This window comes from Ambystoma mexicanum, chromosome 10 (genome assembly GCF_040938575.1).
Source record: "Ambystoma mexicanum isolate Mex_15411 chromosome 10, UKY_AmexF1_1, whole genome shotgun sequence".
NCBI lineage: Eukaryota > Metazoa > Chordata > Amphibia > Caudata > Ambystomatidae > Ambystoma > Ambystoma mexicanum.
Window position 1 is genome coordinate 106,840,727 of NC_090932.1, and position 144,179 is coordinate 106,984,905.

Sequence of the window (144,179 nt, forward strand, 5' to 3'; positions counted from 1 at the left end):
GCAAGTGGCCAAAAACGTGCGAATCGCAGTGGAATAGCGAAAATCGCAGTGGAATAGCGAAAATCGCACGAAAAGCAGCGCACATCGATTCATGGAAGGGCGTGCGCGAGAAAACCATCGGACGTGCGATAAGAAAGTGCGCGGCGCACGTTGGCGCACAGGCCATCTAACGGCGTGCGCCAGGCCAGAGCGAAAATCGCACAGTCCACAGCGGAAATCGCACATAGCGCGGCGCACGCAACAAAAGTAGGCGGAACACGGGGCGTAACACTCGGAATGGGGAACAACTTGCCAAAATGTGGGCGTCACGGGGGAAGTACAGGGCACAAGTGCGCGGAACGCCCACACGCTCGCCTACAACATGTATTCATGGAATAGAATAGGGCAAAAAAGCGCACACTCAAACCAGCGCACAGGCACAAACACGACCGCCACAAGAAAGCAGGCGGTAGCGTCTCTGCAGCTGTAAGAAATGTGCGCCAAAAGGTGCGCCAACAAATAGCACCTATATACTGCCATGATGAATGTCCCATACTGTGGAAAAATGACGTGCAAAGGGGTACCCACAAACACGGACACCCGCTGACAAAAAATACGTGTGCGTGTATACCGGGGTGCGCGGGAAGTCTAACACGCGATTTCAGCAGGGTACGTGCATCACAGGGGTTCGCGTGAAGTTATTCACGCGATCGGGCCTGGGGGAGCGGGCTACGTGTATTTCAGGGGTTCGCGTGAAGTTTCACACGCGATCGGGTCTGGTGGAGCGGGCTACGTGTATTACAGGGGTTCGCGTGAAGTTCCTCACGCGATCGGGCCTGGGGGAGCGTGCTACGTGTATATCAGGGGTTCGCGTGAAGTTTCACACGCGATCGGGCCTGGGGGAGCGGGCTACGTGTATTACAGGGGTTCGCGTGAAGTTCCTCACGCGATCGGCCCTGGGGTAGCGGGCTACGTGTATATCAGGGGTTCGCGTGAAGTCCCTCACGCGATCGGGCCTGGGTGAGCGTGCTACGTGTATATCAGGGGTTCATGTGAAGTTTCACACGCGATCGGGCCTGGGGGAGCGGGCTACGTGTATTTCAGGGGTTCGCGTGAAGTTTCACACGCAATCTGGTCTGGTGGAGCGGGCTACGTGTATTACAGGGGTTCGCGTGAAGTTCCTCACGCGATCGGGCCTGGGGGAGCGTGCTACGTGTATATCAGGGGTTCGCGTGAAGTTTCACACGCGATCGGGCCTGGGGGAGCGGGCTACGTGTATTACAGGGGTTCGCGTGAAGTTCCTCACGCGATCGGCCCTGGGGTAGCGGGCTACGTGTATATCAGGGGTTCGCGTGAAGTTTCACACGCGATCGGGTCTGGTGGAGCGGGCTATGTGTATTACAGGGGTTCGCGTGAAGTTCCTCACGCGATCGGGCCTGGGGGAGCGGGCTACGTGTATTACAGGGGTTCGCGTGAAGTTCCTCACGCGATCGGGCCTGGGGTAGCGGGTTACGTGTATTACAGGGGTTCGCGTGAAGTTCCTCACGCGATCGGGCCTGGGGGAGCGGGCTATGTGTATTCCAGGGGTGCGCGGGAAGTTCCACACGCGAATAGCCTGGGGGCGCGTGTATTCCAGGGGTGCGCGGGAAGTTCCACACGCGAATAGCCTGGGCACGTGTATTTCAGGGGTGCGCGGGAAGTTCCACACGCGAATAGGCTGGGCGCGTGTATTTCAGGGGTGCGCGGGAAGTTCCACACGCGAATAGCCTGGGTGCGCGTGTATTCCAGGGGTGCGCGGGAAGTTCCAGACGCGAATAGCCTGGGCGCGTGTATTTCAGGGGTGCGCGGGAAGTTCCACACGCGAACAGCCTGGGCGCGTGTATTTCAGGGGTGCGCGGGAAGTTCCACACGCGAATAGGCTGGGCGCGTGTATTTCAGGGTGCGCGGGAAGTTCCACACGCGAATAGCCTGGGCGCGTGTATTTCAGGGGTGCGCGGGAAGTTCCACACGCGAATAGCCTGGGCGCGTGTATATCAGGGGTGCGCGGGAAGTTCCACAAGTGATTTGACAGTGTGGGTCCTCCCAGGTGTACCCTGTACACCCTCCACGGCCCCTGCAGGCAGCCCACACCACAGGGGACTACCCTGCATCCCTGGTCATGTCCCGCAGGCAGCCCACCCACCATGGGCATGCCCCCCAGCAAAGGCACATGTCTCCTTGAACTAATGACCACCAACTCATGTCCCCTTGCACCCCCACCCCCCAGCACTGTGGGGCACCTGCCAGCAGGCCCCCGCCCATGTCCAACTCATGTCCCCCACCACCCCCACCCCCCAGCACTGTGGGGCACCTGCCAGCAGGCCCCCACCCATGTCCAACTCATGTCTCCCACCACCCCCACCCCCCAGCCACCAGGGTCACCCTCCACCAGGCCCCCACTCATGTCTCCCACCACCCCCACCCCCCAGCCACCAGGGGCACCCTCCACCAGGCCCCCACTCATGTCTCCCATCACCCCACACCCCAGCAGTGCAGGGGCACCCTCCACCAGGCCCCCACTCATGTCTCCCACCACCACCACCCCCCAGCCACCAGGGGCACCCTCCACCAGGCCCCCACTCATGTCTCCCATCACCCCCACACCCCAGCAGTGCAGGGTCACCCTCCACCAGGCCCCCACTCATGTCTCCCACCACCCCCACCCCCGAGCCACCAGCCACCAGGGGCACCCTCCACCAGGCCCCCACTCATGTCACCCACCACCCCCACACCCCAGCAGTGCAGGGGCACCCTCCACCAGGCCCCGACTCATGTCTCCCACCACCCCCACACCCCAGCAGTGCAGGGTCACCCTCCACCAGGCCCCCACTCATGTCTCCCACCACCCCCACACCCCAGCAGTGCAGGGTCACCCTCCACCAGGCCCCCACTCATGTCTCCCACCACCCCCACACCCCAGCAGTGCAGGGGCAGCCTCCACCAGGCCCCCACTCATGTCACCCATCACCCCCACACCCCAGCCACCAGGGTCACCCTCCACCAGGCCCCCACCCATGTCACCCACCACCCCCACACCCCAGCAGTGCAGGGTCACCCTCCACCAGGCCCCCACTCATGTCTCCCACCACCCCCACACCCCAGCAGTGCAGGGTCACCCTCCACCAGGCCCCCACTCATGTCTCCCACCACCCCCACACCCCAGCAGTGCAGGGTCACCCTCCACCAGGCCCCCACTCATGTCACCCACCACCCCCACACCCCAGCAGTGCAGGGGCACCCTCCACCAGGCCCCCACTCATGTCTCCCACCACCCCCTCACCCCAGCCACCAGGGGCACCCTCCACCAGGCCCCCACTCATGTCTCCCACCACCCCCACACCCCAGCAGTGCAGGGTCACCCTCCACCAGGCCCCCACTCATGTCACCCACCACCCCCACCCCCCAGCCACCAGGGGCACCCTCCACCAGGCCCCCACTCATGTCTCCCACCACCCCCACACCCCAGCAGTGCAGGGTCACCCTCCACCAGGCCCCCACTCATGTCACCCACCACCCCCACCCCCCAGCCACCAGGGGCACCCTCCACCAGGCCCCCACTCATGTCACCCACCACCCCCACACCCCAGCAGTGCAGGGTCACCCTCCACCAGGCCCCCACTCATGTCACCCACCACCCCCACACCCCAGCAGTGCAGGGGCACCCTCCACCAGGCCCCCACTCATGTCTCCCACCACACCCTCACCCAAGCTACCAGGGGCACCCTCCACCAGGCCCCCACTCATGTCTCCCACCACCCCCACACCCCAGCAGTGCAGGGTCACCCTCCACCAGGCCCCCACTCATGTCACCCACCACCCCCACCCCCCAGCCACCAGGGGCACCCTCAACCAGGCCCCCACTCATGTCTCCCACCACCCCCACACCCCAGCAGTGCAGGGTCACCCTCCACCAGGCCCCCACTCATGTCTCCCACCACCCCCACCCCCCCAGCACTGTGGGGCACCTGCCAGCAGGCCCCCACCCATGTCCAATCCATGCCCCCCTGCACCTGGGTCCCAACATTCCCCAATCATGTCCGTAATGCCCATCCTCCCCTGCCAAAAGGCCCAACCAACTATCACACCCACCCACATATCAAAGGCAATTACATGTTACAACCCCAATTTAAATAATGCAATTGAACACATGTCTGTCACACACAATGGCTGCAAGTGAATGACAAAACACCCAACATGACATGCCTGAAAGCAATGAGATGATACGACACATTGAAGATTAAAAAAATAATATGTATTGAACAGCAAGTAGAATGGAAATGAAATAAGAAAAAACACAAAGCAAATCAAACAAAACAAGATGAATGTCCAAGAAAATAATCTGAAAAATTAAAATAAGCCAATGAAGAACCATGAAGAAGATCATCCTGGGTCCATGAGTCCAACCAAATTAAACCTAACTATGACTACTAACTAAAAACTGAACTATATACAAAAAAGTGGTGCATTGTCCAATCGCAACCAAAAGAAAAATCAAAAAAACAAAGGAAACCTAACCCTAACTATACAACTATATACAAAGGCAGCGGGCTATTCGGACGGCTCACTGGTTGTTGTCATGGGCCAGGGCATCATCGAACTCCTGGTCAATGGCTTGGAGGCGGGCATGTTCCCTGGCCCCGAGGTCCCGCAGGGATAACGCAGTGTCAAGCTCAAACTCCCTGCGAAGACCCTCGAGGCACTCAGCCCGCCTCAGCGCCCTCCGCATGGAGTCCTCCGCCCTGACCATCGTGAGCCGTTCCTCCTCTGCCCGCTGCCGCTCCGCACCTATCCGCTGGCACAACCGCTCCCACACGGAAGCCACTCCCATTCCAGGGTTCTCCTGCCCTCCGGCCGATGCCTGCACCCCTGATGTTGATGGCCCCGAGCCATGATGCCTCCCACGTTGAGCCTGCTGCTGCCTCCGACGCAACTGCCTGTGCCAGCACGACGGCATCCAGGCTGATGGAAACCACCGACGCCGTCGTGCACGTGCCCTGCCCGATGATGCCGTCACATCCTCCATCTGCTGGGGTCCAGTTGCTCTGGTGTCCCCCCCTGCTGGATCTCTGACTCCCGACTGTGGCAGGGATGGGATCCCCACCGAGCTGGCTGCATTGGTCGGGGCAGGTCCACAGGGGGCCCTGGTGGCATCTGGGCTGGAAGACGGCAAGGAGAACGACTGGTGGATAGCCTGCACAGAGGAGGAGAGGGCCGCCACATTGGCCAACACATGCAGGAAACCCCCGAACATGGCCGATCCCAATTGGGCCACGTCGGCACGGTGCACTTCGTGATGACGTGCGTGCTCCTCCCGGGAAGCACGCACGGCATCACGAATCACAGCCGTGCGCATCGCGACCCCAATCAGGACCTTCTCCGCATGGCCAGGGGTTCCCACGTCCGCAGGTGGAGAGGAGTCAGGTGACATGGACATCCCCTCTACCTGCGGACAAGCCTGGGACGGGGCATCCCTGCTGGTGCATGGTGGTGCACTCACAGGGTCAGGGACAGCGACATGCACAGGCCCCTCCACTGTGACCTGTGCTGCCTCCTGCCCCTGGCCCTGGACTGCACCACTTGCACCAGCAGGGATGCCCCCACCAGGCCCCATGTGTGCCCCAGTGGCGGCCTCCTCCTCCTCTGTGCAAACCACCAACCTGGATGGCTCCTCACCGTCTCCCACCGTAGCAGGCCCCTGTGGGGGCTCACCCACCCCTTCCGCTGCAGCCGTGGGGGCATCTCCGCCGCCTTGCTCCACAGCGCCGTCTCCGCCCTCTTCTTCACTAGCCGCTGCGTAGAGGGAGACAAAGAACACAAGCATCAGAGCACTGTACAATGGTCCCCTAGACAGGAAGCAATAGCAGATGAGCACCACTGTCAAAGTACACTTCCATCATGTCCCTCCACAACACATGGGTCAGTCCAGGCAAAACACACACAGTAACAGGCATGGTGCATGCCATGGACATTTCCATGCATGTCCAATGGACTCTTGAAACATTCAATGATATGTAACTCACATGCATCATGGCTCATGCCCATCACATGCACACACTTCACCTCAGTCACATTCATCTGGCCCCAAACACACCAAACACAGCGGATACAAGGGTAATTTGGCTGCTTTACTGAATCTGTGCATTGTCACACACATGTGTCATGCATCCATGGCATGCACAAGTCACAGACACGCAGGTCAGGCACACAGACATGTCTACCATATATGTACCTGGCATCAGCACCCATCCCTCACCCCCACCCATGTCCAGGTACAGAGACTGGCATGCTCTCATGTTCAAAATCTGCATAGGGCTCCCCATGCGGCATTTCAACACATGCAACAACCATGTGCATCACACATCACTGGTCGCACATGCATTACCATGATGTCCCTGCACACATACATGCATACATGGCCTATGGCACACATACAGGCAAGTATCATAGAACCAGCACACCGCAACATGCCCTGTCTCACACAGTAATGCATGGACACTTACCGCTCAACTCCAGACGGGCCTCCCTCTCAAGGATCTGGGCGTGGAGCGCTGGGCGTACGCGTTCCAGGACCCTCATCTGGATGGAACTCATGCGGCCCCGGCCCCCCTCCACGAGGCGCCGGGCCTTCACAAGGGTCCTGGACCTCAAGTCCTCCCAGCGCTTCTTGATCTTCAGGACGTCGCGGGTTGCCACCCCCTCCGCGTTGATGGCAACCACACAGTCGGCCCAGATCCTCTGCCGTCCTTCCTTGCTGGCGCGGGACGATCCAAAGAGGGCATCATACTGCCCCAGGACATGCTCCACCAGGACACCAACTTCGGTGACAGTGAAGCTGGTGCCCCTCTGCCCCTCTGGCCTGGGGTTGCCACTGGTGCCAGATGTGGAAGTGCCCGACATGGCAACCCCAGAGGCAGGTGTGGGTGGGCAACTGGGTCCTGGGGCTGGGCTGTGGAGCGATGTAATCCCAGTCGGGAGTCTTCAGTTCCAGCAGGGGTGGACACAGCAACTGGACCCCTGCAGATGGCTGATGTGCAGGCACCAAATGGCAGGGCACGGTGGCAGCAGGCAGGCAGGCAAGCAGGCAGCAGCAGATGGCACGTGGGAGGCTGCTCGGGGCACTGGGGGGCAGTAACTCGGCCTTCTGGGCAGGAGCGTGGGCTTCCGTGTGTTTTCGCGTGGCCAGCTTGATACGGAGTGACTTGGCACGTGAAAATCCTGCACGTCAGCGTGAAATCCGAGGAAAGGCCCTTAGCGCGTAAGCGTGTCAGCACGCATACGCGATTCTATTGGACCAGAGTCCCTCAGCACGTAAGCGCGTCTGTGACGTGACCCGCACGGGTGTTCCCCACTCAGCACGTGATGACGGGGCACACGTGGAGATACTGCACGTCAGAGTGTCATCGCGTGTAATTGGACAAAAGTGCGCGTACACGCGATTGGCCTATGTACGTGTATTTAATGGGTGCGCGGGCACTTACACACGCAAGTACGTCAGCGAACCTGTATCCCGTGGTGCGTGTGAATTTCCACACGCTATTGGACTGGGAACTGGATTCCAGGGGTGCGCGGGTCACACGCTCGCCTAGAACACGCGCAAAGCATAAATTTGCGGACTTTAACAATAACAAGCTCAGACGGCAGGATGAACATACCGTTCCTAGCAGCAGTGGCAGTGGGCTACCAAAGGAGGAGGAGGAGGATAGTCAGGGCCAGAATATTCACACCCAGAACCAGCCTTTTCGGGATGCCTGATGACCAGGTGTATGGGAGGTACAGGTTTCCACCACACATCATACTGGACCTGGTGAGTGAGTGGGAGGATGACCTCACATCACCCACCCTGTGCTCCCAAGCACTCAGCCCCCTGGAGAAGGTCCTCAATGTACTGCACTTCTTAGCCACTGGATCATTTCAGCGGACAAGTGCCATAGTGGGTGGGGTGTCACAGGCCACCCAGTCACGCTGCCTACACCAGGTCTTGAACATCATCACTGCACGCCCATCAGTCCGCAGGCACATATACCTGCCCAGAACACCTGCAGAAAGGCATGCTGCCGCCCTGGATTTTTACGCTGTGGCACGATTCCCCAAAGTGCTAGGTGCCATCGACTGCACCCATGTGGCTCTACGTCCCCCCAGGGCATCTGAGCACATCTATAGGAACCGCAAGCACTGGCATTCCATCAACGTGCAGGTAGCATGTAATGCCAAGGGAATCATCACCTCAGTATATGCCAACTATCCCGGCTCCACCCACGACAGCTTCATTTACCGAATGTCCACCCTAAGCCGGGACCTAGAAGCTGGGCGGCATGGCGATACATGGCTGCTTGGTGAGTATGTATGCCACTGCACATGCATGCATGTTGGATACTGAGCAAGGTCACAACCCCACCAATGATACCAATCACCACCTCCACAGGGGACAGTGCCTACCCTCTCAGCCCCCACATGATGACGCCAATTCGGAACCCCACCACGCCACCCCAGGTAAGATATAACACAGCCCACATTACAACCAGGGGCATAGTGGAGCGCACATTCGGAGTGCTAAAGTCACGCTTTCGCTCCCTTGACCGTTCTGGCGGGCAGCTGTTATACGCTCCCCCAGTAGTGTGCAGGATCATAGTGGCAGCATGTGTCCTGCACAACGTTGCAACACGCCGGGGCCTGGCCGTGGACATGGTGGTGGCCCCACATCCCCAACCACATGCACAGTTGCTGCGCATGGGAGGGGAAAGGGCACGGGGGGAGGCAGCCCGTACACAGCTAGTGGCTAATTACTTCACATAGAAATCACACCCCTGTGGAGTGCACACTGCCCTGGCACATTCCATCTGACAATCAATGATGACTCAACCTGACACTGATCCTGAATGTCTGGAGAATGAACCGGGAATACCATGTCAGCCTGAGATTGTTCACCTGGAAGTGTCACAATGTGTGCATCCCTACCCACACAGACACCACCAATGCAGTTTTGTGAAGTTACACATTGAAGCAGCTAAAATGAATACCCACTTGCAAAATGCAACAAGAGGACAGTGCCATGTCAGCCAACCCAACCCCAGCACCGCCACACGACACACCGTGCCATGTCATGCTAATTGCAGGTAAACAAAGTAATCCCCACAACATGACATCAGTCTCACTATGTACAGTGGCACTATTAGAAACCTGCAACACCTGAAATGCTCACAGCAATGCCGGACCAACAACATACTTGAGCACGTAGTACCATTAACATGACATCACAAATGTTACATATTAGTAGTCTCACCACCTGGAAATGCCTGCACTCCCACCACAACCAACTGTGCAGTGTTGTCGCCATGTAGAGTTGTAGGTGCACTGCTGCCAACATGGTCCCCATCTCCAGACTAGAGGTCCTTGTGTGGACATGAGGAAGGGACCTGCAAATTGGGAGGTAGACACAGAAGAAGAGTTACACATCAATGCAACATGCAGTGTACAACACAACAGCAATATGCACTATGAATGTATACACAGTATTGACTACAGACTGGCCACACAGCTCATGGGAGTCCAACGTCACTGTGTAATTCACTGTCACTTGGGCACACCCTTTGCAAGCCCATGGAAACGGGAAGCAGGAGGGGTGTGTGTGACTCAAACCCAAGCATCTGAACCAAATACATTACAAGCCTGCATGTGCCCAGCCACAATGCAGCGTATGCCCACAGGAACCACGGAAGCCAACAGATCGTCCCAAAAAAATTGGGAATAAAAGAAATCAAAATAAAAATAAAAATAAGAAACAATCAAAAATGGCCATTGATGGGCCCGGGGGGGTTGGGGAGGCCACCCAGGAGGTCCGAGGACAGGATGCACACCAGAACCCACCTGCGTGGATCCTGGGAAGATAAAACACCTCCATGGGCTCATGGCCCACACGGCTACCCTATTGTGGGAGTATCACTGCTGTCGCTATTATCACCCTGTGCAGCTGCATCCGGAGGTGGTTGCACTATGGGAGGCAGCCCACGCAAGGCCCTAGTCTGCTCCTCCATGGCTGCAAGCATGCGGGTGTGGTAGGTCTGGTTCTGGAGGATGAGTGTGCGGAGGTCCCCATGCAACAACTCACGGGATGCCCGGACCTCCGCCCTCGTTGCCTGCATCTCAGCTGAGAGCGTACGGGTGAGACGCTCCAGCTGCTGTTCTGTCCTTTGGTGTGTTGAAGCCTCAAGCTCAACAAGAGTCGTCCTGAGGTGAAGGAGCTCCTGCCTCAGGGCTTCCCTGTGGCCCTGGGACTCAATGGAGATGGCCTCCTGCAGAGTCGCCAGTGCCGCCCGCCTGTCCCTGTTGGACCCCAACATGTCCTCCCTGTGTGACTGGCAGATGGAGTCGGTTGCCTGCTCTAGTCGCTCCATCAGCCTTTCTGGGGGGACAATGGAAGTGGCCACCCTATCCATGGCCTGAGCCATCATCTCGGATGATGCAGCCTGTTGGGTTGCCATACCGTAAATGGATTGCTCCCATGCGGTATTGCCGGGTGGCGTACGGCCACCACGTCGGCGGGCACCACACCTGTCTGGGGCAAGGCGAACTGCGCCTTGCTGTGCCGGCACTGCCTGAGGCTGCAGGACTGCATTCCCCCTCTGATCTGCTGGCCCAGGAACAGGATCAGATGTCGCGGAGTGTGACCCTGCATCCGTAACCACCGAAGGCGTAGCTGCCAACACTGACATCCCCATGGAAGGTCCTGACCCTGGTGCAGGTGGGTGAGACAGAACAGAATCCCTCCCTGGAACACTCACCTGCGACGGCACGTAGGTTTCATCCGAATCAACACCTGAGTACAGCTCGGGGGAGGTGCAGCCAGAGACACCCCTTGAGAGCACGACCTGCAGCACTTGTGGGGTCTCCCCCACCACCACACCACGTCCCTCACTGGTGGTTGGTCGGCCCTCGGACCCCTCCTGGGTCTGCACCATCTCCACAACCCCAGCAGTATCAGGTGCGTCTTCCCCTGCAAAGACATGAAAACAAAGAAATGGAAACAGGCATTAGCACCATGGCACACAATGAGGGCTGAGAAGCAAGAGAACCAGTACTTGATTGACACATGTCCCACATGACTAAAACCCTCCCATGCATGCACCCTCACTGCGTATGAAGTGCAGGCAAATGGCACACACTGATGACACCAAGATGGAAGATGAACACATTTTCTGCATGCTGCCTGGCAGTGGCATCACACATTGGCCTGTGATTGCCAGTTGAAACACACATGCCATCACACAGATGGCATGTACCATTGCTATTGAGTGAAGATGGAGAGGAGGGCAGCACCTATTCATTCAGTCCAGTTCCCGCATGTAATTGCTTTTCTAATTCTAACAGGTCAGATTTTTCACCTGGAGCTGCCAGTCTGAAATGGTCCAATTGCACAGGGACATGTGTGTACAAATGATATCTAGGTAACAAAGTCACTCCACTTTACCATACCCATGTCAGACATGTGACTAGTGGACAGCGACATGCCTAGTGAAAGTGGTGGAATGCAAACAAACTGACTGAATGAACAGTGAAAAATAAGCAAATATGTTGTGGCAAGGTGACACTTCAAGGGCAACTGGCGTGCAGTTGGGCTAGATGTCTACTGTTGGCAGAAGGGATACTGCTATGGCCAAATGCAGCTGCGCAGGAAGGATTGCATGAAGCACATGGCTGACCCATACGACTCAGGCGCACACACTCTCACCTGGCACACAAACAGAAGCCCTCACACACACACCATGCACATGGATGACACACACATGCATGTGCACTCACCGGACAATGCCTCGTAATCAGCCAGATCTCCCACGCCTTGGATCTGTTCCTCCGTGACGTAGGTCCCAGCGACTGACTCATGTGGAGTGAGTTCCATGTCTACTACTGGAGACCCACCTCCAGTCACTAGAGTTGCGGCATGACTTGAGGCCAGCTTACTCTTTGCCCTGCGCTTTAGGTCATTCCAGCGCTTATAGCAATCATTGGCTGTGCGCCTCACAATTCCAAGGGCACTTACGATGTCCGCAACGGTCTGCCAGTGTGCCTGGCGTTGTGCAGGTGTGGTCTTGGATCCTGCAACAATGACCATCTCGTTGTCATGTCCGGACACATACTCGACAAGTGCATTCAGTTCGTCATCCGTGAAGCTGGGCTTCCTGGACGGGCCGGACTGTGTAGCCGTGTCTGGGGCATCAGCCTGTGCCGGACGAGCACTCTTCCTCTTCCGCTTGGAAGGTGGTGGTGATCCTGAGTGTCCTGCGCCGCTCTGGACACTAGGGGCAGGAGCCCTGGTGGACTCTGTATCAGGAGTGTGGGATTGCACACTCAGCATGGGAGTTGGTGCAGGCATTGGCTCTAGTGTGATGGTGTCAGGGGGAATGTCAGCAGCATGGACTAGGACCGACACTGTCCTGGCTGGGTGTGTGAGGGCTGGGGTGGATGGAGCCGCAGCTGCCCCTGCAGCCTCTCCGCCCTGCCTCCTTGGTGCAGCAGATGACCTTGCTGCCCCAGATCCACGTGGCATGATGGCATCAACGTGCACCAGCGCACGTGTCGTAGCCCTGCTGACCTGGAAGTCAGCCATGGAGTCAGCCAGGTCTGGTGCCACAATGGGCTGGTCCAACAAGGGCTGAGCATGGATGGTGTCAGCCACATCTGCCTCAATGGGAGGGGGGGGGGGATTATGGGTGCCCGTGACTGGTCCTCCACACATGGGGGGACAGGCTCACCCTGCAAGTTACGACCACGTCCCCTACCGGATCCACCACGGCCACCACTTGTGGCTCTTCCACCTTTGCCACCCTTACGGAATCCTCACCTCCCAGCCATGGCACTGATGTTAATGTGCGTATGGGAGTGGATGTAGACTATTGTCCTGGGCAATTGGGGGTCAAAGGGGTTGGGTACCAGATGGTAATTGTACCCTAGTGCTCTAGCAAGGCTGAATGTAACCCCTGGGGAAAGATGACGGGTCACGCAACGCACAGGAGGCCCAAAAAAGGGAGATGACGTGCACGCAACCCCTCCTAGACCACGTGTGCAGAAAGAAAAACCTGCACTACGCTGTGGCACCCAGAAACACAAGAATGAACGTATGCATGTCACACGCAGCCTAGAATGACCACTGAAGGGGTAGGCTACACACGGGGCAAGCACAGATGTTAGATACGTGCGTGACTCACCGTCTGCCTGGTAAACGAGCGTGTAAAAGGAGCACGTTTGGTTGGCAACACCCCCGCCAAAAGAAGATTTGTACGCTGTCTGAGGAGACAGGACAACAGTAGAAGGGAACACTGTTTGAGGGAACAGGCCCAGGTAAACCAGTAAAAGCGAAAGAAGAGAAAAATCTGTCAGAGGTAACAGGGAATACGAACTTGAAACGCCGTGAAGTAAATCGCGTGTGAAACGACAAGAAGTACAGAATTCACCCACTCGCTCTCCACGAAAAGCACGTACAAGGAAGTGGTGTTCTACGCGTACCTTTTATACAGGCCCACACGTCCAGCGTCACTTACGCAGCATGTACGCGCTAGGGCCATTTCCACCAATTACACGCTTTGTCACTTCTGCGTGTACGGACATTTCCTCCAATTACACGCTTTGTCACTTCTGCGTGTAGGGACATTTCCTCCAATTACACGCTTTGTCACTTCTGCGTGTAGGGACATTTCCTCCTATTACACGCTTTGTCACTTCTGCGTGTAGGGCCATTTCCACCAATCACACGCGATGAGACTCTGACGTGCAGTCTTTCCATGTGTGCTCTGTCATCACGTGCTGTGTGGGAAACACCCGTGCGGGTCACGTCACAGACGCGCTTACGCGCTGAGGGCCTTTGGTCCAATAGAATCGCCTATGCGTGCTGACGCGCTTACGCGCTAAGGGCCTTTCCTCGATTTTCACGCTGACGTGCAGGATTTTCACGTGCAAAATCACTCCGTACCAAGCTGGCCACACGTAAGCACACGGAAGACCACGCTCCTGCCCAGAAGGCCGAACTTCTGCCCCCCAGAGCCCCGAGCACGCTCCCACCTACCATCTGCTGCTGCCTGACTGCCTGCTGCCCACGTGCACTGCCATTTGCTGCCTGCACATCAGCCAGGGGTGCTGTTGCTGTGACCACCCCTGCTGGTACCGAAGACTCCCGACTGGAATTCCATCGCTCCACAGCCCAGCCCCAGGACCCAGTTGCCCACCCACTCCTGCCTCTGGGGTTGTCATGTCGGGGCAAACACCATCTGTGACCACTGACAACCCCCGGCCAGAGAGGCAGAGGGGCACCAGCTTCAGTGCCACCGAAGTTGGTGTCCTGGTGGAGCAAGTCCTGGGGCAGTATGATGCCCTCTTCGGAAGTTCCCGCGCCGACAAGGAAGGACGGACTCGGATCTGGACTGACATCGTGACTGCCATCAACGCGGAGGGGGTGGCAGTCCGGGACTTACAACATGTCAGGAAGCGCTGGGAGGACTTCAGGTCCAGGACCCTGAACAAGGCCCGGCGCCTCTTGAAGGCAGCGGATGCCAAGGGGCGCCGGGGCCACTTGTCGGAAGAACAGATGGGGGTCCTGGAACGCATATCCCCAGCGCTCCACGTCCAGGTCCTGGAGAAGCAGACCCGTCTGGAGTCGAGCGGTGAGTGTACATGCATCCTGATTGTGAGCAGTGCGTGTGGTGATTATTCGGTATTGTGCAGGTTGCACATCTGTTTGTATGGGGTCGAGTATGGGTGGGGGTGTACATGGCCGTGGGGCTGACACATGCGAGGGCTGTAATGTGTGAGACATGGATGGTGCTTGTGTGTGTAGGCTTGCATGGCAAATGCAGTTGTGCGTGCACACATGTTTGTATGTATGTGTATGTAAGTAGACATGTCCGTGATGTCACGCATGTATGTTGTATTGGGCTGCATGTATGAGCACTGTGTACATGTGCATGTGTGTGTATTTGACAAGGGTGCAACAGTGATGCAACATGGATGCATGTGACTGCGGTATGTGTAAGCCTGATTGGCAGATGTGACATGGATGCCCGTCTGAACAGTGCGACACTTGGCCGAGGTGTACACATGCATGCAAGTGTGGTGGTGTGTGTACATGTGTGGTGCACTTCCTGTGTTGCATGTGATGTCTGGGTCACCTTTGGCTGCTCATGCTGTTGTATGTGTATGGATGGTGGTGGCAGTTGCGATATGCCTGTGGTATGGCTCATGTGTGCGAGTTGCAATGACATGTGTGTTGGGGATTGTGATGACATGTCTGAGGTTTGCCAATGCCACTCATGTGCAACTGTCATGTGTGTATGTGTCCATTGTACAGTGCCCTGATGCCTGTGTTTTGTTTCTCCCTGTGTGCAGCGTCAACTGATGAAGAGGGCGGAGAAGGTGCTGTGGAGCACAGCGGCGGGGATCCGACCGCCAGCCGGAGATGCAAGGCCCGGCTCCCCTCCCGTGTTGTCATCTCGTCGGGGAGTGAGGAGTCCGGTGCCGCGTCCCAGGCCGCAGCTGCCGGGGGGAGGTCCAAGAGGCGGAGGTTGGAGTTGGACTCCTCGGCAGCAGAAGGGGCAGCTGGGACCCCACAGGGCCCAACAGGGGAAGATGGCACGGAGTCATCCAGGTTGGTGGGGGGTCTGGTGGAGGAGGAGGCCGTGCAAGCACCAGAGACGGGGTCTGGAGGTGGGGATCCCACTGGTGCTAGTGGTGCAGTCCAGGACCAGGGACAGGAGGCAGCACAGGCCGCCGCGGAGGTGCCTGTGTGCAATCCTGTCCCCGATCCTGTCCCTGCATCATCTTGCACCAGCAGGGATGCCTACGTCCAGACCCGTTTCCAGGCAGGGGATGAGCTGACGTCAACTGGCCTTCCTCTGCCTGCGGACGTGGCTATCCAGGTCCGGGTTGAGCCTGTCCTGGCTGGTGTGGCGTTGCGTCAACGGGCCATGCGAGGTGACCTGCAGTCTTTTCATGGAGAGACTGCACGTCATCTCGAATGGCTCGTTGACCACGTCAGCCTGCTGGGACAGGTCACCCAGGCCGGATTCCTCCGTCTGATGGGGCTTGCTCCGACCCCCTCCTCAACTGGACCCCCTACACGCCAGTCGTCCTCTGTGCCATCTTCCCACCCATCAGTCACCTGGGTGCCCTGTGGAGCTGCCTCTGACGGTGCGGCCAGGCTGGTGGAGGAGGCATCCCTGCCACAGTCGGGAGTCGGTGGTCCAACAGGGGTGGCCACATCAACAAGTGCACCCCAGCCGGCGGAGGATGTGCAGGCAGCAGGAGCCAGTGCACGGGCAGAGGCAGAGCAGCAGCAGCAGCAACATGGTGGGAGCCATGAAGGCTCGGGGCTTTCGACATCGGAGGGGCAGGCATCGGCCGGAGGGCAGGGGGACCCAGGACAGAGAGTGTCTTCCGTGTAGCAGCGGTTGGGCCACGCCATAGGTGCGGAGCGGCGGCGGGCGGAAGAGGCGCGGCTCACAATGGTCAGGGCGCAGAACTCCATGCGGAGGGCCCTGAGGCGGGCCGAGTGCCTCGAGGCAATCCGCAGGGGGTTGGAGGAGGACACAGCGTCGTCCCTGCGGACCCTCGGGGCCATGGAACTGGACCGCCTCCGGGACATCGAACAGGAGTTCGATGATGCCCTGGCCCGGGACACCACAGAGTGAGCCGCTGGACTTGCCCGCCGCCTTTGTATATAGTTCTTTAGTTTTAGGTTTCCTTTCTTTCGTATTATGATTTGGAGTCGACGGACACTGCTCCACTTTTTGTATATAGTTGATTTTTAGGTAGATTTTTTAGTAGGTTTCCTTTGTTCAGTTGGGCTCATGGACCCTTGCTATTTTTGTACATAGTTCTTTATTGCATGGAGATTTTTTTACATTTGACTTTGGACAACATTTTTTTCTATTTGGATTTCAAGTTTCATTTTTTCATACGGACATGCAGCTTACTTTTTTCTCATTCACATTGTAGTTAGTTTTCTTTCTTTAGCAATCTTATTTTTTTTCAATACAATTTTGTTTGCATACTTCACTGTGTGGTATCATCTCATTGGTTTCATGCATGTCATGTTGTGTGTTTTCCCATTCAATTGCAACCATTGTGTGTGACGGACATGGCTTCATTAGCTTCATGAACATTGGGGGTGTAACATGTGATTTCCATTTCCATGTGGGTGAATGGGTTACTTGGTAGGGCTTTTTGGCTGTGGAGGCTGACCATTACGCACATGATTGGGGATTGTGAGGACCTGGTGGGGGCTGCCCATGGTGGCAGGGCGGTGGGGGGTGGTGGGAGACATGATTGGGGGCCTGGTGGAGGATGCCCCTGGTGGCTGGGGGGTGGGGGTGGTGGGAGACATGAGTGGGGGCCTGGTGGAGGGTGCCCCTGCACTGCTGGGGGGTGGGGGTGCAGGGGGACATGGGTGGGGGCCTGGTGGAGGGTGCCCCTGGTGGCTGGGGGGTGGGGGTGGTGGGAGACATGAGTGGGGGCCTGGTGGAGGGTGCCCCTGCACTGCTGGTGGGTGGGGGTGCAGGGGGACATGAGTGGGGGCCTGGTGGAGGGTGACCCTGGATGCTGGGGGGTGGGGGTGGTGGGAGACATGAGTGGGGGCCTGGTGGAGGGTGCCCCTGCACTGCTGGGGGGTGGGGGTGGTGGGAGACATGAGTGGGGGCCTGGTGGAGGGTGCCCCTGGTGGCTGGGGGGTGGGGGTGGTGCGAGACATGAGTGGGGGCCTGGTGGAGGCTGCCCCTGCACTGCTGGGGGGTGGGGGTGGTGGGAGACATGCATTGTTGATCAGTAGTGCAAGGTGACATGTGGGTTGGCTGGGGGGCATGCCCATGGTGGATGGGCTGCCTGCGGGACATGAGCAGGGGTGCAGGGTAGTCCCCCGTGGTGTGGGCTGCCTGCAGGGGCCGTGGAGATTGTGGAGCATACACCTGGGAGGACCCACACGGCCAATTCACGTGTAGTACCCCCCAGAACCCCTGAAATACACATACCCTGCAGAAATCGCGTGTGGAACTTCCCGCGCACCCCAGGAATACACATACCCTGCTGAAATCGCGTGTGGAACTTCCCGCGCACCCCTGGAATACACGTACCCTGCTTGCACGGGGCCAATCGCGTGTGGAACTTCCCGCGCACCCCTGGAATACACGTACCCTGCTTGCACGGGGCCAATCACGTGAGAGACTTCACGCGAACCCCTGAAATACACGTAGCCCGCTCCCCCAGGCCCGATCGCGTGAGAAAGTTCACGCGAACCCCTGTAATACACGTAGCCCGCTCCCCCAGGCCCGATCGCGTGAGAAACTTCACGCAAACCCCTGAAATACATGTAGCCCGCTCCCCCAGGCCCGATCGCGTGAGAAACTTCACGCGAACCCCTGTAATACACGTAGCCCGCTCCCCCAGGCCCGATCGCGTGAGAAACTTCACGCGAACCCCTGAAATACACGTAGCCCGCTCCCCCAGGCCCGATCGCGTGTGAAACTTCCCGCGCACCCCTGAAATACACATACCTTGCTCGCACTGGGCCAATCGCGTGTGGAACTTCCCGCGCACCCCTGAAATACACGTTCCCCGCTTGGCGTTTGCTGTTTTCCAGCCCGGTGAACTGGTCCAGGGTTAGCGCAGCCCTTTGCGATGATTTAGCGATTTTGATGGCTTTTCCTTGCGCGAGGGCGTTCTTGGGGGCGTAACTGGCGCTGCTGCAGGGTCGCTGCGATTCTCTGCGCCACGGCTGGTTTGGGAGCCTAAAATCCATGAATACGCTGTGCGCGGAAATCGGTTTTAGCGCACGTGCCTGGCGCAGTCAATCGCACGCGGACACTCTGCGCCAGCTGCTTGCGACACTTTTCTGCGAAATTCTATGAATTACCCTGATTATCTCTTACATTGTATGGTAGCCAGATTAATTTTAGTGACACTGATTGTGTTCCAGTTAGCCAACTGCCACAATGGTAAAAGTGGGCACAAGGCTGCCCCAGCGTGTGTGTGTTAACCCATGCTCTGCACCGATCACCTATATCTATAAAGTGCATAGTGCATAGTGCATAGAACTAAATACTCCTAATGGAGTAAAATGAACATCATAGATAAAGTGCATGGTGCCTATGACAGTACAAACTAGCATGCTCAAATGACACATGTAATCCAAAGTGCTTGACAGTCTACAGGGTATAACTGTGGTTTCCTTATTGGAATCCAATGCATGACATACATATTGAGGCACATTGCTGTATGTCACTGGTGCCATAATGACCCAACAGACCTTAAAGCTCCACTCCTGCCTTGGCCTTGCAGTCAAATAAGGCAGGTGCCATTAGTAAAGTGCAAAGTGCTTATACTAATTGAAGCCACAGTACAACATGTTCTATATGGTTTTTCAATCCGTTTGCCATCGAAAAATTCATAATATTATCACAAAAATGTATTCAAAACAAACCCTGTACTGTTATTATGATTTACTCAATAATGCAAATCATCATACATAAAGTGCATCATGCCTGTACCACTTTAAATTGATCTAATAGCACATATCCTCTGGGAAACAAAGTGCTTCAAGGCCTCCATGCCAGCACTGCGATATACATATCCGCGCTATGTGTACTCCTCAGCGTTTTGTCACATCACATCATTGGCATTATCATATCCCATCGGCTCTTACCGATGGGATATGATAATATAATATGATATGATATGGTAAGAACCTGCTGCTCCACCATACGCTTCTTAAAAGGAATGGTGCATGTTATAAATGAGGCTCATATTGCCTGATCTAGTGCAGATCAGTGTATTGACTGCTGGTGAATGAATGCACCATGTGCTCTCATTATGATGTTCATGGTAGTGCGCTATTGGTTAGTTAGTGTGTGGCCCACAACAATCAATTATGTCTTATGTGTGTTATTTCTGCCATATAGATCCCAACTTTATCAATTTCACTCAAATTTTGTGTGATTCCCAAGCTGGTGATTGTTGATTGTTTTTACCCTTCTGTTTGCCACAAATACATCTAATAATTGGCAACTAACATGGTATTCTCATAAACACATGTGATTATACCAAAAGCAAAATGTGTTCATTTACATAAAATACTGGGCCTAATTACGAGTTAGGTGGAAAATCAGAGGTAAATCCTCCAAAAAAGAACCCTGAGGAATTACCGTTAGCACCACTTGGTCAGGTGGAATTTCCGCCTGATTACAAGTGATGGTGTCAGTGTAATTCCCCAATTATTTTGTTCCATTGGACCCAATGGGGCTTTTTTTTTTTAGAGAATTACCGCAGTGGAATTACCGCTGCAGTAATTCTACCAATTCTGCCATTTCTTTGCCTTTGAGTGGGAACATTTCCCTTCAGGGTTTTGCTGAAGGTAAATCTTCCACTCAAAACACAAACTCATAATTTGGCGTAGTGGTAAAGTTGGCGGTAACTCAGTTACTGCCAATTTTACCCCTTACTGACTAACTCGTAATGGGGCTCTATAACAGTGAAAAGTGTCTGCATACAACACAGCATTGTCCCAATTGTCATATGTTGTTTGCCACCGGAGTGCTTATTAATCTGAGTTTACTGAGGATGACAGATTGCTCTCCTCTACGACTCAAGGCTCATTTCAATTTTCTACTTATTCTCTTGTGAGGTTTCATTCACCCATGAATATATACATTTCCTTATCCACATTATGTCCTCTTGGAGTTTTTATGTCCATGTCCACAATACAACGGGCTTCTGCCTGGCGCAACATCCTCTCCTTATGTCCTTTTTGCAGATGTTCTTCAATCTTATCAGTCACAAAGCATCAAAAGGAGTTTAAATCTCCTTTATGTAATTTGTGAAAATGTTTTTGCAAGGGGATATGCTGTTTCTTTGTTTCTACTTGTCTGGATGTGCTGTAGAATCTGCCATTAATGTAGTACTGCCAATGTACCATGTTTTTCATCCACAATGAATTACATAAATACCAAATGTGCTTTCACATGTTAAGTGTTTACTAATCGATGCTTCTTGTGTTTTTGGGTGTGTGTATTGTTTGACATTCACCCCATATTGACATGCTTTGCACATTACATTTTTTTAATAGCCAAGTTGGCTGAATTTTGTCGGGTTTCCTTTGAAAGAAAGATGGTACCACTAGTGACCTAATTTACGAAAGGTCATTTGGACTCTCTTTTCCAATAGTGGTCCTATGTATGGATCAGCTTTCAAAATCTTCCAGTGCCAGTCCAGTATTGTCCTTATATCTGAAGATTGCACTATATATGTATTGATGAATCTCCGATGATTCTGTTCTACTTGTATAGATGGTTTTCTTATGAGGAGATCTTCTCTATTTCACATTTGGGCTTTGTAATAGGCCTTCTCTGTGCATTCCTTTGGGTATCCTCACTCCTAAAATCTCCATGCTGTGATGTTGGCATGTTTATTGAACTCATCTTCTGTTGAGCAATTTCTTGGATTTCTTATAATTTCTCCATATGGGATGCTTCAAATAAAAGATTTGGGAAGGCAACTCTTGGCATGAAATAATGTAATGTACTTGTCACCTTTCTGTGTATTGTAGTTTGAAGTTGCTTGTCTCCCACAGACACTTGGACAATCAGATAGACAATTTTATGTTTATCATGGTGTTCTGTAATCTTAAGGTTCTAACTATTTTGGTTAATCAACTGAACAAAATCTATCCATTGCTGTGTAGTTCCACACAATGAGCAGGTTGTCTATGTAGTGGACTACTTTCTGTGTATGTCCTTACAATGTTTCTTCATGTAGCATTTCTTGCTTCCACATTCCCCTCATCAGGGTTGCATTTACTAAGGAATATGTGTTTCCTATTACTGTACCACATGTTTGCAGGAAAAACGTATTGTCAAAGATGAAGGTGTGCTCGAGACAGAAGATCAGCATCCTAATGAGTATTTTAGAGTGTTCTGTATAGCTTGCCGATTTTGTGCTGAAAAATATTCCATAGCTTATATCCCACATTTACTTGTATATAAAGAAAATACAAATGTGTGGTTAATAGATACGTTTCTTCCCAAGGGATTTTTCAGTGCAAATCTGCTGTGTCCTGAATATATGATGGGAGTTCAGAGAAAATTGTATGCAAACCCCCCGCACTCCCCCAGACTAGACATTTTGGGAAAGATCTGTTACAAAATAAAAAAAAGTGATCAAGATAACAAAACAACACACTTTCGGCCTAGTCCCCATTCATTTTCCTATAGACAAAAAGGCCAATTTTTCCCAGACCACACAGCTAAAATCGCTGTACGTCATTGGACCGGGTATGAAACAACTTGGGCACGAAGCGTTGACTCAAGTACCATGGGGGTTTTGGGGTTATTGCATCCAGTACTTTTTAAAATATTTGACGGCGAAGGGGGTGTCCTCTTTTCCCAAGATTATAGAGCTATCTCTGGTGGTGCTTTGCAGCAAACAAGCTTTTCAGAAATGAAAAAGCTGCCATCTTTTTTTCCTGATGTGAGAGATATTTGTGAATATTCGAGGTTTGGAGGAGCAAAATGGATGAAATGGCATCAGGCTAGAGGTGGGGGGGGAGAGGAAACATTGTCAAATTGGGGATTTCCGTGGGGTGGGGCTGGGGACCAAGTTCAGAGCTCAAATGTTTTTGCATATTCGAGGTTATTATTTTCATATTCAAGGTTATTTTTCATATTCAAGGCTATTTTCAAAAGTGCGTACATGTGAAACTGTGCAGATGGGCTTCTAATCACCTTAAACCAAAATAGTTAGACTACTTAAGAAGTGAGTGCATGTTTGTCCATAAAGTAAGTTTATTGTATAATCAGTCAGGAGGAGCTAGATGACGCTGTAGAGTCAAACTAACCTGCGTCTCCCTGAACCGCACAAACATTTCACATTATATATATTTTGCAACAGTTAAAACACTCCCACATATTTTATTACAAACCCTCCCCCACACATGATTGATCAAACCTATACAAAAGAAATCCAATCTTCTCTAATTCCTACATTCTCATTGGTCACATTTATCTAACTACCATCATCAGCTCATATTTACAGCACACCCCTTTCCTGGAGTCTTCCATGGTAGGTCTTGACACCATCACATAGTTACACATTCACATAAAAACATAATTCATCATAAATTCTAGCTTAAAGATGCCAGGTGTGATGTACATGGTTTGCAAGGACACTTTTAAAGTCATGAGGAGGGTAAGTAACAACAAGTTCCCTTTGAACTGGCAATAACTTTCTCAACCGCCCATACTTGCTGGCATCATTGTTTCACTTTAATCTAATCGAATTACCATGACCTCCTGACACAACCTGAGAAAATAATTGAAACCCATAAAGTATTGGTCATCTCTGACCTTCAATGTCATTTTACCCCAGGTTTATTACTCAGTCGTGAGCAGATCGAATGATTGCCCTGGACATTAATAACACACTCATATGCACTTAAAAATGCCCTTAAAAAGCTTGCTTTTGATTTCCACAATAGTGCTAAGCCATGAAAACCCCAGGCCTGCCTATGGCTGACCATCAGATATTGTTGCAGCTGCCCTCCCTCTGCCTTCAATCCTTGCCAAACCAGTTTTCCCAGTCACACAAAGTTCACATCGCAAAACCCTGGCTGCAGGGCCTGGCCAACTATGGCCCCAAATGTGCCAAACGTAAGTTTCTTAAGACCCTCATGTATGTGTGTGTTGGTGCATGCATGTTTAAAACTACCACATCCTTTTTACAGTGGTTTTTTCATTGCAAATCTCCTTCCTCACATACTTATTATGAAGCTCCTCATTGCACAGGTTCTAGACGCTACGTGGCACACCAGACCTCTAATATGTTTATATTTGATCAGCAGGCTTGACATTTATCTTTGCTGCATGTGTGCAAATCTAAATGTATCAACTTAAACACAAAGTAAAACTGAAAGTAACACGTATCCCATTCTCATTAAATATGCTAGATACATGTACACATTTGCAGCTTCCCACAGTCACCAATATGACACACACAACATGAACCCCTCCTTCTGACTGGTGTAGTTACTGGCCCTTACTGACCCCAACAAAATATTCAGCATTATTTGTAGTTAATTTGTGACAATAGCCGCAGTTAAGGCATAAAACTTAACAAAGGAGAGTTAAAAACAGTAGATAATACAAAAAAAGTGGATTTTACTGTGAGTTGTGGGGTAGCCTATTGTGCAACATGTCAAGGGGTGCAATATGGCCCTGGCCATTGAGCATAAAGGCCATGCTCACTGGCCACCTAGTGGGTCCAAAAGAAACATATTGGGGGAACATGTACAGTGGACATGGCCAAAGGACATAGCTAGTGGCTTGGTAGTGTTTTAAAATATACAGAGGGCATGGCTGAAGGCATGCTCAATGGCCAGAGCCAAAGGCCCTAGCTGATGGGCCCAAAATACATGTGTAGTGGCCATGGCTGAAAGCCGTGGCCACCTAGTGGGTCCAGAAGAAACATATTGAAGGAACATGTACAGTGGCCATGTAGTGCTTTAAAATATACAGTGGGCAAGACCAAAGGCTGTGCTCAGTGGCTGTAGCCCCTGGAGAGTGGGCTCAAAAGACATGTGGAGTGGCCATGGCTGAAGGCCATGTCCACCTAGTGGGTCCAAAAGAAGCATATTGGTGGAACATGTACATTAGAAAAAGCCTTTTGGCCGGTATTGTTGTACAATATACAGTGGTCACGGCTGAAGACCATGGCAAGTAGCCCATAAAAAATAAAACAATGGTACATCAAAACCCTTGAAATTCACTGAAAAAACCTTAGTTAAGGTGCAGTTAAGTTGTGCAGATTTAACCCAACAAGATACTTGAAATTCAGCGGGTGTGGGAAGTCATGACCAGCTTAACTCAGTGCATTCCTGTTGCAAAACCCATGAGCACATACATATTATAAGAGAAGGGATTCACAATGACATACAAAATGGCATTATGGGGGACATCAATGGGAGTGTGTCGAGTTAAGCTGGTCATGACTTCCCACATCCACTGAATTTCAAGGGGTTTGTTCTGCTAAATTTGTGCAACTGAACTGCACCTTAACTAAAGGGTTTTCAGTGAATACATATATAGCCGCCCTATAGTTAAGGTGTGCCGGACTCCCATAGGAACCCCTCAAAATTCCAGAAATGGATTTGGTCACAATTTCGATAATTGTTTGACTCGAGGGGCCCCCCAGACCGCAAAGTTTTGTAAAGATCCTTTAAAAAATGAAAAAGGTATTAAGAAGACAAAATAAATTTTTTTGTCAAAGTTGCAGCCTACTTCCCATTTATTTTCACATGGACAAAGAAGGTCAAATTTCTACCAAAACGCACAGCCCAGACCGCTTGATGGATTTGGACCAGGTCCAAAACAAATTGGTCATGAAGAGTTTACTTGCGATCCATGCGTGGTTTGGGGTTATTCCGTGCAGTAGTTATTTAAATATTTGATGGAAAATGGGGTGCCACCTTCCGAAGAATAGATGGCAATATCTCAAGTAAATTACCAAAACCAGGGTTTTTTAGAAATTAAACTACCGCCATCTTGTTTTTCTCTCAATGCGAGAGATAATCACAGTCATAGCCGAGGATAACTGGAAAAGAAAAGTAGTTAAAAATCTGTTTGCAGGTTAAAATAATTCCAAATGACATTAGTCTGGAGGTGGGGAGGTTGCTGGAGGACAGTGACATTTGGAAGTTATAGGAGGTCCAGGGACTGAGCTTGCAACACAAAGCTTTCTGTAGCAAATTGCATCACAGAAACAGCATGTGTTGTGGGGGAAACTGAGATGCCAGGGGAGGTGAAGAGGTCATCTGGGGAGTGGGGGGGGGCTGCCACAGATGAGGGGGCACTTTGTGAGTGCTTGGGAGGGCAGGAAAGCATTTTTTCAGTAGTTTTTCTGATATTTGAGGCTATAAAGGAGTACAGATAGCCATGGGTATCAGTAGTTTCCTGCCCGTGGCTATAGAATTTGGGGTGTTTTATTCTTTTTTAAAAGTAATTTTTACAGGTATAGTGATGTCAGGGGTGAAAAATCACTGTCCATGGCCAACAGTGAAACGGTAGGTATTTGGGAGTCTTATTTATTTTGGCTTTGTGTTTCCAGACTTTCTTACATGTGGGACGGTGCAGAAAAAAGGAAGAAAACTGTGAGAAAAAAAAAGACTCGATACAAAAAGGAGTGTGATTCTTACAATGGAAATTCTTATATAATATATAATATAATGAAGTGTGTGTATTTTCTAACTAATTTTGTTTTGTTTTTATTTTAGCCCAATGGGGTGTTGAATTTTGGAGGCGCGGTTCACCACAGCAACGTCTGGAGGATGTAGCCACGGGTATCATGCTGAAAAGTACACTTTATGTATTCAAAAGTAATACTTTTAAAGAAATACCTATTACATAAATATCTATATATGTATAAAAACCTATGTGACCCCCCTAAGCATTATGTTGTAACCATGACTATAAAAAAGTCAATTAACGCTAGCCGCGGTTATATTGAAAAACGTTTTGGATTTTTTTCATTTTATTTGTGTATTTATATGTGATATGTAGTCCTCGGTACACTGTTTTGGGTTACAGAGTGCAGTATTTTAGCACATTTGGAGTATTGCTTTGATGTCATGAAGAAAATGTGCATTACCTTCATTGATTAGTTGTACTCCGTCATGTGTATAGAAATTGGTTATGTAGACTGTATGTTGTTGTTTGAAGTCCATAATTGGTTTTGGTCTGTCATGAATGCTGAAACTACTTTATTAACATTTGTCTGATAGTTTTCAATGTTCCCATTAAATTTGGTGGCCCATCTCCCTGTATGCCTCTGAGTCAGATTAGAAAAGATAAAGACGATTTGAGAAAAAAGTTCCATTCGTTTTTCCAAGTCTTGTGTCATCATCAAAACAAGGGACACACCTCATACATTACCCAAATCATTGCCTCCACAATGAATTGGTATGATGATTGACTGGCCTGTACTTCTGAAAGTGAACAATTTTGGAAATACTTGGTGCCAACACATTGCCCGCAGTCCAAACCATTTAATTGCAAAATCACTGAAACCTAGGTCCATGTTAATATTTATGGCCTGATTCATGGAATTTTCTGTGCAATAAACAGGGACTTTGCATGCCAAATCATGCACGAAATCCTGTTTGTCGATTCATGAAATTGACGGTGCAGGACTTTTTCGTACTTTGATGGGATTTCGAGGCAGACTCAGCACATCTCTGCGTGCATTTGATCGTACTACGTGAGACACCTCACAGAGCATGGGCGTGGCCTGCACAGAGGCCAGAGTAGGGGCAGACATGCAAAATGGAGAAGAACAAGGGAACATGTGGGCACTACGAGGGATGGCCCGCCAGCAGTCCATTGCACGCTCACAAATGTGCAGAATAAGACGTATTCATGGATCCAACCGTGCAACCTCTTGTCGGGGAAATGGCCACACAAAGCCCTCATTCTATCCGCCACCTAAGGCAGGCGAAGCATTGTTAATGAACTTCTCCTCTTCTTAATTTTCAAGTGGATCCTTTGGGCCATTGTTATCGTAATCCTAATGCATTTCGTGGCGATCTGGCTGAGACCCAGCAAATATTCCTTGTCTTCTAAAAAAGTGCTGGTTCATTCCTTATGGTGAGACCAACAGGGACTAGGTTTGCCTTCCAATATTCTCTTAGGAAATGGCAATGTACCTCTGTTCTGAAGCATTTATTTTTGAGTTTCAGTAGTTCATCGCCTGATGCTGTTGATGTAATGGATTGGTTGATCCCCTGCATGTTGAAAAGAGTGGGGCCTCTTATAATGTCATTAATCTGCTCTTCAGTGGAGCTAAGGGTTTGTTCCATGGTTGGTTGATTAGGAAATATGTAATGTGGGGGTCAAATTGCAGTACCCTATGGTGTGGGTGGTTGAGTGGGGTGGAAATGCTATGTTGACCGAGCCACCCTGGGGAAGAGCTAACAGGGGACAGTGGTGCTAAAGAAAGTATTGTGATTATTTGGACAGTGTTGTGTGCATACAAATTGCTAACTGGTGGGTTTACTAGCCCTATTACAGCAAGCGCTGTATCTAAAGTATAGAGAACTAAAGTGATGCCCCTAAGTGGAAGGACTGAGGTCAAAACAAGGATAAGGAATAGGAGTCCTCCCACATGTCAATTTCACATACTATAAGTCATGTATGGAACAATTCTTTATAAGGGTGGCTGGAATAAGTCATTCCTACAGAACCCTTCAAAAGTGTAGTATTAGGTGGATACTGATTTCCAGGTAGAAATGTACCTTGCACCAAATGTCATGCAAGTAAAACTTCTGAAGTTGGCCAAATCACTTTTATTACTGTTTCCATGTACTAATACATTGGTGGACTGCTTTCTTGCATTAATCCGAGGACGTTTTTTCACTATTATCTTAGCAATTTAAGCAGTTATTTTTCTTTAACATATTTGTGCATTTGAGACAAAACATACAATTGGGATACAATCATGTGTAACATTTGAACCTCACACAAAACTATTTGTGCTTCAGTGCTAGTACAATGTATTTAACTACAAACTAAATATTATGACACATAACTGAGCATATTGAGCATAGTGCAACAATTCAATAACATGAATGGATCTATGTGAGTGTCATTTTTTGTGACCTGACATAGGTCATGCTGCAGACATGAAGTGCCCAATCCTGGGTCTACATTGGGGTATAATTCCTACAATGTTTTATGGACTGTGCAGAAGGTTGTTACTGTGTCCATAGATGTTTCGGCTGCAATTGGCGATGCCTTCTTCTGGGCCTCAGATCGTGTCTCTCTGGGAAAAGAGCACGGAAGTATTCAGTGTGGTAAAAGCTAAAAGTTGAATTTAAGGGGTGAGCTTGTGAAGGTTTAGTGAAGTGAATAAAATCAACTAAAAAGAGAAGGAAAATGTCTTTTCTTGCAGGGGCACCACTGATCCTGTAAGAATGCCCCAGGGTTGGCGGGTTATGGAACCGGTTTGGCTGTATTGGCTGTCAGGTAGCCATTGTTGCTGTGCTGTCCGCCATCATTGCGGGGATGTAGTTGTGGACAAAAAGAAGAGGGCGCGCTTGGTCCTGAAGTATCTCTGTAAGGAGGCAACATAAAATGGAGGGCGCTGTCAATGAAGCTCTGATGCCTAACATTGGTTAAACAACATACTCAAGTGCTAGGGAGTCTCAGTAGTTATGATAGAGTGGGCCTTTGCAAAGAGGACAAGGTATTTTAGAGAAATCGTACCTGTGGCGCAACTGAGGAACCCTGGATCACTGGGTCGCTGGGGCCAGGAGCTGCTGATCAGAACAATTACAAAGTTTTAAAGTTTTAAAAAGGGAGAATTGAGCGCCACATCTGTATGTGCTTTGGAGTAAAATGGCGGGGGTCCTACCTCCTTGGGGGGCTTATGGCAAAAAGCAGCAGCGCGAAGGTCGCAGACTGTGTCCATTCCTGTGGCCATTGCCGAGACAACAGAGGAAGTTTAAGCGCTTATTCCAGCCACCCTTATAAAGAATTTTTCCATACATTACTTACAGTATGTCCAAAGGGCAGAGGGCTGGAGGAGACATACTAAATACATTTGTTTGCAGCAAGCTACTAAGAGCTGGAGAGGCCCTGATTGCATTCACCTGTTCCAAGTTAGTGCAGGGTAGGCTTAACTGAACAAAGCTGCCTGAGACTGCAATCAGATCCAACCTGTTGGCTGGGAGGCCCTTTATAAGCTCATTTTGAACAAAAGCAGTGGTCAGTCAACTGCTTCCACTGGGAGTTTGTGCTTGTGCACCTGTGACCAGTTTTGGAACCTTTCCTCAATATCTTGATTTTGGCTTTTGAATCCTGTTTTCTGTTGCTGCTTTACAGCACCCATTCCAGTCTGCCTGTTATTGAACCTTTCCTTGATTTCCAGCTTTTGACTTTTGAAATCTTGTCCTGTTTTGCTGTTAAAGACATTCAGTTATTTACTGATATCGTTTCTGCCTCTCTGGCTTTCTGTAAACACTCTGTTTTTCTGTAAGCATTTCTGCTTCACAAACTTGTCCTGTTTCTGGCTAGCTTTTCTCTCTGCTATGCCAGCCTTTTGAAGTTTTCCTGTGTGTTCCTTGCATAGTTCTAGTGCCTGTTCTTAAGTAAAGTGAGTTTTCCTGAATCCCTCATATTCACTGGGTTGGCAGCGACCTATCTTGCTTGAGTCCTTTGTCTTGTGTATTCTGTTATTCCAGTCTCTGCTTTGTACTTTGTTTCTCTATCCTTTCCTGTACTTGTTTATTTCTTTCAACGCAGCTTTCTACCTGTATTCCATCTTGGTCCACTGTTGTGCCTCCGCTTTGAATCCGTTTACAGTGTGACCCCTGAGTTGGTCTCCATTCAGATCAGATAAGGGAAAGACTTCTGTCGTCTTCACCTAGTCCATTAAAGTCTTACCTGCCTCGGTATATGGTCTCCAGTTTTAAGGTTGAAGTGTCTGAGAAATTATCCTATGATAGGCGGTGCGCACAAAAACAATTGTAAATCCGATTTCCGTATATATCTAAAAGGTAAGTTTAGCTATTGAGAGGTATGCGTCAGCAGTGAGGACCAGAAGGGTAATTTCTCAAAGACCCCTTCAAACAATATGTAACAAGAGATTTGGAAAACTTCACTGTCTGCGCTGCCAACCTGTGTCAATGTAAGGAAACTGTGACAGAACCTCTAAAAAGTACAGGTTATGTTGTTAGACATACAAGTTATCAACTTTAAGGTTTCAACAGAAATGTTTTTAATGTTCCATAAGCAGAAAACGCCAAATGCCAATACGTGTTTCAACCCTAACCGGGCCGTTTTTAGGGCGTATGAACATATCACTGACAAAGTAATGACCAATAGTACATATTCCATAATTCAAACCACCAACATAGGTATTAGTCAATTAGAAATTCACCAATTTCAATGTAAAAAAAACCTAGAGGCATGAAGAAAAACAGGGATGGGGGGAAAAGAAAACAAAAAGTATAGTGAATGGACAGTACTCAGTATTAAACTGATTCACAATATCATCACAGTTAAGTCAATGGGGCTTGGTGAGCATATTCACATCCCAAAGGATACTGTTATTAAATGAAAAGTACCTGATAAATTGAAAGTGAGGTACGAGCTGTGTACAGAAAGCCGCACAGTGTTTGATTGTTTTTCCATCTAATCTTAAAGGGACGTCCATATGATGTGTTTTATCAGAAAAGCAGACACGACCTGCTACTGAAATAACCAGTCACCAAAAGAGAGGAATCACAGCACATTGCGCATGTTTGAAAGGAAAATGCTCTCAGGCTTACCTGCAATTCTCAATATTTTTAAAAAAATATATATAATGCAAGATGAATTTTCAATGAGGCATAATGTCCTGACTCAAATTTCCAATTTAAAGACTTGTTGTCCGCTTGACATGAAGTGTACTAAAGCTTGAGAAGAAAGAAAGCAAAGGAAAAGTATTTTGTAAATATCAGCCCGAGCCCGTGTAACTTTCACCTAAAGGCAGGAGCCGAAAAGTGAAAGGTGATTTATTAAAGTCGTTCTGGGCTTAAAGAGTCTAGTAACAAAACACAATTTTGGACATTAAAGGCTTACCAAATTTCCGCTTCAATGCGTTCCTGACTAGCGGTTACTGCCGTGTGGCCGGTCGCAGACTTTCTGAATGTGGGTGTTGGCTGTACCGTCCTATAACAGCCCAGAAAGTAAAGTAGACTTTGGTCATGTGACCGCAGTGTTCAGGAGTTGCCTAGCAAAACCGTGCAACTCTGCCACGTAGTGTCCCATGAGAAGCTTTCCCGCAGGTTACTGCAAAGCAGTTTTGGTATTGCAAGTTGGAACAATTGGTTAGTCTGTAAATAAATGTGAATAAACTGAAGTTTTAAAATGGCTACGGGTGTTACTGGTTCCGGCCGTCATTGCCATTGGCCTAGGCTCCAAGTTGGTTCGTTCATCCAGACATGTACTGCAGTGTTTCCTAGTAACAGCAAGCCAGCTGCAGAACAAAGCGTGTCCGTACTTGGGCGTGGGGTTGTGTTAAGTGTAAAGCCCCAGGTGAATAAATAAGTGCCGTAAAACACCAGCGTTTGTTGAACATGGCGGTCAGTATGGAAATACAATTCTGTGCATAGCTGTAGTATATATAACATGAAAAGTTAATGGATGTCCAGATTAAGAGCAAAGATTAAACAAGTACATAATGAGATGTTGGTAGCTAATGTTAGGAATTAAAGGCACCATCGGTAAATAGCACTGAAGCTGGCAGAACACGTACGTTACAGTGCTAATATAGCCCTCCAATGTATCCATCTGGGATGAAATGGGTGTTTCAACAAGAGTTTGTGCTTACGGTAAGTGGTGTGCATAGGTGAGCATGAGCATATGAATAGCCAAGTTAATAATACAAGAATGCAATTCACAAAAAAGGGGGGTATAACCTTTTGTGGGGCACCAGGTAATAAGAGCATACAGTGTTACTGGGCTGATCAATTAAAAGTAGGTATTGTTAGGTCTACATTAGCGAGTGGGATAGGCCCACAGTCAACTTGTTAGTTAAAGTACCTGTTGAGATATGGTAGCGTCACCAAGTCTCATTATTACATAAGCCACTTCCATATATCTTAGATGAATAAATCATAGGAATACATTTAATTCATGTTCTTGATTTAATGCAAGCTGCACACATCGTAATTTGCAAATCATGCGTGCTTCTTCTTGACGTAGTTTCAATTGTCTATCGCCACCTCTTGTATGTGACTTGATGTTTTTTAGACCAATGAATTGAATGTCGCATCAGTGTGCCATTTGATGTTCCATTTGCCAATGCAATGCAAAGGGGAATTTGGCATCTTAACTATTCAGATTGGCAAGATGTTCTCTGATCCTTATTCTCAGCTCCCGGATGGTACTGCCAATATACACTTTCTTGCACACGCAGACAATTCAATAGATGATGTACTTTGAATGGCAATTGGTAAAGTGTGTGATATTAACTTTGAGATCTCCATGACAAGTGAATACTTTGGTAGGTGACAGAGCAAACTGGCAAAAATGACATGTCCCGCACTTATGAAAGCCACTATGTTTGGTATTCTTAGATAGCCAATTTTCCTGTCTATTGGAACCAGATTTCAAAAAGGAGGGACAGAGTAGATTTCTGAGAGTTGGAGCGTTTGAAAATGTAATCATATGTTTCTCAGGAATATAGGATACCAAATCTGGATCTAATAATAGCAGGTTCCAGTGTCTGTTCAAGATATGATAGATACATTTTGAGTCACTGGAAAATTTGGTGATGAAATTCACATATTTTGGAAAAGTAGTGAAGCTTTTGGCTTGTGAACCCGGAGTCTGTGATAAAAGAGAGGATTGTGGAATTGTTTTTTTAAAAATGTTTTATTTTATTTAGTTTTTACAAACTTTATGAAAAATAAAAATAAACTCATCACTTTTCTTCAACATCTGCATACAAGCACTACATTTCCTCAAATTCCATTTTGATTAAATAACTCTTGAGACATCACACCTTTCTGCTCTGTACGATCATGATAGATGTCATGTGTGTCCTTTGTATTATCATCAACTCTCATTTCCAGCTTGCAGAGAGTCCTCACTCTCGGAAATATAATGGTGTCGACTCTAGTCAAATTTGTAATTGTTCCAGGAATCTCATCACTGCAATCATCAGTGTTTTGCTTTCACCCATATAAAGATGCTTCCACCATTCCTCAGAATTATAAGTCTGAAATCGATTCATCTCCTTCCCTAAACATTTTTCTCGTTGATCTTTTAATTCGGCGCAGAACAGGACAAGATGTTTGAAATTTTTTTCTTCTTTTGCACACATCCTACATTTGGAGTTTCCTGTTGAAATCATCCTTCGATGTTTTAAGATTTCTTTTGTTTCATAGATGTTCAGACGAAATTTTAGGTACAATCTTCTTGAACGTTTGCACGGTGATAGGATCAAATAATTCAGGAGCGTGTTGCGTCTTTTGGCTTCTGACGGTGTATTTTGCATGCATTTTTGAGTTGATCTTTTCTCACTAATTTCTATCCAATCCAAGTCTAATAGTTTTCTTTTCACCGACTGTGGGTTGTACCATAAAGTTCGCTCATCTGAACCCAATTGGATTAGGATCTCTTTGGACTGTCGCTTCCAGTCACTTAGCGTTGATTGCCTTTGTAACTTCTTTTCTATCAGAATTTTAAACAGACGGCAAATTTGCTTCTTCATATGTCTTTCTGAACAGTGCTAATTTATTCCAGGTAATTCTTGCCTTGAGTGAGGAGATCCCCACTTCATACAAAACACATGCAGTCGGTGTACTTTGAGGAATCTGTAGAATTCTCTTCCAGAAAAGACCATCACACTGTGCCCATACTTTGTGGTCACACCCAAACATATTCTCTGTGCCATATGTGAGAATCGGAGTGACTTTGCTTTGATAGAATTTTCTTACAGGTTTACAAGAGAATTTCCCCTATTTTTTCTGTATGATGATGCCTGCGAAGTTAGTAGTTTACAGCTATTTAAGAGTTTTTTCGTCATTGGATCGTCATTTATACTGGAGTTAATGATTGTTCCTAAATATCTTCTATGTGGCACCTTGTTTATTTTTGTTGTCTATAGACCAACTTGATCTTAGTTTATTGGACTTCTTTCCTCTTTGATTTTCCAGTACTAGGATTTCCGATTTCGCCACATTGATCTCAAGACCCAGATCTTCAATAAAGGTTCTTAGAGCTGTCAATTTTCTTTGGAGACCGATGGGTGTACGGTCTAAAATTACCATGTCGTCTGCATACAAGATATGGTTTATCTGAACTCCATTTATAAGCGGTGGAAATGACACCACGGACGTCAATGCCGTTCCTACCTCCGATATGTAAAAGTTTAATAGGGTGGCTCCTAATGGGCACCCTTGTTTCACTCCTCTCTCCGTCGGTATGGGATTTGTTAAGTTTCCTTCACAATCCAGCCGTACTTGGATATAGGTATCAGAGTATAGGTCTTTAATAGCTTGGATGAGACTCACGTTACACCCTCTTGCCTTGAGTTTATTCCACAGCGTTTCTCTGTTCACTCCGTCAAAGGTGTTCGCCATATCAATAAATGCCAGGTATATTTTTTGGCCTGATCTAATGGCATCAATTTTTAACAGATTCAGAATGTGCAAATTTACGCTACACCCTACGCCTTTGACGAATCCAGACTGGAGTTCATCATAGATCTCTTGTTGTCGAATCCACGCAGTCAGTTGGGCGAGTAGCTGTGATGCGAACACTTTCCCTACTACATCAAGTAGGGCTATTGGCTAGTAATTTGCAGGGTCAGATCGAATGTCCTTCTTGAAGATTGGTACAATGATCCCAGATTTCCATGTCGCTGGGCTTCGACCTGCTTTTATTATTGAACGGAACAAGGTGTCGCAGAAATCTGACCACTCTTCCAATGTTCTCTTTTAGATCTGCATTTGACAGGCCATCAGGCCCTGCTGCACTGGAGGCATTACTTTTTTGGATGGTTGCTCAAATGTCCTCTCTCTCTATTTCTATTTCCCACGGCTGTCTTAGCCCCACATTTGTTGGACTTGGGGTTTTTCTTTTTTTTAATAGGTTTAAGTAATGACTTTCCCACTCCTTTTCTTGTACCATGTTTGATTGTGACGCCTTTTCAGAGTTCGATGAATCATTTATTATAGCTCAAAATCCTCTAGAGTTCTTTTGATTTAGGGCTTTCAACATTAACTCAGCATCTCTTTGTTCCATCGATGCTCTATGCTGTTTGCACCAGTTATTATATTGATTTTTCACTTTTTTTAGCTGGCTTTTCTCATCTGCCGATTTTAGGGCGAGAATTCTTCTTAAGGACTTCCTTAGCTCTCTCTTTCTTCTTGCCACCTCCGGATCGTATTGATGCTTTTGATACCCAGGTCTGTTCAAAGAGGTCCTCTTTTTCATTTTGTAGATCTCTAGGAACTGCTGATATTCGATTGACTTGGTTGAACTCAGTTCTTGGGTCTGTTGCAGCAGTTCTGTTACTGCCACAATGTCGATCTTTTTCATACGTAATCTGTTCCGGCCCGGAACCACCAAGATTTCTTGTCTCCATTGGCTACTCTTTGCCAATTTGGGCTTGTTCCATTCTGCTGACACAATGTTATGGTCGCTTTGATTAATCTTATTCATTTTAAATGAGTCTATTTCATGCAATAGGCTGTCCGAAACTAAAATGTATTCTAGTATAGATTTTTGACAGCTTCTCTCCCACATTGGTTTCGCTGGTGTGTCACCTCTTGTTGCTCCATTCAGCATCACCAGGTTTCTCAGGGTCATTTCCTCCAACCAACGGTCACATTTTAATCTCTCTTTGTGGTTCACCGAAGCCTTGGTTTGCATGATCTCAATCCGTTTCATATTGAAGTCTCTGCACATTATCAGCAGCGCCTTTGGATCTTCTGATAGTATGTTATCAATTACGTGTAAAAGGTCGTCTTCGAATTTTTGGTGTGTTTTTGGTGTTGTGTTCCAATACACATTTAAGAGATAGATGGTTTGTTTATTCTGCAGTGTTTGGATCACTGGTTCTATACAGATCTTTTGGAGGTAAGGCGATAGATTCAGAGCTGACTTCATTCTCAAACCACATTTTCTTTTAATGAGGGTTAATTGACCCGACATTGGGCGGCCTTTTTTTTTGCTAATAGCTTAATAGCTGGATTAAATACCACTTCAAATCCCTCAACACATGGTATACACGTTAACCACGTTTCTTGCATGCAAATAAGGTCAGCTTTTGCTAAAGATTTGAATGCTGAGTTCAGGAGGTGGGAAAAACCTCTCGTATTCCAGGAGGTTATCACCAGCTTTGATGTTTGATCTTGACGTTAACTCTTCATCGTTCCATTTAGGGACTTTGCTAGCCATCCCCAGTTTTGGCACTCTTCTTCATGGGGCATCGGCTCCTCATTCGTTGATCCCTTTCCCTTTTGATCTCGGGAGTTCTCTACTGTCATTTTGATTTTCTTGTGCCTTATCTCATCATTTAGACATAGTACTCCCACTTCTTCGTCCTCCTGGTATCGTTTGCCACTTTCCCCGGCTTCTTTTTTCATGCTCATTTTTGGAGAGTTAATCAACAGAGGTTCTTTGTCTTTTACAGTTTGGATTTTTTTATCTTTTGAGTTATCACTTTCAGTTCTCACCATTGCATTGTCTACCTCATATACTTGGTAGCCTTCGTCCAACATCTGTCTCTCACACATCATGATCAATTCCACATCCTTATTCTCTATGATGTGTAGCAACACAAATTTCTGCTTTGAGTCTTCTATGATTTCTACACGCTCAATTTGGGAACTCTTTATAGTTCTTAGTACAGGGATTTTTTGAAATAACTGCAGTATGGTGTATCTATTTAGAGGGGCGTCACTTTTCCTGTTTTCGATTTTTTCCACCAGCACCCTGTAGGGTTGTTGTCTAACAACGGTATCAAGGTTGTTATTGGAGAGGATGGACTTCGGTGCATTTTCTGATTTTTTCACGGTGCATGGTTTCTCTTTCTGCATTTTGGTGAATCTTCTCAGAGTTTAATCTGTAATCCAACCGGTCTTAGATCATCATTTTTAGATTTCAGCATACTACTCACACGTTTCTCCTCTAAAGTATAGAAGATTTGTGCTTCTTCATCTTTTGCATGTTTGTTCTTTTTTGGCGATTGGACTTTTGTTGGTGTTTGAGGCCACAAAAAAAAACATTTTCTGGTTGGTTTCACCTCTCTCACTTTCTCAGATTCAAGTGGGGGCTGACGCGGCAGAGTTGAATCTCCTTCCTGCTCGTCTTGTCGACTTTTATCCTCATTTTCTTGGGTGGCCACTAGCACATTTTCATCCTCCTGTTGTTCTTCCGCGGGTGAATTATAGGTTGGCATATTTAATAGTTCATCCTCTCTAACATCATCGTCTTCAATCACCAGTGGAGTACTTTTACTCTTTGACAATTTGCTTGTCTCGGATTGAGGGTCCTTAATCTTAGGTTGTGTTTCCACAATCAACTTTTCTGCCCCCACACTGTATACTCGCTACTTTTTTTGCTTTTTGTTGCCATGTGCTCAGTGTTGTTTACTGTTATGTTCATCGCTTTAATGTTTCGGAAGAAGTTTGCTGCGCTTCGTGGATTTTTGTTCTTTTGGACTTGCTGATTTTTAGATTTTTTTTTGCATTTACTCTGTTTCAAGTCGTCTGTCTTGCCTTGAGTAGCTTTCCCACTACTCCCTTTCGATTTTGGGTTCTCGAATATGTCGAACCACTCCACCTCGTTCTTCTTTGCTTCTGTGGAGATGGATTTGTCTCCCGATGTCATCGGACTGACCACATTGTCTTTCTCTCTAGAAGACGGGTCGATTGGTGGAACCTTCTCACCTCTTCTTCCTCATTTTCTTTTTGGGTGGATTTGAGAGTGTTTAATTTCCTTGCCTTGTCTTTTTCGTTACGCGCTTTGGAGCTATCCTTTTCACTAAGACCTTTCTCTGGACTATCGCTGATCACAGTGGAAATTTCAAGATCTTTTTCCGAGCAGCAATTCTGATTCCTCTTTGTTTTCTGATTCATTGGTATTGTCTTCGGGATTTTATTGTTTCTTATTGGCCCCTCTATGTTTTCAGGTGGACTTCCATCAATCACTGTGTCCGAAAGCGGTTGAGTTTTAGGAGGAGAGCATTTTACTACCAGGTCGGCTCTGCCTTCGCGCTCTTTTTTGTAAAAGCATCAGAGCTTCCCTCGTCACTTCTGCCAGGAGTCTCTTGTCTTCGGCTGTGTTTTTTAACGACTCCCTTAGCGCTATCAAGGAGATGTCATTACCTCTTCTTGTCGTCACAACCTGTGACGTCATTTCAATCAGGTCAAGCTCAAGTTTTACAATTTTCGAATTCAATAGGGCGATCGGAGTGGTTTGGTCACGGTAGCTCTCATTTAAATTCTCATAGAGTTTCATTAGAGGGGCCACCGCTATCATTGTGGCTGACATCAGTATGGGGCTTAGTTTTGAAATTATCGTCTCTAAGAGTGTGGTGAAGTCTTGAGGGTTCCTTGGATCCATCAGATCTGTAGGTTGTACCGACTGCTGCTTCTTTTTTGATGTAGTTATGATCTTTTCTTCGTCATCGGACTCAGATGATACAGGTCCCGCTGAGTGCTCTCTAGATTTCTTAGGTGTAGGAGACTCCACCTGTCTTTTTTTTCCTTTGAATCGTTTATTCGAACCTTCGAATTCTATGTCAGAGCTTATCTTTCTCCTTCTCCTCTTTTGTGAGACCACAATCTCTTAATTTCTTGACTCAAAGGATGGAGTATTCGATTCAAGGCTCATCACTTCTTGAATGCTCCATTCCTTGATCACTTGCAATTCGGCTTGTGGAATTGTTCTTCCACAGGCAATTGTTAGCGAGGTTCTTCGTGGTTGCGATAATTTGGAGTTCATCTCAGCAAGGTCTTTCAGGACTTGGTCGGCAATACCCAAGGAATCTCTTCTGCGTATTGGCTCAAAAGCTCTTTCGGTTGTAATTTTTTCTTTCCACATCTTGGCACGGGTCCAGTCCTCAGTTGGATCTTTTTCTGCATCTTCAGAGCTAACGTTCTCTTTTGTGGTTGAAGGAGAGATACCTGCATCCACTAACCAGTCCGCGTTAGCTGTATGAACATCATCCCTTCCATTTAGAGTCAGTGTTTTCATTATTTTGTGATCTGGCCTATGCATTGCTGCCACTCTTAACCATGCCAGTAGCTTTAAAGAGGAACCAGATTTTGATGATTTCTCTATGTTCACTGCTAACGGAGTGGATGGGGATTCACTTACGCGGCTCCCCCTCCTTGGAATTGCATCCTTCACTATTTGCATCATTCTTGATGGTTCATCCTCTGCTGTAAAATTTTCCCTGCTGTTCTTCCTTTCCAGCTGCTGATTACACCTTGTTGTATATCTTGTTAGATCCACTACATCAGCGAATTGATCCCCTTTACTCATTATGTGCGAACTTTCCGTTTGGATGTCATTAGAATATTTTCTGGGTCCTGTCAGAGCGCAGAGATTGCCAGAATCTGGTTTGTCGCTCTCAGACCCCCTCGCAGAATTCTTGGGGGGTTTCTTCCTATCATCATGCCGTAAGGGTGACTTTACAGCAATGAGTGTGCTCGTTGCTGGGGCGCAGTGTATCATGACAGCGCATACTTTCTTTCCCGACTCACCAGCCACCCCCAAGTTCGTTTTTCAACAACATAGCCTCAGCTTCATTCCCTGGCATGGCTGCGCTTATTTGTGTTTGACTTTGCTTTGTTTCTTTTTGTTCACGAGGGGTCCCCACTTTTTCACCACTCTCCACCTCTTTCTTAACACTCTCAGCCACCCGCTCAGCCAGGTCACCAGCTCCCACTTCCACTGCTTCCTCCTCATCATCATCGTCATCGGGCTCATACTCGCTCTCCCTCTCGCTCGCCCTGTCCTGATCCTCACTTTCAGCACGGCCGTCTTTCGCCCTTAGCCTTGGTTCCACACAATCTTTTCTCGCATTCCGTGTTCCGTAGGAGACTAAGCAGGAGGCTAAGCACACAGGGCGGTGGTGTGGCGAGACGGGAGGCATCGCGCATTGTGGTTCAGTTCTCACTTCCGCATGCAGATCTCTTCCAAGTGCAACGCCCTTGTCGTGCTTCATGGTTGGGGTAATTGAGGTGTTTAAGTGTGCATTACCAAACGTCCTACCTCGCTTCACATGAGCTCGGTATTGGCTGGAGCTGGAGCTCCTGTCCTCATACTCGAGGCTCACACAATGTTCCGTGGGGCGACGGACAGCAGGACTGCAGGACAGCTTATATGCAGCTTATATGCAGCAACTCTTACCAGATCTTTTTTTGCATAGAATGGCTCCCCCTGCAAATGATTCTCTTCCCCTCCATGGACCTCGGACCTCCACAGACCACCAGGGAACACCAGGGAACACAGGAAACACTCGACACACTCCGCTACACTCCGCTACGCTCCGCTCCGCGTAGCAGGGTGTTTTTATGAAGTAGCTCCTCCTCTTCCTCTTCCACAGTGACCAGCAGAGTTCCAAACACAGGAAACACTCGACACACTCTGCTGGAATTGTTTTAACATCTTGTTAAGCTTTATTGATCATTGGAATAGTATAGCCTCTCTCTTTAAATCTGGTTCCTATGGACTTACATTCTATTTCAATTTTCTTTTGCTCACTGCAGTTCCTCCTGGCTCTCAAAAGTTAACCACGGGGTATATTGTTGATAACACTTTTTCTATGACTGCTGCTTGCATGTAAGATATAATTAACAGCAGTTTCTTTGCGAAACGTGCATGTCTGTATGGTGTTGTCAATTATGTAAACTTTAAGGTCTAGAAACATAATTTCTGTTGCATCTATGTGGCCAGTAAACTTAATACCAAACTGGTTCTGATTGAGAAACTGCAGGAATTAATTAAATGGAATGAGTGTGCCTGACCAAATTGCAAAGACATCGTCAATATATCTCCTCCAAATGGGGATATATTGGCTGAAGGGATTGTTGTGAAAAATATGGAGGTCTTCAAAGTACGTTATAAATAAATTGGCTAAGACAGGAGCATACTTAGCGCCCATTACTATTCCCTTGGTTTGGGTATAGTATTTATCATCATATATGAACTGATGTGTTTAAGAGTAGATTCCACAAAACGTTTTAACATTTGACCATGCAAAGCATGGGATGCTGAGTGAGATCTGAATGAGTGATCAATGGTCTTAAGTGCCAGTGTGTGTTCGATAGATGTATACAATGCAGTTACATCTAGGGTAACCAAAAAGTAATGTGATTCCCATGTGATATTGTTAAGAATTTGTAAAGTGTGAGTTGTATCTTTAAGGTACGCCGGTGTTGTGGGTACTAGGTCCTTGATACAGGAGTCAATGTATGTTGCAAGGTTCTCAATGGCCCTTCCTTGGCCGCTCATCATAGGTCTCACAGATGGTAGGATAATAAAAGGTTTATGTACCTTTGGTAACAAATAGAGAGTTGGCATTAAGGGTCTGAGGTTGATCAGAAAGGATTTTTCATCATCAGTCAACAAGCCTGATTGGTACCAATGCTGTATCAATGTCTGAAGTTCTTGAACAGTCTCAACCGTCGGGTTATGAGTAAGTATTTGATAGCAACCCGATGTTGCGAGGTGCTCTTGGGCCATACTGATATAATCCGATTTATTAAGGATAACAATATTGCCTCCTTTATCAGCCTCCTTGATCACCAATGTGTTGCCAGCAGCTAGACCTTTGAGTGCCTGGTGTTCTTTGAATCTCAGATAAGGATTAACTATTTTCACCTGTGAGGTTTGCAAGGTGGTGTATGTTTTCAATTTCTTGAATACTCCTAGTACTGGTCGATGGTAGAGTTGTCTGAGGTTTGTAGAATATAGGCTTATTGTGGAAATGTTTCTTGAGTTTCAGTTTTCTTGTAAATGTATATAGGTCTATTTGTACCTCTATCATATCAGAGGCTACACTGGGCGTGAAGGAGGGGCCATAATTGAGAACAGTGATTTGTTTTTGTGATAGTTGTTTGTCCGAAAGATTTATAACTAAGTTTTGAGAATCAGCTTCGGCTTGGGTTGTTTGAGACTGGATCTCATAAATCTTTTGCTTGTATCTCTGGTTCCCTCTCCTCTTTGCTCCTCTTCCTCTGAGGTTGTGGGAGTTGTTGGAGTATTTTGGCCTAAAGGGAAAGTTTTTTGAAAGCGTACTTGCTTGTAGTTTGGTTTGTAGCTGGGTATGTTGCCCTTTTTGTACCTCTTAATTTCCGCCAGAAACCCTCTTCTTGTGTGTCGTGCATCCTCTGAGATTTGAGCTTGGTCTGGTTCATCTGAGCTAATTGCCCCTGGTTCAGATTCAGAATCCATATCTGATGTAACCAGTCATGTTGTGGGGGTTTTGATTAAAGATTGGTCTCCATCATATTTGGCCTGAAACGTGTACACTCTATCGTTAATGTAATCTTTTTCATCTCTCTAAAACTTCCTGAACTTTTGTAATTTAATATCATCTTGGTGCTCGCCTAGAATAGTATGCATCTTGTCATAATTTTTATCCTTGGTTGTTGTAGGGTTAGGCATTTCTGAAATGTCCTTCTGGATCTGGTCTATTTCTGAAGTGACTCTAGTATGTTGTCGTTCTGCATGTTTCACTAAGAATTTCATCATATTTTCAGAGCGAATGGTCAAGTTAGCTTCCCAATCTGATGCTAGGTCTTGGACATCCTGATGTGTGAGGTCTGGAAAGATTAGTTTCCTGAGACCTCTGGGAATGATATTTTGTTTGAATTAGTTCTTAAGCGAGACTTGTTCCCAGTATTTATTGATTTCCTTTTTACAAAGTCGTTCCAATTTGATGAATTTTCATGCCAATATCTAAGTTTTATGTATTTGGTTTCTAAATGGATTACTATCTGTACCCCGAGGAGCAAAAAGGGCAGTACTGACCTCATCTCTATTCTGCAAGTATTGAGCCGTATTATATTGGCGTTAGAGTGTTAAAGAAATATTGTGCAGCACTCCAAAGGAAAAGAAACTAAGGTTGAAGTGTCTGAGAAATTATCCTATGAAAGGAGGTGCGCACAAAAACAATTGTAAATCCGATTTCTGTATAAATCTAAAAGGTAAGTTTAGCTATTGAGAGGTATGCGTCAGCAGTGTGGACCAGAAGGGTAATTTCTCAAAGACACCTTAAAACAATATCTAACAAGAGATTTGGAAAACGGAACTGTCTGCGCTGCCAACCTGTGTCAATGTAAGGAAACTGTGACAGATCCTCTAAAAATTACAGGTTATGTTGTTAGACATACAAGTTATCACCTTTAAGGTTTCAACAGAAATGTTTTTAATGTTCCATAAGCAGAAAACGCCAAATGCCAACAAGTGTTTCAACCCTAACTGGGCCGTCCTCAGGGCGTATGAATATATCACTGACAAAGTAATGACCAATAGTACATATTCCATAATTCAAACCACCAACATAGACATAGATATTAGTCAATTAGAAATTCACCAATTTCAATGTAAAAAACATAGAGGCATGAAGAAAAACGAATGGGGGAGGGGAAAAGAAAACAAAAAGTATAGTGAATGGACAGTACTCAATATTAAACGGATTCACAATATCATCACAGTTAAGTCAATAGTGCTTGGTGAGCATATTCACATCCCAAAGGATACTGTTATTAACTGAAAAGTACCTGATAAGTTGAAAGCGAGGTTCTAGCTGTGTACAGAAAGCCACACAGTGTTTGGTTGTTTTTCCATCTAATCTTAAAGGGACATCTATATGATGTGTTTTATCAGAAAAGCAGACACGACCTGCTACTGTCATAAGCAGTCACCAAAACAGAGGAATCACAGCACATTGCGCATGTTTGAAAGGAAAATGCTCTCAGGCTTATCTGCGATTCTCAATATTTTTTTTTAAAATATATATAATGCGAGATGAATTTTCAATGAGGCATAATGTCCTGACTTAAATTTCCAATTTAAAGACTTGTTGTCCGCTTGACATGAAGTGTACTAAAGCATGAGAAGAAAGGAAGCAAAGGAAAAGTATTTTGTAAATATCAGCCCGAGCCTGTGTAACTTTCACATAAAGACAGGAGTCGAAATGTGAAAGGTGATTTATTAAAGTTGTTCTGGGCTTAAAGAGCCTAGTAACAAAACACATGTTTGGACATTAAAGGCTTACCAAATTTCCGCTTCAATGCGTTCCTGACTAGCGGTTACTGCCGTGTGGCCGGTCGCAGACTTTCTGAATGTGGGTGTTGCCTGTTCCGGCCTATAACAGCCCAGAAAGTAAAGGAGACTTTGGTCATGTGACCGCAGTGTTCAGGAGTTGCCTAGCAACACCGTGCAACTCTGCCACGTAGTGTCCCATGAGAAGCTTTCCCGCAGGTTACTGCAAAGTAGTTTTGGTATTGCAAGTTTGAACAATTGGTTAGTCTGTAAATAAATGTGAATAAACTGAAGTTTTAAAATGGCTACGGGATTTACTGGTTCCGGCCGTCATTGCCATTGGCCTAGTCTCCAAGTTGGTTCATTCGTCCAGACATGTGCTGCAGTGTTGCCTAGTAACAGCAAGCCAGCTGCAGAACAAAGCGTGTCCGTACTTGGGCGTGGGGTTGTGTTAAGTGTAAAGCCCCAGGTGAATAAATAAGTGCCGTAATACACCAGCGTTTGTTGAACATGGCGGTCAGTATGGAAATACGGTTCTGTGTATAGCTGTAGTATATATAACATGAAAAGTTAATGGATGTCCAGATTAAGAGCAAAGATTAAACATGTACATAAATGAGATGTTGGTAGCTAATGTTAGGAATTAAAGGCACCATCGGTAAATAGCACTGAAGCTGGCAGAACGCGTAAGTTACAGTGCTAATATAGCACTCCAATGTATCCATCTGGGATGAAATAGGTGTTTCAACAAGAGTTTGTGCTTACGTTAAGTGGTGTGCATAGGTGAGCATGAGCATATGAATAGCCAAGTTAACAATACAAGAATGCAATTCACAAAAAAGGGGGGTATAACCTTCTGTGGGGCACCAGGTAATAAGAGCATACAGTGACACTGGGCTGATCAATTAAAGGTAGGTATTGTTAGGTCTACATTATTGAGTGGGATAGGCCCGCAGTCAACTTGTTAGTTAAAGTAGCTGTTGGGATGTGGTAACGTCACCAAGTCTCATTATTACATAAGCCACTTCCATATATCTTAGATGAATAAATCATAGGAATACATTTAATTCATGTTCTTGATTTAAACCAAGCTGCACACATCGTAATTTGCAAATCATGCGTGCTTCTTCTTGACGTAGTTTCAATTGTCTATCGCCACCTCTTGTATGTGGCTTGATGTGTTTTAGACCAACGAATTTTATGTCGCATCAGTGTGCCATTTGATGTTCCGTTTGCCAATGCAATGCAAAGGGGGATTTGGCATCTTAACTATTTAGATTGGCAAGATGTTCTCTGATCCTTATTCTCAGCTCCCGGATGGTACTGCCAATATACACTTTCTTGCACACGCAGACAATTCAATAGATGATGTACTTTGAATGGCAATTGATAAAGTCTGTGATATTAACTTTGAGATCTCCATGACAAGTGAATACTTTGGTAGGTGACAGATCAAACTGGCAAAAATTACATGTCCCACACTTATGAAAGCCACTAGGTTTGGTATTCTTAGAGAGCCAATTTTCCTGTCTATTGGAACCAGATTTAAAAAATCAGACAGAGTAGATTTCTGAGAGTTGGAGCGTTTGAAAATGTAATCATAGGTTTCTCAGGAATATAGGATACCAAATCTGGATCTAATAATATCAGGTTCCAATGTGTGTTCAAGATATGATAGATACATTTTGAGTCACTGGAAAATTTGGTGATGAAATTCACATATTTTGGAAAAGTAGTGAAGCTTTTGGCTTGTGAACCCGGAGTCTGTGATAAAAGAGAGGGTCGTGGAATTGTTTTAAAATCTTCTAATGCTTTGTTGATAGTTGGAATAGTATAGCCTCTCTCTTTAAATCTGGTTCCTATTGACTTACATTCTACTTCAAGGTTCTTTTCCTCACTGCAGTTTCTCCTGGCTCTCAAAAGTTCACCACGTGGTATATTGTTGATAACACTTTTTCTATGACTGCTGATTGCATGAAAGATAGAATTAACAGCAGTTTCTTTGCAAAACGTGCATGTCTGTATGGTGTTGTCAATTATGTAAACTTTAAGGTCTAGAAACATAATTTCTGTTGCATCTATGTGGCCAGTAAACTTAATACCAAACTGGTTCTGATTGACAAACTGCATTAATTCATTAAATTGAATGAGTGTGCCTGACCAAATTGCAAAAACATTGTCAATATATCTCCTCCAAATGGGGATATATTGGCTGAAGGGATTGTTGTGAAAAATATGGAGGTCTTCGAAGTATGCCATAAATAAATTGGCTAAGGCAGGGGCATACTTAGCGCCCAATGCTATTTCCTTGGTTTGGGTATAGTATTTATCATCAAATATGAACTGATTGTGTTTAAGAGTAAATTCCACAAAACTTTTTAACATTTGAACATGCAAAGCATGGGATGCTGAGGGAGATCTGAATGAGTGATCAATGGTCTTAAGTGCCAGTGTGTGCTCGATAGATGTATACAATGCAGTTACATCTAGGGTAAACAAAAAATAGTGTTATTCCTATGTGATATTGTTAAGAATTTGTAAAGTGTGAGTTGTTTCTTTAAGGTACGCCAGTATTGTGGGTACTAGGTCCTTGATACAGGAGTCAATGTATGTTGCAAGGTTCTCAGTCGGCCCTCCTTGGCCGCTCATTATAGGTCTCACAGATGGTAGGTTAATAAAAGTTTTATGTACCTTTGGTAACAAATCGAGAGTTGGCATTAAGGCTCCAGTTCTACCCTTGCACTGAGTACAACAGTCTGTTTGGCATGCCTAACTCATGACGCTGCTGTATGACCGTTGTTAAGAGTAATCTGCTGGTACCGATCCCAAGGGCTTTCCATAATCCCTGGAGCCCCCTTATCATATTCCAGTACACCTTTTATTCTGATCAATCCATATTGCCCACTATATTATCATGTCTTCCCTTTCTCTCTGTCTCTTTACTTAACACAAGTTCCTGCCCCTGCAGTTCCTGTGAAAACCTATCTCAACTCAGATCAGCTTGGTATGTACCCTGTTTGTTATATGCCAGCATTGCCTCAGGAATCTCCCTGAATCTACAGTGCAGCCTGTGAGATATAGCTTTTGGCCTGTGCTCTCTGGCCAGACCCTTGACATATACAGGGAAGAGTAAAAAAACAAAGGGGAAGGGGGAAAAGGAGAAAAGGGTAGAAAAACAGTAAATGGTAAAAACAGCATCAATATGCTATTCTATATTTATAATATAGAATATTATAATATTATAATATCTATTAAATATTTTAAAAGCCAAACCTGTGAACTATATCACACAATGAATTCACATAATGAATCTGTGCAAGTACAAAATTAATCATTACCATACAAAAAGTACTCTCAACAATTGCAAATATGTAAATATACAAAAGTATAAAAATAGATGTATTTTATGAATTCAAAGTTCTATCTAACAATAATTAAGAATCAGTTGTAAAAAAAGGTTTTCCACAGACATCTTAATTACACATTCAAAGGTAAATATCTACATTAGTATCTCATCAACATTATTCATCATCATTAAATGACAAAATGAACCTCACACTAAATATAAAATACAAACAGCTCTTCATCCTAATTGTGGACTTCAGGCTTCTCAGTGTACATCTCTATTGTGAGTCTTGGTTCTAATTGTTGATATTTCAGCACTCTATTTCAGTTTCTAGCATGTTTGAACATATGTGCACTAGGAAAACATCTCATTAAAGATGGATTACTGTTATGGAGTTCTGCAGTGTGTAGATAGTGGGTAATTGGGTTCTACATTTTTGATTGCCCGATAGTGCTTTAGCATCCGCCAACTCACACATTTTACAACTATTGCATCTATAAAAAAAATCTAGTCTCTTATTAATAATAGTCGATTGGTTGAGGTTGTTTGTTTCCAGAGCATATTTGATTAAATTAGATCTTTTAGAGACAGTGCTTTTGAAAAAACGTATCTACAGGCAATCACCTGTAACTTTGCTCAACTCCTGATCACTTTGAAGGATGGCCCGATGTTTGTTTAGAATGCATCTAATGTGACCTGAATGAGAGCTGAACTGAGTTATTAATCTGATGGGCTCATCGTCCACATTCTCTGATGTTTTAAAAAGTATAACATCTGTTTCTCACATTTGCTTTCTGGTATGGCTTATCTAAAATATTATGAGAATAGTCTTATGCTAGAAAACAATCTTCTTTATATAATGCTTCCTTATACAACAAATCCTGTTGCCTGGAGAAGTTGTGTTTTGCTCTTAAATCTCTCCATATATACCATTAACCAAGAAATTTGGATGATAGCTTCTAGCATGTAGCACAGAGTTGGATGCTATGGATTTCTTATATAATTTGCTTGTCAATTGATTATCTGTTATTGTAAATTTGACATTCAAAAAATAAGTTCCGACTTCATGGTTCCTGTGAACTACAACTTGCCAGTCAGTCATCAAACTTGTATTCTTCAAGTCATTAAATAAATGTACACACATGACATAATACATTTAAAATTCATCTGAATTAATTTCTAAAATTGAGGAGGGGCCTGCTCGCAACCTCAGACAATTCTCACTACATTCTTAGATTTTACTAGGGATAAGAGACAGTGTGACTCATTCCGAGGTGGGCGCAAAGGGATTACCGGCACTGGTAAGGACCCCGGTGCCGGTAATCCCTTTGCGCCCTATTCTGAGGTCCCTTTGCGGCCACGTCCTTAACGCCTGGTTTTACCAGGCGTTATGGACGCGACCCGCAAAGGGACTTCGAGCTAATAACGGTACCGCAATTTGCGGTGCCGTTATTAGCACCTTCCCATTGAGCCCTATGGGGGCTGAAATGGGATTGGGGAATGGCTTTTCAAATGGGGATTTACCGGTCCCGCAAAGGTCGGAATAGACCGTTAAGTCCCCATACCACCAAGTCGGTGGCGGTACCGGTATTGGTGCTAGTCATGGCGCTAATAGCTATGACTAGCGCCAATACCGCTAATAGCGCCATGACTAGCACCAACCTCGGAATGAGGGCCAGTAACTTCTTTCTTAACAGCCTGGACCTATGAATATAGCTTGCAATTTCAAAGATAACGTGGGATTGAAGATTCTGTCTCAGGTACATCATAGCTGAACCTGTGTCCCTAATCCCTGCCTCTTTTAATATTAGTTTCAGATACATGCATCGAAGATCCTTCGTCTTCGCTCAAATCAACATAAAATGCAACATGGACTCCCTTGCCGTCCCACACATCAGACACTGATCTGACTTCAATTAATTCCAATATTGTGTGAAGGTGGCCACAGGGAGAGTTCCAAGTCTCAGTCGCATATATAGAGAATTTTCAAACAGTGGAGAAATTATGTCCAAATAACATTTTTTGTCAAACACGTTCAATGCAAGATATCCCAGACCCAACTTTAGCTTCATAGCATCAACCACCAACAGGTGCCAGGCTCTTTGAATCACCTCTACTTTATTACTTTCTTCATTCCAGGCAGGCACCGAGGATTATCCCAAAGAAATTGCCTCTCCCCATGCTACTAAGCATTTTTCAACATGATGGAGCCAATCAATTGTTTTCCCTCCCTCCAGAGAGATAACATGGCATAGGGTTTCTCTAGATTTTTCCAGCCCTTCCTGTTCCACAATCTTAACCAAAAGCGAATGGGTCTCAACATGGCTAAGACACCCACTGGGATAACATTGAGTTCCAAAAGTACCAAGGCTGAGAGAGCGCTCCTGGGTAGCAGCCAATTTTTTCAGAAAGTTAAGTTCACTTGTTGTGAGTTTGGCCGTATTAGCATACCCCCATAGCTCAGCCCCATACAGCGTTGCAGGAATGGCCTGCTTTGCATACAAGTCCAGAGCAGATGAGATTGCACCTTGTGCATGGCTTGCATGGAAATCAATAATCAACACACTATATTTTAAATGAACGACCCACCTGCACAACCCAGCCGTCAGACTCCGGGAATCTTACCCCAAGATAGTCAAAATTCCTGACCTGGTCAAGCCGAACTCCATTCACCTTAATAAAAAGAGGCCTAGATTTAGCGAAACGTGGTTTGAAAACTGACACTTTTGATTTATCAATATTCAGATACAAATGCAATTCCTTACATTTGGACATAAAAATCGCCATTGCCTTTTCTAATCATTGCCTTTTCTGATCCCTGCGGTGTTGTTGCCAATAAAACCACATCATCAGCGTAAAATAAGGCAGGATACTTACCCGTGGCCATCTTTCGGCAATCTTGGCACAACCCCCCCCCCCCCGAGTGCATCAATTATCACTTGTATGTACAAATTGAATAGAAGGGGTGCCAGGGCACAACCCTGCCTAACCCCCTTGCTAACATCAAACAAGGTAGTATTTTCACCCCTAGACCATATCAGACAGATGCACTATTTCCAGAGTACAATAACCTAATAATGCAGATCAATTGGGCTGGGACTTTACATACTACAACTTGCAGTTAGTTTCAAATTAATTTAATTCTCATTCGGCAACTGAATATATCAATTCAGAATGTGTCTTGATCCTTTCCAGATACTGAACAAATGATCCATAAACTGACACCAGTGAATAAGATGTTCTGTATAATATTTATTTATTTATTTGCATTTTGAAAGCGCTCACACAGCCCGGGGGCATTCAGGCGCTGTTACAGGAATATGTCTCTTAGTTGCGTATTTATAACACGCTTAATACCCGGAGGTTTCTAAGCGCGGACCCGGTGATCGAACCTGTGTTGCTTCGTGTCATCTTGTTTCCAAGGTGAACACGTCATGTTGCTGCTGAGCTATCCTCCCAGGGTAATAGTTATATCTTTCAGGCCATGCATGCTGAGTTTCTTCCCACCACCCCACATATACATTTGTATAAGCAGGAGCTGTGCATGAGTCCATTGCCATGACACAATTCTGTCACTAGAATTTATCCTCAATCATAAGTATGTTGTCTTTGAGACATTTTAGCATGACCAATATCGTTTTATTTTGTTGTTTGTTACAAACAGATTTGGAATCTAGACACTACTTGCAGATTTTTAAACTAGAACATAATCTTCCTCCCATCTAAAGTCTTGCAGCCTGCCAAACAGAGCAGATGCACCTCAAATATATGAATTTAAATTTTACAGAAATGGCTGCAAAAATGTGTCTTAAAATGTAGATGTGTTTTCAAGCAATGAACCATTAGATGAGACATTTGGTCTTTTGAATCTTTGGAATGAAGTACAAACCTCATTACGAGTTTGGCGGTAGCCATGGAGCTATTAGCTATTATAATCATGGCTGCCACCAAACATGGCCCATTTACCGGTACCTGCAATGAGGAATAACCGGGTCATTCCAACATTGGAGGACCCGGTAATTCCTCCTTGCAGGTACCATTCCCCATTCCCATTTGAGCCCCCATAGGGGGAATGGGGATGGAGCTAACAATGGGTAGATTACAACTGGCCCGTTGTTACCTCCTTCTTCCACTCGTGGGACCCGGAAAGCACGCCTGGTTTTACCAGGCGTCCGATCCGGGTCCCGTGATGGGAACCTCGTAATAGTGCAGAGTGGGTTTAACGGCGCCGGCACCATTACCGGCACTGTTAAACCCATTCCACAAAAGTTGTAATGAGGCCCAATGTGAGTTACTGGGTATTCACATTTTAAATACAGTGTATCTTCTCATTCTCACACATTTTTAGTTTTCCATTCATTTAATAACTTGTCATATACATTTTTAGTAGATATGATAGATTCAGGATACACTAAGTCATAGCAGTTGGAATCTTTTAGTTGTATATTGGCTTCTATTAAGTATAGTTTTCTGTCCTAAACCACAATTCCTCCACTTTTATCTGCTTGTCTGATTTCTATTTCATGATCATTTTAAAGATGAGTAAATGCTTGTTGTTCTTCAGTGGTTAAATGTAATTGATTATAATTGATTTTGGATGATAGTTTCCTTAGATCATTCATAACTAATTCTTCACACACATTTTATCTTTCTCAATGCCAAGTTAGGAAAAGATTTTGATGTTACTTTGGTGTCTATACCACATTTTCCACTAACAGTCTGTTTACCAATTTCAACTTAATCTTCCTTAGAAATATTATTTGTCTAGACACACTAAACGAGATATACCTTGTACTGATAATCGATTCAATTTGGGAGGAGTTCTGTTTTTCGATGGGATAGGGAGTAGATTGGTTGAGAAAAATGTTATCAAAGTTCTCTTGAGAATGTGAAAGGATCAATGCGAGTATCAGCATCATTAAATGCATTGGTAGGCGAGAAGGATCAACCTAACTTCAATACGGATTCTTCAGCAGGTGAAATAGATCTCTGAGAGATGCTAAATATTGGTTTTTCAATTCTTCATCTGTCACCCTCTCCCTCAGTTCCTTTGACCTCTTTTACGGCGAGTCATTCAATTCTGATGGTACCTTCTGTTGGCCCCAGTATTCCTTCCTCTTCCTGGTGGTCACCCTCATGGTTTTCAATCCTTTTTCCTGTCCATGTGCAATAACTTGAACTCTTCCAGAAATGTACGTATGCTGGTCTTACTTCAAGATCTGATGATTCTATTTCTGAACTGGAAGATACACTAATTTGTGGATCTGCAGTTTTACGTTCTGGCCAATTGTTATTAATTTGTTCTTTTATTGGTTTATCCAAATTGTTTAGCAAATGTATAAATATAACATTGTTCATAATCTTGTTTGTCTCTCCAACATTTTTGTTGTTTGCTACATCTTATTTCCCCTTCAAAATGCTCCAGATTCTCTTCCATTCTCAGAACGTTCTCTTTTACACTCATCTCCATCACTGGCATCGAACGATTGTTCTTCTAATTGCTTAATTTGCTGATTTGACTTAGACCTGTCAGTGTATGCAAATTTAATCAAAGTCTGCATTCGAATACATGATCAATTGTTGGTATGTTCTGTCCATTCTTTGATGAATAGGAAGAACAATTGTAGCATTTTCTTAGCCCCCGTGGATATTTGTACTTACTACTTCCAGTGATCACACATCCCTTGCTGTAATATATCCCTGTAACTGTGGTAAGGTATGGCTCCCTGGACAATCATGATTCCACTGTCATCTATAACAACAATTAGATTGTTGTTTTATAGCACACTTTATGCCAGACTCTGGCTCTCTAAGTGTGGGACTGGGTATCAAACCTGTGCTACTCGGCACGGTCTTGTTTCCAAAATGAGCGTGTTGCCCCTGAGCTATCCTCCCAGACTGCTATGTATGTGGATTTGGTGTTCCTGGGTTCTAATGAGCGGTGGTCCTTGACGGATTGGTGTCCTAATGTGTGGGGCCAATGATAGGTGGTAGAGTGAGGTGCATCCTAAGTGGAATATCAGATCTGCACTGACCAGATGACCAGTGCTTTTCTTAGATGACGTTTGTACAGGGGGGTAAGCTGCCCATGGACACACCTTTCCAATTAAGGGAATAATAGTATGATCAGGACTGGCACCATTTGGTGGATTTCTGGCAATTGCTGGAAAGAGTCATAAAATACATATCTTATTCACTAATGTGCCAGAATCTGACAAAGACCTTATCAAAGTTTCAAAATACCAGCGCTCAGTATATTTGATAAGACTGATCATTTCCACTTAATGAGACGGTTGTATTTATAAATGACTTTCTGCATTAAAGACGATTTTATTTTTTGTGCCTGGAGTATGATTCCTTACAGATGGCTTTTGTCTTATTTGCTTTTCTTTGGACGTTTTTGACAACTCTTTAGTGTAACTGCACATGTCACCTTTCGTTTCACTTGTTTTTAGGGAGGTAACGTCTTGTCCCCTTTGTCGTTTTTTTCACTTTGCACTTCTCAAGGCCCCACTGATATAGTTCCCCTTGCACTCACTTGCTACATAACCACAACAGTTAATTGTAACTTTTTCCTCCCGCCCCATCCTTTTGGATCTTTTTTGTGTGCATACAGTGTGGGTTCTCTAGCCCTATCTTTTATGCTAATATGTAATCTAATCCTCCCATCCCATCTTTATCTTTTTTTTGTTTAAATATTTTTAACCATCCTTATCTTTTAATACATTTTCTCTTTGTATTTTATCTTTTTGTCAGCCTGATAATTTGTCACACTTATAATTCTTCATACTTTGTCATGAATTCACTTCCGCTGAACAAGAAAGGTGATGTCCATTAAGTGAGGGTGGTCCACTCCACTCTATGAGCTCACCTCCACAAAAAAAGAGGCATAACCTCCGATCATTGGGAGCTGTAACTCCGCTCACTGAGTGACTACAACACTACTCAATGAGACCACCCCATTGAATGAGATCCATCCACTGAATGAGGCGGGTAATCCCCTCACCTGTTGAATGATGACGCCTCTGCTCAATGAGATGGCCTCTACTGAATGAGAGGTACCCGAGGATGACACAGCTGAACGAGACAGCTCCATCTGAATGAGAGAGTGAACCTACATTTACTGAGCGAGGGCAACAATGCTTTATGAGACCACCTTCACTGAATGAGAGAGGTACCTCCCCTCACTGAGCGAGCACAGCACATCTCAATGAGACCACCTCCTCTGAATGAGAGAGGAAGCATGAGGCGGACGCAACTCAGTGAGACAGCTCCATCTGAATGAGAGATTTAAGCTAAACTCACTGAGTGAGGACAGTACCACTCAATGAGACCACCTTCACTGAATGAGAGAGGTACCTCCGCTCACTGAGTGAGCACAACATCTCACAAGGAGACCACCTCCTCTAAATGAGAGAGGTAGCATGAGGAGGATGCATCTCAATGAGACAGCTCCATCTGAGAGATTTAACCTACAGTCACTGAGAGAGTACAATGACACTCAATGAGACCACCTTCACTGAATGAGACAGGTACCTCCGCTCACTGAACGAGCACAACACCTCGCAATGAAACCACCTCCTCTGAATGAGAGAGGAAGCATGAGGAGGACGCAACTCAATGAGACAGCTCCATCTGAGATATTTGACCTAAACTCACTGAAAGTGAGGGGTACCTCCACCAAACCTTTCAAGTGAGACCACCTCTGGTGAATCCTTGACTCACTGAGCGACAATTTCGACAACTTCGCTCAGGCACCCTTCACTGTATGAGCGGTAACCCCCACTCAACAAAAGACATCGGGCCTCATTACGACCCTGGCGGTAGGGGTTTAACGGGGCCAGTAGAGCTGCCAGCCCCATCGAACCCCTTCCACCTCATTACGAGGTTTGCTCTCCGGGCCCCGGTAAGGATGCCTGGTAAAACCAGGCGTCCTTAGCGGGTCCCGCGAGCAGACCAGGATGCAAATAATGGGCCCGTCATTAACGGGCCCGTTGTTTGCATCCTCCCCATTCCCAGTGAGCCCCATATATATATATAATAGTGGCATGGCTACCTCCAGGATCCTAAAAAGGCCCATAACCTCTCCTACCCTGTTGAGAGAACCCACTAGCCTTCAATGATCGAATTAACTTGACCAAAAGCGGAACCTACCATCGCCACAGACTCCTCGGGGAGGGAGGGGGTTACTGGACGGTCCTTGCCTCACACACAGACACATTAGCATCTGCTCAGGCCAGACCTACAGGGCAGGCTGCCCACACCACCATAATTGGCCGAGGTAAATCAAACCTCGGCCGTACCGAGAGATGTCCGGTACCGAGAGACCGAGAGATGTCCGGCAGGAGGAGAAGGGCGTAGAACGGTGTTGCAATTAATCTGCCTCGTGCTCCTGACTGAGCGCAGGGCTCTGCCGTCTTCCACGTGCTCGCTCCCCGACATACTGCAGGGAAACCCCCCTGGGACACCCGTGCACGGAGGGGGGCGGGGGAGCATGGAAGCTTCAAAGGATGTGTCCTTCATCCCAGGGGTAACGGCTCCGCGGCTACAGCAGCAATGGGGGCTGCTTAAGCATTCTGCAGCGCGCGCACCCCGTGAGGCCATTCTAGAAAAGAGGGCCGCGGCGGCACAGCTGCGCAGAAAGCCCAGCAAACCCCATCTCCCTAAAAAAACATCCAGCAGAAGGAGAAGCACGTTTATCCCTGTCAATAGTTTAATCCCACGCCGGCATTTTCTAGAGTCAAGAAGAGGCCTCGGATTCCTTCACGTGGCTAGAAAATGCCCTATGGACATGGAGGCGCTAACCACGAGGACGCCAGAAGTGATTGCGATAGTGGCACCAACAGTGCTGATGAAACTGCACAGTGGGTTCCGACTTCCACGGCACGTCCTACTGTGCAAGACCTTCACGTCTTCAAAGGCCTTAAGAAGTACACAGGTGTGCGAAACAGAGTACATCACGGGTGCAAGACACCAGGGTAGCAAAATAACCACCACGGGTGGGGCCTCAGGGCACTGTGGGCTGTCTGGTGGCCGATTCATGCTCAGGCCATAATCCGGGAAGGCGGCCAAGAAAACACACTCCAGTCGGAACTTGAAATAATGGACTTAGAAGCCAGGGAAAGCAAGTCAACTGCCAAGAAATGGCCTTGTCTGTTGAACCAATGCACTGCCCTGGTTAGTAGTAAGCAGTGCTGTGGTAAGGGGCAGTAGTAGGGCGGTGGCTAATGCTGCTAAGGAGTCCCACGCTCCTGGTTCCAGCCATGGGCTCTACCTAACAGGTCAATACTGCGATACAACTATCAATAATCACCGTCCTATATGATATAGCAGGGAGAACATACCGGTCGATCACATTACTTGAATTGTATGAGGTGTAATGTAAATTAGTATTTGGATAATGGTAATTTGCTATACATGCTGTGCTATAAATGTGTGCTAGAGTGCATTGCTGCAATGTTCCGCATGCCTACTCTCAGAGCATGTGTTGAAAGGTGTGCATGGTTCGAGCATGTCTTTTGTGGGTGGAAAATATCTGGTGCTGTGCATGATGGCAGAGGTTTCCTCCAAACACTATGCTGTGTTTTGTCACAGCATCTTCTGTGCGTCTGTGTGTGCATGCGTGTGTGCGTGTGTGTACGTGTGCATGTGCGTTTGTTTGTTTGTTTGTTTATTTATTTGGTAATGCGCACCAATCCCTTGGTTAACCGGGCGCAGCAATGTACATGAAGACTTAAGCTTGTTACAATATTTGGCATGAATATGGCGAACACAAGGCAAAAAGAAATATATACAGTAAAGTATGCAAACATGTGTGCACGTACAAGACATAGCTTAAAGGAGTATGAAGCATTCTAGCAAGACTGTCTAGTAGCTGAATATATGATTAAGTTTATGTGTGTGCATGTGTGTATGTGTGCATGCATGTGTGCGTGTATGTGTGTGAAGCAGCAGAGAATGCCATGTACAAATACATTACCAGCGGTAGGCCAGGTGTTAAAGGATAGTATGGGAAAGAAGGTTCAGGGGATGATAAGTCTGTGGGTGGTTTATGTCCTAGGCTCGTGGATAGAGAGCCTCATTACAAGGACGGGGTGTGGGAAAAACAGCAACAATGCAGTGGTAACTAACCACTGCATTACTGCACCGCCGTACTACAACTTTGGTGGTGAGGAGGAGGAAAAGCCTTCAGCAAAAGGCTGGAGGTAATTCTGCCACCTTACCGCCTAAATAATTGCCAAAATCGATGGAATTACCATCCGGTGGGAATTCTGCTGAAATCCCTATGGACTCCATAAATGGGGATTAACATTGCTATACCACCACTTGTAATACAGTGGTAATTCCGACGGACCAAGTGGTGGTAACGCTAATTCTGTTTGGTGGTTTTCTGACAAAATTACCACTGGACTCCTGTTGTCACTACTCTGTACTCCTCTTGTAACTATGTAACTAAGTCAGCTTTCTGTAACAGCGCCACAATGCCTAAGGGCTGTTTTGTGTGCTTTATAAATGCAAATAAATAAATAAAAAATAATTCTGCCAAACTTGTAATGAGGTCCAGTGTTCGCTGTCCGGCATTAGTGCTTGAGATATGCTCTGATCATGGTGATACGGTCATGTCAGCACACACTCTGCAAGCCTGATTCGCAGTAAGGAATGTCCAGCTTCAGTGCTATTCATGCAAAGTTCAAGTCCTCTGGTTTGGTGATAGATTCTCTAAATCATTTTTCTCTCATTTTTCTCCAGACTATGGACGGACTGGTTAACCCAGCAGGGGGACAATATGCCATTTTCTCTGACAAGGTTCTAGCACTGTAAAAGCAGTACAGTGGCTATTAGTGCAGTATAACATAACATGTTCCATTTCTTTGAGAGAATGTCTCCCTCTAGCTCTCTATCTCCTCTCTCTCTTGCTATGCGTGGTTATGTGGCATCAGTGTGTGCTGGGGCTGACGCACTCTGTGTAGTGAAGGAGTACACAATCGTGAAGTCTAGCATAAGATCTAACTTAATGGGCCTCATTACAAGTTTAGCGGTAGCCTTGCCGGTAAAACCGTCAAGCTGCCGCCAAACTTGCACATTTTTCCGGTGCCCGCGAATTGGCAATTACCTGGTCATTACGGCCCTGCTGGACCCGGTAATTGCCCATTCGCGGGCGCCGGAATGAAATGCTCCCCATTCCCATTTGAGCCCAATAGGGCTCAATGGGAATGAGGAGGTTGGATGCACCGGTGCCATTTAGAATGGTGGCATTTAGAATGGTGCCGGTGCATCCGACATGCTCTGCTCGCGGGTGCCGGTATGCCCACCAGGTCAGACCTGGCGGGCGGGAAGGCACCCGTAAGCAGAACTCGTAGTTTGCCGGTCCGGTAACGATACCGGCAAGCTTACCGGTACCGTTGTTACCGGAACGGCAAACTTATAATGAGGCCCAATGTGTTATTGAGCATAACCTGACAGAGCAAATATTATCTTCAACCCTTTGTTTCACATCATGCTTGGGTGGCAGATATGCAGATATGCAGATGGTGTTGATTGGAAGGCCATGGACTAAATAAGCATGAATTACAGATGGTAGAGGTGCATTCGACAAGCCCTGTGTTCGCGTAGCAGTGGTGGAGCAGTGGTAGAGCAGTGGTGGAGCAGTGGTGGAGCAGTCAAGGTCAACACTTAATGAGGGTAGTGGGGCAGTTACACAATTTGAATAAACAAACCCCTCCGCCCCCCTGAACCCTGGGGTCTTATCAAAATATACTTTATTCCTCAATACACCTAAGCACAGTTGTTTGGTGCAGTTACCAGGAAGTAACTCAGATTAAGAAAGTCTCAAGGAACGTTTTTTGCACACTATCCGTCCAGGAGGTTCATGTCATCTGCAGGCCGGCACAGACGACGGATTGCAGATTAGGTGTGGTAGCCTCTGGAACCTGTAGGCTTTGGTTACACCAGGAATTGGAGTTCTGGAGTCATGGTGGTGACAAAGTCAGAGGCGAGTGGCTGTCTGTTGCGCGGTGGTATGCAATCCTCTCAAGTAGAGTGATGCCTTAGCTGTGGCAACAGGAACCGTGCGGGAAGTCCTAGCAGTGATGAGTGTAGACGAGGGCAGGCATCACAACAGTTACACCCGGTATCACCATCTCTTTGTGCTGCATGGAGTGTAAGTTCAATGGCCCGGTGTCCTACCCTTTGATAAACATTGTAACTGCAGGATACCACAGACCTACACCCCATCAAGTGAGGCTACCATGCCGCATCATGCTCCATTATAGTAGCCCTACAATTCTGCCATGTCGCTCCTTCACTGCACGAGTTTCACTGGTTGCCCTCCCCCGCCAGGATCATATTCAAAACGGCATATATCACCGACATAGCAGTCTCAAATGGAACACCAACATACCTGGCGGCTAAACTCCACACCTCTAGAGAAACTCACTCCTCGCGTAGCAAACCATCAGAAGGTTGGAGTCTAAGCCAGCCCATAAATAGAAGACTCTCAAGTAATCCTTCTCCTGCCACGCCCCGAACATCTGGAACTCAATCCCAGAACAGGCTTGAAATGCCCCCCTCTATCCTCAAGTTCTGTAAACCCCTAAAAACCTGGCTCTTTTAAAAATACCTGCTAGACGGCTAAAAATGCTGCCCTCTCTCCACCAACAGTACTGCGCGACTGCATGAAATACTGAACCCGATGATGTCACGCTCCTGATGTAAATCGCTGTAATAGAAATGAAATGAATGCAGACATTTAGTTAGCACAGGGTACAAAAAACTATATAAAAACACTTAAATTAATATAGGTACGGGAAAACAGAAAAGAGAGTACAAAATATCACACTACTTAATGACATGGTTAAGAGCTAAGTTAAAATAACTATTGCGTGGAACAAGTTAAACATTGGGATATTGAATAAGAAAGAGTATAACGACAGTGCTGGAATAATTCTTTTGCTTCGGTATTTTCCTTCTCCAAGTCTTCGACTAGATGACATTCTGATTTGATGATGATTTACCTGGAAGAACACTATTTTTGTTTTGGTTCGCAACTCCCTATGACTTGCTCTGATCACATCCAATAATGAGACAGTCTCTATCGTTTACAGAAGTCCATTAGTTTATCTGGGTTCTGCGCAATCCCAGGGGCCACCTTATTTTGCAACCACAACATGAACGAAGTTACTTCTATCTCTGATCACAGCGTGCACTCTAGGGTTTTCATCATGCAACATATGGGTTTTCTGAATAAAAATGGTCACCTGATTATTTTTTCCCTTCTGCTTTTTTCCCCTTCGATTTCCCAGTGTGTTGTGGATAACTGGACATGTCTTATGAGGGTTGCTTCTTTACCGGACTGTTGTAAATGATATGCAAAATTTCCACCTGATTTTCCCCGATACCCACAGAGAAAACGTATACCTGCATATAAATGGCCCGCCGTCTGCTACCCCCATGGTTTCAGTCAGTATTGTAGTGGGTTTGTGCTTCATTTTGCATGGCATCCCTACACTCTAGATAATCTGTGATTTGATGTATTTATTCAAAGTCTCCTAATTTATTTATTTATTTATCTGTTTATGAAGCTTATAAAGCGCGCTTATCCAAAGTGCTGAACAAACAGAAAAAGATCCAGCAGTACAAAAAGTTTTGACACGGTAAACCACAGAAGAGAGCTCACAATGAACGAACAACTCGTTAGGAAGACAGAGATTGTGCAGGGTGGGAAATAAGAAGTTTTTGAGAGAGGTGGAGAGAGGAACAAGACCGAAAATCCAGAGGGAGAGCGTTCCAAAGTTAGGGAGCCAAAAGTTGAAAAAAGCAAAGCCGCAAGGATGCAGAAGGGGGTCGGGGGACAGATAAAGAAATTGAGAAACAGAACAGAGATCAAGAGAGGGATGATAGAAGGAAACCAAATAACAGAGATAGGAGGTAGCCAGGGCATGAATGCTCTTGAAAACGGACTTGGAAATTGAAATGTACACCTCAATTTCATAGGAAGACGGCAGAAATGCAGAAGATAAGGAGAAATAGAAGAGGTAGGTGGGAGACAAAAAAGAGTGTGGACTGCAGAGTGAAGGGCTGAGCGTAGTAGCAAAATAGAGTAAGTAGGAAGGCCGACATATAAGGAGCAGCAGTAATTAAGGTGGGAAAGAACTATGGATGGTAGCAGTGTCCTATTAGAAGAAAAGGTCTGAAGACGACACATTTTACTAATATTGAGAAGATGGAATTGACAAGAACGAACTATGATGACAATTTGTGGCTGAAAAGAGAGAGACGAATCAAAAAAATATCTGAGATGATCTGCTTGGTGTCTGACCAGAAGAAGAAGAGCAGGAAAAGAAATAGAAGGGGTGGAGGAAGGTTAAAGCAGACGAGGAAAGAAAATAATGTCAGTCTTGTTGGGATTTAAACAGAGGGACGAGAAGACATTAGAGATTTAACTATGGAAAGACGAGAAGAGAACTGCCAGTGAATAGAATCAGTGAAAGCTTAGCAAGAAATCAAGATTTGGCTATCGTCAGCATATAAATGTACCTGGACTCTGTGGGGAAGAATTAGCAAAGCCAGAGGAGACGTATAGAGAGAAAATAAGAGAGGGCTGAGAACAGAACCCTGGGGGTCACCAAAGGGAAGAAGATGGGAAAGAGAGGAAGACCCTTTCAGGGAGACGACGAAGGAGCATTTAGAGAACAAGTAAGAGAAACACTGACTATCTGAGTCAGAAAATTTAAGGGCAAAGACTGAAGAAAGAACAGTAGGGTGATCCACAGTGTTGAAGGTGGCGTTAGAATCAAGTAAGACAAGGAGAGATGAGTGTTTAGAGTGATGGGCATGTAAAATAGAGTTCAGAACAGAAAGTGCAGAGTTTTCAGTGGAGAACCCGGGACAAACATCATACAGATGTGAGGGAAGAAGATTGGACAGATTTAAGTAAGAGCTAATTTGGGAGTGGACAAGACACCGAAGCAATTTAGATAAAACAGAAAAAGTGAAATAGAGTGAACATTAGAAAGTAAATCAGGGTTTAAAGAGGGCTTTATAAGAAGAGGAATGACAGTTGCAATTTTAAATGTATATGGGAATTGACCTAAGGATAAGGATAAGGTTCGTAAGAGAAGACAGAGTTTAGGCAAAGGCAGGGAGAACATGTTTAATTAGAGAGGCAGGTAAGAGATTAGAGGGAGCAGCAATGGGATAGGACAGAGAAAAAGTATTACTAATATCTGTCTCGGAAATAGGGCTGAAGGGAAACAAGGAAGATCAGAAGTGGACGTCGAGAACCCAGGAGAACAAATGGGGAGAAGAAGTAGGGGGGGTAAGGGACTCTCAGATATTCCAGATTTTTCAGAGAAAGAAGTTTGCAAAATCGTTAGTGGTAAGCAGAGAGCTGGCAGTGGGATTGAAAGGGGGGGCAGCTAGAAGTTTATTCAAGGTGTCGGGAAGTAGTTTATGAGTAGAGTTCTGAGATATGAATATGATTCTGAAAATAAGTAACTTGGCTTGCTTGAGTTGAAGGGAAAATGATTGAAAAAGAACAGAGAACAAAATAGATGGAAGTAGTATGGATTTTGTGCCATTTCCGTTCGGCACATCAGAGCTGAGTGTGCAGGAGTTTAAGAGAATCAGAAAACCAAGGGCTACACAGTTTGCCCATATGTGTAAATATTGAACCAGGGCATAACGAATCCAGAGAATTAGGTAGAGCAGAATGGAAGTTGTTAAATGCATCGTCAATGTTAAGAGAGAGGATAAGTGGAAATAGACAACTGGGAAGACATTGAATTAACTAGAGGAAGATAGTGAAGGTTACTAGTATGGTGGTGAAGAATAAATGCTGTGGATGGAGGACCGGAGACAGAAGGAGAGGGGGAAGGAAATCAGAAAATGATTGGCTGCAGGGAGAATGTGAAGTTTGATGGGATCTGTTACTGAACAGTCAGCCAAAATGAAGACTAAGTCTGAGACCCCAACTTTAGTGTGGGTAGCTGATGGAGGGAGAAGTTTACAATTATAAGAACTATTGGAGAAGATCAAGGGCCTAGACGAAGGATCGGAAGCAGGGAGATGAATTTTGAAATCTCCAATGGACGATGAGAGGGGAAGTAGATCATGAAAATAGTGATAGGAGGGTATCAAAGTCCTTGTAGAAGGATCAAAGAAGCCAAGAGTTCAGAAAATAAGCAGAAAAGTAAGGGGGAACGGAGAAGAGAAGGAAAGAGCATGACATAATTTAACCAGGCCATGAAGAAACATGGGCTTGAGGTGCTATACAACTTCTCCTTCATCATGATCTTTTTATGGTCCCGCCTAAGCTTCTCAGAAGTGTGTCAGGTAACTCTTGCGGTTCTACGTGGAGGCCTTACGGGGACCCTCTGTTCTTGCTCTGCATTAATTCCAATAGGGACTGTGCTGTGCATATAATCTGCGTCACTCTCGCAATCAATACGCATTGTGCTAATTATACAAGTCACATCTTTTCAGCAGCAAACTTACTTTTTCACACATTGGGCCCAGGCTCCTCTGAGATCATTAGCGCCCTAGATTCTGACGCAAAATTTGCAATGGAGTGCAACGTTTTGGATAGATGGTTTGTAATTAATACTTCTACTACCCTCTGGACATTTGTCTGAATTTTCCTCTCTTTCATCCATTAATTGTTTGCTTTTCCTTATCCTTCTTGCAAGCACCTCCTGAATATGGCTCTGGTAAACAGGAGGCAGTGGAACACATCTGGGGATGACTCTGTGGTGTTCGGACGTAGGTTGGAGGTCTGCTCGACCCTCCTAAAAAGCTTGTGATCTTCTTTTGGCACAAATTACTGCAGAAAGGGACAGAATGTGCAGTGCTAGAACATTGACCTAAATTATGCCAGATTGAATTTGCTTCCAGACATTTCTTGCCCAGCTGGGTTCTCTGCAGAGGTATTTTGCCCGAACTTGCTCTTTAATAACTATAAGGTCACACTGTCCCAGACATAATGTATTTGTAACTATTGGGATTTGCTAGCCTGCTAAAGAACTTAAATGCCTCAATAATAGCTCAGGCTATAGGCCGTGGAAGTGCTCAGAGACTTGGAGGTTCAGAAGCACTCAGAGGACTTGAAACACCAGCCCAGTGATCGGGACATATCACGCTGCATGCTGCTTTCCTTCTCTACATGAGTCCCATAGCAAATACTCACCCTAACTCCGGTCTTTAAATCTAGCTCCACACTGCTCGTGCTTTATCCGCACGTCTCTGTGACTACCACCCAACAAACAGAGGCCCCACTTTTCAGACTCAGCTCAAGGCAGCCACGAGCCACAGTTTGCAACAATGTGTGCGTCGCTACTTCTCTGTACTGACTCGATACCACCCCCATCCCTTAATCTAGGCTCGGCTTCCAGAGAGCATGCAGTTCAAGGAGTGTGATGCTCTGCAATTTAGTTCTCAGACTTGGGCAGGCTGAACACCCCTGGAATCAACAGAGGACACCACTACAACCATTCAGCGAAGACTGCAACGCAAGCTGTGCAACAAGGCTCACCTAGGGAAACAGAGTCATGTATGGCAAGCCTAACCCTGAGACAATTAGGGTCTGTTAGGGGGTACAGTTCGTACTTGCCTCCATGGTCAGGCCATTGATTAGGACTCATCAGGTAAAGGTCAGTTTACCAAGGTTATGAGACACCAAATACTCAGTGCTTTGCACCAGAAGGCAACGAAGACTTGCACAGTCGTAAACGGGCTCCCCAGTGAGGGATACACCACAGGATGGATTCCACATTCTACCTGGCCAAGCTTTAAGGAAAATCTATAAGTACAAATGCATGACAAAGAATAGTTCCCACCTCATGCTCCATTGGCAAGCCACACACCTGCAGGCAGATTGACCACCGGCCCTTTCATGGTCATGAAGCACTTTAAGGGCTTTTCATGTGTTGGTTCTATTTCATAATCCTGCATGTTTAAGGGTGCACAGAAAAAGGTTGACTTTGGCCTTCAATGGCTGGGATTATCCCCCACCCTCCCTTCCTCATCACATGCATTCTACCCCAGCCTCAACCGTCCCACAGACAGACACACAAACACACACACACACACAAACAGACACACACACTCACGCACACTCACCTGTTCCCCGCAATGCCTCTCTTCCGGCTGCACCAGTAAGTCCCTGCACACACTTGTGTTAGGCTTGGGGCAGGACTTGCGGCCTTTGGTATTCAGTGTTTTGTGCCCGCGATAAATAATCCTGGCCAAAGGCCTGAGAACCAATTTCTTTGATTCTTAACAGTAGCCCACTGTAGGTCTTTATTGCCCTACAAGCAATTGATTGCAACCTGGCCTCTGTCAGAGAGTTGGAAGCTATTTATTGCTACGTGGTGCTTTTCAGGCAGTTGTGCCAGAACGGAACCTACCCTCAGGACATGTGTGTTGGTTTGAACTCTAAAGGGTTGGTGGTAGTCCATGCTATCAGGCTTATCTCCAAGCACAGAGCATCTCATATTCTTTGGAAAGCCTATTGACACTCTTCTGTACAAACAGCCTTCGCCAGAAGATTGTTGAAGGTAAGTCTTGGGGGCAAGTATAGTACTATAAAAGGCCACAAAATGGATGTAATACCCAGTGAGGCCTAAAAAGGTTTTCACCTAGGTCTGGTTTGACCCAGTTAAGAGTCACCTCAATCATGCCTTGCAGATGGCACGCTTTGCACCCACCATCGTCATGCACATGGCACATCTGTCCCACCTGGCATTTAGAGGCCATCATGAGAAGCCTAGCTCTCCAAAGGGCCTCCAAGATATTTTGGAGTTAGTTCAAATGATCATCCAATCTGGTGTTGGAGATGGCATTGGTGCCATGAAAGCCCTCGAGCCCAGTGAGGACATCATTCACAAACCTCTCAAAAGTGACAGGTGCACTCTCTAGCATACAGTAAGGGGTATGGCCTCAGCTGGTACAAGCCTTCTGGTGTAGAGAATGTCATTTTCTGCTTGGAACTTTGGGTTAAGCCAATCTGCCAATATTTAGTGATCAAATCAAAGTTGGTCAGGCTCTCAGCTGCCCCAAATGTATCCACAGGTATGGCTGCGTGTGGTATACAGTGTGATTCTGGCTTTCTGTGAGCATTGAACATGTTGCTATAAAATGGGGACCTGGGTCTGGGGCCACTGATTTGGGCATGACCGTGTGTTTTGTGCGTGTTGAATCACCCCTAATACCAACATCTTGACACCCTTAGACTTGATGTCATCGTAGACTTTGACTGGCACCCTGTAAGACTTGCACTTCCCAGGTATGCTTCCTACATTGTGTTACACCATAAGGAAAGACCAGAAGTCACCAGCGTTTTGAGTGAAGCTCTACAGTCCCCCCCTTTGCTTGAGGTCAGTTGTGTAGAGGGGCTTGTCACTTCCACTGAGCAATCCGGGGGTCTGCCTTGTAGTAGATCCGTTTTCCTGTGCTTTACTGATAGGAATGCTCATACGACCAATCGTGTCTTCCTCATATGGATGGTGGTCCATAAGACGCGTGCAAATGAAGGCGTGCCCCTTTAAGTGTGTGCCTGCAAAAACAAGAGCCACACATTGGGGCCCCTTCTGAGCACATGTACCATTTGAGCAAGCCCCACAATTTAGGCCCCATTTGCTTGGTGCAGGGAATGTATAGGTTCCACAAATAAATGCAGCGATTGATACCTTTCATTGGACTGAATGGAAACTGTAGGCAGAAATGGAGCAATTCATTAGCTTTTGAAGTCCCATAGACCTCTGCATCAGATGGTGCATTTCACTCTGCACTATCTGATGAATAAGTCTGTTGGACTTCAACAGTTAGTCTAATGGAAGGTATCAAACCCTGTATTTTGGGTGATTTTGCAAATGGACTAACAAGCCGCCATACATTTCTTTGTCCTTCTTCCCCAATAAGACCCTACGGCAGTGATTATGGTATGCGCGGGCTTGGGCAGTGAATATTATGGGTAGGATAGGGTCAGATAATAAGTTGTGGCAGAGTGCAGATGGCACTGGTATCATTATCTGTGTGTTATTCAGGGAAGAGCTTAGTGGAGAGGGAGGAAGCCAGTTGAGAGGGGGAGGAAAAATGGGGAAAGAAGGGCTTTGACGGGGCGTAGAGGAGGGCAGTGAAGGGATGGGGACAGGCAACGAAGAGGTGGACTCAATTCACAAGGACAACTAGTGGGGTTAGAAGACCATCTGCTGCACTTGACTGCACTTCAGGATGGAAAGGCTCTTGCCATTCTCAGTGTCCAGAATGAGGCTCTGCTTCTGGGCCAGGAAAGCGTGGCGTGGTCCTCCTCATGAACACCGTTCACTGTCCAATGAGCATCAAGGCGAACATGTCAAGCTCTGCCGCACCACGGTGCATGGACCAGGGAGTGGGTCACCCACAGGCACACTTCCAAATGTATATGTGTGACACAAATACACACACAATTGGGAGAAAGAAAACAGCAAGGCAGTCATGTATAGAGCACATATCCCATAAAGGCTTGGCTATACTGCTGCCTTGTAGGGGCTAACAAAATCCCCAACATTGAGTATCATAATTTATAAAGGCCTGTCCTTTATACCCCGAATTAAGGTACTTGTTAAGGTTGTCAATGAATAGTTTTACCTGTTCACGATAATCATGCTGGAGACGCACCACTAGTTTAAATGGCAAGAGGCCTTGTGATTGCATGGCTCATTTACTGTAATGTAAATACCTACTTCTGGCCACAAAGCCCACCACAATGCAGCAAAGAGCACAGAATCAGACACTAGCATATGTCTGTGTCTATGGCACCAGGACCATCTAAAATCTGCATTGAGCGTACTCCAGTGCTTGAATGTGAAGACCAGGATCACATTCAAGGCATGGCACCAGGACCATCTGAAATACGCATTGAGCGTACTCCACTCCTTGAATGTGAAGGCGAGGATCACATTCAAGGCATGGCACCTGGACCATCTGAAATCCGCATTGAGCGTACTCCACTGCTTGAATGTGAAGACGAGGATAAAATTCAAGGCATGACCCCAGGACCATCTGAAATCCGCATTGAGCGTACTCCACTGCTTGAATGTGAAGACGAGGATCACATTCAAGGCATGGCACCTGGACCATCTGAAATCCACATTGCACATACTCCACTGCTTGAATGTGATCACCAGGATCACATTCAAGGCATGGCACCAGGACCACCTGAAATCCGCATTGAGCGTACTCCACTGCTTGAATGTGAAGACGAGGATCACATTCAAGGCATGGCCACAGGACCATCTGAAATCCGCATTGAGTGTGCTCCACTGCTTGAATGTGAAGGCAAGGATCACATTCAAGGCATGGCACCAGGACCATCTGAAATCCACATTGAGTGTGCTCCACTGCTTGAATGTGAAGACCAGGATCACATTCAAGGCATGGCACCAGGACCATCTGAAATCCGCATTGCGCGTGCTCCACTGCTTGAATGTGAAGACCAGGATCACATTCAAGGCATGGCACCAGGACCACCTGAAATCCGCATTGAGCGTACTCCACTGCTTGAATGTGAAGATGAGGATCTCATTCAAGGCATGGCCCCAGGACCACCTGAAATCCACATTGAGCGTACTCCACTGCTTGAATGTGAAGACCAGGATCACATTCAAGGCATGGCACCAGGACCACCTGAAATCTGCATTGAGCGTACTCCACTGCTGGAATGTGAAGACCAGGATCACATTCAAGGCATGGCACCAGGACCATCTGAAATCCACATTGAGTGTGCTCCACTGCTTGAATGTGAAGACCAGGATCACATTCAAGGCATGGCACCAGGACCATCTGAAATCCGCATTGCGCGTGCTCCACTGCTTGAATGTGAAGACCAGGATCACATTCAAGGCATGGCACCAGGACCACCTGAAATCCGCATTGAGCGTACTCCACTGCTTGAATGTGAAGATGAGGATCTCATTCAAGGCATGGCCCCAGGACCACCTGAAATCCACATTGAGCGTACTCCACTGCTTGAATGTGAAGACCAGGATCACATTCAAGGCATGGCACCAGGACCACCTGAAATCTGCATTGAGCGTACTCCACTGCTGGAATGTGAAGACCAGGATCACATTCAAGGCATGGCACCAGGACCATCTGAAATCTGCATTGAGCGTACTCCACTGCTTGAATGTGAAGACCAGGATCACATTCAAGGCATGGCACCAGGACCACCTGAAATCTGCATTGAGCGTACTCCACTGCTTGAATGTGAAGACCAGGATCACATTCAAGGCATGGCACCAGGACCACCTGAAATCTGCATTGAGCGTACTCCACTGCTTGAATGTGAAGACCAGGATCACATTCTGATACAGAGGTTCTATTTGATCAAATGCCACGCGAGTTTGCAAAGATTGCACCCTCTCCCACCCCCAAATAAAGGCCAGCCAGTAGGCCCAGTTTCACCACCTCACAAACCTTCAAATGCCAAAAACAGGAGGGCAGATGACTGTGAACTCAGTTTCCTAGGCTCTGGTGTACATTGAGCCCACGCTCAAGAGCAGAACTGCACTAGCCATACTTGTGTACATGCGCGTTATAAATGACATATATCACATCATAATGAAGGATGATGGCTAACCTTTCACGGTTGCCTTCGATTGAGAATCTCCAACCCAAAAGACAGCCACTGAGGAGTATCAGCTGGGGAATCCACACACCTCCATTGGCTGCATTGTTACCGTCCCCGCAAGTCTCTGACCAGCAACTTTACAAGTCTACAGAAAGAAATGGGCGGACGCTTTAGAACACTGCTAAACAAATCCATCATCTCTTCTAAGCCTTAAACTGATATCTGTCTTACCATGGCCAGAGGCGTTGCTAGGGGGAAGGGAGAGGGGGCTATAGCCCCCGGTCTTTTGGCAGTAGCCCCGGATAAAACCTCAAGGACTACAACCAAAAGGCCAGCTAGCTCCGAGTCCCGACAGTTCCGACATTAGCGGCTAGCCATTCAATATATTCTCAATGACCCGCGGAGTCCGTGCATGCCGGCGCGGCTTCTCGACACACTCCATTTGCTGCATGCCAGCATCATTCCAGCACCTAGTGTGTGATCCCTGAGAGACAGGGACTTTCACACATTTTCTGCTTGTGCTTGATTGAACAAAATCTCTTCGGAAGGGTGTTCTGCAATGTGCTACATACACACATAGACGGCACTGTTTAATTCCCTGTAGCATGCACAGCAGGTTCTGATGCTTTATAATCAATGCGGATCCAAATAAAACCGCAAGGGAGAACAGTGGGGGGCCCATGTAGCTATCGAAATAAAATCAGCACGTGCGATAGCACAACTCGCTAATGATCTTCAAAGTTTTCATCTATTGATTACAGGAGCGCGCACGCAAGTCTTCACTCTGCCACACTCTGGTGAGAACTCCTAATTTAACAGAATTCCACCCTGCCAGTATTACGGGGCCTTTTATGTAGACCCATATTTTCTCATGGCATTAACTTGTGCTTGCAGTCCATTAACATGTCAGCATCGCCCACTACTAGAACTCGGACACGTTTCCCTGCTGTGAAAGAAATTGAAAAAAGGTAGCGCAGGGGTTTAGAGCGGAGCGCACTTGGAGTTCAGGAACCCTGTTGAAGGATTCCCACCATGGAGCCAGTGGAGGGTAGGAGGGGCGGAGGACATGGACGAGGGGCATACGTCATCTGGAAGGTGGTGGGATAGGGGCTAGGCAGGAAGCAGGGAAGGCAAAGTGGTAAGTGGAAAATGATGGCGAGAGGTATGTTGAGCCTCTCAGCTGGCACAGCTTGTGTTCCGCGCCACCTCTTTAGCTAAGGCACACATCCCAGGTGTTAACATGCATTATCTAGTGCCAACTACTAAAGCTACCCAGGCAGGTTTGGTTGGGGAGAGGAGTGGGGCATGTACTCAAGATCATGAATGCATTTATTAGGAGTGCCAGGTCCGGGGATGCATTGCCCACTGTGCTCTATGCAGTGTGGGCACGTAATGGCATCCAGCTACCGAACAGATTTACATTTCTAGTGAATGATTAATTTACAGAGACCTAATACTCCCAACCGCACCAATCTCACCCCACACGCAGGGGCAAGAAACGGGCAGTTTTTAAACTATTATGTTTTATTTCAAATAAAAAAGGAATTAAAGGTCTTCCCCTAATTTTCAATGCTGGGGAAGTCACCCACAATATAGAAAATGAATACAGGCAGCACATTAAGTCAAACGAGTCTGTGGCTGAGAGGACTAATGCATGTAGTAGGGGGGCCTGTGTCTGACCTTGTGGTCACAGGTTCGAATCCCAGTAGGTATAGTCAGTCTTTTATCTTCCAGAGATCAATAATATTAGTGCCATCAAGTTGGGTAACAATAAACAAATATACCACCTGTCAAAATACCCCTTTAGTGGTAAACGTGTGCTGTAGAAATACTCATATTATGCAGTCAGCAGAAAGCAAAACACAACCTGCCTAGCTTGTCTTGCTAATGATGTTTTCCCAATTCACACATAGAACACACTTAAGAATGACAATGATAGGTAATATTACTTCGTAAATACAAATTGACATTGATTTTCCCAACAGTTAATTCACATAATCTACAGTATGGAATTATAGTGGCCTTCAACCTGCCTAGCCTGTGACATAAAAAGGCAAAGGAGTTCTCAGAATCAAGTTGGTAACCAACAATACACTTGGTTGCCCTGAAACCAAGGTCAGATATTGACATCAGCGAAAACAGTGCACTCTAACATTTGGTTCTCTGATTCCTGGGCTCACTGGTATCTTTTTAAAATAAATGTTTTTATTTTTATTGTGTAGACAGTGTTGAACAAGCTAAAGCAAACAAAACGTTTACACATTAAATAAATACATCTTCCATATTACGTCACATATTCATATTCACCCATAAAATCTTAAAAAGAGAATACTAAGGATCAAAGGAAATGGAAAGGTGGCAAAGTTAGTCTAATCATAATAATGATAAGGCAACAAGAAGGGGAGAAAGAAAAATGTTACCATCTTAAATTAGGAGAAGAAATAGGATTTATCAATTATTTGGAGGAATCAGTTGTTATCAAGCTCTTCAAGTAGCTTGACATCAGTCTCGAACTTACGCAATTTCTTGTCAGCACATCTTCATACTTGTGTTATTGCAACAATCTTACTATGACTATATCCTGCTAAACATCTAAGCCAAAAGGATTCCCTAGTGATTTCATACATATTTTCCAGATAATTAGGGTAATGCTGTTCATATATGGTGGTCATTCCAGTACAGCTGGTAAGAACATGTCGAGCTGATTCAAGTTCTTGTTTATCACAGCAAATTCGGCACGTTCTTTCACCCACTGGGATGCCTATCCATGCACCTCTAATTTCCAGGACATCAAGTCAGTTAAGTCTCATGTCCATAAATATCCTTCGCGTTATTAATGACGGGCAACAATTCAAATAGTCTTGCATTTCTTTGTATTTACAAGGCATCTTAGCAAATGCGGTCAATGATTTCATTCTAGCCACCTTCTCGTGGCTTTTACACCAGTCAAATTCCTCTGCAGGCCTTTTTTTCAATGATTTCGGCATCACGCCTTCACCATATTCCTATTTAGGGGTCCAACATAATTCTTCAAAATAACATTCCTTGATAGCTTTGAACTTATTCAAGGTCTTATTCATCGCACTTTCCAAGGTCGTACGGAATTTCGATAAGAAGGAATCTGGGGGAGCGAACATAATCTTTATATATCGCTGTGCTCTATTGAGGTTGATCAAGGTGGCAAGGGAGATTGACTCCATTTCCATCCGGATAGCCTCTATAGGGGTGTAGCTGCTCAGTACCAGGATTCTACGCCAGATACAGCCTTCAATCTTATTAGCCCATACTGTCCAATCTCTATGGGAAGCCACTAACTCATACAAAAAGCTAGCGGCCAGTTTGTGCTTGTAGATAGTTAGTATTCCACCTAGGCTGTATCCCGCCGTTTTTCTAGAGAAAGAGGAGACAACTCCCATAGAGATAGAGCCTTAGCTCTCTTATTAGTCTGTACGGGTCCCTTTTCCCCGATTTGATTTGGTATCTAAAATGTTTATCTGTGACAAACTATTGTTTCCTGGTTTGGGCAGGTATACAAGCCTATTGGACACTACATGCGTGCTGTTGAATTGGTTGCAATTTTCTTTATTTAAATGCTTGGGTTCAGTAATATCATTTGGGAATACGGGACAGCAGTGCCCAACTCTCCCACTGCTCACAAAGAATCAGGTTCACCTCCTCAACAATGCAGCTCCATGTCTTCATTTAAGAAAAAGAATTCAAATACTTTATTGAGTATGGAAGACCCCAACCAAAGCACGTGTTACTCCACATCTCAATTTGAGGGAGCTAAAGCTTCCAGCCACCCCAAACTGCAGGATACAAGACCCAATAAAATTATTCTACTGTTCTCCACTAGTCTCAGCTTCGCCATCTGGCGCTTCCTCTTCAGGATTCTCTTGGAAGTGAACAATGCTCTGAATTCATTGAGCCTGAAGGGGTATACTGGCAATATGCCAGCCCACCCACCCCCTCCCTCATGAATAGGTGTGCTGCTCCATGGTGGAGACGGTCTGAGCAGAGGGATGCCCACGTGCAACCTTCTCCTTCCTTCTTCTCACACAGTCTGTGTGCACAGGACTTTTAATTATCTCTGAAACCTTTGCGGGTTTGGGGTCTTCTTGTATGACCCCCCTTTAGCTGCCCCGTGTCCCAGCACACAGACCGCTTAATCTACAATGAAAGCAGGATTTGCAAGTACACCTGGCTGGCCTTTTGGGAGCGAGGCTGAACGCTCACACTGTAATCTGCAGCAGGCTGGCAGGCTCGAATTACAGCACACAGGGGCAATCTCAGTAAATAAAAGGACATTTGCAATACATTGTAAACATCGAACCTTTTCTCCACAGAAAAATATGAACTCCGATTATTTTACCAAAACTATGGTGAGTGACTGACATCGAAATAGAACTGTTGTAAACAGATTATTTATAAAGAAATGACCGAGACTTAATAGCACAATAGTATCTCACACCTGCATTCTGTTTAAGATTACATAATTCCAAATGTCTTCATGTCACAATAAGAGTGCAATGGCAGGTACCAACGTGATCTTTTGTAAACCTAGCGACTATACAACCTTGCCACTGGTCAGGGTGAGTGCTGCATAGGCATGAACCCAGCGACTATACAACCTTGCCACTGGTCAGGGTGAGTGCTGCGTCCGCATGAACCCAGCGACTATACAACCTTGTCACTGGTCAGGGTGAGTGCTGCGTATGCATGAATCCAGCGACTATACAACCTTGCCACTGGTCAGGTTGAGTGCTGTGTACGCATGAACCCAGCGACTATACAACCTTGCCACTGGTCAGGGTGAGTGCTGCGTACGCATGAACCCAGCGACTATACAACCTTGCCACTGGTCAGGGTGAGTGCTGCGTACGCATGAACCCAGCGACTATACAACCTTGCCACTAGTCAGGGTGAGTGCTGCGTATGCATGAATCCAGCGACTATACAACCTTGCCACTGGTCAGGTTGAGTGCTGCGTACGCATGAACCCAGCGACTATACAACCTTGCCACTGGTCAGGGTTAGTGCTGCGTACGCATGAACCCAGCGACTATACAACCTTGCCACTGGTCAGGGTGAGTGCTGCGTACGCATGAACCCAGCGACTATACAGCCTTGCCACTGGTCATGGTGAGTGGTGTGTTCGCAGGAACCCAGCGGCTATACAACCTTGCCACTGGTCAGGGTGAGTGCTGCGTACGCATGAACCCAGCAACTATACAACCTTGCCACTGGTCAGGCTGAGTGCTGAATACGCATGAACCCAGCGGCTATACAACCTTGCCACTGGTCAGGGTGAGTGCTGCGTACGCATGAACCCAGCGGCTATACAACCTTGCCACTGGACGGTGTGAGTGCTGCGTACGCATGAACCCAGCGACTATACAACCTTGCCACTGGTCAGGGTTAGTGCTGCGTACGCATGAACCCAGCGACTATACAACCTTGCCACTGGTCAGGGTGAGTGCTGCGTACGCATGAACCCAGCGACTATACAGCCTTGACACTGGTCAGGGTGAGTGGTGCGTATGCATGAACCCAGCGACTATACAACCTTGCCACTGGTCAGGCTGAGTGCTGAATACGCATGAACCCAGCGGCTATACAACCTTGCCACTGGTCAGGGTGAGTGCTGAATACGCATGAACCCAGCGGCTATACAACCTTGCCACTGGTCAGGGTGAGTGCTGCGTACGCATGAACCCAGCGGCTATACAACCTTGCCACTGGACGGTGTGAGTGCTGCGTACGCATGAACCCAGCGACTATACAACCTTGCCACTGGTCAGGGTGAGTGCTGCGTACGCATGAACCCAGAGACTATACAACCTTGCCACTGGTCAGGGTGAGTGCTGCGTACGCATGAACCCAGCGACTATACAACCTTGCCACTGGTCAGGGTGAGTGGTGTGTACGCAGGAACCCAGCGGCTATACAACCTTGCCACTGGTCAGGGTGAGTGCTGCGTACGCATGAAACCAGCGGCTATACAACCTTGCCACTGGTCATGGTGAGTGGTGTGTACGCAGGAACCCAGCGGCTATACAACCTTGCCACTGGTCAGGGTAAGTGCTGCGTATGCATGAACGCAGCGACTATACAACCTTGCCACTGGTCAGGGTGAGTGCTGCGTACGCATGAACCCAGCGACTATACAACCTTGCCACTGGTCATGGTGAGTGGTGCGTACGCAGGAACCCAGCGGCTATACAACCTTGCCACTGGTCAAGGTGAGTGCTGAGTACGCATGAACCCAGCGACTATACAACCTTGCCACTGGTCATGGTGAGTGGTGCGTACGCATGAACCCAGCGGCTATACAACCTTGCCACTGGTCAGGGTGAGTGCTGCGTACGCATGAACCCAGCGACTATACAACCTTGCCACTGGTCAGGGTGAGTGCTGCGTACGCATGAACCCAGCGACTATACAACCTTGCCACTGGTCAGAGTGAGTGCTGCGTACGCATGAACCCAGCGACTATACAACCTTGCCACTGGTCAGGGTGAGTGCTGCGTACGCATGAACCCAGCGACTATACAACCTTGCCACTGGTCAGGGTGAGTGGTGCATACGCATGAACCCAGCGACTATACAACCTTGCCACTGGTCAGGGTGAGTGGTGCGTACGCATGAACCCAGCGACTATACAACCTTGCCACTGGTCAGGGTGAGTGGTGCGTACGCATGAACCCAGCGACTATACAACCTTGCCACTGGTCAGGGTGAGTGCTGCGTACGCAGGAACCCAGCGGCTATACAACCTTGCCACTGGTCAGGGTGAGTGCTGAATACGCATGAACCCAGCGACTATACAACCTTGCCACTGGTCTTGGTGAGTGGTGCGTACGCATGAACCCAGCGGCTATACAACCTTGCCACTGGTCAGGGTGAGTGCTGCGTACGCATGAACCCAGCGACTATACAACCTTGCCACTGGTCAGGGTGAGTGCTGCGTAAGCATGAACCCAGAGACTATACAACCTTGCCACTGGTCAGGGTGAGTGCTGCGTACGCATGAACCCAGCGACTGTACAACCTTGCCACTGGTCAGGGTGAGTGCTGCGTACGCATTAACCCAGCGACTGTACAACCTTGCCACTGGTCAGGGTGAGTGCTGCGTACGCATGAACCCAGCGACTATACAACCTTGCCACTGGTCAGTGTGAGTGCTGCGTACGCATGAACCCAGCGACTATACAACCTTGCCACTGGTCAGGGTGAGTGCTGCGTACGCATGAACCCAGCGACTATACAACCTTGCCACTGGTCAGGGTGAGTGGTGCGTACGCATGAACCCAGCGACTATACAACCTTGCCACTGGTCAGTGTGAGTGCTGCGTACGCATGAACCCAGCGACTATACAACCTTGTCACTGGTCAGGGTTAGTGCTGCGTACGCATGAACCCAGCGACTATACAACCTTGCCACTGGTCAGGGTGAGTGCTGCGTACGCATGAACCCAGAGAATATACAACCTTCCACTGGCCAGGGTGAGTGCTGCGTACGCATGAACCCAGCGACTATACAACCTTGCCACTGGTCAGGGTGAGTGCTGCGTACGCATGAACCCAGCGACTATACAACCTTGCCACTGGTCAGGGTGAGTGCTGCGTACGCATGAACCCAGCGACTATACAACCTTGCCACTGGTCAGGGTGAGTGCTGCGTACGCATGAACCCAGCGACTATACAACCTTGCCACTGGTCAGGGTGAGTGCTGCGTACGCATGAACCCAGCGACTATACAACCTTGCCACTGGTCAGGGTGAGTGCTGCGTACGCATGAACCCAGCGACTATACAACCTTGCCACTGGTCAGGGTGAGTGCTGCGTACGCATGAACCCAGCGACTATACAACCTTGCCACTGGTCAGGGTGAGTGCTGCGTACGCATGAACCCAGAGACTATACAACCTTGCCACTGGTCAGGGTGAGTGCTGCGTACGCATGAACCCAGCGACTGTACAACCTTGCACCTGGTCAGGGTGAGTGCTGCGTACGCATGAACCCAGAGAATGTACAACCTTGCCACTGGTCAGGGTGAGTGCTCCGTACGCATGAACCCAGAGAATATACAACCTTGCCACTGGTCAGGGTTAGTGCTCCGTACGCATGAACCCAGAGAATATACAACCTTGCCACTGGTCAGGGTTAGTGCTCCGTACGCATGAACCCAGCGACTATACAACCTTGCCACTGGTCAGGGTGAGTGCTGCGTACGCATGAACCCAGCGACTATACAACCTTGCCACTGGTCAGGGTGAGTGCTGCGTACGCATGAACCCAGCGACTATACAACCTTGTCACTGGTCAGGGTGAATGCTGCGTACGCATGAACCCAGCGACTATACAACCTTGCCACTGGTCAGGGTGAGTGCTGCGTACGCATGAATCCAGCGACTATACAACCTTGCCACTGGTCAGGTTGAGTGCTGCGTACGCATGAACCCAGCGACTATACAACCTTGCCACTGGTCAGGGTTAGTGCTGCGTACGCATGAACCCAGCGACTATACAACCTTGCCACTGGTTAGGGTGAGAGCTGCGTACGCATGAACCCAGCGACTATACAGCCTTGCCACTGGTCATGGTGAGTGGTGTGTACGGAGGAACCCAGCGGCTATACAACCTTGCCACTGGTCAGGCTGAGTGCTGAATACGCATGAACCCAGCGGCTATACAACCTTGCCACTGGTCAGGGTGAGTGCTGAATACGCATGAAGCCAGCGGCTATACAACCTTGCCACTGGTCAGGGTGAGTGCTGCGTACGCATGAACCCAGCGGCTATACAACCTTGCCACTGGACGGTGTGAGTGCTGCGTACGCATGAACCCAGCGACTATACAACCTTGCCACTGGTCAGGGTGAGTGCTGCGTACGCATGAACCCAGAGACTATACAACCTTGCCACTGGTCAGGGTGAGTGCTGCGTACGCATGAACCCAGCGACTATACAACCTTGCCACTGGTCATGGTGAGTGGTGTGTACGCAGGAACCCAGCGGCTATACAACCTTGCCACTGGTCAGGGTGAGTGCTGCGTACGCATGAAACCAGCGTCTATACAACCTTGCAGGAACCCAGCGGCTATACAACCTTGCCACTGGTCAGGGTGAGTGCTGCGTACGCATGAAACCAGGGTCTATACAACCTTGCCACTGGTCATGGTGAGTGGTGTGTACGCAGGAACCCATCGGCTATACAACCTTGCCACTGGTCAGGGTGAGTGCTGCGTACGCATGAACCCAGCGGCTATACAACCTTGCCACTGGTCATGGTGAGTGGTGCGTACGCAGGAACCCAGCGGCTATACAACCTTGCCACTGGTCAGGGTGAGTGCTGAGTACGCATGAACCCAGCGACTATACAACCTTGCCACTGGTCATGGTGAGTGGTGCGTACGCATGAACCCAGCGGCTATACAACCTTGCCACTGGTCAGGGTGGGTGCTGCGTACGCATGAACCCAGCGACTATACAACCTTGCCACTGGTTAGGGTGAGTGCTGCGTACGCATGAACCCAATGACTATACAACCTTGCCACTGGTCAGGGTGAGTGCTGCGTACGCATGAACCCAGCGACTATACAACCTTGCCACTGGTCAGGGTGAGTGCTGCGTACGCATGAACCCAGCGACTATACAACCTTGCCACTGGTCAGAGTGAGTGCTGCGTACGCATGAACCCAGCGACTATACAACCTTGCCACTGGTCAGGGTGAGTGCTGCGTACGCATGAACCCAGCGACTATACAACCTTGCCACTGGTCAGGGTGAGTGGTGCGTACGCATGAACCCAGCGACTATACAACCTTGCCACTGGTCAGGGTGAGTGGTGCATACGCATGAACCCAGCAACTATACAACTTTGCCACTGGTCAGGGTGAGTGCTGCGTACGCAGGAACCCAGCGGCTATACAACCTTGCCACTGGTCAGGGTGAGTGCTGAATACACATGAACCCAGCGACTATACAACCTTGCCACTGGTCATGGTGAGTGGTGCGTATGCATGAACCCAGCGGCTATACAACCTTGCCACTGGTCAGGGTGAGTGCTGCGTACGCATGAACCCAGCGACTATACAACCTTGCCACTGGTCAGGGTGAGTGCTGCGTAAGCATGAACCCAGAGACTATACAACCTTGCCACTGGTCAGGGTGAGTGCTGCGTACACATGAACCCAGCGACTATACAACCTTGCCACTGGTCAGGGTGAGTGCTGCGTACGCATGAACCCAGAGAATATACAACCTTCCACTGGCCAGGGTGAGTGCTGCGTACGCATGAACCCAGCGACTATACAACCTTGCCACTGGTCAGGGTGAGTGCTGCGTACGCATGAACCCAGCGACTATACAACCTTGCCACTGGTCAGGGTGAGTGCTGCGTACGCATGAACCCAGCGACTATACAACCTTGCCACTGGTCAGGGTGAGTGCTGCGTACGCATGATCCCAGCGACTATACAACCTTGCCACTGGTCAGGGTGAGTGCTGCGTACGCATGAACCCAGCGACTATACAACCTTGCCATTGGTCAGGGTGAGTGCTGCGTACGCATGAACCCAGCGACTATACAACCTTGCACCTGGTCAGGGTGAGTGCTGCGTTCGCATGAACCCAGAGAATGTACAACCTTGCCACTGGTCAGGGTGAGTGCTGCGTACGCATGAACCCAGCGACTATACAACCTTGCCACTGGTCAGAGTGAGTGCTGCGTACGCATGAACCCAGCGACTATACAACCTTGCCACTGGTCAGGGTGAGTGCTGCGTACGCATGAACCCAGCGACTATACAACCTTGCCACTGGTCAGGGTGAGTGCTGCGTACGCATGAACCCAGCGGCTATACAACCTTGCCACTGGTCAGGTTGAGTGCTGAATATGCATGAACCCAGCGACTATACAACCTTGCCACTGGTCAGGGCGAGTGCTGAATACGCATGAACCCAGCGACTATACAACCTTGCCACTGGTCAAGGTGAGTGGTGCGTACGCATGAACCCAGCGGCTATACAACCTTGCCACTTGTCAGGGTGAGTGCTGCGTACGCATGTACCCAGCGACTATACAACCTTGCCACTGGTCAGGGTGAGTGCTGCGTACGGATGAACCCAGCGACTATACAACCTTGTCACTGGTCAGGGTGAGTGCTGCGTACGCATGAACCCAGCGACTATACAACCTTGCCACTGGTCATGGTGAGTGGTGCGTACGCAGGAACCCAGCAGCTATACAACCTTGCCACTGGTTAGGGTGAGTGCTGAATACACATGAACCCAGCGACTATACAACCTTGCCACTGGTCATGGTGAGTGGTGCGTACGCATGAACCCAGCGGCTATACAACCTTGCCACTGGTCAGGGTGAGTGCTGCGTACGCATGAACCCAGCGACTATAAAACCTTGCCACTGATCAGAGTGAGTGCTGCGTACGCATGAACCCAGCGACTATACAACCTTGCCACTGGTCAGGGTGAGTGCTGCGTACGCATGAACCCAGCGACTATACAACCTTGCCACTGGTCAGGGTGAGTGGTGCGTACGCATGAACCCAGCGACTATACAACCTTGACACTGGTCAGGGTGAGTGGTGCGTACGCATGAACCCAGCGACTATACAACCTTGCCACTGGTCAGTGTGAGTGCTGCGTACGCATGAACCCAGCGACTATACAACCTTGCCACTGGTCAGGGTTAGTGCTGCGTACGCATGAACCCAGCGACTATACAACCTTGCCACTGGTCAGGGTGAGTGCTGCGTACGCATGAACCCAGAGAATATACAACCTTGCCACTGGCCAGGGTGAGTACTGCGTACGCATGAACCCAGCGACTATACAACCTTGCCACTGGTCAGGGTGAGTGCTGCATACGCATGAACCCAGCGACTATACAACCTTGCCACTGGTCAGGGTGAGTGCTGCGTACGCATGAACCCAGCGACTATACAACCTTGCCACTGGTCAGGGTGAGTGCTGCGTACGCATGAACCCAGCGACTATACAACCTTGCCACTGGTCAGGGTGAGTGCTGCGTACGCATGATCCCAGCGACTATACAACCTTGCCACTGGTCAGGGTGAGTGCTGCGTACGCATGAACCCAGCGACTATACAACCTTGCCACTGGTCAGGGTGAGTGCTGCATACGCATGAACCCAGCGATTATACAACCTTGCCACTGGTCAGGGTGAGTGCTGCGTACGCATGAACCCAGAGAATGTACAACCTTGCCACTGGTCAGGGTGAGTGCTGCGTACGCATGAACCCAGCGACTATACAACCTTGCCACTGGTCAGAGTGAGTGCTGCGTACGCATGAACCCAGCGACTATACAACCTTGCCACTGGTCAGGGTGAGTGCTGCATACGCATGAACCCAGCGACTATACAACCTTGCCACTGGTCATGGTGAGTGGTGTGTACGCAGGAACCCAGCGGCTATACAACCTTGCCACTGGTCAGGGTGAGTGCTGAATACGCATGAACCCAGCGACTATACAACCTTGCCACTGGTCATGGTGAGTGGTGCGTACGCATGAACCCAGCGGCTATACAACCTTGCCACTGGTCAGGGTGAGTGCTGCGTACGCATGAACCCAGCGACTATACAACCTTGCCACTGGTCAGGGTGAGTGCTACGTACGCATGAACCCAGCGACTATACAACCTTGCCACTGGTCAGGGTGAGTGCTGCGTACGCATGAACCCAGCGACTATACAACCTTGCCACTGGTCATGGTGAGTGGTGTGTACGCAGGAACCTAGCGGCTATACAACCTTGCCACTGGTCTACGTGAGTGCTAAATACGCATGAACCCAGCGACTATACAACCTTGCCACTGGTCATGGTGAGTGGTGCGTACGCATGAACCCAGCGGCTATACAACCTTGCCACTGGTCAGGGTGAGTGCTGCGTACGCATGAACCCAGCGACTATACAGCCTTGCCACTGGTCAGGGTGAGTGCTGCGTACGCATGAACCCAGAGACTATACAACCTTGCCACTGGTCAGGGTGAGTGCTGCGTACGCATGAACCCAGCGACTATACAACCTTGCCACTGGTCAGGGTGAGTGCTGCGTACGCATGAACCCAGCGACTATACAACCTTGCCACTGGTCAGGGTGAGTGCTGCGTACGCATGAACCCAGCGACTATACATCCTTGCCACTGGTCAGGGTGAGTGCTGCGTACGCATGAACCCAGCGACTATACAACCTTGCCACTGGTCAGGGTGAGTGCTGCGTACGCATGAACCCAGCGACTATACAACCTTGCCACTGGTCAGGGTTAGTGCTGCGTACGCATGAACCCAGCGACTATACAACCTTGCCACTGGTCAGGGTGAGTGCTGCGTACGCATGAACCCAGAGAATATACAACCTTGCCACTGGCCAGGGTGAGTGCTGCGTACGCATGAACCCAGCGACTATACAACCTTGCCACTGGTCAGGGTGAGTGCTGCGTACACATGAACCCAGCGACTATACAACCTGCCACTGGTCAGGGTGAGTGCTGCGTACGCATGAACACAGCGACTATACAACCTTGCCACTGGCCAGGGTGAGTGCTGCGTACGCATGAACCCAGCGACTATACAACCTTGCCACTGGTCAGGGTGAGTGCTGCGTACGCATGAACCCAGAGAATATACAACCTTGCCACTGGCCAGGGTGAGTACTGCGTACGCATGAACCCAGCGACTATACAACCTTGCCACTGGTCAGGGTGAGTGCTGCATACGCATGAACCCAGCGACTATACAACCTTGCCACTGGTCAGGGTGAGTGCTGCGTACGCATGAACCCAGCGACTATACAACCTTGCCACTGGTCAGGGTGAGTGCTGCGTACGCATGAACCCAGCGACTATACAACCTTGCCACTGGTCAGGGTGAGTGCTGCGTACGCATGATCCCAGCGACTATACAACCTTGCCACTGGTCAGGGTGAGTGCTGCGTACGCATGAACCCAGCGACTATACAACCTTGCCACTGGTCAGGGTGAGTGCTGCATACGCATGAACCCAGCGATTATACAACCTTGCCACTGGTCAGGGTGAGTGCTGCGTACGCATGAACCCAGAGAATGTACAACCTTGCCACTGGTCAGGGTGAGTGCTGCGTACGCATGAACCCAGCGACTATACAACCTTGCCACTGGTCAGAGTGAGTGCTGCGTACGCATGAACCCAGCGACTATACAACCTTGCCACTGGTCAGGGTGAGTGCTGCATACGCATGAACCCAGCGACTATACAACCTTGCCACTGGTCATGGTGAGTGGTGTGTACGCAGGAACCCAGCGGCTATACAACCTTGCCACTGGTCAGGGTGAGTGCTGAATACGCATGAACCCAGCGACTATACAACCTTGCCACTGGTCATGGTGAGTGGTGCGTACGCATGAACCCAGCGGCTATACAACCTTGCCACTGGTCAGGGTGAGTGCTGCGTACGCATGAACCCAGCGACTATACAACCTTGCCACTGGTCAGGGTGAGTGCTACGTACGCATGAACCCAGCGACTATACAACCTTGCCACTGGTCAGGGTGAGTGCTGCGTACGCATGAACCCAGCGACTATACAACCTTGCCACTGGTCATGGTGAGTGGTGTGTACGCAGGAACCCAGCGGCTATACAACCTTGCCACTGGTCTACGTGAGTGCTAAATACGCATGAACCCAGCGACTATACAACCTTGCCACTGGTCATGGTGAGTGGTGCGTACGCATGAACCCAGCGGCTATACAACCTTGCCACTGGTCAGGGTGAGTGCTGCGTACGCATGAACCCAGCGACTATACAGCCTTGCCACTGGTCAGGGTGAGTGCTGCGTACGCATGAACCCAGAGACTATACAACCTTGCCACTGGTCAGGGTGAGTGCTGCGTACGCATGAACCCAGCGACTATACAACCTTGCCACTGGTCAGGGTGAGTGCTGCGTACGCATGAACCCAGCGACTATACAACCTTGCCACTGGTCAGGGTGAGTGCTGCGTACGCATGAACCCAGCGACTATACATCCTTGCCACTGGTCAGGGTGAGTGCTGCATACGCATGAACCCAGCGACTATACAACCTTGCCACTGGTCAGGGTGAGTGCTGCGTACGCATGAACCCAGCGACTATACAACCTTGCCACTGGTCAGGGTTAGTGCTGCGTACGCATGAACCCAGCGACTATACAACCTTGCCACTGGTCAGGGTGAGTGCTGCGTATGCATGAACCCAGAGAATATACAACCTTGCCACTGGCCAGGGTGAGTGCTGCGTACGCATGAACCCAGTGACTATACAACCTTGCCACTGGTCAGGGTGAGTGCTGCGTACACATGAACCCAGCGACTATACAACCTGCCACTGGTCAGGGTGAGTGCTGCGTACGCATGAACACAGCGACTATACAACCTTGCCACTGGTCAGGGTGAGTGCTGCGTACGCATGAACCCAGAGACTATGCAACCTTGCCGCTGGTCAGGGTGAGTGCTGCGTACGCATGATCCCAGCGACTATACAACCTTGCCGCTGGTCAGGGTGAGTGCTGCGTACGCATGAACCCAGCGACTATACAACCTTGCCGCTGGTCAAGGTGAGTGCTGCGTACGCATGAACCCAGCGACTATACAACCTTGCCGCTGGTCAGGGTGAGTGCTGCGTACGCATGAACCCAGAGAATATACAACCTTGCCGCTGGTCAGGGTGAGTGCTGCGTACGCATGAACCCAGCGACTGTACAACCTTGCCGCTGGTCAGGGTAATTGCTGCGTACGCATGAACCCAGCGACTGTACAACCTTGCCGCTGGTCAGGGTGATTGCTGCGTACGCATGAACCCAGCGACTGTACAAGCTTGCCGCTGGTCAGGGTGAGTGCTGCGTACGCATGAACCCAGCGACTGTACAACCTTGCCGCTGGTCAGGGTGAGTGCTGCGTACGCATGAACCCAGCGACTGTACAACCTTGCCACTGGTCAGGGTGAGTGCTGCGTACGCATGAACCCAGCGACTGTACAACCTTGCCACTGGTCATGGTGAGTGGTGCGTACGCATGAACCCAGCGACTATACAACCTTGCCACTGGTCATGGTGAGTGGTGCGTACGCATGAACCCAGCGACTATACAACCTTGCCACTGGTCATGGTGAGTGGTGCGTACGCATGAACCCAGCGACTATACAACCTTGCCACTGGTCAGGGTTCGTGCTGCGTACGCATGAAACCTGCGACTATACGACCTTGCCACTGGTCAGGGTTAGTGCTGCATAGGCATGAACCCAGCGACTATACAACCTTGCCACTGGTCAGGGTGAGTGCTGCGTCCGCATGAACCCAGCGACTATACAACCTTGTCACTGGTCAGGGTGAGTGCTGCGTACGCATGAACCCAGCGACTATACAACCTTGCCACTGGTCAGGGTTAGTGCTGCGTACGCATGAACCCAGCGACTATACAACCTTGCCACTGGTCAGGGTGAGTGCTGCGTATGCATGAACCCAGAGAATATACAACCTTGCCACTGGCCAGGGTGAGTGCTGCGTACGCATGAACCCAGTGACTATACAACCTTGCCACTGGTCAGGGTGAGTGCTGCGTACACATGAACCCAGCGACTATACAACCTGCCACTGGTCAGGGTGAGTGCTGCGTACGCATGAACACAGCGACTATACAACCTTGCCACTGGTCAGGGTGAGTGCTGCGTACGCATGAACCCAGAGACTATGCAACCTTGCCGCTGGTCAGGGTGAGTGCTGCGTACGCATGATCCCAGCGACTATACAACCTTGCCGCTGGTCAGGGTGAGTGCTGCGTACGCATGAACCCAGCGACTATACAACCTTGCCGCTGGTCAAGGTGAGTGCTGCGTACGCATGAACCCAGCGACTATACAACCTTGCCGCTGGTCAGGGTGAGTGCTGCGTACGCATGAACCCAGAGAATATACAACCTTGCCGCTGGTCAGGGTGAGTGCTGCGTACGCATGAACCCAGCGACTGTACAACCTTGCCGCTGGTCAGGGTAATTGCTGCGTACGCATGAACCCAGCGACTGTACAACCTTGCCGCTGGTCAGGGTGATTGTTGCGTACGCATGAACCCAGCGACTGTACAACCTTGCCGCTGGTCAGGGTGAGTGCTGCGTACGCATGAACCCAGCGACTGTACAACCTTGCCGCTGGTCAGGGTGAGTGCTGCGTACGCATGAACCCAGCGACTGTACAACCTTGCCACTGGTCAGGGTGAGTGCTGCGTACGCATGAACCCAGCGACTGTACAACCTTGCCACTGGTCATGGTGAGTGGTGCGTACGCATGAACCCAGCGACTATACAACCTTGCCACTGGTCATGGTGAGTGGTGCGTACGCATGAACCCAGCGACTATACAACCTTGCCACTGGTCATGGTGAGTGGTGCGTACGCATGAACCCAGCGACTATACAACCTTGCCACTGGTCAGGGTTCGTGCTGCGTACGCATGAAACCTGCGACTATACGACCTTGCCACTGGTCAGGGTTAGTGCTGCATAGGCATGAACCCAGCGACTATACAACCTTGCCACTGGTCAGGGTGAGTGCTGCGTCCGCATGAACCCAGCGACTATACAACCTTGTCACTGGTCAGGGTGAGTGCTGCGTATGCATGAATCCAGCGACTATACAACCTTGCCACTGGTCAGGTTGAGTGCTGTGTACGCATGAACCCAGCGACTATACAACCTTGCCACTGGTCAGGGTGAGTGCTGCGTACGCATGAACCCAGCGACTATACAACCTTGCCACTGGTCAGGGTGAGTGCTGCGTACGCATGAACCCAGCGACTATACAACCTTGCCACTAGTCAGGGTGAGTGCTGCGTATGCATGAATCCAGCGACTATACAACCTTGCCACTGGTCAGGTTGAGTGCTGCGTACGCATGAACCCAGCGACTATACAACCTTGCCACTGGTCAGGGTTAGTGCTGCGTACGCATGAACCCAGCGACTATACAACCTTGCCACTGGTCAGGGTGAGTGCTGCGTACGCATGAACCCAGCGACTATACAGCCTTGCCACTGGTCATGGTGAGTGGTGTGTTCGCAGGAACCCAGCGGCTATACAACCTTGCCACTGGTCAGGGTGAGTGCTGCGTACGCATGAACCCAGCAACTATACAACCTTGCCACTGGTCAGGCTGAGTGCTGAATACGCATGAACCCAGCGGCTATACAACCTTGCCACTGGTCAGGGTGAGTGCTGCGTACGCATGAACCCAGCGGCTATACAACCTTGCCACTGGACGGTGTGAGTGCTGCGTACGCATGAACCCAGCGACTATACAACCTTGCCACTGGTCAGGGTTAGTGCTGCGTACGCATGAACCCAGCGACTATACAACCTTGCCACTGGTCAGGGTGAGTGCTGCGTACGCATGAACCCAGCGACTATACAGCCTTGACACTGGTCAGGGTGAGTGGTGCGTATGCATGAACCCAGCGACTATACAACCTTGCCACTGGTCAGGCTGAGTGCTGAATACGCATGAACCCAGCGGCTATACAACCTTGCCACTGGTCAGGGTGAGTGCTGAATACGCATGAACCCAGCGGCTATACAACCTTGCCACTGGTCAGGGTGAGTGCTGCGTACGCATGAACCCAGCGGCTATACAACCTTGCCACTGGACGGTGTGAGTGCTGCGTACGCATGAACCCAGCGACTATACAACCTTGCCACTGGTCAGGGTGAGTGCTGCGTACGCATGAACCCAGAGACTATACAACCTTGCCACTGGTCAGGGTGAGTGCTGCGTACGCATGAACCCAGCGACTATACAACCTTGCCACTGGTCAGGGTGAGTGGTGTGTACGCAGGAACCCAGCGGCTATACAACCTTGCCACTGGTCAGGGTAAGTGCTGCGTATGCATGAACGCAGCGACTATACAACCTTGCCACTGGTCAGGGTGAGTGCTGCGTACGCATGAACCCAGCGACTATACAACCTTGCCACTGGTCATGGTGAGTGGTGCGTACGCAGGAACCCAGCGGCTATACAACCTTGCCACTGGTCAAGGTGAGTGCTGAGTACGCATGAACCCAGCGACTATACAACCTTGCCACTGGTCATGGTGAGTGGTGCGTACGCATGAACCCAGCGGCTATACAACCTTGCCACTGGTCAGGGTGAGTGCTGCGTACGCATGAACCCAGCGACTATACAACCTTGCCACTGGTCAGGGTGAGTGCTGCGTACGCATGAACCCAGCGACTATACAACCTTGCCACTGGTCAGAGTGAGTGCTGCGTACGCATGAACCCAGCGACTATACAACCTTGCCACTGGTCAGGGTGAGTGCTGCGTACGCATGAACCCAGCGACTATACAACCTTGCCACTGGTCAGGGTGAGTGGTGCATACGCATGAACCCAGCGACTATACAACCTTGCCACTGGTCAGGGTGAGTGGTGCGTACGCATGAACCCAGCGACTATACAACCTTGCCACTGGTCAGGGTGAGTGGTGCGTACGCATGAACCCAGTGACTATACAACCTTGCCACTGGTCAGGGTGAGTGCTGCGTACGCAGGAACCCAGCGGCTATACAACCTTGCCACTGGTCAGGGTGAGTGCTGAATACGCATGAACCCAGCGACTATACAACCTTGCCACTGGTCTTGGTGAGTGGTGCGTACGCATGAACCCAGCGGCTATACAACCTTGCCACTGGTCAGGGTGAGTGGTGCGTACGCATGAACCCAGCGGCTATACAACCTTGCCACTGGTCAGGGTGAGTGCTGCGTAAGCATGAACCCAGCGACTATACAACCTTGCCACTGGTCAGGGTGAGTGCTGCGTAAGCATGAACCCAGAGACTATACAACCTTGCCACTGGTCAGGGTGAGTGCTGCGTACGCATGAACCCAGCGACTGTACAACCTTGCCACTGGTCAGGGTGAGTGCTGCGTACGCATTAACCTAGCGACTGTACAACCTTGCCACTGGTCAGGGTGAGTGCTGCGTACGCATGAACCCAGCGACTATACAACCTTGCCACTGGTCAGTGTGAGTGCTGCGTACGCATGAACCCAGCGACTATACAACCTTGCCACTGGTCAGGGTGAGTGCTGCGTACGCATGAACCCAGCGACTATACAACCTTGCCACTGGTCAGGGTGAGTGGTGCGTACGCATGAACCCAGCGACTATACAACCTTGCCACTGGTCAGTGTGAGTGCTGCGTACGCATGAACCCAGCGACTATACAACCTTGTCACTGGTCAGGGTTAGTGCTGCGTACGCATGAACCCAGCGACTATACAACCTTGCCACTGGTCAGGGTGAGTGCTGCGTACGCATGAACCCAGAGAATATACAACCTTCCACTGGCCAGGGTGAGTGCTGCGTACGCATGAACCCAGCGACTATACAACCTTGCCACTGGTCAGGGTGAGTGCTGCGTACGCATGAACCCAGCGACTATACAACCTTGCCACTGGTCAGGGTGAGTGCTGCGTACGCATGAACCCAGCGACTATACAACCTTGCCACTGGTCAGGGTGAGTGCTGCGTACGCATGAACCCAGCGACTATACAACCTTGCCACTGGTCAGGGTGAGTGCTGCGTACGCATGAACCCAGCGACTATACAACCTTGCCACTGGTCAGGGTGAGTGCTGCGTACGCATGATCCCAGCGACTATACAACCTTGCCACTGGTCAGGGTGAGTGCTGCGTACGCATGAACCCAGCGACTATACAACCTTGCCACTGGTCAGGGTGAGTGCTGCGTACGCATGAACCCAGCGACTGTACAACCTTGCACCTGGTCAGGGTGAGTGCTGCGTACGCATGAACCCAGAGAATGTACAACCTTGCCACTGGTCAGGGTGAGTGCTCCGTACGCATGAACCCAGAGAATATACAACCTTGCCACTGGTCAGGGTTAGTGCTCCGTACGCATGAACCCAGAGAATATACAACCTTGCCACTGGTCAGGGTTAGTGCTCCGTACGCATGAACCCAGCGACTATACAACCTTGCCACTGGTCAGGGTGAGTGCTGCGTACGCATGAACCCAGCGACTATACAACCTTGCCACTGGTCAGGGTGAGTGCTGCGTACGCATGAACCCAGCGACTATACAACCTTGTCACTGGTCAGGGTGAATGCTGCGTACGCATGAACCCAGCGACTATACAACCTTGCCACTGGTCAGGGTGAGTGCTGCGTACGCATGAATCCAGCGACTATACAACCTTGCCACTGGTCAGGTTGAGTGCTGCGTACGCCTGAACCCAGCGACTATACAACCTTGCCACTGGTCAGGGTTAGTGCTGCGTACGCATGAACCCAGCAACTATACAACCTTGCCACTGGTTAGGGTGAGAGCTGCGTACGCATGAACCCAGCGACTATACATCCTTGCCACTGGTCATGGTGAGTGGTGTGTACGGAGGAACCCAGCGGCTATACAACCTTGCCACTGGTCAGGCTGAGTGCTGAATACGCATGAACCCAGCGGCTATACAACCTTGCCACTGGTCAGGGTGAGTGCTGAATACGCATGAACCCAGCGGCTATACAACCTTGCCACTGGTCAGGGTGAGTGCTGCGTACGCATGAACCCAGCGGCTATACAACCTTGCCACTGGACGGTGTGAGTGCTGCGTACGCATGAACCCAGCGACTATACAACCTTGCCACTGGTCAGGGTGAGTGCTGCGTACGCATGAACCCAGAGACTATACAACCTTGCCACTGGTCAGGGTGAGTGCTGCGTACGCATGAACCCAGCGACTATACAACCTTGCCACTGGTCATGGTGAGTGGTGTGTACGCAGGAACCCAGCGGCTATACAACCTTGCCACTGGTCAGGGTGAGTGCTGCGTACGCATGAAACCAGCGTCTATACAACCTTGCAGGAACCCAGCGGCTATACAACCTTGCCACTGGTCAGGGTGAGTGCTGCGTACGCATGAAACCAGGGTCTATACAACCTTGCCACTGGTCATGGTGAGTGGTGTGTACGCAGGAACCCATCGGCTATACAACCTTGCCACTGGTCAGGGTGAGTGCTGCGTACGCATGAACCCAGCGGCTATACAACCTTGCCACTGGTCATGGTGAGTGGTGCGTACGCAGGAACCCAGCGGCTATACAACCTTGCCACTGGTCAGGGTGAGTGCTGAGTACGCATGAACCCAGCGACTATACAACCTTGCCACTGGTCATGGTGAGTGGTGCGTACGCATGAACCCAGCGGCTATACAACCTTGCCACTGGTCAGGGTGAGTGCTGCGTACGCATGAACCCAGCGACTATACAACCTTGCCACTGGTTAGGGTGAGTGCTGCGTACGCATGAACCCAATGACTATACAACCTTGCCACTGGTCAGGGTGAGTGCTGCGTACGCATGAACCCAGCGACTATACAACCTTGCCACTGGTCAGGGTGAGTGCTGCGTACGCATGAACCCAGCGACTATACAACCTTGCCACTGATCAGGGTGAGTGCTGCGTACGCATGAACCCAGCGACTATACAACCTTGCCACTGGTCAGGGTGAGTGCTGCGTACGCATGAACCCAGCGACTATACAACCTTGCCACTGGTCATGGTGATTGCTGCGTACGCATGAACCCAGCGACTGTACAACCTTGCCGCTGGTCAGGGTGAGTGCTGCGTACGCATGAACCCAGTGACTATACAACCTTGCCACTGGTCAGGGTGAGTGCTGCGTACACATGAACCCAGCGACTATACAACCTGCCACTGGTCAGGGTGAGTGCTGCGTACGCATGAACACAGCGACTATACAACCTTGCCACTGGTCAGGGTGAGTGCTGCGTACGCATGAACCCAGCGACTATACAACCTTGCCACTGGTCAGGGTTAGTGCTGCCTTGCCACTGGTCAGGGTGAGTGCTGCGTACGCATGAACCCAGCGACTATACAACCTTGCCACTGGTCAGGGTGAGTGCTGCGTACGCATGAACCCAGCGACTATACAACCTTGCCACTGATCAGGGTGAGTGCTGCGTACGCATGAACCCAGCGACTATACAACCTTGCCACTGGTCAGGGTGAGTGCTGCGTACGCATGAACCCAGCGACTATACAACCTTGCCACTGGTCATGGTGATTGCTGCGTACGCATGAACCCAGCGACTGTACAACCTTGCCGCTGGTCAGGGTGAGTGCTGCGTACGCATGAACCCAGTGACTATACAACCTTGCCACTGGTCAGGGTGAGTGCTGCGTACACATGAACCCAGCGACTATACAACCTGCCACTGGTCAGGGTGAGTGCTGCGTACGCATGAACACAGCGACTATACAACCTTGCCACTGGTCAGGGTGAGTGCTGCGTACGCATGAACCCAGCGACTATACAACCTTGCCACTGGTCAGGGTTAGTGCTGCGTACGCATGAACCCAGCGACTATACAACCTTGCCACTGGTCAGGGTGAGTGCTGCGTATGCATGAACCCAGAGAATATACAACCTTGCCACTGGCCAGGGTGAGTGCTGCGTACGCATGAACCCAGTGACTATACAACCTTGCCACTGGTCAGGGTGAGTGCTGCGTACACATGAACCCAGCGACTATACAACCTGCCACTGGTCAGGGTGAGTGCTGCGTACGCATGAACACAGCGACTATACAACCTTGCCACTGGTCAGGGTGAGTGCTGCGTACGCATGAACCCAGAGACTATGCAACCTTGCCGCTGGTCAGGGTGAGTGCTGCGTACGCATGATCCCAGCGACTATACAACCTTGCCGCTGGTCAGGGTGAGTGCTGCGTACGCATGAACCCAGCGACTATACAACCTTGCCGCTGGTCAAGGTGAGTGCTGCGTACGCATGAACCCAGCGACTATACAACCTTGCCGCTGGTCAGGGTGAGTGCTGCGTACGCATGAACCCAGAGAATATACAACCTTGCCGCTGGTCAGGGTGAGTGCTGCGTACGCATGAACCCAGCGACTGTACAACCTTGCCGCTGGTCAGGGTAATTGCTGCGTACGCATGAACCCAGCGACTGTACAACCTTGCCGCTGGTCAGGGTGATTGCTGCGTACGCATGAACCCAGCGACTGTACAACCTTGCCGCTGGTCAGGGTGAGTGCTGCGTACGCATGAACCCAGCGACTGTACAACCTTGCCGCTGGTCAGGGTGAGTGCTGCGTACGCATGAACCCAGCGACTGTACAACCTTGCCACTGGTCAGGGTGAGTGCTGCGTACGCATGAACCCAGCGACTGTACAACCTTGCCACTGGTCATGGTGAGTGGTGCGTACGCATGAACCCAGCGACTATACAACCTTGCCACTGGTCATGGTGAGTGGTGCGTACGCATGAACCCAGCGACTATACAACCTTGCCACTGGTCATGGTGAGTGGTGCGTACGCATGAACCCAGCGACTATACAACCTTGCCACTGGTCAGGGTTCGTGCTGCGTACGCATGAAACCTGCGACTATACGACCTTGCCACTGGTCAGGGTTAGTGCTGCATAGGCATGAACCCAGCGACTATACAACCTTGCCACTGGTCAGGGTGAGTGCTGCGTCCGCATGAACCCAGCGACTATACAACCTTGTCACTGGTCAGGGTGAGTGCTGCGTATGCATGAATCCAGCGACTATACAACCTTGCCACTGGTCAGGTTGAGTGCTGTGTACGCATGAACCCAGCGACTATACAACCTTGCCACTGGTCAGGGTGAGTGCTGCGTACGCATGAACCCAGCGACTATACAACCTTGCCACTGGTCAGGGTGAGTGCTGCGTACGCATGAACCCAGCGACTATACAACCTTGCCACTAGTCAGGGTGAGTGCTGCGTATGCATGAATCCAGCGACTATACAACCTTGCCACTGGTCAGGTTGAGTGCTGCGTACGCATGAACCCAGCGACTATACAACCTTGCCACTGGTCAGGGTTAGTGCTGCGTACGCATGAACCCAGCGACTATACAACCTTGCCACTGGTCAGGGTGAGTGCTGCGTACGCATGAACCCAGCGACTATACAGCCTTGCCACTGGTCATGGTGAGTGGTGTGTTCGCAGGAACCCAGCGGCTATACAACCTTGCCACTGGTCAGGGTGAGTGCTGCGTACGCATGAACCCAGCAACTATACAACCTTGCCACTGGTCAGGCTGAGTGCTGAATACGCATGAACCCAGCGGCTATACAACCTTGCCACTGGTCAGGGTGAGTGCTGCGTACGCATGAACCCAGCGGCTATACAACCTTGCCACTGGACGGTGTGAGTGCTGCGTACGCATGAACCCAGCGACTATACAACCTTGCCACTGGTCAGGGTTAGTGCTGCGTACGCATGAACCCAGCGACTATACAACCTTGCCACTGGTCAGGGTGAGTGCTGCGTACGCATGAACCCAGCGACTATACAGCCTTGACACTGGTCAGGGTGAGTGGTGCGTATGCATGAACCCAGCGACTATACAACCTTGCCACTGGTCAGGCTGAGTGCTGAATACGCATGAACCCAGCGGCTATACAACCTTGCCACTGGTCAGGGTGAGTGCTGAATACGCATGAACCCAGCGGCTATACAACCTTGCCACTGGTCAGGGTGAGTGCTGCGTACGCATGAACCCAGCGGCTATACAACCTTGCCACTGGACGGTGTGAGTGCTGCGTACGCATGAACCCAGCGACTATACAACCTTGCCACTGGTCAGGGTGAGTGCTGCGTACGCATGAACCCAGAGACTATACAACCTTGCCACTGGTCAGGGTGAGTGCTGCGTACGCATGAACCCAGCGACTATACAACCTTGCCACTGGTCAGGGTGAGTGGTGTGTACGCAGGAACCCAGCGGCTATACAACCTTGCCACTGGTCAGGGTAAGTGCTGCGTATGCATGAACGCAGCGACTATACAACCTTGCCACTGGTCAGGGTGAGTGCTGCGTACGCATGAACCCAGCGACTATACAACCTTGCCACTGGTCATGGTGAGTGGTGCGTACGCAGGAACCCAGCGGCTATACAACCTTGCCACTGGTCAAGGTGAGTGCTGAGTACGCATGAACCCAGCGACTATACAACCTTGCCACTGGTCATGGTGAGTGGTGCGTACGCATGAACCCAGCGGCTATACAACCTTGCCACTGGTCAGGGTGAGTGCTGCGTACGCATGAACCCAGCGACTATACAACCTTGCCACTGGTCAGGGTGAGTGCTGCGTACGCATGAACCCAGCGACTATACAACCTTGCCACTGGTCAGAGTGAGTGCTGCGTACGCATGAACCCAGCGACTATACAACCTTGCCACTGGTCAGGGTGAGTGCTGCGTACGCATGAACCCAGCGACTATACAACCTTGCCACTGGTCAGGGTGAGTGGTGCATACGCATGAACCCAGCGACTATACAACCTTGCCACTGGTCAGGGTGAGTGGTGCGTACGCATGAACCCAGCGACTATACAACCTTGCCACTGGTCAGGGTGAGTGGTGCGTACGCATGAACCCAGTGACTATACAACCTTGCCACTGGTCAGGGTGAGTGCTGCGTACGCAGGAACCCAGCGGCTATACAACCTTGCCACTGGTCAGGGTGAGTGCTGAATACGCATGAACCCAGCGACTATACAACCTTGCCACTGGTCTTGGTGAGTGGTGCGTACGCATGAACCCAGCGGCTATACAACCTTGCCACTGGTCAGGGTGAGTGGTGCGTACGCATGAACCCAGCGGCTATACAACCTTGCCACTGGTCAGGGTGAGTGCTGCGTAAGCATGAACCCAGCGACTATACAACCTTGCCACTGGTCAGGGTGAGTGCTGCGTAAGCATGAACCCAGAGACTATACAACCTTGCCACTGGTCAGGGTGAGTGCTGCGTACGCATGAACCCAGCGACTGTACAACCTTGCCACTGGTCAGGGTGAGTGCTGCGTACGCATTAACCTAGCGACTGTACAACCTTGCCACTGGTCAGGGTGAGTGCTGCGTACGCATGAACCCAGCGACTATACAACCTTGCCACTGGTCAGTGTGAGTGCTGCGTACGCATGAACCCAGCGACTATACAACCTTGCCACTGGTCAGGGTGAGTGCTGCGTACGCATGAACCCAGCGACTATACAACCTTGCCACTGGTCAGGGTGAGTGGTGCGTACGCATGAACCCAGCGACTATACAACCTTGCCACTGGTCAGTGTGAGTGCTGCGTACGCATGAACCCAGCGACTATACAACCTTGTCACTGGTCAGGGTTAGTGCTGCGTACGCATGAACCCAGCGACTATACAACCTTGCCACTGGTCAGGGTGAGTGCTGCGTACGCATGAACCCAGAGAATATACAACCTTCCACTGGCCAGGGTGAGTGCTGCGTACGCATGAACCCAGCGACTATACAACCTTGCCACTGGTCAGGGTGAGTGCTGCGTACGCATGAACCCAGCGACTATACAACCTTGCCACTGGTCAGGGTGAGTGCTGCGTACGCATGAACCCAGCGACTATACAACCTTGCCACTGGTCAGGGTGAGTGCTGCGTACGCATGAACCCAGCGACTAAACAACCTTGCCACTGGTCAGGGTGAGTGCTGTGTACGCATGAACCCAGCGACTATACAACCTTGCCACTGGTCAGGGTGAGTGCTGCGTACGCATGATCCCAGCGACTATACAACCTTGCCACTGGTCAGGGTGAGTGCTGCGTACGCATGAACCCAGCGACTATACAACCTTGCCACTGGTCAGGGTGAGTGCTGCGTACGCATGAACCCAGCGACTGTACAACCTTGCACCTGGTCAGGGTGAGTGCTGCGTACGCATGAACCCAGAGAATGTACAACCTTGCCACTGGTCAGGGTGAGTGCTCCGTACGCATGAACCCAGAGAATATACAACCTTGCCACTGGTCAGGGTTAGTGCTCCGTACGCATGAACCCAGAGAATATACAACCTTGCCACTGGTCAGGGTTAGTGCTCCGTACGCATGAACCCAGCGACTATACAACCTTGCCACTGGTCAGGGTGAGTGCTGCGTACGCATGAACCCAGCGACTATACAACCTTGCCACTGGTCAGGGTGAGTGCTGCGTACGCATGAACCCAGCGACTATACAACCTTGTCACTGGTCAGGGTGAATGCTGCGTACGCATGAACCCAGCGACTATACAACCTTGCCACTGGTCAGGGTGAGTGCTGCGTACGCATGAATCCAGCGACTATACAACCTTGCCACTGGTCAGGTTGAGTGCTGCGTACGCATGAACCCAGCGACTATACAACCGTGCCACTGGTCAGGGTTAGTGCTGCGTACGCATGAACCCAGCGACTATACAACCTTGCCACTGGTTAGGGTGAGAGCTGCGTACGCATGAACCCAGCGACTATACATCCTTGCCACTGGTCATGGTGAGTGGTGTGTACGGAGGAACCCAGCGGCTATACAACCTTGCCACTGGTCAGGCTGAGTGCTGAATACGCATGAACCCAGCGGCTATACAACCTTGCCACTGGTCAGGGTGAGTGCTGAATACGCATGAACCCAGCGGCTATACAACCTTGCCACTGGTCAGGGTGAGTGCTGCGTACGCATGAACCCAGCGGCTATACAACCTTGCCACTGGACGGTGTGAGTGCTGCGTACGCATGAACCCAGCGACTATACAACCTTGCCACTGGTCAGGGTGAGTGCTGCGTACGCATGAACCCAGAGACTATACAACCTTGCCACTGGTCAGGGTGAGTGCTGCGTACGCATGAACCCAGCGACTATACAACCTTGCCACTGGTCATGGTGAGTGGTGTGTACGCAGGAACCCAGCGGCTATACAACCTTGCCACTGGTCAGGGTGAGTGCTGCGTACGCATGAAACCAGCGTCTATACAACCTTGCAGGAACCCAGCGGCTATACAACCTTGCCACTGGTCAGGGTGAGTGCTGCGTACGCATGAAACCAGGGTCTATACAACCTTGCCACTGGTCATGGTGAGTGGTGTGTACGCAGGAACCCATCGGCTATACAACCTTGCCACTGGTCAGGGTGAGTGCTGCGTACGCATGAACCCAGCGGCTATACAACCTTGCCACTGGTCATGGTGAGTGGTGCGTACGCAGGAACCCAGCGGCTATACAACCTTGCCACTGGTCAGGGTGAGTGCTGAGTACGCATGAACCCAGCGACTATACAACCTTGCCACTGGTCATGGTGAGTGGTGCGTACGCATGAACCCAGCGGCTATACAACCTTGCCACTGGTCAGGGTGAGTGCTGCGTACGCATGAACCCAGCGACTATACAACCTTGCCACTGGTTAGGGTGAGTGCTGCGTACGCATGAACCCAATGACTATACAACCTTGCCACTGGTCAGGGTGAGTGCTGCGTACGCATGAACCCAGCGACTATACAACCTTGCCACTGGTCAGGGTGAGTGCTGCGTACGCATGAACCCAGCGACTATACAACCTTGCCACTGATCAGGGTGAGTGCTGCGTACGCATGAACCCAGCGACTATACAACCTTGCCACTGGTCAGGGTGAGTGCTGCGTACGCATGAACCCAGCGACTATACAACCTTGCCACTGGTCAGGGTGAGTGGTGCGTACGCATGAACCCAGCGACTATACAACCTTGCCACTGGTCAGGGTGAGTGGTGCATACGCATGAACCCAGCAACCATACAACTTTGCCACTGGTCAGGGTGAGTGCTGCGTACGCAGGAACCCAGCGGCTATACAACCTTGCCACTGGTCAGGGTGAGTGCTGAATACACATGAACCCAGCGACTATACAACCTTGCCACTGGTCATGGTGAGTGGTGCGTATGCATGAACCCAGCGGCTATACAACCTTGCCACTGGTCAGGGTGAGTGCTGCGTACGCATGAACCCAGCGACTATACAACCTTGCCACTGGTCAGGGTGAGTGCTGCGTAAGCATGAACCCAGAGACTATACAACCTTGCCACTGGTCAGGGTGAGTGCTGCGTACGCATGAACCCAGCGACTATACAACCTTGCCACTGGTCAGGGTGAGTGCTGCGTACGCATGAACCCAGAGAATATACAACCTTCCACTGGCCAGGGTGAGTGCTGCGTACGCATGAACCCAGCGACTATACAACCTTGCCACTGGTCAGGGTGAGTGCTGCGTACGCATGAACCCAGCGACTATACAACCTTGCCACTGGTCAGGGTGAGTGCTGCGTACGCATGAACCCAGCGACTATACAACCTTGCCACTGGTCAGGGTGAGTGCTGCGTACGCATGATCCCAGCGACTATACAACCTTGCCACTGGTCAGGGTGAGTGCTGCGTACGCATGAACCCAGCGACTATACAACCTTGCCACTGGTCAGGGTGAGTGCTGCGTACGCATGAACCCAGCGACTATACAACCTTGCACCTGGTCAGGGTGAGTGCTGCGTTCGCATGAACCCAGAGAATGTACAACCTTGCCACTGGTCAGGGTGAGTGCTGCGTACGCATGAACCCAGCGACTATACAACCTTGCCACTGGTCAGAGTGAGTGCTGCGTACGCATGAACCCAGCGACTATACAACCTTGCCACTGGTCAGGGTGAGTGCTGCGTACGCATGAACCCAGCGACTATACAACCTTGCCACTGGTCAGGGTGAGTGCTGCGTACGCATGAACCCAGCGGCTATACAACCTTGCCACTGGTCAGGTTGAGTGCTGAATATGCATGAACCCAGAGACTATACAACCTTGCCACTGGTCAGGGCGAGTGCTGAATACGCATGAACCCAGCGACTATACAACCTTGCCACTGGTCAAGGTGAGTGGTGCGTACGCATGAACCCAGCGGCTATACAACCTTGCCACTTGTCAGGGTGAGTGCTGCGTACGCATGTACCCAGCGACTATACAACCTTGCCACTGGTCAGGGTGAGTGCTGCGTACGGATGAACCCAGCGACTATACAACCTTGTCACTGGTCAGGGTGAGTGCTGCGTACGCATGAACCCAGCGACTATACAACCTTGCCACTGGTCATGGTGAGTGGTGCGTACGCAGGAACCCAGCAGCTATACAACCTTGCCACTGGTTAGGGTGAGTGCTGAATACACATGAACCCAGCGACTATACAACCTTGCCACTGGTCATGGTGAGTGGTGCGTACGCATGAACCCAGCGGCTATACAACCTTGACACTGGTCAGGGTGAGTGCTGCGTACACATGAACCCAGCGACTATAAAACCTTGCCACTGATCAGAGTGAGTGCTGCGTACGCATGAACCCAGCGACTATACAACCTTGCCACTGGTCAGGGTGAGTGCTGCGTACGCATGAACCCAGCGACTATACAACCTTGCCACTGGTCAGGGTGAGTGGTGCGTACGCATGAACCCAGCGACTATACAACCTTGACACTGGTCAGGGTGAGTGGTGCGTACGCATGAACCCAGCGACTATACAACCTTGCCACTGGTCAGTGTGAGTGCTGCGTACGCATGAACCCAGCGACTATACAACCTTGCCACTGGTCAGGGTTAGTGCTGCGTACGCATGAACCCAGCGACTATACAACCTTGCCACTGGTCAGGGTGAGTGCTGCGTACGCATGAACCCAGAGAATATACAACCTTGCCACTGGCCAGGGTGAGTACTGCGTACGCATGAACCCAGCGACTATACAACCTTGCCACTGGTCAGGGTGAGTGCTGCATACGCATGAACCCAGCGACTATACAACCTTGCCACTGGTCAGGGTGAGTGCTGCGTGCGCATGAACCCAGCGACTATACAACCTTGCCACTGGTCAGGGTGAGTGCTGCGTACGCATGAACCCAGCGACTATACAACCTTGCCACTGGTCAGGGTGAGTGCTGCGTACGCATGATCCCAGCGACTATACAACCTTGCCACTGGTCAGGGTGAGTGCTGCGTACGCATGAACCCAGCGACTATACAACCTTGCCACTGGTCAGGGTGAGTGCTGCATACGCATGAACCCAGCGATTATACAACCTTGCCACTGGTCAGGGTGAGTGCTGCGTACGCATGAACCCAGAGAATGTACAACCTTGCCACTGGTCAGGGTGAGTGCTGCGTACGCATGAACCCAGCGACTATACAACCTTGCCACTGGTCAGAGTGAGTGCTGCGTACGCATGAACCCAGCGACTATACAACCTTGCCACTGGTCAGGGTGAGTGCTGCATACGCATGAACCCAGCGACTATACAACCTTGCCACTGGTCATGGTGAGTGGTGTGTACGCAGGAACCCAGCGGCTATACAACCTTGCCACTGGTCAGGGTGAGTGCTGAATACGCATGAACCCAGCGACTATACAACCTTGCCACTGGTCATGGTGAGTGGTGCGTACGCATGAACCCAGCGGCTATACAACCTTGCCACTGGTCAGGGTGAGTGCTACGTACGCATGAACCCAGCGACTATACAACCTTGCCACTGGTCAGGGTGAGTGCTGCGTACGCATGAACCCAGCGACTATACAACCTTGCCACTGGTCATGGTGAGTGGTGTGTACGCAGGAACCCAGCGGCTATACAACCTTGCCACTGGTCTACGTGAGTGCTAAATACGCATGAACCCAGCGACTATACAACCTTGCCACTGGTCATGGTGAGTGGTGCGTACGCATGAAACCAGCGGCTATACAACCTTGCCACTGGTCAGGGTGAGTGCTGCGTACGCATGAACCCAGCGACTATACACCCTTGCCACTGGTCAGGGTGAGTGCTGCGTACGCATGAACCCAGAGACTATACAACCTTGCCACTGGTCAGGGTGAGTGCTGCGTACGCATGAACCCAGCGACTATACAACCTTGCCACTGGTCAGGGTGAGTGCTGCGTACGCATGAACCCAGCGACTATACAACCTTGCCACTGGTCAGGGTGAGTGCTGCGTACGCATGAACCCAGCGACTATACATCCTTGCCACTGGTCAGGGTGAGTGCTGCGTACGCATGAACCCAGCGACTATACAACCTTGCCACTGGTCAGGGTGAGTGCTGCGTACGCATGAACCCAGCGACTATACAACCTTGCCACTGGTCAGGGTTAGTGCTGCGTACGCATGAACCCAGCGACTATACAACCTTGCCACTGGTCAGGGTGAGTGCTGCGTATGCATGAACCCAGAGAATATACAACCTTGCCACTGGCCAGGGTGAGTGCTGCGTACGCATGAACCCAGCGACTATACAACCTTGCCACTGGTCAGGGTGACTGCTGCGTACACATGAACCCAGCGACTATACAACCTGCCACTGGTCAGGGTGAGTGCTGCGTACGCATGAACACAGCGACTATACAACCTTGCCACTGGTCAGGGTGAGTGCTGCGTACGCATGAACCCAGAGACTATGCAACCTTGCCGCTGGTCAGGGTGAGTGCTGCGTACGCATGATCCCAGCGACTATACAACCTTGCCGCTGGTCAGGGTGAGTGCTGCGTACGCATGAACCCAGCGACTATACAACCTTGCCGCTGGTCAAGGTGAGTGCTGCGTACGCATGAACCCAGCGACTATACAACCTTGCCGCTGGTCAGGGTGAGTGCTGCGTACGCATGAACCCAGAGAATATACAACCTTGCCGCTGGTCAGGGTGAGTGCTGCGTACGCATGAACCCAGCGACTGTACAACCTTGCCGCTGGTCAGGGTAATTGCTGCGTACGCATGAACCCAGCGACTGTACAACCTTGCCGCTGGTCAGGGTGATTGCTGCGTACGCATGAACCCAGCGACTGTACAACCTTGCCGCTGGTCAGGGTGAGTGCTGCGTACGCATGAACCCAGCGACTGTACAACCTTGCCGCTGGTCAGGGTGAGTGCTGCGTACGCATGAACCCAGCGACTGTACAACCTTGCCACTGGTCAGGGTGAGTGCTGCGTACGCATGAACCCAGCGACTGTACAACCTTGCCACTGGTCATGGTGAGTGGTGCGTACGCATGAACCCAGCGACTATACAACCTTGCCACTGGTCATGGTGAGTGGTGCGTATGCATGAACCCAGCGACTATACAACCTTGCCACTGGTCATGGTGAGTGGTGCGTACGCATGAACCCAGCGACTATACAACCTTGCCACTGGTCAGGGTTCGTGCTGCGTACGCATGAAACCTGCGACTATACAACCTTGCCACTGGTCAGGGTTAGTGCTGCGTACGCATGAACCCAGCGACTATACAACCTTGCCACTGGTCATGGTGAGTGGTGTGTACGCATGAACCCAGCGACTATACAACCTTGCCACTGGTCAGGGTGAGTGCTGCGTACGCATGAACCCAGCGACTATACAACCTTGCCACTGGTCATGGTTAGTGGTGCGTACGCATGAACCCAGCGACTATACAACCTTGCCACTGGTCAGGGTGAGTGCTGCGTACGCATGAACCCAGCGACTATACAACCATGCCACTGGTCATGGTGAGTGGTGCGTACGCATGAACCCAGTGACTATACAACCTTGCCACTGGTCAGGGTGAGTGCTGCTGTAACGCTCACCTGATTCCCACGGAGGCGCCGACCTGTTCTGGGCTGCTATGACCTCTTCTAAGGTGATGCGCAGGACTCGGAAGACGGACTGGACCGGACCCCTAAACCTCACCTGTCTGGCCCGTAGAAGAATCCTTCTGTAGATGGAAAAGGGGATTAACTGTCTGCTGGATAATGTGTCGGATTCCCCCCCTTCCTCCTCTCACACTCCTCGAACCCCCTCCGCGATTCCCCGTAGAGTCTCACCTTAGAGCCTGAAAGGACAAGCTCTCCATCCTGCTTCCGGTGCAGGGGCGCGTTGATTTCCAGTTACTTCACTGGATCTCGGGTTTGGTGAGTATTCAACTCCGCTTGACTTTTCCAATATGAGGCCGTAAGTATTCAGTTCCAAAAGTTCAAGCCTTAATTGTCCGTTCTCCTTTTCTCTATTTCAGATGCAGGATGAAGAATCCGCGTTGAGGAATGGATTCGCCGAAGGTAAACTCTGGTGAGTCTTTTTGATGGATGGTTCCCTTAGTGATCTTGCTTTCACCCACTAATGCTTGTGTCTTTTTCCCCTTAGGGGCCGGGGTACGGAAGTGCCAAAGAAGCGGCGCCGACCCGAGGTGAGGAAAGATTGTCCCAACAATAATCAGGTAAGTCTTAAGGTGGAAGAATCAGGCCTTCCTTAATCTGTTCCTTCGCTCACCTTGGTTTTGTCTCTTTTTCTCCTTAGGCGCTGAAAGGCGACGGATGGTGCCAATGGTCGCTGAAGAGGCCGAGGGCGCCTCGTGAAGGTGAGTGGAACGCGGCGCTGCAGCGAGCGATGCGATGCGCTTCTAAAAATAATGTCTTTTCTCAGGATCGTCACAGTGATGGTTCCGGACTCCAGATGGAGGTAGGAAAAGTTCAATTATTCACCTTTCTCTCCTTTCCTTCCTTTTCAGGTGTTCCAGGTTGCAGGCGGGTGTGGCTGGAGCCAGGATGCACGAGCAGACACGGTGAGCGTCCAGCTGCTAGATGCAGAACAATGCGAAGCGTGAGCTGCTGTCTGGGCGTGGTTTAAATAGCCCCCAAAGTAGTTCCAGGTAAGTATTCTTCCTCAGCCACGCCCGAGTGGTAAAATAGTCCCATAGGTAAAATAGTCCCTTTCAGACCTCAGGAGGTCTGGATCGGGCAGCATGGTCTGCATCAGGTAAGTCCATCCAAGCACTCCCATAATGAGCCTGGCGCCTATGGTGCCAGGACTGATGCCTTCTATGAGCCTGGCGCCAAAGGCGCCAGGACAATGTCCAAAGAGCCCCTATAAGGGGTTGCTGGGTCCCTCCCTGGGGACATGATGTCTGCTTTCGGGGACGCTGGTCCTGAACTGGCTTCCCGGGAGTAGGCATCATGACAGCACTCTCCCCCAAGGCCCCTCCCAAGATTGTTCCCTCCGGAGGTTTTGGTTTGTTTGGGAAGATCCGGTGGAATTTCTTAATTAATCGAGGTGCATGTACATGGTCACTGTGTTCCCACGACCTCTCCTGAGGCCCGTATCCCTTCCAATCGATTAGATAGAAAAGTTTTGACCTTAACATCTTTGAATCTAAAATGTTCTTCACCTCGAATGCAGGTTCTCCATCTATTTGAATGGGTTCTGGAGGCTTGATTAGTCTGGTTCTAGGTTGCACTGGTTTCAAAAGTGACACATGAAAAACAGGGTGAATTTGCATGTTAGCTGGTAAATCAAGTTTAACGGCCGCTGGATTGATTATGGCCGTAATGGAGTAAGGCCCCAGATATTTTGGATTAAAAGTTTGAGGTCCCTTGAGCGATAAGTGCCTGGTAGCCAGCCATACTTGGTCCCCAATCTGGTACTGAGGTTCTTCACTCCGATGCAGGTCAGCATTCTTCTTGTATTTTCTCTTGGCTTGTTGTAAATGTGTAGTTGCTTCTTTGAAGGCTTGGGTAATTGTAGAATGCAGATGGTCCACTGCGGGCATTCCGAGGCCTTGAGGTGAGTCGAGGTCTGAGGTTCGAGGGTGATGCCCATATAAAGTATAAAAAGGACTTTGCCCAGTTCCAGAATGTACCGAATTATTATATGCATATTCGGCTATCCAAAGAATGTCTTTCCAGTTACTTTCAGATTGCTGCAACATACACCGTAAATATTGCTCAAGGTTCTGATTCGTCCTCTCTGTTTGACCATCGGTCTGAGGGTGGTGACTAGTCGATAATCTTACATCGATTTGTGCCAATTGACAACATCTACGCCAAAAGTGGGAAATGAATTGGCTTCCCCGGTCTGAGATTAGTACAGACGGGAATCCATGTAAACGAACAATATTTTCAAGGAATTCTTTGGCTAGAACTGAAGCTGAAGGTAAACCTTTCAATGGAATGAAGTGGGCCATTTTGGAAAATAAATCCACAATAACCAGAATAGTGTTATATCCTGAACAAGGAAGTAAGTCCGTAATAAAATCCAATGACAGGGTGTGCCAAGGTGCTGGCGGAATGTCTAAAGGTTGAAGGAGACCGGCTGGTCTTTTCTTTTGTCCTTTATTTTGGGCGCAAACACCACAGGACATCACAAATGATTTAACATATTTTCGCCAAGAAGGCCACCAGAATTGTCGTTTCACCTTTTCTTCCGTCTTGGCAATACCGGGGTGCCCCTCTATTAGTGTATCATGATAACGAGAAATAACGAGCTCTTGTAATTCCTTGTGTGGCAGAAATAAGCGCCCTTGGAAATAAGGTAAATCATTATTTATAGTAAAGTCAGATCCCTTTTGTACCCAATCCTGTAAGTCTGTAGGGTCCAGGAGTTGTTTAACTCTAGCTTGAATGTCTTCAAGCGTTTGTAAAGAAGTCATGCCCAAAATTCTCTGTTCGGGAATTATCGGTACAGGTTCTGAGTTAGTATCAGTTTCTCCCATTCCTATTCAGGATAGAGCGTCCGCTTTGCCATTCTTACAGCCATGACGGTAGGTGATTACAAAATCTAATTCTGCAAAAAACAAAGCCCAACGGAGCTGTCGAGATGACTGAGCCTTGGCGGTCTTTAAATACTGTAAGTTCCGGTGGTCGTTGATCACAGTGATGGTATGTCTAGCGCCAAGTAGTTAATGCCGCCAGGCTTTAAAGGTGGATTTAATGGCTAACAGTTCTTTGTCAGTGATTGCGTAGTTAACCTCGGGTGCCGAGAATTTTCTGGACCAAAATGCAACGGGATGCAGTTGGTTAGTTTCTGGATCTCTTTGAGACAGGACAGCTCCCATGGCTAGGCTGGATGCGTCAGTTTCGACGACATAAGGGAGATCTGGGCGCGGGTGCTTCAATACAGGTGCAGAGGTAAATTTAGCTTTTAGTTCCTGAAAGGCCTGCTCGGCTTCTTCAGACCATTCAAAACGTTTATTTTTCCTTAAGAGCGCAGTGATGGGTTGAACCACACGAGAAAATTCCGGGATAAACCTGCGATAAAAATTGGCAAAGCCAAGCATGCTTTGAACACCTTTCACGGAACTAGGCGATGGCCATTTGAGGATAGCATCCACTTTTCGTGAGTCCATGCGGACTCCTTTAGGTGTCAGGATGAAACCAAGAAACTCGACTTCTGTGGCATGGAAAACACATTTTTCAAGTTTAGCAAATAGTTTGTGTTGGCGCAATTTCTCGAGAACTGCCCTGACATGTTTTCTATGATCAGATTCCGAAGAGGAGTACACAAGAATGTCATCGATATATCCGACAACACAAACGTCGATGAGTTCCCGAAAGACATTGTTCATAAAGTATTGGAAGGCAGCCGGTGCATTGCACAATCTGAAAGGCATCACCTGATACTCGAATAGCCCATATTTGGTGCGGAAGGCAGTTTTCCATTCATCGCTTCCTTTTTTCGCACCAGATGGTAGGCCCCGCCGGAGATCTAACTTGGTGTATATGCAGGCATCCTTCACCTGGTCAAGGAGTTCAGGGATCAGAGGCAAAAGGTATCGGTTTTTAACAGTTATCTGGTTCAATGCGCGGTAGTCAATACAAGTTCTGAGGTCGCCTTCTTTTTTAGGCACGAAGAATAAAGCCGAGGATGCAGGAGACTTAGACGGGCGAATAAAACCATTGGCTAGATACTGATCTAGATATTGTCGTAAATGAAGATTCTCGGGTTCGGTAAGGGCATAGATCCTGCTGCAACGGGGTTGTGCACCGGGCAATAGATTGATCTGGCAATCGTACGACCTGTGAGGCGGTAGAGTGTTGGCCTGTTCCTTTTGGAAGACGTCTTGAAATTCTTGGTATTCTGGCGGTATTTGCAAAATGACAGGGGTTACTGTAGCTAGGCCAATATTTGGATTTCTTGGATAACAGGTTTGTGCACAATCTGGAAAGGTTATCCTCTTTGCTCGCCAGTCAATTCGAGGATTATGTGTTTCCAACCATGGGATTCCTAGAATTACTTGAAATTGTGGAGCCTTGATTACATCAAACACAATTGCCTCCCGATGTCCGTCTTGACCCACAATATCACTTCAGTAGTGGAGTGTGTTACCGGCCCAGAGGCGATTTCGGTTCCATCCACTGTGGTGATGACATCCTTACTGGTTTTAAGGCAAAGAGGGAGGTTGATCCTGGAAGCCAATTCACGATCCACATAGTTTCCTATAGCCCCACTATCGATGTATGCCTTAATGGCATGTAACCGCCCAGGCTGCTTCGAATTTACGAGGACCATTGGCATGATGAAATGCAAGGTCAGAGAGTTAGTTTTTAAGCTCGGCAAGCAGACCCCTACGCTTGTCGGGCGTGGTCGTTTCCCGACTCAGATTCCATCAGGTTCTTATCAGCGACTCCTACCGCCTTCTTAGACGGTTTTATAGGGCAATCTCGTAAAAAGTGTCCAGAAGCCCCACAATAAAGGCATAATTGCATTTGCCGTCTTCGTTCACGCTCTTTTTGAGTTAAAGGTCCTTTAACCCCTCCAATTTGCATAGGTTCAGTAACATCGGCACGCTTGGGGTTAACATGGGTTTTGAGCAAAACCCGGGTCTCAAACTTGGACCGATCTGCCTTTCTGTTTTGAAGTCTGTGATCTAATTGGACCACCAAGTCTATATATTCAGAGCAGTCTTGGGGTGGATTTACGGCCTGGGCCAGGACATCCTTAAGTTCTCCACGTAGACCTTGATGGAATAAAGTGATTCTTTTATCCTCCGGCCATCCAGTCTCCACAATTAACCTATTGAAGGTCGCGATATAGGCTAAGAGGTCCAGGTTACCGTGTCGTAGGGATAGAAGCTTGTTGTCCAGGGCCTGTCCCTGAGAATGCCGCGCAAAAAGTCTTTCCATGCTTGTCTGGAAGGCTTGAAAGTTCTGAAGAATTGGGTCATCTTGAGTAACCAGTGGAACTGACCAATCCGCAGCACTGCCGCTGAGATATGATAGTACAAAAGCGACCTTGGTTTGGTCGTTAGGGAAGGCCCCGGGTCTGCAGAGGAAGTGCAATCGGCATTGATTCATGAATACGGCGAACCTTTTGGGGTCCCCGGCAAAACATTCCGGTGGGACCAGTGGCATATTTCCAGGTAGATTAATTTGCACGGGGTTATTTGAAACCACTGGGGCGGAATTACCCCCAGAACCTGGTAAAGGAGTTTGACCAGCCTGACCTTGTAATAGCTGTCTTGCAAGATCATCAGTTCGTTCTTTAGATACAATTAACTCTCTCCTGAGGGCATTCGTCTCCTGGCGAGCGGAATGAACTTCAGCCCGTAATTCCCCAAATAGCTGGGCCAGCTGGTCTGTCTCGGAAGTCTCCATAGCGCCCGGGTGGGAAATTATAGGTAGGCTTCGCGTTCTGTAACGCTCACCTGATTCCCACGGAGGCGCCGACCTGTTCTGGACTGCTATGACCTCTTCTAAGTTGATGCGCAGGACTCGGAAGACGGACTGGACCGGACCCCCAAACCTCGCCTGTCCGGCCCGTAGAAGAATCCTTCTGTAGATGGAAAAGGGGATTAACTGTCTGCTGGATAATGTGTTGGATTCCCCCCCCCCTCTCACACTCCTCGAACCCCCTCTGCGATTCCCCGTAGAGTCTCACCTTAGAGTCTGAAAGGACGAGCTTTCCATCCTGCTTCCGATGCAGGGGCGTGTTGATTTCCAGTTACTTCACTGGATCTCGGGTTTGGTGAGTATTCAATGCCGCTTGACTATTCCGATATGAGGCCGTAAGTATTCAGTTGCAAAAGTTCAAGCCTTAATTGTCCATTGTCCTTTTCTCTATTTCAGATGCAGGATGAAGAATCCGCGTAGAGGAATGGATTCGCCGAAGGTAAACTCTGGTGAGTCTTTTTGATGGATGGTTCCCTTAGTGGTCTTGCTTTCACCCACTAATGCGTGTGTCTTTTTCCCCTTAGGGGCCGGGGTACGGAAGTGCCAAAGAAGTGGCGCCGACCCGAGGTGAGGAAAGATTGTCCCAACAATAATCAGGTAAGTCTTAAGGTGGAAGAATCAGGCCTTCCTCAATCTGTTCCTTCGCTCACCTTGGTTTTGTCTCTTTTTCTCCTTAGGCGCTGAAAGGCGACGGATGGTGCCAACGGTCGCTGAAGAGCCCGAGGGCGCCTTGTGAAAGTGAGTGGAACGCGGCGCTGCAGCGAGCGATGCGATGCGCTTCTAAAAATAATGTCTTTTCTCAGGATCGTCGGAGTGATGGTTCCGGACTCCGGATGGAGGTAAGTAAAGTTCAATTATTCACCTTTCTCTCCTTTCCTTCCTTTTCAGGTGTTCCAGGTTGCAGGCGGGCGTGGCTGGAGCCAGGATGCAGGAGCAGACACGGTGAGCGTCCAGCTGCTAGATGCAGAACAACGCGAAGCGTGAGCTGCTGTTTGGGCGTGGTTTAAATAGCCCCCAAAGTAGTTACAGGTAAGTATTCTTCCTCAGCCACGCCCGAGTGGTAAAATAGTCCCATCGGTAAAATAGTCCCTTTCAGACCTCAAGGAGGTCTGGATCCGGCAGCATGGTCTGCATCAGGTAAGTCCATCCAAGCACTCCCATAATGAGCCTGGCGCCTATGGTGCCAGGACTGATGCCTTCTATGAGCCTGGCGCAAAGGCGCCAGGACAATGTCCAAAGAGCCCCTATAAGAGGTTGCTGAGTCCCTCCCTGGGGACATGATGTCTGCTTTCGGGGCCGCTGGTCCTGAACTGGCTTCCCGGGAGTAGGCATCATGACAGCTGCGTATGTTTGAACCCAGCGACTATACAACACTGCCACTGGTCATGGTGAGTGGTGTGTACGCATGAACCCAGCGACTATACAACCTTGCCACTGGTCAGGGTTAGTGCTGCGTACGCATGAACCCAGCGTCTATACAACCTTGCCACTGGTCATGGTGAGTGGTGTGTACACATGAACCCAGCGACTATACAACCGTGCCACTGGTCATGTTGTGTGCCACTGGTCAGGGTGAGTGCTGCGTACGCATGAACCCAGCGACTATACAACCTTGCCACTGGTCAGGGTGAGTGCTGCGTACGCATGAACGCAGCGACTATACAACCTTGCACTGGTCAGGGCGAGTGCTGCGTACGCATGAACCCAGCGACTATACAACCTTGCTTCTGGTCAGGGTGAGTGCTGCGTACGCATGAACCCAGCGGCTATACAACCTTGCCACTGGTCAGGGTGAGTGCTGCGTACGCATGAACCGAGCGACTATACAACCTTGCACTGGTCAGGGCGAGTGCTGCGTACGCATGAACCGAGCGACTATACAACCTTGCTATTGGTCAGGGTGAGTGCTGCGTACGCATGAACCCAGCGGCTATACAACCTTGCCACTGGTCAGGGTGGGTGCTGCGTACGCATGAACCCAGCGGCTATACAACCTTGCCACTGGTCAGGGTGAGTGCTGCGTACGCATGAATCGAGCGACTATACAACCTTGCACTGGTCAGGGTGAGTGCTGCGTACGCATGAACCGAGCGACTATACAACCTTGCACTGGTCAGGGCGAGTGCTGCGTACGCATGAACCCAGCAACTGGTCAGGGTGAGTGCTGCGTATGCATGAACCCAGCAACTATACAAGTGTACACATGCAGCCTAAGTTTGCAGCCCAACACCTTAGAGCCCACACTGTGGCAGAGTCAAAGTAAAAGCGGGATATTGCGTCATCTGCTCTTAATGCTATATGTGTGAGATTGGAGTGATATTTCTACATCTTTGTGAATGGGCCCTCAATGATGTGTGGCATGGGCAGTCCACAATGCTTTAAAGGTCAGCTCAGGGCATGGACAGCTGCCAAAGCTGAAAACCCTCGCAGTTGAAGTCATATTATGCATCTTGTAACTCTTGATTTAGAGGGAGGGGGCTGTTGCACAGGTGGTGCTTCGAGGTCATCCGGGATGCCACCAGGCACTATGTAGTACCAAATCTTCACACGCTGGGAGTCTAGGAACCATCAATGTTGTGCAAGAATATGAACAGGATCCAATGCAGCGGAGCACAACTTGAGGCAATAACTAATGCGAGAGGGGTTCCTCTTCAAGGCACTACGAAGAGACACCGGATCACACGCTAGTATGCCAGGTTTGGTGTTGGACAAGGGAGACCTTTGCACAGGGCAGACTCGTCCTTCTTTGAAGGGCTCCAATGGGACAGCCAAAACTGAGCCTTCTTTTCCAGAGCAGGTTCAGAGGGGTAGAAGGCACATATGGAGGGTCCTTAGCGAGCTGGCATTCACTGATGGGAGCACCTGGTCTTGATTCTGATAGGTGGGTAGGGCATGGGCTGTCCTCGCAGTCGGACTTCACAGGTATGCCTTGAAATAAAACATCTTCTCCAGAGTTTGTACAGACACATCCCTGGATAGGAAGGCTTTTGAGGGACAAGACAACAGCTATCGATATGATGGCCTGGTCTAGACGCTAATAAATGCAGTGTTCTGTGGGTCAGGCAGAAATTAACAGAGGCCCTATGACACCTCTGAGTTCGGGTGCTTGTGGCCAAGCACTATGCGAACACTGTCCCTTCTAATAGAGAAGCAGATTGGGCATTTCCAGGCCACTCTGGAGAGATGTGACTGTGTCCAATCCTGAATGAGATGAGACTCATTGAAACTTCAGATGGTCACATTAACAGGGTCCCATCAGCTCCCATCTTCTCTGATAGAAATAGTCTAATTCATGTGGAGTAGGAAGGGGCACGCTACAAGACTTGCAATTCTTCTCAGAGGTGGCTGAGGGAGTCCCCCCGAAACAGCTGACAGTGAGCTCCCATGCAACCCCTCCGCTCTCCAAAATAGCAGAAGGAAAAGATCATCAAGAGGGGTGATATGCAGTTCAACAAAGCTGGTGGAATGTGCACCTTAACACATTGGACTACAGTGTCCTCGGCCAGTTGACATGTAATCCTGTTGACTTCATGCATGCGGCTGAATGACATTTCCTCCAGACCAATGGGTGCGGCCCACTCTTTTCCAAGTAAGGCAAAAAGCAATGGAAATCGGTTGTGCGGAATTATTTTTTAGCACACTGCCACCATTGTTAAATGCCAATAACCGATTTAGTAGTATATAATGCATACACTCATCTATATATTCGTTTTATAACCACCTATATTGGCCTCCAGTTCTAACTACAAAAACAGTGCCAAATATTATACATAATGTGATCATCAAACATGCAAAATTGTGTAATTGTCATCACACAAAGTTCTTAACATATTTCCCAAAAGATTAAACAATAATAAGATCCCCTGTTAGTTTCAAATGAGCCTAACTATATACCAGAGAACAAGAGAACATAATTTTCTTTGTGTATTATTTCGGGGGGTCAACTTAGTGTGTAAGGGCCATGCACCTTTCGGAGCCCTTTTGCTAACTCTAATCGCGATTATAATTGCCGAATAGTCTATCTTGTAAACATTTGGCCTCGTATTTCTGCACAATTTCTAAGGACTCTTAAAAATGGTGCTAGCATATTAAGGTGATTTCAAAGATGTAGCTGCTCGAAAAGACTTTCTGGACTGCCATGACCCTCTCACCATATTGCCTGTAAACCTTTTCCAAACTCTAACTTTGTCTGAAAAGAGAAAATATTGATGGTGAATTAGATGTTCAAATTGTGTCATGAATAGATTTGCCAAAGTGGGAGAAATAGTAGAATTTCCATTCATTCATTTACTGATAGAAGGCTCCTAAAGATTCTGGATCCTCTAGACACACGAGAGCATAACATTTCCCACCCTTAACTCCTTCCTTATACTTTACATATCCATGCGACAACCATCCCTGAGATGTTGTGGCCTATCACAGACTCTCAGGGGCTGTGGGATGAATCATGAGTCACTGAGCACAGAGGTAACTCGAGGATTCATAGCAAAGTGCGGTTTCAGCACCATCGCCATGTAATGGGGCCAGTTTGTAAGCTTCTGCTACTTTTCTGGCAGTGCCACCCTGTGCTGCTGGCTGGAGCTGCCTCATTATGAAGGGGTGGCTGGTCCATAATGGGCGCTGGGGTGTCTACCCACTGGTCTGCTCACCCATTGTGGAGGAGCCGGGAGCCAGCCCAGTGAAATAGTGAGAGCTCTCTCGACTGCTTTTTCTAGATGAGAGGGGCGCTCCTGACCCGGCTGAACTGTCAAAGGGAAACAGGTTTCCCTTCAACATTTCTGTTCCCCAGCCGTGCATGCTCAATGGAAATGCCGGCTGGGGAACTGAATGTCTGTATGTGCGAGAGGACACTCCTGCGCCTCCTTGCACACACAGACAGAGCAGGCTGGAGCAGGGTGTTTCATCACCCACGCTCAGGCCCCTGCACACATGTGCAGGAACCAGGAAGCCCTCGCTTCCTGATTCCTGTTCATGCTATGCTGGAGCTGGAGTGCTGAGGAGGAAACTTCAGGACCGGAGCAGAAGGTATGTTTATGTTAATTATTTAAATATGTGTATGGATGCGTGCATGCTTCTGTTCTTTGAGTCAGTGTATGATGATGGGTGCTTGTATGAATGTTCTGTGAATGTGTGTGTGTTTGTATGTTCATTTATTTGTTATTTAAATATGTGTATGGATGCATGTATGCTTGTGTTATTATAAATGAGTGTATGATGATGGGTGCTCGTGTGACTGAGCAGCAGGTGAATGCTGTGTGAATGTGTGTGTGTGTGTATGTTTATTCATTATTTAAATATGTGTATGGATGATTGTATGCTTGTGTTGTTATGAGTGAGTGTGTGATGATGGGTGCTCGTGTGACTGAGCAGCAGGTGAATGCTGTGTGAATGTTGTGTGAATGTGTGTGTGTGTGTGTATGTTTATTCATTATTTAAATATGTGTATGGATGATTGTATGCTTGTGTTGTTATGAGTGAGTGTGTGATGATGGGTGCTCGTGTGACTGAGCAGCAGGTGAATGCTGTGTGAATGTGTGTGTGTGTGTGTATGTTTATTCATTATTTAAATATGTGTATGGATGATTGTATGCTTGTGTTGTTATGAGTGAGTGTGTGATGATGGGTGCTCGTGTGAATGAGCAGCAGGTGCATGCTGTGTGAATGTTGTGTGGATGTGTGTTTGTGTGTGTTTGTGCTGGTCTGTGGAGTGGATCTTGATGAGTGACGGGAGGAGGGTTGTACAACAAAGGCATTTTAAATATGCCGGTGTTGTGCAATATCCCTCCCTGCTGGCCAAAATCAGCTCTCTGTCTGAGGCACTCTGTGGGGCCAACAGGACAGGGACAGTATTTTATTTACGGGACATCTATCTATGATAGGGTATGTTGTGGGGGCACTGGCATAAATTGGCAGAACCAGCATGGACACATTGGGCCTCATTCCGAGATTTTAGGTAGCTATGGCCCTATTTGCGCCATGGCTGCCTCCAATACCCGGTCCGGCACCGGTCTAGTTCAATGGGGACTTGCCGGTGCATTCCGACCCTGGAGGGACCGGTAAGTCCCCATTGAACCAACCATTCCCCAATCCCCTTTGAACCCCCATAGGGCTCAATGGGAATGGGGAAGTAGCTAATAACGGTACCGCAATTTGCGGTACCGTTATTAGCGCCCTCGTCCCTTAGCGGGACCCGTAAAGGACGTGTGGTCAGACCACACGTTCTTTTATGCTCCCGCTAAGGGACCTTGGAATTGGGCGGTAAGGGATTACCAGCACCGGTCAACTTACCGGTGCCCGATATCCCTTACCGCCCAACTTGCAATGACCCCCATTGTTTTACAGCATCATTACTGGCATTATGCGCAAAGCAAACATGAGAATGCTCTTATCTGGGAATACTGGCATATATAGGTGCAGCTTGTATGGAAATGTATGGGCACAGCCAGCATACACATGTTTTATACTGGCACATATTGTGAGCAAAGGCATCATGAAAATATGTTGGGGAAATGCCCCTTTGCACGTTGGTAACTTGCATCTATTGGATTCTTTTCATGAGTTACCCAACAAAATCAATTGCAAACTGTTTGCCTTTTTACCAATTTTTTCAAACAAGTGTGTTGTAAAATGCATCATTTAACCCATTATTTGAAGAAAAATGATCGGGGGAGAGAACCCCACGTACCCGCCTGAATGGGTTTGCGCTCCCTCACAGCACTCAGTTGCTAAGACATATGTGGGGGAAATATGTACGCCCCTCCACTTAAACAATTCAGCAGCTGCCAATGTTATTATAGAAGCAGCCATTACTGAGCAGCGGTTGCAAGTGATCACAGTCAGGTTGGTTATGGGGAGAGCAGAGGGTGGGGAAGGTTTGTGAATTGCATGCTACAAAATGCATGTAAAATTGACCTCTGAATAACATATAACTCGAGCAAACAAAACAGCAAACCGTGCATAAAGGTCCGTCGTCTTCCCTTAGGACCTCAAGGCATGAGGACTACTAGCAGCACTAAATGACTGCTCTGCTGACAGCACTCTTCATTTTTTGGCAATCGTAATTATCTCAATGGTGCTGATTGCAATATGCCATTTCTGCCAGTGCTAAACACAGTCCGGGTTATTACCACTGGCAATAACAATACAGACAGTGCCATGCATATGTGTTGCTTTTCAGCATTAGCTGGATAAATACAGCCAGGTGTGAAAGGTTCTGACAGTAAAATAAAAACTATTGGCCAACATGATTACATTTCAGTGGCAAGAATAAAGCAAAAGCCACAGAAACCCCTTTTCACCATATCTGCATGCATGACACATGCTTCACATTACAGCAGCTGGCTGTGACATGTTACTTATTTAAGACCAGTTCAAAGCTGATCTTGTTTTGGCTGGTAATGTCCACCCTTGTTGCATGGTATTTTGCTGTGCAATGCTACTTTCTGGTGGTAGAAGACATACCGATATGTGTTATGCATATACTGTCCGGAGTCATGTTACCATAGTTGTGACCCTGGTAGCAGGGACGCTCTTGCTGGGCAGTAACTTCCCCATTTAAAAGGGGAGGCACTTTTATCACATACGTTAATTGCCAACAATTATGTACAAGAAGGGAGTTGAGGTGGAGATGCGCTAAACACCATATGAATAAGGAGCACTAATTATAAAATTGATGCTTTAATTGTTGCAGAAACAGCCGACACGTGTTTCGACACGCAGGTCGTTTTCAAGGCTGAGTGGTCACATGCAACATTTGATTTATCATATTATTCATGACAGAAAAGAGGATACAAAAGATTGTAACAATCACATTGAATTTGAAAAAGTAAATACAGACCATATCACATAAAGTTAAAAAATAGTAGTGACATATAGCAAATAAATAGTGACATATGGCAGATATCATAATGTTATATAAATAAGAATCATTGGCATACCGTAAACCATGGTTGGAGGGTGGAGTAAACAGAAGCAAACGGTAGTTGAAAATAATGAAACAAAAACAGAAAATATACAGTAAGAAACATGCTTAAACATTTGAGAAATACATCCTTCCTTAAATGGAAGAACAAAAGAGACACATAAAATAAGGGGGATTTCCTTGACCTATGCGCTACAATACCGGAGCCCCCAATCAAGCATGGTGTGCACACATCACCCATGCAAATAATGAAATTGTGAACTAATCGGCACCAAAAGTTAAAGGACACACATTGAGTAGAAACCAATAGCTAATGCAAAAGATACAAGATCAAAGTAATGAATTGAGCTTACCACAAGAACACAGAGTATATCGGAGAAATCAATACATGGGAAATCCCTGTGTAAAACAAGCACCAATGTCAGATGGACAACTCGAAACAAAGGATTGCTGATAATTATAAGAAAATACAAGATATAGCCCAAAATATTCGAGTCTACATACCACAAGAAGCAGAGCGTTATAAATATTACGCTGGTGTCAAGTCCAAGCCGTGATGGCCGTAACCAATATATAACCTGAAAACCAATCAATAGAATATCTAAGTACTTCAGCCAGATAGTATGAAATCAAATCACTGACTATTCAGCAGCAAAAGGTCAAACTCACTCGTTGGATCGAGCAGTCACAGTTATAGAGGAATTCCCCAGAGCAGTCATCTGTACCAGACATTGGAAAAAGATAAAGAAAAGGCAACCGACGTCACAGCGGTGACGTAGGTTGCGTCGCATGCATCTGGCGTCGCGTGAGTGACGTCAGATGTAAACAACATTTTTTGTCCAACACTAATCCTACCATACCGACTATGTACTTTCTGCCGAAGATACATAAACCTTTTGAGACCTTACCTGAGGTCCGGCCCATCATGAGTGGTATCAATTGGGCCACTGAAGGCCTCTCGAAATATCTGGATGAGGCACTTAAGCCTTTTGTTATACAAATGCCATCCTACATACGTGATAGTACCCACATTTTACAGTCCTTGCAAGATATTATTTGGGAACCAGACTATCTGTTGGCAACAATTGATGTAGTTGCACTCTACACTAATATTAATCATGATTTAGCATTACAGACAATTGACTATGTGTTTAGGAACACCTCAGCATCTTATTCTGACCATGTATCTATGTTGAAGCAATTCTTACAATTTGTACTTGGGAACAATATGTTTATTTTCAATGACCAATTTTACCTGCAGGTGAGGGGGATTGCCATGGGGGCTAAGTTTGCACCCTCCTTGGCTAACCTTTTTATGTCTTTCTATGAAGAAACGCATATCCTCAATCAAGTGCAATTTGTGTCAAACATTGTGATGTGGCGCCGTTACATTGACGATATTTTTCTAATTTGGAAAGGGTCTGAAGACTCTTTCACTACTTTTCTAGGTCATGCCAATATAAATAGGTTTGGAATTCGCCTTATTGGTCTTTTGAACTCATGTGAAATTGACTTCTTGGATTTACATATCTTTGTTGCAGGAAACACTGTACTTACCAATACTTTCAGAAAACCTACTGAAGTAAATTCAATTTTGGCTGCACAGAGCAATCACCAACGCGCTATTATTGATAACATCCCAACGGGAGAATTTCATAGAGCCAGACGTAATTGTACTCTATCCAGTGATTACAAAAGAGAATGTAATATCCTTAATCAACGCTTCCTCAATCGAGGGTATAAGAGTTCAGTTATTTACAAGGCTTACTCTAAATTTACCCAAACTCATCAACGTGACCTCTTGACTAATGTGACTAGGTCAAAAGAGCATCCCTCACATATCTCATTAATCACTCCATTCACGAATGATTCTTCATTGCTATATAAAATGGTTGCAAAGCATTGGCATATTCTAAGACTTGACAAAGATTTACAACCATTCTTGACTCCAAAGCCCAAATTTACTTTTACAAGATCACCTACGATCAAAAGTATTGTGAGTCCTTCATTTTTTGATAACCAACCAAGTTCTTCTATGTGGTTAAAACAACCGGGGGGTTTTCATAAATGTGGTAATTGTAACCAATGCCCTTGGGCTGTTGCTAAATGCAAAACCTTTTGTGACCATTTTGGAACTCAAATTCAAATACGTGATTTTATTAATTGCAAGACTACTCATGTGGTCTATGCTATCATTTGTATCTGTGAGAAATTGTATGTGGGTAGCACTATTCGTCAACTCCGTATCCGAATCCGGGAACACTTGTCTAGCCTCAAAATGCTTGAACCAAAGTCACCCTTGGCCGTTCATTGGCAATTGGAACATCAGCTAGATGATATTGCTGACTTGCGCTTTATTGGTCTGATGAAGGCTCATAAGGGGAAAAGGGGTGGCAACCTTGAGCTGAAATTGCGCCAAATTGAGGCGAAAATTATTTGCCTATTACGTTGTACCACACGGGGTCTCAACACAGACCACGAGATGTCTGTATTTCTATAATAATTCTGATTAATGAATCAAAATGGATTGTATGGTTTTTGAACAGGACATGGAGACGCACTTTGCCGGAGCCGCTACATCATGCTCGTGTGCACTGGCACCCTTAGTTGTAAAAAAAATTTTCCATTCCAATTTAAATATTGTCCTACCATTGGAATAGGTAGGTATTTGATCCTAATTATCTCTTTGAGTCCAAGTTAACTATTATTCTGTTTGAATATACTTACGTCATCAGGGTGACGTTAACTGCGTTCCACGCAACGGACGTCACCGCTGTGACATCTGCTGCTTCTTTTCTATTATTTCCTTCTTCTTTTTAATTAGTATTTGGTTACCGGCCACATATTAGTAGTTTTCTTTATACTATCCCTACTTGACGGCTTAGTCCTATTTTTATTTTCACTCTAACTGTTTGTTTACATCTGACGTCACTCACGCGACGCCAGATGCATGCGACGCAACCTACGTCACCGCTGTGACGTCGGTTGCCTTTTCTTTATCTTTTTCCAATGTCTGGTACAGATGACTGCTCTGGGGAATTCCTCTATAACTGTGACTGCTCGATCCAACGAGTGAGTTTGACCTTTTGCTGCTGAATAGTCAGTGATTTGATTTCATACTATCTGGCTGAAGTACTTAGATATTCTATTGATTGGTTTTCAGGTTATATATTGGTTACGGCCATCACGGCTTGGACTTGACACCAGCGTAATATTTATAACGCTCTGCTTCTTGTGGTATGTAGACTCGAATATTTTGGGCTATATCTTGTATTTTCTTATAATTATCAGCAATCCTTTGTTTCGAGTTGTCCATCTGACATTGGTGCTTGTTTTACACAGGGATTTCCCATGTATTGATTTCTCCGATATACTCTGTGTTCTTGTGGTAAGCTCAATTCATTACTTTGATCTTGTATCTTTTGCATTAGCTATTGGTTTCTACTCAATGTGTGTCCTTTAACTTTTGGTGCCGATTAGTTCACAATTTCATTATTTGCATGGGTGATGTGTGCACACCATGCTTGATTGGGGGCTCCGGTATTGTAGCGCATAGGTCAAGGAAATCCCCCTTATTTTATGTGTCTCTTTTGTTCTTCCATTTAAGGAAGGATGTATTTCTCAAATGTTTAAGCATGTTTCTTACTGTATATTTTCTGTTTTTGTTTCATTATTTTCAACTACCGTTTGCTTCTGTTTACTCCACCCTCCAACCATGGTTTACGGTATGCCAATGATTCTTATTTATATAACATTATGATATCTGCCATATGTCACTATTTTTTTGCCATATGTCACTACTATTTTTTAATTTTATGTGATATGGTCTGTATTTACTTTTTCAAATTCAATGTGATTGTTACAATCTTTTGTATCCTCTTTTCTGTCATGAATAATATGATAAATCAAATGTTGCATGTGACCACTCAGCCTTGAAAACGACCTGCGTGTCGAAACACGTGTCGGCTGTTTCTGCAACAATTAAAGCATCAATTTTATAATTAGTGCTCCTTATTCATATGGTGTTTAGCGCATCTCCACCTAAACTCCCTTCTTGTACATAATTTCTGGTACCAGCCAGGGTGGACTGGCTGGCGCAGGTGGTAGTGCAGCTCACACTTCAATTTCTTTAGTATCAACACAAACAGTGAATACTAGCGCACAGACCTCGAATGCGATAATCCACATCTTTTTGTTTTACGTTAATTGCCAACCAGCCTTTCAGGAATGAGATCTTTCCTGTTTTGCCAAATAATAATGGATCTTTAAAGGGTCTCTAAGCATTCATTAAGCCTGTTTGCTTGATGATAAAAAAAGGTATGTATTTGGTGTCTACCTCTTACTGTCACCAAGGTTTCCAGTGTAGTAAAAATGTTGCTTTCAACTCTGCTAACCTTAATTATCCTTCAAGTCAATTACAATCCTTCAGAGCAACTTTAAATTCATTGGACCATGTCTGTTGCACCGGACACTGTTAGTAAATTGGAGAAATCAATTAGGAGCTGACTAATGGTCACTGGTATCACTTGCCCCCGATTGGCTGATCCAATCAACCTCAAATTAAAAAAAGAGTGCAGACTTTTGAATACAAACTGTATTTAATTGCTCTAGAAACAATGACTTGGCTTCTCCAAACGCGTATCTTGAACATATGGTAGATACAGAAACTATACCATCTAGGGTACAATACTTGTCATTGATACCAATAATCTTGGCCGACATGCCAATTGCCCCGTGCTGAGATATGATACCCTACATCTGAGTGAGCCATGTCCCACAGGTTTGATGTATTCCCCAGTCGCCATGCTCCTAAAATAACGAATCTACTATATTTCTCTCTTTTACGCCCAGGGGGCCTACGTGCAGGGGAAGTCTAAGCCCATCCATTGCCCTGCGCAGGTCTGCTGTGGGATTGTATGGGCGTTGAGGAGCTTTCTATACTCAAGTTTGTATTGGGGGACATGATGTTTCCTTTCTCCAAAGCAAATGTTTCCGTAGGGGGGTCTGGGTCTCTTGCGTAGTCTCTGGTGCTCCAGCAGCCTCCCTTTCGCCCTAGACTGCTGTTTGTGGTCGCCCGGCGTTCGCCATCGCCGGGTTCCTCTCTGCTTGTATCTCAGTCGTGGAGCTTGCAGGATGGTTGTCTTCTGATAAAGGGGTGCAGATTTCGCTGGTCCGGCTCTTGTGGGGTGCTGGGTGATCGTTCTCGTTTTGCCGGTTGACATGTTGGTAGATGCAGAGAAAAGACAGAGAAACTCTGGCGAGTATGTTGGTTTTAAGGCAAGGCTGGTGACAATGGTCTGCAATGACACATCCTGGCACAAGGGGGAGGACCGGGATTGGGGTCTTCTCAATAGATTCAGCCCTCAGAGTTGAGGCTAGCTCTGGCTTTCTCTGTGCCCCCCCTTCCCATTCACCTCTTGATAAGGCCAGTCTGCTGGCCTAGTCACTGTATATATTCATTTCTAGGGCCCTCGGCAGCATAAAACATACATGATATTAGCAGAATAAAGTCAATATATATTGTGGAGAAAATAGAAGCAACACCACCCGGCACTTCTCGCTTCCCAAGCACGTATTCTAACCTTAGGCCCATCAATGCTCTCTTTATAATGCGCGCCCGAGTGCATATGAATCCTGCAGACATGGTTGCGCTTAAGATCACCTCCACCTGAAGCAACAGTGATTGCCCATGGAGAAGTGGGTCAGTAGATAACCAAAGCTTTGCAGTGTGGATGGATGCCTTGCTGAACACTAATCTGTGGACCAAGCGCCGCGTGGGGGGATTGTGTGAGTACTGTGGCTTCTAGCAAAGCAAGGATAAGGACAGCCTGCTTCCCAGCTTTGGTATATAAGGATGGCATTTACTTTTCCTTTGTATCTTCCATTTATTTTGCTTGGGGTTGGCCGCAGGGGTTCTCAGGCTCTATATAAGGGGGCTGATATGACACGTGCAGGTTTTAGCTGGGCTGGTGGTTACATGTTTACATGTCTCTTTGTTTGGTCTGAGTGCTCCATTATTGAGGAAGGCTGTCAATCAGATGCGTTATGAAGTATGATTCTTCAACTTTGCAAAGCCATCTAACCCATGTCATGACATATGCGTATGTGTTTTGTTCAAGTAGTGCTCTTCCTTCACACTACATTGATGTTTGTGAATGAAAAGTGACAACAGGGTGAGATGTGCACCGTAAAGGAAAGAGAGATTTCGGGGCACAAGAAGGATTGCTGACAAAGACTGTAGGGGGAATTTGGCACTACCAGAAGAAAACAGGCTGCTGAAAGAGACAGACTGCTGTAGAGGTAAGGTGTGCTACTGAGACGCATTCTAGAGCAACGCTGCATGTGAATCTTAAAGTGAGAGGCTGCCCGCGGAGACACTCTAGAAGGAAACAATATACATGAAAAAGGGAGACTTGAGAGGAAACGTAAGCCTACAGAAGGAGGTTGGAGACAGAACATGAGTAAGAGACTGGAAGGGGGTAGGAACATCAGAGAAAGAGGCTGCAGCCAAAAGAGTAAGACTGTGGGTGCAGGAGAATAAATAGACCACAAAGGCAAAAGGGGTGCTAGCAGGGTTTGCAATGGTGCATCCTGGAGACAGAATGTGTCCATTTCTATTTCCAAGCATTTGAGCAGTCTAATGAGCTTTCAGGACCCCTGGGACCTAAGGGGCGTGGTGTGAAATGAATGTCAGAAACAAGGAAAGGGGGTGCTTTCAAAAAACGAGGATGATCATGGATACCTCTCTAGACTAAGAGTGCCACCACAGACAGCAGCCAGTATTGAGGCTGTATTTCGAGGCTGGCATGTTTAAGCAATAGCAGGCTATTCCATAGAGCCTGTTGGCTCTGAAAAGAGAAGTGCAGTGGTTTAGCGGCAGCGTTGATAGATGTGGAATGTACAAGTCCTTATTACAGCCTCTCCTCCTGAGCTCATTGTTTGATTATGAGCAAATCAGCCTAATTTCCTGAGTCTCAGGCTTGTTATCCTCCAAAATCGTCAGTTTCTATAAACAGTAATTAGCCCAATATATGAACATATTTACATCAAAGGCAGGTAGGGCCAGGTACAGAGAAAAGAAAATATGACAGAATTTTCCATACAAAAATGACTTGTAAGATTCTTATAAGTAGCTAATGGGAACCTGTGATCAAGTCGTGGGATTTTGGGAACAATAATAAGAACTTAATAAGAACTTGTATGACACCCAAATACTTATTGAATACTTTTAAAATATTAGCCATTTTAAGCAAGATTTCTGTAAGAGCTTATAAGATTCTGATATGATCCTTATAAGAAAACCAATATGCAATTGTTCAATCGGTATGCCCCAGGGGCATCCTATAGCTTTCTAAAATCCCATACCAGCCTGCAAATCTCCCGGGTTTCCTATAGACCAGGGTGCCTCTCGCTGGATTACGCTGCTTTGGTGTTCTTGCAAAAAAATTAGTCTGCAAGTTATCGCCACGAATAAGCAAACAATGGAAAGAAAAGGCCCAGTTGGAATCCACTTCAACACAATTTATTTTTTCGTTCACGGCTCAGACTAAATAACCAAACACTCCGACCGGCAGAGACGTTATTCTTGGATTTTACTTTTGGGTTTCTATGGAATGATAGTCATGTTTAACCCCGTCGGCTCCCGCCACTTTGAGGGCTGATGACAACCACAGAATCAGAAAATCTCATTTGAAGCCAGTTGCGCCGCTGCTGAGATGTCAATGTAAATGTTAATGTTAAAGGTATTTGTACCGCGCACTGTCACCACCAGAGAGATGAGTCAGAGGCTCAGTAAACACACATGGGGAAGTTCGGAAAGTAAACATAAATGGATTGGTTTCAGCAGTGGGATATTTTCCACCACAGGGTTCAAAGCCAAGAGAGCAAGGTTGAGGCCCCTTATTAGGTCAGCCAGAATCCCCCAGTGAAAACAATCCACTGTGGACATTTATGCAGCATCAATTTTATGTTGTATATACCCCCCAGACACCCACACTCTGAATCCCTTCTTGTGCCTGAGCTGTCACCGTGGACCAGCATTGCAGGCTATAATGAGGAGAGGGAACCTATGAAACCAGTGCAGGAAATTGACTACATCCCCCTTCCCCCCCTCTACTAGGGCGGGGTTGGTCAGTGATGTGGGCAGGGCTGAGGGGCGGAGGTAGTTGTAGATTAATGTGGGGAGCTCTGAAGATTGGATGCTGGTTGCTTTGTTTAAAATCATAGTGCATTTTGGGAACATGAGAATGACCACAGATTGGACACATGTGTCTGTGATAGTAATTGAAGCATGCACTCCTTCTGAGAATGCAATGGACATGGTCGTCATTTCATCTGCCACACTACTCACCCTAATAGTCAAATGTCTGCAGATAACGAGCTATATATACTTCATTGGTCCATTTCACCATTGGGGTTTGGGCCCTTCTGGTGCGCAAAGGGTGACTTTGCAGTGCAGTTTGTGAAGCAATTGCATTTGGCATTCACACTTAAAACAGTGCTCAGGGTAAATTGCAGTCACGGGCAGAGAGCTTCCTAAACATGGGGGGGTTTGGGCTCCTTCTTGATCGGGCCCAACAACATCCCTGAACAAATTAGCTTCTTCTTTCCCTCCTCCACCTCCTGCAGCCTTCATCTGTTCCAGTGGAAGCTGTGCCACAATGACAGTGGCTTTGTCATAGCGAGAGAGCTGCTTACAAGCACATCTGGCTGGGATTCCTTGGTTCCCACAGGTCTGTGCAGATCTGAAGGCGGCGGGATGGCCTCTGGTGGTGGCTTCAGGTCTCCCAGCCCCCCCCCCCAGTGCTTCTCTCTGGTCTGTGGAGACCCAGGCAGGGAAGCAGAAGATGGGAATTAAGGGCAGAGCATCTGCTCGTTCCGCACTTCCCTTTGGGTACGACAGACCAAGGGTAGGTTGCCACTTCCTTCCTTTCAGTAGGCACCTCATGCTAAATGTACGTATGCTATTGTGGCAGCAGAGAATTCAACAACCTGGTTCATATGCTTCTGTAGTGGATAATACCTTCCAATGAAAACCATAGAGAGCCAGAGAATTCTTCTTTACAGAAAGGGTGGCAAATAAAGGAAATCCTTGTACCTCTCCTTCCATCTTTAATATTTATTGTGCCCCACTATGCACTCTCATCTACACTCTTCCAATGGACAACCATTCTCCCACAGATGATAATCTGTATCCAGCTTCTCTGTCTATGAGTGTCTGCATTTTTTAGCATCCCTAACTAGATGCTTTCTATTGGAGTCATAGGGCCTCGTTCTGAGTGTGGCGGTCAGGAAATAAGGGTGCCGGTCGTCCCGTACCGGCACCCTTTCTGGACCACCACACTCCCTCTCTGCTTCCCTTTGGACACGGTTTCACGCACCCGTGTTCATGTACCCACATGCAAGCTCACAGGACTTTCTTACGTGGTACTGCTTCAAACTGCCAAAATCGAGTTGTTCAGTGACATTTGCGATGCTGACAAGATGATACAAACTCTCCTCACAGATCAGAGCAACATACAAGTTGTGCAGAGTTCTTATCTTCAATTCCATGGGCAACAAAACTCTGACACTTGTAAATGAAAATAATTTGTGTTGATCATTATATTGCTGTAACTGCCATGTTGTCACATGTCAGTTACATTGTTTGATCTGTCAGCAGGGGGTCTTGGAGGCCATAGTCCATGCAATAATAGCCTTTGGAAGACCAATAAAGTTATTGGTGTCTGCAAGAGCTTACATTTGATTCCATTCAAGGACTAAATCTCCATCCACTGAGGACATTTCCCTTTCAAATGCTTAATTGCTATACTTTGACTCATGCCATTTGATCCGCCAACTCTAATCTGATTGGTTATTGTCTATGAGACCTAACACTGTGTTCTGTTCTGTGACTGGATTTGGATCTGGATAGCTGTGGGTGGGCTTAGTGATTTGAGATCCATGACTAAACCTTTTTAAAAATAGGGGCTACTAGTTACCTTGTGTTTTTCTCTCGGGAGATGCTCATTTCTTGATACTATCACCTTGACTACAAGTATTGTATCTTGCGCAGTGATCTGCCTGCTAGTTGGCTGCTTAGCAACGTAAAATACAATTTGGATTATTGAAATTACATCCTGTTATTGCTAAATACACCGGAATGGGCGGGTGTGATTTTATATGGTCCCTAACACACACTAATACCATCTACCTCATAACGGGGATGGTGTTTTTACCGCTTGTGTATCTTTCAATTAGTAAAGGAATAGGGCTAGCCTCTACATGATGGTGCCTGTGGTGGGTATGGGTCTTTTAAGAGCCTCAAGAGGTTCCTGCGGTGGCGCAGACCTTTTACCACACAGTCACAAACACAGTTAAACAGCGCTTTTTGAGCTCCTTAGCTATAGACGTACTTCACAGTGATCTGGTCAAGGCTATGATATTACGATTGATTAGACTTTACTTTGTGGTCACATTTGCTGCTAGTTGTATGTGCGAGCATATAATAACAGGTGTCTTGTTTAATGACTTATTGCAAAAGTTTGACTTGCGATGGCAGATTTCAAACCTTTTCAAGTTTCCTCATTGTAAGTGAGACAGTACAAGATGGCCGCTGAGTGCGACAATGTAGCCCTTCTCACCCATACATCAATGTCCTTTAAAGGCTTATTAGTATTTTTATTGCCTTGACTTTATGTCTTTACCTACATGATGGGAATCCCATCAGCGAGGTTAGTAACTGAGATAACATCATGTCATTAGTTGGTAATTATTGTTAATGAAAAATCTGAATTAAATAATGGGTTATCATGTCTTTTAGGCTTAAGGAATTTGGAAAAAGTAGTATAACAGCCTTGAAAACGGATACTGGATACAAAACGTGTCAGCAATTGTTAAGTGTCAGCAATTTACAGCATTTCTCGCTTCCCCTAAAAAGAATAATAGTATATATATATATATATATATTTTATTTAATATAAGTTCCTGATTTGTGGCCAATGCCATGGGGCTCTTTGTTTACGGAGTGGTTGGATTTCTTGTTCAGGTCTCTTAAAAAAACACAGGGGGTTTCACAAGTTTAACACCGAGCAGTGACCCTAAATAAGAAAGAACAGCAATAACAAATCATTTGTCTTTCTGGAATTAAGGGATCGCAGCTGCGACCGCTGGCGACCCCCAAACGATGTCCCTGGTGGTAGCTAGGTTGAAATATCATACTCAAAAGAAACAAAAATGATATGTATTCATCAAAATATGTTTCAATTTAAAAAATATAGACATCGCTCCGTTGTGGACTCCTCCTGGTTCTAGGCTCTGTAATAATATCATTACCCATTATCCTGTCACTGCATGTTATGTTATGTTAGATGTATGCACACTTTCGCCTGAAGGCATCTTGGCACGAGGAAGAGAAAAGATACCGGCTCCAGCTGTGGCCCTAGAACAGGAAGGTTTTCAGCGGTCTTCTTAACTGAAGATGATACACCAAGCCTCTAAGGCTAGATGGAAGCCCATTCCACAACGTCCATACAGCAGAAACAAAAAGTGATCCCACTACCAGGATTTCAGTCTTGTCCTCGTCCAGCTCTAGCCAGCTTGCACTCAGCCATTTTCCCACTGCCAACAGACAGTCCCACAGTCCGAATGCTGCAGCCACTTCGTCCCAGTCAAGACGGAGCAGGATCTGAGTGTCGGGGTAGGAATAACAGCGGAAGCCATGGGAATGGATGAGGTGAATCAGTGGCGCAATATAGATGTTAAAAAGCATGGGGGACAAGGCCGACCCCCTGCGGAACACCACAGAATAATGTGTGAGAAGAGGATAGAAAGGGAGGCAGAGATAGTGATTGACTCCTATCAGTGAGGAAGGATACAAACCAATCCAGGACGTGCCCAGAGAGCACAGAGAACCTTGAGAGGATAACAGGACGCGTGGTCGACCGTGTCGAATACCGCCAACTGTTCTAATAAAATCAGGGCTCCCATTCTGCCCTGATCCAACAGCATGGTGAGGTCATCAACCACAGACACCAGGACACTGTCAGTACCCCGTCCCGGTCGATGCCCCGATTGAAAGGAGTCAAAGAAAAGTGAAGATTCCAGAAAAGAAGAAAGAAGAGGCGCTTATCAAAGACTCTAATAACTTCATGAAAAAGGGAAGAAGAGAAATAGGGTAAAAATTAGCCAAGACCCACACATCCAAAGAAGGTTTATTTAGAATAGGAATCACCATAGCCTGCCTCAACTCCGTTCGAACCATACCCGTCCGACAGGTAGAGTTCACTGCCTCCACAACCCAAGGGATCATGGCTGGCAAAATCGTTTTAAGAGTGACCAGAGGGATGGGGTCATATTGGGCCGCCGACTTCAGGCGCTTCACTGCCTGTAGAAGTTTTTTGGCCGAGAATTCGGGAAGCATATTCCATCCCGTACTATCGCATGCACCCTCTCACAGGTCAGAGCCGTTACTATGTGCTGCATACCGCCTGAGATGTTGCCGCAAATATCCACTACCTTAGTGTAGAACAAATCTGACAGCGAGTCACGAAGGGCTTGAGAGGCTGGCTCTGTCGGGGAAAACTGAGTGGCCGAGGAGAAAGAGTTTTCCGCAGAAAAGAGTTCTTTAAATTGGCTAAGAGCAAGCTCGACCTTGCTAGTAAAATAGGATGGTTCAGCTGTTATCACATCCTGATGGTATACTCTAGCAAGATGCTGAAAGGAAGCCTTTTCTCACAGCGCCATTTACGCTCTGCCTGTCTGCCCTGCAGGCGAGATGCTTTTGCAAACAGCGAGCACTTATGTCACCGGGCCCTCTTAATGGTATAGATGCCGCTTGCTCCATATATAGCAGGGTCCGACTGGGCAATCAAATTGTGTTGGGCACCAATGAAAAAGTGGGCCACAGTTGCAAATGCCCATTCATTCCTTTTGTGACACTGTTTGAATAGTAGGAAGGTAAGTAAGTGGGCACCACTTGTTTAAATTCACTTTCAAACAGATCAAAAAAGGTTGAGGTTATAAATCATCTTTCAAAAAATTCACAGGAGCTGGCTACGATGAGTCTGGAGACACCCTGACTCGTGGAACACAAAAATATACAGAAGACCAGGTAACAAACCTGGCCACACAGCCGCTCTCTGTATAAGCCCTACCAAGGGCAGTGCAATTTGCAAAATTAGAGTCAACTAGTAAATGTTCACTGTATTTACAGAATGTAACTCATCCAAATAAATCTTAGTCGGATCCAAAAGTAATATGCGTTTATCAAAAAGAAAATTCCAAGTTGGTCACTAATAAAATCTTAGTGAGGCCGCGGCTAACTCATCCCATAATTGTTATAGACATAAAGTGCCAATGCATTTCGGAGCATACAGCTCCTTCATCAGGGCAGGTCTAATTTACACAAACTGTGGAACATTTATACCAAAAGCATCAAGTTTTGAAAAACATAAACAAAATCGTAAATGGAACCTTGCAACTCATCGAAAATTGGTCGTTTTTTTTATATTGTTTTCACGCATGGTTATATTTTGTAACACAATCACGATTTTGTTTATGTATATATAATTATATAACAATTATGGGATGAGTTAGCCGCGGCCTCACTAAGATTTTATTAGTGACCAACTTGGAATTTTCTTTTTGATAAACGCATATTACTTTTGGATCCGACTAAGAGATTTATTTGGATGAGTTACATTCTGTAAATACAGTGAACATTTACTAGTTGACTCTAATTTTGCAAATTGCACTGCCCTTGGTAGGGCTTATACAGAGAGCGGCTGTGTGGCCAGGTTTGTTACCTGGTCTTCTGTATATTTTTTACTGTTTGAATAGTACCCAACAGGGAGTTTTTTGATAAAATGGGATGCAAATTGTGCATTTTAAAGATATTTTATTTAGCAACACTGGTCAAAACTATTGGCCGCCATAGTGAAGTAACTCATCAAACTGGCCCACATTGGCCAAAAAAGTGGCCCACTTTGACCAAAAAAACTGGCTCACACCAGCATTTTGTGTTTTTGACCTATAGGCCAGCCCGACCCTGATATATAGCATTGTAAAAAGAAAAATACATTAACTTCCATCAGGAGAAATATGTCCCAAAAGGGTTCCCAAAATCATTGAAATGCTCGAAGCAGGCGTGTGACAGTCGCCGGGGGATTAAATCATCGTGCGGGAGCAAAGACAGAGCCCGAGACCAAGTAGCATCTGCGCTGCTTCAGCCAGCAGAGACATGGGTCTGGCTGCCCTCGCCCGCTGTCAATATGGCTGCAACAAATGCCCAGTTTAGCAACAGCAGGCGGGGCTGTTCATCTTGTTAGCTGCGCGTGAAGCGGGCCGGCTCCTGCAGCGCAATTAAACCGCTGCTCGATGCAATCGCACCCCGGCTGCGAAGCGCGCGTATCGATCGCTATTCCTTAACACCTCGCGCAGTGTTTGCGTTTCTTTTTTCTTCGCGCGCCTACACTACAATATTATTATTTCCTAAGTGTCATTTTCGCAGCGTCTGGTCAATTTCCAGAAGTGCAAAGTGGCTGGGGAGCTGCCGGCGCGATGCTGCTGTGTCGCGCTGCGTGCAATCCGCGGGCGCCTGGGGGCTGGGTGTGCGCGTCTGCGGAGGGGTTTCCTGTGCTGGGGCGTGCGGGGCGGCTCGCCCCCCCCCCCCTGGTGTGTGTTTGCCAATACGCAAGGATGGCGCCCCAGCTGTTCACCTCTCGCTGTCACGCTGGAAGCGAATCATGTAGACAACATCGTGACGGTGCAACGTGAAAATTGAAAATCGAAAAAGTAGGGCTGTTGTAAATGTGTTGCCGTGATAGCTCCATAGGTTCAACTCAAACTGGAGAGGTATGTGGGTAGCCCTCCGTTCGCAGGCTCGCCTGGGCGCTGATTAAACCAGTACCAATGAGTTGGGGGACACTGACTTATTACGTTTGAGTACTGAAATCAGAAATTCCCCGAGCACTCAACTTTCTCAACTCCATGCGTGAGAAAGTCATCAAGTCCTGCTTTTTTTCTTACATAATTGGGCGTACTTGACAACTTGACCCCTTCCAATCTGTACGCACTTATCCAGGCCTGGTTTTTTCTTTTCATTCTAGGACTTGTAGTCCCAGTTTTATAATGGGAAACGTGGAACTACGAATCCCAGAATGCAAAGAAGAAAAAAACAAAATTGGATAAGCACCTACATATTGGAATGGTTCATGTTGGCAAGTATGATTGGGAATTGCAGTTTGTCCTTTCCATTTTAAATTTAGGACTACAAATTCCAAAATTCCAAGGAAAAAAACAGAACTGTGTGTCTTTCTCGTACATAAAACTCGGAAAGTGGCAGCACTTTCACTTGTTGCTTATTTATTCTATTTCTTTTACTGTCGTTCCCATGTACTGCACTGCCCCCTACCCCTTCCCCACGCGCTTTCCCCTTCCCCTGCACTTGCGTGATCTCAATGTCACCGGGCCTAGTAAGATCGATGTCTTTGCCTTCCCTCTGTTCCCCCTCCCTTGACTCGTCCCTCCTTGAAGCACTTGTGTATAGGCGCGTTAAAAATGCCATATCATATCAAAGTTGAGAGCTATGCATTGCCACCTGATATAGCAAACACACAAAAAGCAGCTCAGTAAGTGCAGTCACAACAGTCACTTCATTAAATGTATGGCTTTCATTAGTGCACATCTGGAGTGCAGGCAGGGGTGCAGCAATGTTTCCACACATTTTAAAACTGGCTTTAAAAGTCGCTGACATTAGCATACCACATAATGTCGGATGAAAGAGGTCAGGACCTTAATGCATTATAAGAAATAATTACACCTTCATTATGTCAAAAGGGCACATGTGGACTCCAGCAGTGGAAATGTGGTATACAATTTGGAGGTAAATTTAAGTCGATGTTGTGGCAAAATGACTTCAGCCCCACAGGAGTTTAAGGATGAGTAGTGACTAAACGACCTAATCAGCCCTCACACTTCTGCAGAGCAATAGTGACCCCAATCATAAAGGTGAAACAGGCGCAGGTAAGGGATATGCCTCATTCCCCCTTTTGTGGTAACGTGGGCCAAAGGCAGGCTATATTCTTAAAAGGGGTTTGAAAGTGATCCAGTAGTAACCAAAACAGAAAAGTACAACAGTCCAAAATAAAATAATGTTCTATCAAGGTTCTATACAAATATTTATACTTTGATTAAACACACCATAAACAGAACTAACTAAAATAGAACAACCGTACGCCCCCGGCTCCCTCTCAAAAGAACACCGAATATTATGCAGGAGGTGGAAGGGTGCAGCACTCTGGATAATGAAACATGGGTGAAAAGCAATCAGTAACCACAATGTTGATAAAAGAATATGGCTTGTGTGAACAAAAGGGTTGAAAGATGATCTAGCCAGTATCAAGGGACAAACCTGGACCAGGGGGCACTTATGAGTCAATAATACCTTCTCGTTGTTCTTGGCTGCTCGACAGCATCAAACCAGGCTTCTACTACGCTTTGAATCACGTTCGGATTCAGCAAGTTGCAGTGATCCAGACTGGAGCAGGCGTTGAGTCAGGTTTGAAGACGGCAAATTGCAGTTTAATGCTGCGTTCTAATAAAGCAGGTCGCTAGGGCCACCAGGGTCGGTTCAATGTTTCAATTTGGGTTGAAGACGAAGATGCTGGTAACTAAAGGTGCTTAGTCGAGACACAACAGTTTGAGTTCTTCAGCAGTGGAAATCTTCTTGTTCGAGCTGATGCAACAAAAGGCTAAGCTGGCACTTGGTTTAAGGATGCAGTGAGAACAGTTCAAAGATCAAGAGAGTGCCAAAATCAGCAACACCGGGTCCTGTTGTTTTGGCGTATGTTGAATGGGGTACAGACTCAGCTCAAAGAAGTTGTATGTTGAGAAAGAGGGATCCTGGCTGTTCTGGCTCTCACGATGCTGTGAGTCCCAATCTAGGGGCCCAGGGACAAGATGAGTCCATGTTCTCTTTTCTCTCAATGTGGGGGAGGCTCTAGCGAGCTCCTGGGTACTGGTGTGGCTGGCAGAGAGACAGGTCTTGAGTTGATTGGGGCATTACTTTTTCACCTTAATGGCCATGGGCTTTGGATAGTCATCTTTCCCAAAAGATGTCCAAAAGAATTCTTCTTGAAGGTCTAAAATGCATCCCAAAATGAATCAAAGAAGGCAAAAGTCCACAGGTGATAGGACAATAGCAAGCCTGCTTAAAGTCGCCAATTCTTGTCCTTCTGACAAGAGGTCTTTACCTTCTTGCAACATACCCACTGTGCTTTGTGCGAAAGGAAGTGTAGTGGGCCGGAGGTGTAGAGAGAAACAAGATGGTGGATCCCTTCCCCAACTGTGCTGAGCGCCCTCTGACAACACTCACCATACTCCCTTCTCAGACCTAAAGTATCAACAGCCCTTTGGTATGCAACCTCCTGGTCTGTAGCTAGTCCTTTTATGTAGGGTGGACCCTTTGATTCCTGTTTCCCAGAACAGCTCCTGTTGGGCGTCTATCCAGCTGGACCGAGGTGTTACCCAACCTCCAAAGGATGAAAAGAAAGACATAGGGGCTCATTTTGGAGTCCTGCTGTTGTTCCACATATATTTGTGACATATTGCAATTGAATGAGGTATGTATGATAACACAAATTGTGGGTTTTACTTGTTAAATGAGTACTAGGATTTTATCCCTTTGGGAATATTTCTATGATCATTTTGCAACCATTATCCTGGGTTCTTGACAAGGGTATAGACATACTCCACATCTTGCTACTACTAACAATAAATTGTAAGCCACCTCTGAGGTCTATGATTTTAAAAGACCCAATGAAAAAATAAACTATGCATGTACTGGTGGCCTGACTGTTTTCACATTTGCTAACCGGGGGCCGAAAACATTAAAGGTCCTATATCTCTTTTTGCATAAGAACTACATTTTCAAACTAGATCCAAAACATGAAGTGACATTGATGCATTAATCCAAGATTATGGATGTGAGTGGGGCAACTGCCATAGCACGCCCTGTGAGGCAAATTGCTTCTTGCATTAGTATTTCAGTGAACAAAGTGGCAGAGCATGGCTGATGAGCCCTAGCCACTCCTGTCATGTGAATATTTAGAATAGTCAGTCTTGCAATAGTGTAGGAGGCAATTAAGGGTATATTTGAGGAAACATTCTCTTAAATAGCATGGCTGTGCCAGCCGAATAAATGGAGTCTTTGACGCGCAGTTTGGTGCTTGTAGTGCAGTATGCCCAAGCAAGGAGAAGGGAGTACTTCAGATATATTTGATTTCCTATGAACGATGTTAAGAAGTGACGCTGACACATGTTTCACTTTGCAAAAATGTGCCTTATCAAGGCATAATGTTCTGTTGTCTCATGTAGTGAGGGCACAGTGTGGGTCTCCAGAACTATAGGCAGAGTTTGGGAGAATGAGATCGGGGCAGACGGGGCGTGGAGTGCCAATCACTTCATGCAATTGCCCACCGGCTTCGCTTCACCCCACATGCATTCCCTGCCTGCTGTTCCTCCTGAGTAGGTACGTGCTTATTAGAGAATTTCTCCACTTCATCACAAATGCACACATTTGGAAGCCTAGAGATTTGACCACCCTTCCTTACCTGCCCATGATTTACCAAAAGGACAGTCCTGGCAATTAGGAATTTGTCTGACACTTTTTGTGACATTAGTTATAAAGCTTGCGAGGTGTGTCCACCCAAAATACAGTTCAAGAAGGGATTTCCCATTTTGCTACAGCTCAAAACCTTTTCAGCAGTTTGATACCACAATTGTCCTGTAGTCAGAAGCGTGGCAAGTTTAAGGCAAAAGGCCCCGTGGGCAAGATTGATAAACGACCCTGGATAGGTGGAGGTTAGTGTCAGAGGGGTTAATGGCTGCCACAAGTGCGACATCGGTGAACATTAGGGAGAAATGTTCAATGTATTGTATATTCTTTTCTACTCTTCAAGTTGTGTGTTTAGAGGCATGACTGGCTGAATACAGCTTGATCACTGCTGACATGAAGTGATTTGTAATGAATCAAATGTTGTGGTGCAAGTTGTCCATTGGTGAATATCGGTTTCTAAACCCTCAATCAGCTGGTTAGGGAGAATTCTCAGAAATGTGCTAATTCCTCTCTACCTTAGAGACCCCCAGCACTTTTGCTGGACTCTAGGACTTTTGATTTTCAACCTGGCGAATTAGACCCTTTTCCCCCCTCTGTCATGTATTTTAATGTGATTTTTGAACACTGGGTTTCTTTTGGTTGTGGAGTCTCACAATCTCCATAGGCATCATCTTTACATGGTGTCACAGAGCAGCTTCAGTGCAGTGGCACAGGGAAGTCTTCCAGATTTCCCAAAGGTTTAAATACCTTCTCTTGGATAAGCTACTGTTTCCCAGAGCAGTGAAGTGAAATTGACTTTACTTACATCTGTAACTTTCTAGACCCAGCACACACTATCTTACAATAGGGTGCTGGAAGGGTTATTTAGTATCCCCTTTGTCTAGCTTCTCATGTAACAATGTTATGCTGCCCTTTCCTCGATGAACGGCTGGTGGCAGTGGTTTACTTTTAACTACCGTGGTGTGCGTTTACAGCGGGCTGTGTTCACAGCCACCGTAAAGCAGCCAAGTGTGCCATTTTTGTCAAAATGGACCTGGTCTTCTTTTTTCACCATTTCTTTGTGGAACGGTCCTTCTTGAGATTTACTCTGTGTGCCAAACCAGGTTTGGTCCGTTTGTTCATTTTGTCTTTGGCAGGATTCACGAGTGGAGCTAGCTTCTGGCGCCAGGGTTTCTGGCGGGGGAGGTGCCTGAAACTCCCTGTGCTTAGTCTCCTAGGAGACAGGAATGCACTCTTAGGTGATTGGCCGGCTGCCACCCTGCTGGGTGACTGACAGCTGGGCTGAAATGAATGGGAGGAACCTGCGTAAAAGGTGAGGCTTTTTGGTTTAGAAGGCAGAGTCGACCACTGGAGGAAGGAATCCGAAGAAGTACTGGGAAGAGATGCCTGCTGCAACTCCTGGACTGTTGGTTTGCGTGGTGAAGCCCTGCTGCTGTGCCGAAGCTCCAAATTCGTCTCAACTACAGAAGCCCTGCAAGGACGTCTTCTCCCCTTGAGTTGGTGGGACCAATTAAATCCAAAGTAAGCCACCTGGACATCCTCTCGAAGCTGGTTGAATTTCCACTGCAGTCGCTGCTGGAAACAAATAGCCAGGGAGAGGAACATCAGATCATATGCGTTGCTTTAAGCTGGCCCAGAGCTCCAGGAAGATCCTGCGGACTCCCAGGAAGCAGGACTGACCGAGCCTGAGCCACCTCAACAGAATCCTGGACCCCAGATACAAGGAAAGCCCAACTTGACAGCCAGGAACCACAGTGTTGCTATTTGTGGGGTAACGCAAGGAGCTAAAACACTGAAGTGCCACTTGTTTGAAGATTGCCGGTTGCAGTTATTGACCGTCCCATTGCAGTGCAGGATTCCCCAGAAGTCCTCCCTCTTGTATCCATGACTGAGGCGCAGGAACACCAGGAGCTGCAGAGCTGCACAGGAATAAAAGCCACCTGCTGCACTTTTCTTCAAGCTAAAGGTACTGTAAAGTCTGAGAGAACTTACCTCTTGTTGTGCCACCTTGCTTGCATTCAGCTGAGACTTGCCTTGGTTACTCCTGTAGAGTTGCTTACATCTTCTACTACCCACAGGCCTAACAACTTGTGACCCTACATTTGATTCTACTTTTACTACAAAGATTTCTTAAACATTGTGCAAGACTTTTACTTACCTGCAAGAAGTGCTTCAGTTCACCTTGACTTTTGCTAACTAAACATTGGTTGGCCTGGCTCCCTGAATGACTCTTCTCTCCTTTGCTTATGTTTTTTTTTTTGCCTTCATTCTAGGAAAGTGTTAACTGACTTTGCAATGGGGGGTGGGAGGGTTGAAAGTACTTACCTGATTAAGAATACTTGTGTGAACACTTGTCTTATTCTGAAACCTCTTTACATTGACACTCCTCTCAATAATATTCTAAATGCAACAGTGATATATTAATGTCCCCAGCACCCTAACTATTGAAGTCACCTGAGGGTGTAGGTAGTGTCTGTGAGCCATCCCAAAGTGTATTTGTGTGTTGCTTTATATTGCTCCCTTCTGAAGAATGCTTATTCAAACTGACTGTTAAATAAATTAATAATTGTTTAATCAAGAAACCTTGTCACTGTGAATCTCTGTGTAACTTCCCTACAGCTCACATTCGCCCCTCTTGAGATAAGCCTTGCTATTCGACCACACTACCAACCTGTGTAGTACAGACGCATACCAAAGGTTGGGTTCATATTGCCAGGAGGTCAGGGTTGTTGTAGTGCACCAAAAGGGTACTGCATACAATCTTGCCTAACACAGCCCCACACCTCTAATACACCAGAATGGATCAGAACAGATTGGAATAAACAAGCATACAATTAAAATGATAAACCTCCTTGTCCAATTTTGGTAACGTGGATGGAACAGCAGGCTTTTCTCCTCTAAAGGTTGTGGATTTTTGGTGTTCATGGTGTTCGACAGGGTTGAGTCTGCTTGAGGGCTATTAGCAGGCTTCTGTATCAGAGGTGAAGATGGGAGTCAGCTGCTGGTATCAGGCGGAAAGATGATTCAGTGAGCAAAGCTTGACAAATGTCTGCAGGCTGCCTACACAGCGACTCAGATTCAGGAATCGTTGTCTAAGTGCTGTTTGGTGGTTCTGAGGCACTGGTCGAGTCATCTCAGGTGTCTTTAAGCGACTTGCGGCTTGATAACGGTCAGCATTGTAGTTGGTTACGCATTGAGGAACTTGACTAGCTCTGGGATGTCCTTTAATGCAGACACAGTAGATGCTTATTGATGCACTTCCCTCTGCTTCTTCACTGGGCATGTGACGTCCTTTAAGGCAGATGGCTAAAAGCTCAGGAGTGTGTTGCAGGCTGCTGCCTTGTCCTTGATCTTGGGTTCAGAGACATTCTGACACTCCCTAACCTGTAAGCTTGCTGCAGAGGTAAGCAGGGCACGCAGTGTGATGGCTGGGTACCGGTTCTGTATCGGCAGGAAGGTCCTCTGAGTTCTTGTCTCTCCTGTTCGCTGGGAGAAGTTAAGGGGAGGGATCATGCTTTCCTTTTTGGATGTCCTGGCCTTCCTTCACTGGCGGAAGCTGCATGGCAGTCTGTACCTTCAGCTAGGGTCCAAGGATGAGTTCTTCTTTCTGCTTCTTGGGAAGCCTTCAGATGATCTGCCTAAAGAGGGTCTTGAGCCCTCTTTTAACGCCAAGTGGGCCCCAGTGATGGTGTAGGCTGTGCCTACCTTAGTGAACCAATCGTGGGGTCCCTACCACCAATTTTCTATATGTGTGAGGTCATAGCCAGAGTGCTTTTCAAAAGGAAAAGGTAAAGAGGTGAAACAGGAACCTGCGATGTCCCAGAACCAATATGGCAGAAACCTCTCAAAAGAAAGAACTCTGGGCTCACTCCCTTGTGTTACTAGTTCCCACCCATCTTCCTGTCTGTTGTGTTCAAAGAGTCTCCCTGGTTAATGGATCTCACTGTGGTTCCTGATTAAAGCTGCAGGTCTCCCTTAAAGATGCTGAGAGACCAGATTCTCTGGCTTCTGCAAACCACATTCTGGTATCTTATGAATGGGGTCCCCCTAGCGAGGGTGGCCTACTGCAACAAAAGACCTAGACATGTCAGATCACTTGTCATTGATACCAAGGGCAGGAGCTGGCTTCAGGCTGACACAGTTACATATGAAAGGTTGTTGGGTTTCCTGCCTCCTTTGTTATCCTCTGGAGCCAGATCCCTTGGGGGCCTGTTTGAAGTGCCCTACATTGGTATGTTACTTGCTGTCACCAGCTGCAGGGCCTAACAGAAGAGCAGGACGGTTGCATGGAGCCTTTGGCAGTTAATCAGGCTGTCCATGGTAGGGGGCAGTTTTGTCCTTCACCTTCTTGGGATGACATTGTGCCTTCCTCTGCTGTCACATTCCAAATAAAAATGACAGGACTGACCGTGCCTGTAGGCTGTGTCCATGCCAGAGTACATGGGTCTATGCTTTTGTTGTTGTGTGAACATAGGAAAATGTGTGTGGATTAGCCCCACACATTTTCCTGAGGTCAGTCTAGCATCATTCCATTTATTTAAACATTTTTGGAAAAAAACAGGAAAGCCCACGCCCACCATGCGGATGGTTGAATTCCTCACATGATTTGTTCAGGATCACTCAATTTGCTCAAGTGTAAAAGCCACTATCCCCTATCATCTTTTCATCCCTTCAAAGATCACTTTCTGTCCTGTACCCCATACAAGACCTCTGCTGTCCTCTTGCATCTGTTCGCTATCACCTTGCATAAGATGTTTACTGCTTTCACTTCCATTCTCTGCATATTCCATATATCGGATCATCATTCTCACCCTCGATGTGCTACTCTTGCTACCTTCTATCCACTTTCCCCTTTCCCACAGCATGAACAATGAAAACTATTCACTGCAGATCTCTAACAAGAGCCTGAGGGGTGAATCCCAATCATTCCCTAAGAATAAAAGTTGTTCACCTTTTATTCCACATATAGGCATACATTGACCCAGAAAAAAAGGTTCCATGTGTTATTATCCCCACAAAATATGGCCATACACAAATATCGCCATATTTTTGCAGTGATATTAATATTAAGGCATGGAACCTGCGGGGGACACCCCCCCAACCCCTGTATTATTTTAAAAGCGGGGTACACCCCTGCAATCCCCGCTTCCAAAAAACCTTAATATTATCCCCACTAAAAATATCGCCTATGGCCATTCCCAATGACCATATATACGACGATAATTGATTTGATTCCATTTGTCATATCGCAGAACTATACCCAAATAACTCACATTCCAACAAATATACTGGGACTGTTCAATGCCATTGTCAAACTGGCAAGGCACTACCATTGCCAATCTTATCTTTGGGTGAGCGGTGGTTGTGCAGACTGGAAATATACAGTGGGGCCTTAAGGAATGGGCAAAATGACACATGTCCTTCCCCCAATATCTGGGTTCCCTCGATCACCAATTTACAGATGACAGCTGTCTGGCCTCAGTGCCCTGTGCTGACTGCAGACTTCAGCAATGCTTGTGCAGAGTGCAATGATTAGTCACCTTTCTTAACAGCAGAAGCAGTCTGCTTTTTATCATTTCTTTTTTTTGTACTGTCAATGGGTTTAGAGTAGCAGCATTCTGGGTCAAGTACTTTCCTACCTGTGATCAACTCTAAACAATGAATTGGGTAGCACCTGTTTTACCTTTTGCATAACGTAATCTACTACAAATGTATTAATAATGCCTGTCCCAGTTATCAATTGCTGGAAATTGGATCAGATAGCTTTTTTACAGAATAGAGGCAAGCACATCTAAAGGTGCTGCCCCTGTACTATTTATTGTGAAATCATTTTTCAATAATGTATTATTGAGGCCCTGATTCTCATAAACATGCTTATGTGCTTTTGAGAGCCATTTTTTTAAATAGGTTGTCAAATTCCAAGGCATAGACAACCTGGACCTTGTGCATTCGCCTGTAATTAAATATAGCACGTTGTGTGAGGTGTGTGCACATAGAATTAAGAATATTGGGCCTCATTCCGAGTTTGGCGGTAACCCACCGGTGCTGCCGGCGTGTTGTTGCCAAACTCGTAACACTGTTTCGCCGCCTGATATCCCGGTGCCACAAGTCCCGGCGACCCGGCATATCAGGCGGCAAAAAGTGTGAGTCCCCATTCCCATGGAATGCCATAGGTCGCCATGGGAATTGGGACACAGAAGCACCAGCACCCTTGCTAACTGTGCCGGTCAGATCTGCCAGGAGCAATGGCCCCTGCAGGCGTACTCACAGTCTGGCGGTCCGGAAAGGGTGCCGGTAGTACGTTTCTACTGGCAGCCTTATTTCTGGACCGCCAGGCTCGTAATGAGGCCCATTAATATCTTATGTGTCTTTTCAGTATCAAATCTAACAAACTTAATATTTGCATTAGTGCTCTAAACAGTAGTAATATGTTGCCTTGCAGTTACTTCTATGTGTTATGAGAAATTGCAGTAAGATATATGATATGATTTATTTTTTATATAGCGCCCATGCACAAGTGTTTCAGGGCA